Here is a 144179-nt window from a genome sequence, read left to right on the forward strand (position 1 = left end):
TTTGTGTTTATATTTGTGTTTTAATTTAGTTCATTTCTAAACACAAAAACACTTTCCAATCCCCCACTACATGTTTGACCTAAGACTCGAATCACATTTGGTCCTTGAGAAACGACTTAGGAGTCACTTCCTAGCACTATACTGCATTCTATTTGCACATCAAATTTGATGGGCCGCGACAGTCGTATCATGGAGGAAGTGGAGGAAGCGGACGAAGTGGATGAAGTGGACGAAGTGCTGAAGTGGAGGAAGTTGACAAGGTGGACGAAGTGGAGGAAGTGGACGAATTGGACGAAGTGGAAGAACTTGAGGAAGTGGAGGAAGTTGACGAAGTGGACGAAGTGGAGGAAGTGGACGTAGTGGACGAAATCGAGGAAGTGCAGGGAGTGGAGGGAGTGGAGGGAGTGGAAAAAGTGGAGGAAGTGGAGGAAGTGGACGAAGTGGGCGAAGTGGGCGAAGTGGGCGAAGTGGGCGAAGTGGACGAAGTGGGCGAAGTGGACGAAGTTGACGAAGTTGACGAAGTGGAGGAAGTGGAGGAAGTGGTGGAAGTGGAGGAAGTGGAGGAAGTGGAAGAAGTGGAGGAAGTGGAGGAAGTGGAGGAAGTGGAGGAAGTGGAGGAAGTGGAGGAAGTGGAGGAAGTGGAGGAAGTGGACGAAGTGGAGGAAGTGGAGGAAGTGGAGGAAGTGGAGGAAGTGGACGAAGTGGACGAAGTGGAGGAAGTGGAGGAAGTGGACGTAGTGGATGAAATCGAGGAAGTGGAGGAAGTGGAGGGAGTGGAAAAAGTGGGCGAAGTGGGCGAAGTGGGCAAAGTGGGCGAAGTGGAGGAAGTGGACGAAGTTGACGAAGTTGACGAAGTTGAGGAAGTGGAGGAAGTGGAGGAAGTGGAAGAAGTGGACAAAGTTGACGAAGTGGAGGAAGTGAAGGAAGTGAAGGAAGTGGAGGAAGTGGAGGAAGTGGAGGAAGTGGAGGAAGTGGAGGAAGTGGAGGAAGTGGAGGAAGTGGACGAAGTGGACGAAGTGGACGAAGTGGACGAAGTGGACGAAGTGGACGAAGTGTACGAAGTGTACGAAGTTGACAAAGTGGACGAAGTGGATGATGTGGACAAAGTGGTGAAGTGGACAAAGTTGACGAGGTGGACGAAGTGGACAAAGTGGAGGAAGTGCAGGAAGTAGAGGAAGTGGACGAAGTTGACGAAGTTGAGGAAGTGGACGAAGTGGACAGAGTGGAGGAAGTGGACGAAGTTGACGAAGTAGAGAAAGTGGAGGAAGTGGAAAAAGTGGAAAAAGTGGAGGAAGTGGAAAAAGGGAGGAAGTGGAAAAAGTGGACCAAGTGGACGAAGTGGAGAAAGTGGACGTGATGGAAGTAGCTCCTCTCTTCAAGATTGAGCAGCTCCATGAACCAGAAGTAGGCAGCGGAATGGTTTGATGAAGGAAAACGGAGGTGCACACCAGGTGTTCGATGGAAGGTTTGGTGTGTGTTTGAAGCTTCACAAGGTCAGAAAGCCTTCCAAGAGGGAAAGAAGCTGGAGGAAAACGTGCTAAAGAGGCACAAATGGTGAACTCGACAGAAGTGACTAGATTTCAGCAGCATTTCACTATTATACTCAAGTTGAATTTACAAATGATGAAGCTCTCTTTTATAGGAGAAGATGAGCTTGGAAGTGTGCAAGGAAAGCTGCATAAGCTACATATTAGAAATGTGCAGTAATCTAAATGTAATGTTGATGTGGCTGTCACGGCCCATACAAATTTGATGTGCAAATAAATGCAGTATAGTGCTAGGAAGTGACTCCTAGGTCGTCTCTTAAGGACAAAATATGGTTCGAGACTTAGGTCAAACACGTAGTGGGGGGGGTGGGGGGGGGGGTTTGAAAGTGTTTTTGTGATTAGAGATGGACTAAATTAAAACTGGAAATTAAATACAACCAAATATAATTGAAAACATTGAAATAAATGAACAAAGCATGAAGATCGAACGATTCTACAAATGACCGAACGGTTCTACATTGAGATGGTCTCTAAAACAAGTGAGGAAATTGGAAATGCAGGAAGATAAAGAAGTCGAAGAGAATAGACAATATAGTGAACGAAAACAACAAACCGAATATAATAGACAACATAATGAATGTAAAAAATAAACTGAACAATGCAATAGATAAATATCCAAACACAATTGAAGCTATTAAAATGCAATGTTGAGCTGACAAATTAAATACACGTTAGAATAAAGCTTGGAAATTGTAAAACAAAATCACCACCGGTTCAAGCATCAACACAATATAAAGAAGACTTTTTTTTAAAACAAAATAAATCACCATGCCGTGACCCATGTGTGCACCGCTCCAGCCTCAAATGTCCACGCCGTGCACAAGCCAAATGAAATGTTGTGACCGAGCGTTGCTCTCTTCCAAAATTTAAATGCACTGTGCTTCTAAAAAGAAATGAAAATGCTTCTCAAAATTCATCATCAGACCGTGACATATTTCTCTGCCCAAAATGAAATCAGCGCTCCTTCTTTTCTCCAAAACTATTTCACCGCATGTGCCACCACTCTTTTCAAGTAAAGAAAATTCCCTTTTCACCCAAGCTGGACGTTCATTCTCCAATGACCGTGTGTCATCCTTTCCAATTGAGAATAAAATTCTCTTTTCTTAGGTGGCGGCTCCAAACACCTCCATTCTGCGCATGTGCCATCTCTAGATGTAATACCCCCCTCCGTGGCGGCTGAAGCACACACCTCTTTCAATCACCCATGTGCATCTTAAAATGAAGAAAATGAATCCCTGCGTAACCTTCTCCTCCTCGATGCACACTTTTCCTAAAATATGAAATAAGCCTTTTTGATAAAATCACCGTGCACCTACGCAGCTCCAAGCTGGACATGCTGCGACCATTCTCCCATCATTAATCACCATCCTATTCTCTAAAAAATGAAAACATTCGTGCTGCTGGAAAAGCAAACCGAGACCTCCTGGAGTAGTAAAAAAAATGAGAGCTTTCCTTTATGAATAACGGTGCATAGAAAAAATGTTCTTCCTCCATTCTCTGTGACCAAGTGTTCAAATGATAAAATAAGAGCTGGAATAAATAAAACTTCAAATGCAAAGTGCTAACTCAAAGCTTCATTCAATGATAAACTCCAAAAATAAAACGTTCCAGCCTTTCACAAAATTTAAAGGAACAGAAAGCGTGTTTTTTTTCTCTGTGAAAAACGTTCCAAGCTCTTCCCTCTAAAAAAACGTTCAAAAGCAAAGCCTAAAACAAGTGGCGGCTGCCTGATAACGGGTTATTTTTATGTTTAAAATTGATACCAAAAGCAACCTTTAAAACTTAGAAACTAGTTTGAACTCATATTTTTGCTTTAGTTTTGTGAATAAGAGAGTTGAAGGTGAATTTAATGGTTTTGTGCAAGATTCCCTTGATTTTGTAGGCTAATTGAATGATTTGAAAGAAGAATTGAAGTATCGAATGATTGGAATGCTAAAAAGTCAACCAAAAACCAGAAAAGTCAACCAGTTAACCAGAAAAGTCAACCAGTCAATCAGAATGCTGAAAAGTCAACCAGAATGTAGAAAAAGTTGCGACTGAGTGGCGCTGAGCAGTAATTTGGCCCAAAACGGCAGTTTTCAGGTGCCGAAATCACCGCCGAGGGGCAAAACAGCAGCTGGGGGGCAAAATGGATCATGCGCTAGTACCGCTCAGCGGTAAAATACCGCTGAGCGCCATTCTAAATGGGCTTGGACCGATTTTCTGTTACTTTTATGGGCTTGGGCCTAATTTTCTGTATTTTTTAGAATAGTATATAAGCTTTAGGACGTCCTAGGGTTTGTATTTTTGGCTAGAGAAGACGCAAAACACACTTTTCACCCCTTGGGGTTACAATTGGAGATGGTGACGGCTCTCCTCTTCTCTTTCTAGGGTTTTTCTATCTTTCACTCTTTCATTGTATTTCATGTAGTTTCACCATGAATATGGTGAACTAAACCCTTCTTGTTGTTGGGGAATCAATGTAATCTTTTGAAGCTCTCATATATGGAATTTTGTGTTTAAACATCATTTTTCTGATACATGCTTTCTTTCATTAATAGTTAGGGTTTTTCCTCTTTGCTCAAAGCTTGCATTGTTTAACTCATTCGATGTCATGATTATTGGTTTTGTCGATATGAACACATACAGTAAAATCTAAATCCGGGGAAACTCTCCCATCAGTATATTACAAACCTAGACATAGGAATATGATGGTTGGTTGTCGTTAAGCTTTCGTTCGCTATAATGCATGATTAATTGCTAGGGAGACAAGACATTGTAAACTAGTGATTATGATTAGGCTTTCTTCGCCCAGACATCGGGTTTAAGGTAAATTAGAGAGTGGCATTAACATTGATGAAAAGAATGATGAATTCCTAAAATATATGAGAGTGGATAAGATGAAATTGATTGCCCCAACAATATACTCATCCACATATTTCAATTCACGTGTTTTGTTTCTTCTTTCCCATTGATCATCACATGCATACATGTTTACTTTTTGTCTTTTGCATTTGAAACTTATAACAATTTGTTCACAAGTCTTAAATAATCAAGAAATCAGATAACTAACTAGGCTGTGAGTCCTTTGGGAGAACGATACTTGGTCTTACCGAGTTTATTACTTGATACGATTCGGTCACACTTGTCGAGGGTTAAACAACTTTTTGGCGTCGTTTTTCGGTGTTCATAAATTTGTCATCAAGTTTTTGGCGCTGTTGTCGGGGACTCGTGGTTTAACTAGTTTATTTGTGTGATTATTCATTATCTTTGACTTGAATTTTGAATTTTGAAATTTTGAATTTTGAAATTTGAATTTCTGTTTTTATTTTTCTGTTTTTATTTTCTATTTTTATTTTTCGGTTATTATTTTATTTTATTTTATTTTATTTTTTGTTTTTATTTTCGGTTATTATTTTATTTTATTTTATTTTTCTGTTTTTATTTTTCTGTTTTCTGTTTTTATGAAAGATTGTGAGACTAGATGAAAAACAATGAAAGAATGAAAGATAAAACCCTAGAAGTGGAAGAATAGAGCTTGAGCATTCAAAATCCTCCTCCAAGGGGTTAAAGGAATGTGATTTCGCCTCTTTCTGTCCAAAAATACTAACCCTAATTCGACTAAAACCTTATATAGTTTCCTAAAAATTACAGAAAATAGGCCCAAGCCCAAATTAATGGCGCTCAGCGGCACTTTTGCCGCTCAGCGGTAAGTGCGGGTCTTCAGAATTGACGCTCAAATGCAATTTTGGCCCTCAGCGGTGACTGCAAGACTTCAGAACGCCGCTCAGCGGTAAAAGAGGCACTGAGCGGTGACTACGACTCTTCTTTTGTGCACTTTCATTTCCTTTCCCGAGTCCAGCTCCTTTTACTTCAACTTCTTTCATCTAATTCATCTTAATTCTTGTGAAAACAAAGAAAACCAAGCTTAAAACCCATCCAATAGTCTTATTTCCAAAACTTAAGCAAAAGCATGATTCCAAGCTAATTTCTAAGTCATAAAGGTTGTCTTTAAGGTCAAAATTAAGTATAAAAATAACATTTTTTAAACTGTTATCAGATACACTCAAGAGTAAAAGGAGTACACATTGTTATCAACAATGATACCTGGTTACAAGTTGCCAATCTCAAAAATGAAGGACACATGTCACATCTACCTGATTGCTTACAAAACAGATGGATTAGGAAGACGCAAATGTTCAAAGACTGCATGAGGTATCCAGGAAGATACAAGAACGAAAAAGGATTTCTACACAGGTGTCTAGACAAAGAAAGAAAATCATTGCTTTCATCATTAGTCATGTTTTGCTACCTGGAAGATCTAGTTATGAAAAATTGACTTCAGAGGATATATATCTGCTAAATGCTATAATGTTCAGAATACCAACAAACTGGATAGTTGTTTTCAAGTGGCATATCATTGATGTTGGTGTAAATGACTGGTATGAACTACCCTATGCAGTGTTCATTAGCAAAATATTGTCTCTTAGGGGCATTAATCTCACTGGTGAAATCAAGGTCACTTGAGACAAAGCTAATCAAATTGGTATGGCAATACTAACGTGTACTAGTTTGAAGAAAACTGTTCTAGGTTGGATTTTCAATGATATACAAGACTCAACCAAAAATCAAGATGAATATCCTGACTCTGACAGTGAACAAATATTACCATCTCCTATGTTTGAATTTGAAAAGTGTGTGGTAAATAGTTTTGAGAAGGTCTCCAAAAGAGCTAACCCGATGAAGAAATCTCTTATGAAAATGAATGAGAAGATTGATGAAATTATAGAGAATTATGTGGAAAGTTCTACATCGACAGAAGAATCAATAGATAAAGATGATGAGACCAGTGAAGAAAATTCTATAGACTTATTTGAAACAAAATATGGGTCTTGTGTTTACAGTCTAGTGTCATACATTTTGATTGTCTTGTGTTTAGGTTGTGTGTTTCTAGATACTTGCTTAATGTTTTTCGTGTTAATTTGTAGTTGGCTTCTTATGCCATATTGTGTTTTTGTTATATGATTGTAATTACAAATCAATATTAATGAAATCAGATATTTTGTTTGTCATAAATCAGTACTATAATCGTGACTTAATCTAATTATAATCAATTGTGTTATGTATGAAGTTGAATGTATTACTGATTATTGTTGCATTCATACATTTACACATGCATATTATACCTGTAACAATTCTTGTACTTCAAATGATTCTAAAATGCTTGATCTGGAAAGATCTTGAAAGTTTTTTTTGCAGGAACATTGCTTCTGGATAAACAATACTGGAGATTCAACTCTAATAAAAAGCAATGAAGTTGATTATGAATTTGGGATAATCAATTGTGGTTAACAGGGGTTAAAAAATTCCATGAGTTGGAATACTGTTATCTCTTTATTGATTACACATTGTTGATTGTTTTATATTTGCTATATCTCTATGTTATAATTGATATAAATGTTTGAGAGATTATACTGAGATTGTTGTATTGATATTGCATTGCTATGCTTACATGTTTTCTAACTGATACAAATCTGTCAAATGTCAATAAATGCTCTATTATATTCTATGAATACTGCATTGTGCATCTAGGTTTTGAATATAAAACATGCATAATGACAAGGGGAGCATTACATATTTTTTAGATATTTTACATGCCTATACTTAAGGGGGAGAGTACATTCTTTCTTATGTGATTATTTGTGATAGGGGGAGCATCTGTGTTTGCTTTATGATTTACTGATGCATCTTTGAAATAATTAATTATTTGAATATCAATACCTGCTTGCATACCTTTTTTGCTAATGCCCAAAGGGGGAGAATTATACTGATATATGGATTGATATTTGTTTGATAATCTGTATTTTTGTGTAAACATGGTTGTTTATTAATCATGGTTATGCATCATCAAAAAAGGGGAGATTGTTGAGATTGTTGATAGGGGGAGCACTGGTTTACCTAAACCTACAATCTTAGAGCTTCTGGTTTTTGATGATGACAACACATAATTAATAACACATGTGTTTATGTGTTACATGTTCATTACTTTCATGATTATTATTATATGAGAACATGTTTGTGTTGTATTGATCATTGCAATTCACTATGTTATATATGTGAGATTAAATTTGTGATTGCATGAAAATTGTTTTGGAAAAGAAAAACCACATGCACTTTAGTTGAACTTAAATTGTGTAGCAAAACAGCAGTTTTAAGTCGACTTCATTATGAAGTAAGTCGATTAAAACTCGTGGCTTTGCACAAACTTTTTCAAAGTGTGTTGTGAGAATTTTTGAAGAGAAAGTTTTTCAAAACTATGTTTTTAACTATTACAAAGTCGACTATGTGCGCAAGTCATTCGACTAAGTTTGTTATGTTTTGAAATTTTGTTAATGCTTGTCTCAAAGTGTCTAACGACTATATTTTTAAATATGTTTGACCAAGCATTAATTATGAATCAATTGCATTAATTGCGTAATCAATTAATTGTTATGACTGCTACTAACTGTTATAACTGTCATGATTGTATTTGACTTCATTAGTTGCAAAGTCAACTAAAGAGCGTCAGAATTGTGAAAAACTATATATTGATGGAAATTTGTATTCTGTAAGTTTTTTTTAGAATCTAATGAATTGTGTGATAATTTTCATATTAGTGCTATCTTACAGATTTGGGAAAAGCTCCAAGAACTCTTAAAGAAGATCGTGGTGTTCATCTTTGGAGATAGCTTGAAGAGCAAGGATTGTGTGCTTTTACTATCTGATCAAATCTACACTGAAGGTGTCTGTTTTGGTGATCATGAATTCAATCTTGTGAAGATTGGTGTTCTTGCCCTGTTGTGACTATAGGAAGAGGACGTGCTGCGTTCTGGACTTTGAGGGGTTTCTCAAAGGGTTAAAGACGACAGGAGAGGGGACATCTTGCTGCCGGTCTATGTGTGTTGTATGCCTATATTTTTATTAGAGGGTTAGAAAGGTGTTTTATATTTTTGATGTGAAGGTCTCTATAAAAGCCTTGTTGTAAAAACCTTGATCATTATAGTGCATTTGCTTCCTGGTGAGGAAGGACCCTAGATGTAGGCTTGGCCGAACCAGCATAAAAACCAATGTTTTATTTTTTTATCCTTACACTTTTACTTAATCGACTCTATACAGCGTTTATTCAACTTTACATCCGCTGCACTTAAAAATCTTTTTCTTTGTGTTTCAAGAAAGTTTTTAAAGTCATCTACTTTGCGAAAAAGATTTAAAGAAAACATTGTTTTTGTATTTCACCAATTCACCCCCTATTGGTGTTGAACATTAAGCCATTCTATTTTAACACCAACTATGAGGTCCATGGCGATGTCTTCCCAAATTTGATGAGAAATTGGTAGAGGATGCAAAAATCTCGCAAGTAAGGTTGTTGAAGTAATCTTTGTGCATATTCTTCCAAGAGAACTGAGCTAAAACTCTTCTCATTGTCCTCGCAATACCAGAGTAACCTTCAATTGGAGATGAGTGGTATTCACTGAGAATTTGGTCTCTGATTGCTTGCTCACTTGCAACCACAATTCGTTCTTTCCAATACAATACTCCACCTAGCCAAGAGTAATGAGGATGAACCAGTTTCCCTTGAGAACAATCAACAATAATGGGTTGTAGCTCGGGATCTTATTGCAAGGCAGCTTTGATCTTTGGGATGACATCATTATTAACCTGAGAGCAAGCCATGAAGAATGATCTTGAAAAGGCATCAACAACTAAATTTTCCTTCCCTGGTTTGTATTCAATAGTGAAGTCATATCCCAAATATTTGTGTAGGCAAGCTTGCTGCTTTAGCGTCTGCAAGGATTGGTCCATGAGGGATTTCAAACTCTTTTGATCCATGTGAATAATGAACTTGTGACCTAACAAATAATGTCTAAACTTTGCATGGATTTTGTGATAACATAAAATTCACATGTATAAGTTGATTGATTGGCTAATCTGGTGGAAAGTTTCTTTGAAAAGAAAGCAATAGGGTACCTATCCTGGCTCAGGACTGCACCAATTCTTGACCCGGATGTGTCAGTCTCAAGCACAAATGGCTTAGAAAAGTCTGGCAAGGAAAGCACTGTTGTGGTGGTAATGGTGTGTTTCAATGACAGAAAAGCATTAGATGCTTTATTTGACCATTTCAAGTTCTTTAATAAGTTGTTTAAAGGATTGACAATTATTACATATCCTCTAATAAACCATCTATAATAGCCATGAGACCTAAGAACCCTCTAAGTTGTTTGATAGTTTTTGGCACAGGTCACTGCAACATAGCTTGAACGTTGTTGGCTTCCATTTGCACTCCACTACTAGAAACAATATGTCCCAAATAGTTTATTTGTTCGAGCCTAAATGAACACTTTGACCTTTTTGCATACAACGCATGATCCTCAAGAATCTGCAAGACCTGCTGTAAATGATACAAGTGAGCGGACCATGATGGACTATAGACCAGGATATCATCAAAGAACACCAAAACGGACTTCCTCAATAGCCCTTGGAATATGTCATTCATTAGGTTCTGAAATGTTGCAAGAGCGTTGGTTAACCCGAATGGCATAACTAACCCTCATAATGGCTTTGATGAGTTCTAAAGGTTGTTTTGTATTTGTCTTCTTCATTCACCAGAATTTGATGATAACCAGTTCTCAAATCAAGCTTAGAAAAATACTTAGCTCCAAACAATTCATCCAAAAGCTCTTCTACAGTGGGGATTGGGAAGCTATCCTTCACTGTGATGGCATTCAAGGCCCTATAATCAATGTAAAATCTCCATGTCCCATCTTTTTTCTTGAGCAAAATTATTGGAGAAGAAAAAAGGCTTGAACTTGGAGCAATTATCCCATCATCAAGCATCTCTTTCACCATGATCTCTATTTGTTGTTTCTAACTGTGTGGGTATTTATAGGGTCTGACTTTCACTGCATCACTACCATGGAGCAAATGAATTTTATGATCCTGAGATCTTGGAGGAGGCAATCCAACAGATTTAACAAATATTCCTTTATAAGTATATAATAAGAGTGCTAGATCTGGATCCATATCCTGAAGACAGTTTTCCAACTGGTCTTGAACAGTAAAAGTGGAGCATAATTGTATAGTAAATATCTCAGCAATACTCTAAGTGTGGCTCAACCTCTTCAACTGATTTAATTGTGTTAAACCAATAGGTTTTTGGTTTTCACCAACTAATGTCACCAGCTTTTTATCTTTGTAATATTTAATAGTCAACGAGCTACAATCAGCAATATATGGCCCCAAGGTAGCTAGCCATGTTGCCCCAAAAAACCAAATCAGCACCAGAAACCGATAGTAAATAAAAAGGTAGGTTGAGGATCTGGCCCTGCACCTCTACTTGCAGCTCTAAAATCTTGCCCTTAGTTGACAAGGTGTTTTCATTACCAACTAATACTTGAAGACCTAAAGTAGGTTCCACCGATAAGTTAAGAAACTTGGCCAGTTTGGGTTGCAAGAAATTACACTATTGCCACTATCAAGCACTATCTGAACCTCCTTTCCTGCAATCGTTCCAATGAACCACATTGTACTTGTGCACTAGCTGATCCTTTTAATGCATTAAAGGACAAGTGGTGTGTCAATTTTGCTTCCAAGTTAACCACGTGCTCCTCAATTCCTTGTTCTTCCTTCTCATCCTCATCTAGCTGCATAATCAAGTATTGTGTCTATTTAGACAACGATGTGTGTCAGAGAATTTTTCATCGCAACTGAAGCATAAGCCTCTTTCTCTTCGAGATTGCATTTCACTAGGAGACATTTTCTTAATGCTACTGGTTCTAAATGGTGCAACATTGGGTTTGGTGTTTGGTGTGGCCAAAATAGACTGTTGTACAGGGTTAATGTAGGATTGACTAGAGGTGTTGGTATGAATCTGTCTATTGTAACTCACATTGAGATTTGTTTTTGATAGTATATTTCTCTTCAAATAAGCGAGCTAAGGAAATGGCCTTTAATATAGAACTAGGTGCTTGTGCAATAACCTCACACTTAATGTCAGATTTAAAACCACTTACAAAACAGTCCAATAGAGCTTTTGCGCTAATGCCATAAATAAGGTTAGTAAGGGTAGTAAATTCAACATAATAATCATTTACTAAGCTTGTTTGTGTGAGTTTAAACAGGGTTGATCTAGGTGAATCAAATGGAAAAGAACCAAATTCAAGTTCGAGTGACCTGACTAATGTGTTCCATGGAATAAGTGGATTGATTCTCTGCATCATTTGGTACGTACCACGACACTACATTATGCTCAAAGTGGACTACTGCAATGCATTGTTCATCAGGGGTATTATAATACTCGAAGATCTACTCCGCACAAAAAATCCATTGAAGGACCTCAGATTTGTCGAATCTAGGAAAATCAAGCTTTACATTCCTCACTTGCAAAGGATGCGTAAAATCTTTTGAGTTCAGCCCCCACTTTGAAGATTTGCTTTGAAATCCTCGAATTCATTTCTCAGCTTTGTCATCTCATGTGTGTGGTCACGATCACGTTTCTCAAGAATTTGTAGGATTTGAGAAAACTCAAGTGAAGATGTACTCGCAATCATGGTGGAGGTGATGAAAGCACCAAATGGAATAGTGAGAAAATTTAACAGGTAGCAAAAAAATGACAAAAGCACAATTGATAAAGTCTTGAATAAAAAAACCCAAGGTCTGCTTGAGATTGTACTTCCTATGAGTTCAAATGAGATCATAGGAAATCAATCCAATTATAAGAAGCTTAGAAAATACAGAAATGGAAAGATCGAACCAGTTTAGTAGCTTAGCAATGAAAAAGCAAAATTACACTAAGAGAGAAGAGTAATTTTCCAATCATTGCCTACCCCACCCTCTACTATATAACTAATTTCATTCTCAAAGATACCCCTTAAACGTGCATTTCGTTGCCTCACACGTTTTCCCTTTTCTTCAACGTCATCTCCATGAGGTGGTATGCTGGCTTCAACATCTTGACTCTTCTGTCCCTGCATTCAGTCCTTAATTTCCCTCGTATGACCCTCCTGATCATCTGCTCTTGTTAGAGTTGTGCTGTGTGCTTGGAGAAAGACGGACGAAGATATGCGGAGAAAGAAAACAGAGAAAACACAAAACTGGACTAAATGAAGCTATGTTGCTGTTGCGTGCCTTCGAAAATGCAAACACCCAAAATTAGGGTTTGGATAATTATTGCCAGAGGGTTAGCCTGCTGAGTCTTGTCCCAGGCCTCTGCGGGCTACAGGCAGGTCGGGCATAAATGGGTTAGCGGGTTTAAAATCTTAGTTCATCTCACCCTTTTCACTATAGATCCGCATTTCAACACGCCTAGTCTACCCTGCATTGTCATCCTAACACCAACGCTTAAACAAAAGAGATTGAACCAAACCTCCCTCTTCATCTGATTTGAGGCCACTAATAAAACAATTGAGTAGCACAACATCGGTTAGACCGTCTAGAGGTTTAGACAACGAAAGAAATTCATGAATAGTTTTGAATCGAATCAGTTTGTTGAAGTTTGAATAAAGCCACACAAGGAGAGTCGAATGGGGAAGGACCAAGATATGCTTCAATTGCGTGCACTAGAGCCTGCCAATTGGGAAGAAATTTAGTGCGTTGGGGCATTTGAAACCACAAGTCAATGCCACCATGGATAGCAGCGATGGCTAACTGTTGCGCGTATGGTGTTTAATAGAGAGCAAAGAATTGTTCGGCGCAAAATTACCAATTAAGAGGTGTAGATCCATCAAACTTAAGAAAATCCAATTTCGTAGAGCAAATGACAAGTGTTATGTTGTACCCTTGAACAGGATCAGGACGAACTACATCGATCGAACACATAATGGGTATCCATGGAAGCTTCCAAGCGATCCAATCGTGAGGAGTCGTGAGAAAGCACACGGGAATCCCATGTTTGAGCTAATTTATCAACACGCGCTAAAGTTGCTTGGTGAACCATAACTTGGTCGTGGAGCCGTTTTAACTATGCAGTAAGTTCCTTCCAATGGGTAATTTCAGGGAGGGAAATGAAACCACCAAATGATATAATTATGGCGGAAGTTAAGGAGATGTAACAAAAGGGAAGAAATTTCAAGAATACCAGACATCCCCTTAATACAGTTACAAATTATTATATTATATATAAAACACATCATAGTTACCAACATCGATAACTTCCAAGTTTTGCACCTCTTACGCTTACTGCCCTTGTTCAACTCTGTTATGTTTATCCCCACTTGGGTTACCACATAATCCATATCATAATTGTAAACATAGAAAAACTAATTTAATCCATAATAGTACACCTTCATTCAGTCGTTCCTCTGATAACGTCATAGTACAAAGAACTAGGTGATGAAGAAGGAGGTTCTATGTTACATAAGGGAAAAACTGACATGGGAACTTTGAATTCAATATCTTCCTTATTATTTCCTTCCTCGTACACACCGATTAGGCTCCAACTTGGACTTCCTATACCAGTGCTCCCTGCTGTGTTTCCATTTCCTCGCATAGGGAAGTCCAACTCAAAAACAATCTCAGCTTTATTCCACTCATGCTCTGTAAACACCCCCTCCACTTTGCCTTCTAGATCACACCAAAGTATTGTCTCCCACTCTTTATGCATGAAATTGCACAAAGCACTGAATTGCATAGTATCATTAATGGATACTCTGAACTTGAAATTCAATACCATGACCATTGTCATCACAGGCAATGATATTGAACAACATAGCGCTATCTTAGGAAATTTGTTTCGAAACGCGAAATGCATCGATGGTTCCCTGCGTAAGCAAAGCCAGTCCTCTTCCCTTCCAAGCTTTTGGAATAACAAACGGAAATCAGAATGCATAAGAGGATTGGGACTGCATACTTGGATGGCATTGTGGGGACTTATGTATAGATAACACACGTCAAGATACAGGTCAGAATCACCAATAAGCATGACCCTTGGAGACACCTTTGGGCTCAACTCTTCTTCAAAAATTTGATATCCTACACGCCCACAACTCACTACTTTAACTTTCGACATTATGCTTATACTACCTGGAAGCTGAAGAAGCCTTTTGCATCCCTCCAAGGACAATAGTTCAAGCCCAACAAAATTTCCAATTGAAAATGGCAATTTGTCTATGGCTGTACCGTCTAAATATATTGTCCTTATTTTCTCCATCTTTCCCAGTACTTCTGGGAAATACTCAAGGCTTACGCACCTCCAAAGATCCAAAGTTTCAAGAGATGTCAACATGATGCAGGGTGCAAGAGTTTTCAGCTTAATGCAATGTTTAGCACTCAAGAAGCGAAGCTTATCAAGAAACCCAATTGATTCATCAAGGTTAACCAAATTAGAGCATTTATCGAGACAAAGACTTGTTAAGAATGGTGTCTCTCTTAGGTTCTGTAGATCAGTTAAGAATTTTCAATTTTCAAAGTTTATTACAGAGAATGATTCCAACATCTGCAACATAAAAATCAAATGGGGCAAGTTATTATCTTTTAACGTACAAACTCATATTCAAAGCAAAATCTTTGATAGATAAGCTTGCCTTTTGTGGTTTGAACATCTGAAGGCAACTTTCAGGCATAAGGAGTATCTCAAAACGCTTGGGATTGAAATCAGAAGGTAAAGATGGTGAAGGATAGCAAGTCCAGTCTAGCACTCTCAAGCTATTTGGTAGATGCTCGGGGCCTATAGAAAAGCTTGAACCTTTAATGATCAAAATTCTCAAGTTCTTCATTTCCTTGAAGGCTTTTCCATTCCATTGCACTTGTATGTTGTTGTACCCTTCAAACTTGATGAATTCTATTTTATCGGACCCCTTCCATGCCAAAGAATAGTTTATCCATAAAAACATATTTACTTTAATTAGCTAAGCCATCCGTGGATAAATATATAAATATTAAATCTTGCTTGTATTCAACATAATTGGTAAATTAATAAAGGATGAAAATGGAAAACGTAGCAGAGATGTTTCTAATATCAACATACCCTATTTTCTTCCAAAACGTGAACAATGTCCTCGTTAAACCATAATCTACTACGCATGCCCGGCTCAAGTGTTGATTCCTGCCTTACAATTTCTCTACCTGTGTCTCGAATTAGGTCATGCATTCTCACAAAGCAAGAAGAATCAATCTTTATGAGAAATCTGTCAACCAACACTCTCAAACCATCTTCTACATGAAAACCATGAACTTTTAGCATTGGTCTGACATTTCCCAGTTCACAGGTACTGAAGAAACAAGCAATGTCTAGGAAAATTCCCTTCTCATTTTCTTCCAACCCATCATAGCTTACTTTAAGTATTCCGTGAATCTTCTCATGTGGAATACTTTCATACTTATCTAATGCAGAACTGCACTCATCTAAACTTTTTCCAAATAAGTGGGATCCTATAACTTCCAGAGCCAACGGAAGGCCACACGCATAAGAAACACGCTTGGAAATATTCATATAAGGTGGATCAACTTTATCATTTTTGAAGGCATGCCAGGTAAATAATTCTAAAGCGTTTTCAACATTTAATGGTTTAACCTCATATAAGTTTACCACCCCATGAGCATCTAGCAAATGCTTGTCTCTTGTGGTGATGATGATCATACTTCCAGAGCCAAACCAATCATATCCCCCTGCAAGTACCTTTAACTGCTCTAATTTGTCAACATCATCAAGAACTAGAAGGACCTTCTTCTGTTGAAGTCTCCTTTTTATTAACGCTATTCCTCTGTTGACATCCCCCACTTTAATATCTTCGTTGAGTGTTTCAGAAAGTAGAATTTCTTGGAGTTGGACAATCCCATGCTTATTAATTGCCTTTTCTCTAATGTCAGCTAGATAACATGAACCTTGATAGTGCCAAAAAATAGTTTTATATACAGCACAAGCAATCGTGGTTTTACCTATACCCCCATACCATATATTCCTATCATGTTGTAAAAATTCTTGTATAAAAGCGGCAATGGATAGGACACAGATTCATTGACTTTGACGAAGCAATAATTCATGATGACTTTTCTCTTATAACATACAATTAATTTCACTTTTTTAGTACAAGAAATTGCACTAGTTACAGTAAAAGAAATTTGTATTACTGTTTTGCATATATAATTGTCACACAATGTCTAAGGATTATTAAATGGAAATGCTTAATGTACATCCAGGATTTTCATTAATATCCTCAACTACTTATCAAGGAAAAAATAAGAAAGAAATGCAAATTTATGATCTATATAATGTGATAAAAGGAAAAAGATGATAACTTTTAAAAAAGTGCATCTGTATATACATATAGAAAAGGCATGCAACAAAAGCTTGGGGCTAGGAAATGTACTAAAAAAAGTTCCATTGTAAGAATTACATTAACCGGAATGCACCCAATAAATTAAATACGCGCAACATATACCATAAATGATTCCATTTTTATAAGCGTGAGACATTGATATCAACCAATCAAATCACAAAAAGATACCATGCAATTTGCATTTTTCAATTGAGTACAAATCAGCCATGCCAATAAAAAAGAGGTCACATGCACACTAACAGCATGAAATGCAAATGCAGGGACCCACACACATAACACAACAGTTACATACATTTTACTAAAGAAACTCTTGTAAAGAAAAAAATTATTTTGACACTGGTTATATTTATTTGATATTTTTTATAGTTATATTAAGAAAAGTTATGTTAAATAAGTGTAATTAGTAGGCTTAATTGCTTACTTAGTTTCTACGTTAAGTGATTTTTTTCAGTTTAATACCTGATTTTAAAAATACATAGATTGCATTCCAAAGTTGTAAAAATTGTATCAATCAAGTCCCTTCCGTTAAATTGGCATAAACGGAGTTAACTCCATGCCGACGTGACTGCACTTTTTTTCTCTCTCCTCTACTCTTCTTGCCATCTTTTTCTCTCTCTTTTCTATTCCTCAACATTAATTAAAAGTTGAATAGACATTTTTGTGAGTCTGCGAGTCGTGGTAACACTTCGACCCTATTGTGCTTTGGGAGAGATCCGCCACGGTGGTTTTGAGCTCCTCCACGGTTTCGTCGAAGAGGTCGAGGCAGTCGTTGAGAGCTCGTTGTTCGACTTTGTTGAGACTCAGGAGCTTTTTTCCGAGACCGCTGTAGTTGGATGAGGACAATGTGACCTCGTATATGGTGTGGTTCATGACAGAACATATCATTTGTGGTACGGTTTTCGAGGTGAGATATGGGAAAGAGGTAAAGGTTGAGACACAGAGGTCTGGGTAAAGTGTTCCCTCGCATGTGGAGTTTGCTACATGGAAATGGAGTTGGGTTTGTTCCAGGGCTCTTGTTGCTTCTACGGTGATGTTGAATTGGGTTGCTGAAGAAAGGAGTATAACATGAACTGCAGAGAGAATGTATGGTATGTGAGGTAGCATTTTTCTACTGATAAAGAAGAAGAAGAAAGAAAGAAAGTGATAGCAGTGTGAAGTGGGGTGGTAGAAATTTTGTGGATAAATAGGGTGGGTGGTTGCTGGCATTAATGAATTAGTGGGGGCTTCTCTTTAGATCTTGTTAAGACTTCGACAAGTGTACCGAATCATATCAAGTAATATAAAATGGTAAGACCAAGTATCATTTCCCTAGAGACTCACGACCTAAACAGTTATGTGATTTCTTGATTAAATAAGACTTGAAAACAAACTCTTTTGTGTTTAGAATGCAAATACTGAAAAGTAAATATGCATGCAATTTGATCAATTGGACAAAAGTGAAAACATGAACGAGTTTGATATTATGGAATGAATATGTTGTTGGGGTTAGATTTCACCTAGTTTACTCTCATGTATATATGAATTCTACTTCTTCATTAATGTTAATGTCACTATCTAAAATACTTAAAACTCGATTCCTCAGCGAAGAAAGCCTATCCTTAGCTATTAGTTCATACGATTTTTAGCATTCCTAATAATTAATTTTGAAGAACAGAAGCTTAAGACAATCAGAACTCATACCCCCATTCTTGAGCAATACTGCTTCTAGGAATAATTCTCTAGATCATGAATTGTAAGATACCTTCCGTACTCATGCAAATCATACATCATGCAAAAGAATGAGTTAAACGAAGCAAGCATTACGCAAAGAAGAATTACCCTAACAATTAATGAAAGAAGCATATATAATCAAGAATCAATTCAATACATGAGAGTTTACAAAGGTTACATCATCCCCAACAACAAATAGAGTTTAGTTCACCATTGACATGGTGAAACTATATGAACAATGGAAAAAGAATGAAAGATAAAACCCTAGAAATTGAAGATAGGAGCTTCCGCATCCAAATCCGCCTCCGAGCACTAGTAAAAAAAGGGGATTGGAAAGCGCTATATACGCTTCGGTTTAAGCAAACTCGAAGCGTATAAAAGCGCGGTGGCAGAACCGTAAATAAAGCTAACATATATGCCTCGGTTGCTCCAAACCCGATGCCTAAAGCATGATACTAACTCGGTCCTACACCAAACCGAAGCATAAACCTACCAGCTGATGTGACTTCCAACCTCTGATAGATGTTACTAACTCGGTTTCCATGAAACCGATGCCTAAAGGAACCTAAGAACTCGGTTCTAAGTAGAACCGATGCATATGTCTCTGCTTCAGACCTGCCACCCACCTGCCAGACACGACTTGCCATGCTACTAACTCGGTACTGATGAGAACCGAGGCGTAAAAGTCTGCTCCACTGCCAACCTCTGACGTACACGGTTTGTGCTTCAGTTTCGTTGAGGACCAATGTTGTTTCTTGGTTTCAGCTGGTGTTTATGCACCGGTGGGCTTCTTGACCGACCTAGTAAGGGTGTTATGCCTCGGTTAAGTGAAGAACCAAGGCAGTAACATGTTTAAATTTCTTCTGCGAACAGAACCACCTTCGTTCATCTTCTTCTCAGCGCAAGTTACAAAAACCTGCGAGCTACAGAAACCCTGGCTGCCATCTCCGTTTGCTTCCATCTCTGTTTGCTTCCATCGCGTTTGCTCCCATCGCCGGTGACCGCCGTTTATCGTCGTCGTCTACTCCTCTCCGTGTGGTCTCCACCGCCAAGTGCTTTAGTGTTTCCTCCGCTTTGCTTCCATCTCCGCCGCGTCTCAGTTTTGGGTGGCTGTTGCGTCTGCCTCTGCTTCCATCTCCGTCGCCAGTGCTTCCATTTCAATGTTGGAGTGAGTTTTGATTAATGTCGGGTTGTGTTTGTAGTTATATTGACCCAAATTTGCTCTTTATTCTTTAAAGTTTAAAAATTGCAATTTCAGAAACCCTAGGTTGGTTTGTTCGAATCAGTTCGAGGTTCAATCACCCTCTGCACCAGGTAATTATGAATTGGTTAGAATTGGGTTAGTTTTAATTGGATGTATACTATTAGGAGAGGACATGTTGTTAATCCCATCACTATTGTTCAAATGGAGTGCCCCTTTGGACTCGTGACATTGAGGAGGAGATAGTTCCTCTCTGTAGGTAAGTTCAACTTTTTCTCCATAAATAACAAAATCAGTTATGTTTTGAGGAATCATTAATTGAGAAAATTGATATGCAGAAACTTGAGCTTCTTGGTCTTTCTGAGGATTAGAAGCGGCTCGTAACTATGTGGACCTCATTTGTTAAGAAACATCGGTAAGTTGTTCTTGTTTTGATTCAAGTCGTTTACTTCTTCTTGGATTTGAACTTGTTGCTTTTGGATTTCTACTTTCTGCTATGAATTGGCATACGAAGCTCCCTGGTATAATATTAATATTCTTCATCTTTGATTATGTGTTCATTAAAACGCAAATACTTGAACGAAAGGAATGATTTTCCACATCAAAAAGACTTTACTTAAAAAGAAAATTTTAAGACGAATCTGATGATGTGTTTTTACTCTTTGAATCGATAGAATATCTTATCTTATTCCTTATCTTCAAATCAAAATTATATTCTAATATATTGTTTCCATTTGATCTGTATATTAATTTTCTACAATAGCTCCAACAACAATGTCTTGAATTTCTTGAAAAGTGTTCTCTTATCCCAATCAAAATCTCCAAATTGGGTTGCTCTTAATGCGTTTCAGAGACCTCGGAGAACAGTGGTACAACCTCCATCGCCAATCCATTGTTTGACCTCCTCCCCTATTGTAGAGAGGCCTTTCATGTCTACATCCTGCATATATTATGAATATGTGTCAAAACGATGACCTGTGATTGGAATGTAGGCTGTAATTGTATTTCAAATACTAGAAAGAGGTCATTCCTAACCCTGATAACTGGAACAAAGAGCCCATTATCAGGATAATAATAAAAGCATTCCCATAAAATCATCACAAATATAATAAAATATATAGTCAATCATTACCAAATATCAATCCAATAAAGCTATTTTATAATGTCCACATATTGTATACTTGCTGTTTAAGATCACACAGAGTCTTCATAGAGTGTTTGATGTAATCATGAATTTGATGTAGAAGAAATTATATTGACTTATTTTTATAAGAAATAAGACCAAATTGACAACATTCAAAATGGTGGAAAGAAATTATGAAAACTACCCTAATATTAACATCAACAAGCCATTAACCTATATATATATATATATATATATATATATATATATAAATTTATGAAAGAAGAATAAGAATATTATTTTATGAAAATGACACTCAGATTTTCTAAATATACAGATTTTTTTAATATACTTCTGATGTATATTTATTTTAAGTAAACTTTATAATTTAAAGACAAATATTTATTCTTTTATTTCCAAGTCATAATGTGTTTAATTATTATAATAACACAATTATATAATAACTAGAAATAACAAAATGATTTTTTTGACTTTTGCTCCTTTTGCAACAATAAACACTACCTCTCATACGAACTCTTGAATATCACTCTAAGAGAGTGTTTTTCATTTGGGGAAAGTGCTTCTGTCAATTCCAAATACATATCCTCTTTGGATATGAACTTCACACTTATTTAATGCAGTAGAAATTGATCACCCTTAGTCTGTTCTCTCGTTGATTTTTATAATTAAGTTTTTTTTTATATGTATTTCTTTGATTACAGGGTAGTTGATGGTCCCATAGCTGGATCCTCTGCATATGCTGTAGAGGAAGTTGGTGCATGTTGTGCAACTGGGGATGGTGACATCATGATGCGCTTCCTTCCATGGTAGCACAGAAAGTCTCTAGTTTCTCTATTTTACATACTGAGTTACTTTTTGTTAGATTCTCTTCAGAAGTTATGCATATTGGCATACGCACAGACAATTTGATGGTGTCTTATTTTCATTGCATATCTATTGCTTGTTAATTTTGGTACGCAACTTCTATTTGGGGGTGAGCACAACTGGTCCATCATGTAATGTTCTTGCTTAATAGCTAAATGATAATTTTTTTGCAACTAGCGTATTAAACTTATTTTTCTAGTGCATTGACCTGTAAAAAACATTACCTTGGTAATTTCAACTTTCAATCATGCTTACTATAGTATAGTTACACTTCAATTAAATATTCTTATGTGTTTTCAATTCTGAATATCTAGATGAATACTTCTATTCAATTTCAGCTATCAAGTTGTGGAAAGTATGAGGTTGGGAATGGATCCCAAATTGGCTACCAAAGATGCAATAGCACGATTAGCGAAAAAATTTCCAGATTTTCTGGGAGCAGTTGTTTGATAAGTTATGTCACATCTCTTACATCATTTATGTGTATTTCTCGTTAAAGTATTTCCTTCTCCATTTTATGAATCCTAAAATCCCCTTTGACTTCATGTTTTCTATTGTCTAATTTTATATTTGAATCCTAATAATAACTAATAGAGTATTTATATTTTAACTTAATGCATATTGTTTAGGCAATACCTTGTTCTTGCACTAGTAAATCGGATGGATTTAACACTATTCAAATTAATTGCAGCAATTGAGAGGGAAATGACAGTAGCTCTAACACTTGGGTCAATACCAATAGAGGCTTCAGGTTCAAATGGAAGCACATTCTTCTTTGGGGAAACACTGGCTTGCTTGCAGGTAATTTCTATACATTCTCAAATCTTGCTCGTGTAATTTGATTAATGTTTAACTGGTACATTAAATTCTTTGTCACAACATCATCTTCTTTTAAACAAAGTTGGTAGACTAATTATATGGTTAATAATTTGTGTTAATCAAGCTTGTGGTTAAACCTGCTTTGTAACAGAGCTGAGGCTGAAGAACTCGGGGTACTTATTTTTCTCCTTTCGTTATATATAATGGAATTTGTTATTCTACATCAGCGAGTGTGTGGTGGTGACTAAGAAATGGCGTCCTGTTCAAAATGGAAGAAAACCAAGGGAGGTTTTTGTCCCCACTGTCATTAATATCATGTTGTTATGCTACTTCTCTCCAAGTCTTAGCGATGGTTTTAAAACTAGACTAGCGGTTATATAATTTCATCATTTAAGTTAATGTTTTTTTTGTCGTTCTTTTAAGCAGCATGGCAGTTTTTCTCAATGGAACTATGGGTCTGAGTCAGGAACTTCATTTATCCCGGAGAGAACCCAGTCTAACTTTCTGGGGCACCCAAATCAGGCTTTCTTGTTACAGTATGCTAGTCTTGGATATTTTAACCCTAATCATTCTAAGCCACGTGTTTTGGAAGAACATCAGCACCCAGGCAGTTTTCAAGATTTGTCATCCAAGAACTTGCATGATTTCTTGTTCAGATTAATATGTTTTGTAGGAAGTTGAAGGTCTGATTGATTTTGTTGAAATCAGAAAATAATGTATTTTTATTCCTCAGTTTCAGTGTGATATGGAATAAAGTTAGGAAATGGAATTACATGTGTGATGAACTGGTGATTATGAATTTATCTATTATTTTTTTTCTTTTAATTTTCACTATTTTTAGAATGAAATATTGTGCATAAGAGGTATGATTATTTGTATGATTTTTTTATTAAATATATTATCGACTAACTATTATGTTATATTATAGGTATCTCATCAAGGGAGTGGGCCAAACAATGGATGTAATGAAGAAAAAAATTAGATATTGTTATTGAATACTTTTAAGAGTCATACTTTTAGTATTGAACATCTATATTGAACATATGTAATGAACCTCTTTCTTTTTAATTTTTATGTATGAACAATTAGTTGTATGAATGATATTAGGTTGAACAATGTAGTTTATTTTATACAATATTATTAAATTTTAGTTCATATTAATTTATTGTTTGTTTTGTCAATAAAATCATTTTTATTATAATCTAATTTTATTACAATAAAAAAAAAATGAAATATACAAATTCCCGGCGGTTTTAAAACCCCGGTAAACTAAACCATCAAAAATAGGGACGGTTTTGAGATAACTCCAGCTAGTTCCGGCGGTTTTTGAGTAGCCCCGCTATTCCCGGCAGTTTTCATAAAGCCCCAACTAATTCCGGCGGTTTCTACAAAACCCCTGGAAATTCCGGCGGTTTCTGGAAACCCCCACTAATACTGGCGGTTTTTTTCTGAACCGCCGGTACTTGCTTGGCGACGGACGTTTTCCCACCGATTTTTCCAACCGCGGGAAATATGATTTGCAGGGGTTAAAACCGCCGGTAATATTTAAAAAAAACCCCGGTAAAAATACAGATTTTTGTAGTGCTTGATCCTAAAAGTATCTCCATCTTCATTGCTTGTGTATAGGTCATTCATCCAAATCATTTGTGGTATTGATAAAGAAAATTTGGCATGAAAAAGGAGCACGTAGTTAACCAAATCAATTCATTGCTTCTGTAGAAAAGTTATGCTAATTATTTAAAGTGGATGAGTCTCGGTTCACTTTTATAAACATGTGGTATGAGATAAATGTGAGGGTTATTTTAATGTGTAGATTATTATTGCTTGAGTAGAACAGTTTATTATTGATAAACTTGATTTAATTAGAGATATATATTCTTAAAATTTTATGATATGCTTGAATATACTGTTTGTTGTTGTGAATTAGCCTTAGTTTCCCGTTTAAGATTCAGTACAAAAATTATTTACTATCTCCATATTTTTTTAACAAACGTACTTTTTACAAATGAAAATAGAGGAGATGGTAATAATAATTTACAAGTATTGAATCTTGAATTGTCCGGTTGGACAGTTTAAGAAGAGTAATAACTTTTTCATAGTTTATTATAACATATCAATTTTAATATACATGTCTTAAATTTCACGAAAATTTGTCGTTATGTTTTGTATTGATCTTCGGGTGCATATTTGATTGTGATTTATAATCACTTTCATTTCGTGTAACCTGAAGACCAATGCGAAATGTTGGCAAAATTTCGTGAAATTTAAGATATGTTGTTTAAAATTGATATGTTTAATAAACTAAAAAAAGTGAATCTTCTTGAATGGGATAGGGTCACACCTTGAATACAAACATGATCAAAGTGATCATTCAAGATTATTGAAATTGTGTAAACAATTTCAGTAAACATGCGTACGAATAGAGGGTGGATTAATTTACCACTGACACGACTGTCGCGGTCATACAAATTTGATGTGCATAAATTAATGCAGTATATTACTAGGAAGTGACTCCTAGGTCGTCTCTCAAGGACCAATTTGGGTTCAGTCTCAGATTTTACACGAAAAGGGGGGGTTTTGTGATATGGTTTTGTGCAGTAAAATTAAAGTGGACTGGAATTTAAACGAGACAGAATTTAAAAACACTGAAATAAACTTTAAAGACAATAAAAACTGAACGATAAAGGACGATAAAAATGGAACAGTAAATATGCAGAAACGGTAAAAACATTGTAATTAAAATTTTCCAAAAGCATTAGTAAAAATAAACGATAAAAACAACGTCTGAAAATAAGATGAACAGGAAAATACATTGACCGAATTTTAACGTTTAAGAAAATAGTAAACGGTAAAAATAGAAGCACTTGACTAAAAATAAAATTCATCAAACATTCAACACTTTGATTAAAATTCTTGAACGGTACAACTAAAAATGAAACGAGCAAATGTGACAGGTTCAGAAATGAAAACTACACACTGCTGAAATTAAAAACACAGGTAGCTTTGAAAAAGGAAGAGGCGAGAGCCTCCTCCCAGACGTGGATGCTATCCTAGACTACTCCTAAAACTCTAATCCTAAATCCTAAAATCTGATGATTCTCTCTTCTGCATGCTGCTCCTTTTGTAGTGCCAAATTCTCTGACCAACTCCTCCTGTAGCTTATTTCTTTGAATTCTTTACTCAATTAATGACTAAGTGGGAACTCCATTTTGTGGTGTGCGTTTGTTCACGTGAATTTCCTTCAAGCTTTCCATTCCCAACTCTTGTCTTCTTCTTCAATACAATTCCAGTGGGCTCCCTTCTCCTTTCACGTGTGTTGTGAGCTGCTGGAGTTGGAGAACCGAGAGCTCTTCCTTCATATGCGTGATGGTGCTGGAGCTGGAGTTACTGCAAGGTGCTGGACCGTGAAGGTTCTTGGAGTTGCTGAACGTTCTTGGACGTTGAAGGTTTTCTTACATTGCTGGACGGAGCTGGATGGTGGACTGGAGTTGGACGTGGGCAGCTGCTGCTCTTGCTCAATGAAATCTGCAGTATGCTTCCTCTCCTCAAGTATGTGACAGCAGTGGCTTCAATAATCAACTACAGCCTCCTTCTTCCTTCACACGTTGCAGCTGCTTCCAAAAACTGTGCTCACCAATTCATTCTCTCCAAATCAATCTAGCAGGCCGTGTGTTGGCTTCTTCTAAGCTACTGGATGTTGTGTGCAGCTGCTGCCATGCCTCTCATCCCCCAGCTGAACCGTAAAGGTCTTCCCAACTGAGACTCCTCCAAACCATGGCAGTGTCTCTCTTCTTGCCATGGCCGTGACACTTCTCTGCTCAAGCACCGTGCTTCCTTCTCCAGCCACCACCGTCACAACACTCTTTCATCATATGGCAGCTGTGTGCTTCTTCTAACGCTGGAGTGCTGCTGCTGCCATGGTTGCTGGACTTCATCACCGTGCACTTGTAGCTACATCCAACGTCCGTGTGCTTTCAACCAAGTGGTGGCTCCCACTTTTATTTACTTTGGTTGATGTTTTCCAAAATAAATTGTCTCATATGGCCACCCTGCAACTTCTTCCAAATAATTGAGAAAACCGTGACCTCCACTTCCTTAAACGGTCCCATGCTTCTTAAAATTCAAGAAAGTAGATTCCTCTTTGATAGCTGTCTGTGTTTTGCCGAGAATGCTTATCCATGTGGCATACATTGAAAACAATATTTCCATGTTTTCTAGCTTATTGAATATGCCGTGTGCTTCTAGAAGTGTGGCTCCTCCATTATCCTTCATCATTTGGCAATGAATGAATAGGCATCATGAATTGGCCGTGAGTTTTTATGTTGTTGTAGCAATGTCACTACAAAAATTAACACCACATTACAAAATATAAACTTAAAATAAAACTTTGCAAAATAGAATTTCCAATGGGTCCTAGGCTGTGTGGTGTATGTTGCCAACCAATTTTGCTTCTACAAATTTATGTCACATTTATATGGTAGTCCCAAAACATTTTCAAAATTTTCCTGCAATTTATAATGCAAATAATTAGCTCAGATAATTCAAATTAATTAAAATAAGAATTTCTGATCGAATTAAGCACAATTCAGAAAAATGGGAAAATACTGGATATTTAAGCTCAATTCCCTGATTAATTCTAGTACAATAAGGTAAGTGAAGTTGAGAAAATATTGACTCATCAAAATAGACCACACTTAGTCTTTTGCACTCCTGGGCAAAATTAAGACGCAAATCAGGGAATAGTTCAAAGGACTTTCAGGAAGGAGTGACACAAATGCAACATACAGAAAAATAAAGACTCACGAGAAAAATAAACAGGATTTACAAAGTTCTCAAGAAGTCTGGACAGAGAAAAGAAGTAGACAATATCCAACACATAGTCAAGAAAAGCACATACTTACAGAAATCATCCAAGCAATTCAATACATAGCAAAATGATTAATCAGCTTAAGAGGTGATTTAAAAAATAACAAAACCTCACAGATGCACTCACAGTGTTTCTCTCAAGTGTCTAGGGTAAATAATAATATCAGCTCGATGTACTCAAGAAAACAAACACAAGTAGACTTGGCAAGCTTCTAATTATCAATACTTAAATCATATGCATATTCAGATCAAAAGGTCTTTACTGGGTTGTAATGGGGCCAAGGACAGGGGAGGATAAATTTGGATAAGTAGCTATAGCTCAGAAGAAATAGAGGTGCACTAGGAAAAAGAAAAAGAAAAAAAAAATGTAAACACAGTGAAATCTCACCCAAACCTCTAATTCAATCCTCTTCTCGACTCCATTATTCACAAAATTATTTTTCAATTTTTTTTTTCTTTTTCTCATCATTCATTTTTTTTATCCTGTCTTTTTTATTTTTTTTATTTTTTTTTATCACACAACAGGATATAAATTTTCATTTCAAAACATGATGAGGAACCAACTAGCCAATTCATCAGAATTCCCAAGGAGACCACACTTATTCTCAAAATACTTCTATAGCTCCAGACTTTCCTAAGGTTAAGGTAATCATTTGTTTTTACTTAGGATCAGTGTATGAGCTTCAATCACAAGGAAATAAATACAGTATAGGCTCAAAGGGGTTTCAAAGGATAATAACAGGGTAGGCTTATTTGGCTAAAGAGGCTCAAGAATAAAATTGCCTTTATCACTTCCAAAAGTGCATATAAATCAAGTATATCAAAAAGAATCAAGCCAAGGCATATGTGCAAGCAATCAAGATACATATCACACAAGAAAGAAAATTAAGTGGCTCAAATCTCACACAGGGTATCCGTGTTATAATCAATTCAACCTCTTAAACACATAATCATCTTTCCAAGCAGAGAAAAGCAAGGATTTCAGACTGTAAGTATTAACCAAGATAAGTGAAGGATAAATCTACAACTTAAACAAACTCCAGAAATCAAGAGAAAAATGTAAAATTTATTGCACTCAAGAACACTGAAAACAACTTAAAACAGAAAAATTTCACACGCAAAACAAAAAATTCCACACACAAAATACATACTAATAGAAACTAACAGAAAAAACAGAAAAATCAGAATCTCTTCCCAGTAGACCACACTTAAATCACACAATGTCCTCAGTGTGTAACAATCATCAGATTAACAATTTCAGAGCAGTCAAATAATATAGACAAGTGCAATAAAAAGTTAGGAAATGGGAAGAAATTTTTCAATAACATCCATCAGTAGATGTTATCATTTACATCCATCAGCAGATGTCTAAATCACCTAGCACCCTTCAGAAGATGCTAATAATTTTTTTTTTTTTTTGAAAATGGAGATGACCGGCACTGTGACAACAGTTTCGGTGGAAATGACCGGAACTATTGCTACAGTGGAAAGAGATCTGGCTATAAATAGGCCATTATCGGCGTCCGAGCAGCATTTCTGACCTAGCCTCGCTCTCTCTCTACTCCTCTCTCATCTCTCTACTCCTCTCTTCCCTCTCTTCTCTCTCCGCTCTCATCACTCTCTCAACCTGAGCGTCTGGATCTCTGCAGGGAGCCTCTCCCCCGCGTCCGCTGAAGATCTGAGATCTGCGCAGAGCCCCTGCTCCTGCGTCTTCTGAAGAGTCTGAGTGAGATTCGCGAGGAGCTCCTCTGCCAACCTTCCGCTCCAGGTAAGTCCTCTGCACTTCTTTCTTCTTTCCTTTCTTTCATTAAGTTTCTTTCTGCCTTCCTTTTAAGCTTTTCTGTGCTTTCCTTTATTTCGCATCTCCTTTCCTGCTTTCCAGTCTTTCTTTTTCAATTTTTTTTATTTTCCATTTCCTGCTTTCCTTTATATTTCATCTCTGTTTTGCTCTCCCTTTCCCTTTTCCTGCTTTCCCTTTTTTTCTTTCTTTCTTTTCTGCCCTGCTCTATTATTATTTGTCCTCTCTCCCTGCCCCCTTTTCCTGCTTTATTTTATTTTTTATTTTTTTATATTCAGCTTTTCCAGTTTTCTGTTTATTATTATGCACACTAAAAACAACTAAAACTCAAACTAAAAACATAAAGAATGGACAAAACACTGGACCTAGATCCGTTAGGACCCTTTGCAAGGACCTGGACCTAAAACTGGACAAAAACATTGATGGACCTAAAACTGGAAAAAACCGATGACCTAAAACTGGAAAATGGACAAACCTGAGACAAGATACTGAACATCAAAGATTCACAGGACAAAATAAATCTAACGGGAAACAAGAACAAATAAAGAAAACACAGAACTAATCTAATTTTTTTATGCTTTTTATTTTTCTATTTTTTTTTATTTTTTTATGTTTTGTTTTTTTTTTTTATATATATATATATATTTATTTAGAAAATATGATGAGTGAGATGGAAATCGAGAGATACACGAGTCAGCGGTGGCGCCCAACAGATGATCAGGTCAAGATGATGACCAACATCTTCAACTACGGGGTTACCCACCCAAGCAGAGCCCAAGTTGTCGAGATCACGTCTCGACTAAGGACCTACGGAGATGCCAGCGAATACAACGTGCACTGCTGGTTCAACAATCACGGCAACCGGGTCAGACGCTGGCAAGCGGAGATAGACCCCACTGGCACTCAGTTTTCACAACTGTCGCTGTATATGTACGGTAAGAACTCTCATCAGATCTCAATTTTTATTGAAATTTTTTTTTTTTTTTATTATTATTATTAACAAGATTTTTTTTTTTGTTGAAAGAAAATGGCTGGGTGGTAATGAGGGCACCGAGGCTGCTGCATCTGTTTCCCATTCCTATCATAATCGATCCAGAAACAGAGATTCCTCCGCCTCCGCTCGTGACTTTACGTACCAGAGCTCCCTCAACGGAGCTCTCCCTTAGACCACCACAACCAGCTCGAGAATACTTCCATTTTTAATGCTTTATTTATTTATTTATTTATTTTTTTTTATGTTTTTATGGTCTGTAATATTAACGATCAGCATTGATCGAACCCCGAACACTTTATTATGCTTTTTATGTATTTTATTTTTATTATTATTATTATTATTTTTTTTTTGTTGGACTGTAATCCTTAACGATCATTACTGATTGATCACAACCTATGTTTTATTATGTTTTTTTTTTATAATTAAGAGAGTAAGACAATATATTTTCGGTGAATTTGGTTTAATTTCAATAAATGCACACATATTAAATCTGCTCAGACTACACCTCTCTGCCTTACATGTTAATTATGCTCTTGTGTAGATTTTTTTTTTTTTTTTTTAACAAAAACTAAATAAATAAATAAAAACAGAACACATAATAACGAAACAAAAGACCTAATACAGAATTAAAATATAAAAGCGGATAAAACACATATGTCAAAAACAGCAAACAAAGAACATATTTACAAAACATACATTAACAAAATAACAAACTTGAAACAGAACACAAATAATTTTTTTTTTATTTTTTATTTTTATTTTTTTTAAAATAACAAATCATAAACTAAGAAAATCAGAATTCTCCCCTAATTCGCAAACCAAGAAAATTAAGGGAAGAATGAACAGGAAAACTCCCCTGGTTAAGGAGGCAGTTGCCAAACTTGGATTATCAGGGAGATGTCTTTTGCCTCAGGATCCAACGATGAAATTTTGAGGAGGAACTCTTTCATCAATATTGCCCTATCATTCACAACAAGGTTTTTCTTCTTTCTTTTCACAGCAATTTGTTTCGACAGTATCTCTCCTTCTACTGGCATTTGTTGAGTGTGTGACACCGGAATAACTATCTCTGGCTCGCTCAAAGAAGTAGCAGTATACTCTTCTTCATTAATCATGCATTCCTTAATGTCAGCACCTGCATTCTTTTTGAACTCTGCATCCTTGTCATCAAACTCACAATTAATAGCATTTGTTATAAACATAGAGTCTGGGTGTAACGCATAATCAATTTCAGCACAAATGGAGCAAGAACCAGATTCACAATCACATTCAAAATTTTCAGAAAACTGTGTTAAATCAAAGTTTAGTCCTAACTCTATAAAGTCATCAGATTGCACAGTTTCTATTTCATAATCAATATTGACGCTACTTTCACCAATGGGTTCAGTGGCTGACACTGAATTAAAAATTTTAGAATGGTCAATCAAATTTGTATCAGTATCAGTCATAAACCCTATAGAATCAGTGTGCGTCAAATCACATGCATTTGAATGTGTAGGCAAATCTGGTAAAATTGGAATCTCAGGTTCAGAATAAACCTGTTTTTGCTCACTGAGAAGTTTCTTACCAAACTCCAAGTTATCAGCTGCATCCTCAGGGCTATCAGTGTCAGAATCCAGAACAAGCTGCTCAGGTTCTTCCTTTGCTACCTCAATTGGACTTTCACCAGCCAGCTTGCAGAGCAACTTCCTCGCTTCTGTTGGGGTTATATCCATCCAACATCCGCCAATAGCTGCATCCACAAGTATCCTTTCATTGTCCAGGAGCCCTTCATAAAAATAAGTCAAGAGCAAATGCTCTGGAATTTGGTGGTTTGGACAAGTTGTGCAGAGCCTGTTAAACCTCTCCCAATAATCTGCCAGGCTTTCTTCTTGAAACTGCTCAATGGCAGTGATCTTCATCCTAATGCTGGTCACCTTTGCTGCTGGAAAGAACTTGTCGAAGAATTTTTGTTGTGTTTCCTGCCAACTATTAAAAGGATACTGGTATATGAACCAGTCTCTTGCTTTATCTTGAAGGGACATGGGAAACATTTTTATCAACATTGTTTCCTTTGAAACACCAGCAGGCCTCATAGACAAACACACCAAGCTAAACTCCTTGAGGTGCCTGTATGGATCTTCATGTGCCAACCCAAGGAATTTGGGAAGACACTTGACTAAATCATACATCCAGTCTTGAGAATCTGTCATCTCCTCTAGTGTAGTGCAAAACCTATCTCAGACTTGGACTTCCTCTTCAAACAAAGATTGTATAGAAAGAAATATACAGAAACATAACATGGAGGGAAAAACTAATATATTTTTTTTTTTTATAGAAACAAGAGCTAAATACAACACACAACACATGTTTTTTTTTTATTAACAAAACAAAACTCATACGACATGCATGCACAACACAAAACATTACATCACAACACAAAATAAAACACAACACAATTAAACATGCTTCAGACACAAACAAGACAGAACAAAAAAAAATTATTTTTTTTTTAAATTTTTTTTTAATTAACACACATAATACAAAACACAACACAACAAAAATATAAAAGACAAAACATATATTACAACCACGTAATAAAACAAAAACAGTAAAAATCTAAAACAGGAACCTGGACTGAAGTGACAACGCCGCCAAAATTTGCTGAAGGTGTCGTTGTCGCCTACAAAAATATACAAGACAAAACACACAAAACAAACATATTAACAGAACAAAACTTTACACAACAAAAATCTAAAACCGAACCGTTATTGGTCCCCGGCAACGGCGCCAAAATTTGACACGACTGTCGCGGTCATACAAATTTGATGTGCATAAATTAATGCAGTATATTACTAGGAAGTGACTCCTAGGTCGTCTCTCAAGGACCAATTTGGGTTCAGTCTCAGATTTTACACGAAAAGGGGGGGTTTTGTGATATGGTTTTGTGCAGTAAAATTAAAGTGGACTGGAATTTAAACGAGACAGAATTTAAAAACACTGAAATAAACTTTAAAGACAATAAAAACTGAACGATAAAGGACGATAAAAATGGAACAGTAAATATGCAGAAACGGTAAAAACATTGTAATTAAAATTTTCCAAAAGCATTAGTAAAAATAAACGATAAAAACAACGTCTGAAAATAAGATGAACAGGAAAATACATTGACCGAATTTTAACGTTTAAGAAAATAGTAAACGGTAAAAATAGAAGCACTTGACTAAAAATAAAATTCATCAAACATTCAACACTTTGATTAAAATTCTTGAACGGTACAACTAAAAATGAAACGAGCAAATGTGACAGGTTCAGAAATGAAAACTACACACTGCTGAAATTAAAAACACAGGTAGCTTTGAAAAAGGAAGAGGCGAGAGCCTCCTCCCAGACGTGGATGCTATCCTAGACTACTCCTAAAACTCTAATCCTAAATCCTAAAATCTGATGATTCTCTCTTCTGCATGCTGCTCCTTTTGTAGTGCCAAATTCTCTGACCAACTCCTCCTGTAGCTTATTTCTTTGAATTCTTTACTCAATTAATGACTAAGTGGGAACTCCATTTTGTGGTGTGCGTTTGTTCACGTGAATTTCCTTCAAGCTTTCCATTCCCAACTCTTGTCTTCTTCTTCAATACAATTCCAGTGGGCTCCCTTCTCCTTTCACGTGTGTTGTGAGCTGCTGGAGTTGGAGAACCGAGAGCTCTTCCTTCATATGCGTGATGGTGCTGGAGCTGGAGTTACTGCAAGGTGCTGGACCGTGAAGGTTCTTGGAGTTGCTGAACGTTCTTGGACGTTGAAGGTTTTCTTACATTGCTGGACGGAGCTGGATGGTGGACTGGAGTTGGACGTGGGCAGCTGCTGCTCTTGCTCAATGAAATCTGCAGTATGCTTCCTCTCCTCAAGTATGTGACAGCAGTGGCTTCAATAATCAACTACAGCCTCCTTCTTCCTTCACACGTTGCAGCTGCTTCCAAAAACTGTGCTCACCAATTCATTCTCTCCAAATCAATCTAGCAGGCCGTGTGTTGGCTTCTTCTAAGCTACTGGATGTTGTGTGCAGCTGCTGCCATGCCTCTCATCCCCCAGCTGAACCGTAAAGGTCTTCCCAACTGAGACTCCTCCAAACCATGGCAGTGTCTCTCTTCTTGCCATGGCCGTGACACTTCTCTGCTCAAGCACCGTGCTTCCTTCTCCAGCCACCACCGTCACAACACTCTTTCATCATATGGCAACTGTGTGCTTCTTCTAACGCTGGAGTGCTGCTGCTGCCATGGTTGCTGGACTTCATCACCGTGCACTTGTAGCTACATCCAACGTCCGTGTGCTTTCAACCAAGTGGTGGCTCCCACTTTTATTTACTTTGGTTGATGTTTTCCAAAATAAATTGTCTCATATGGCCACCCTGCAACTTCTTCCAAATAATTGAGAAAACCGTGACCTCCACTTCCTTAAACGGTCCCATGCTTCTTAAAATTCAAGAAAGTAGATTCCTCTTTGATAGCTGTCTGTGTTTTGCCGAGAATGCTTATCCATGTGGCATACATTGAAAACAATATTTCCATGTTTTCTAGCTTATTGAATATGCCGTGTGCTTCTAGAAGTGTGGCTCCTCCATTATCCTTCATCATTTGGCAATGAATGAATAGGCATCATGAATTGGCCGTGAGTTTTTATGTTGTTGTAGCAATGTCACTACAAAAATTAACACCACATTACAAAATATAAACTTAAAATAAAACTTTGCAAAATAGAATTTCCAATGGGTCCTAGGCTGTGTGGTGTATGTTGCCAACCAATTTTGCTTCTACAAATTTATGTCACATTTATATGGTAGTCCCAAAACATTTTCAAAATTTTCCTGCAATTTATAATGCAAATAATTAGCTCAGATAATTCAAATTAATTAAAATAAGAATTTCTGATCGAATTAAGCACAATTCAGAAAAATGGGAAAATACTGGATATTTAAGCTCAATTCCCTGATTAATTCTAGTACAATAAGGTAAGTGAAGTTGAGAAAATATTGACTCATCAACCACGCATCAGCATTGAGTACGAGAGAGGGGTAGAAGAATTTATAGAGTTTGCGCAACGTAATGCGAGTACAAGTGGTGATGATGAAGTCAAGTTCAGATGTCCCTGTGTGAACTGTTTGAATGGGAGGAAGTTGAACGCAACTGATATTAGGGAACATCTTATCTGTGATGGTTTCATACGAAGTTATACAACATGGATATGGCACGGCGAATTAACAGACTTTCCAACTGTCTCTCCAACTGAAAATGTTTATGATTCCACAATGGATATGGAAGATTAAGCAGAAGAAGACAACTTAGAGGACATGATCCGCGATATTGGCGTATAAGCTTTTGCCCAAGCGCATGTGTATGAAACGATGTCCACTGATGCGGAGACTCCTTTGTATGTGGGTTCAACTAAGTTCACACGGTTGTCAGCGGTGTTAAGGCTCATGAATTTAAAGGAGTGACGTTTTTCTTCGGAGATGCAGCGGTGAACAATTACAACGACTCTAGTTTGTTTGGAAGGAAGAAGAAAATTGTTGAAAGTGGTTCTATGTTACGTTTCACGAAATTTCAACCTTGGACAGATATATTGCCTCAGTTATTTTAATAACCAAAACAATAATGAGTCTATGACATCAATTTTACTAACAATTGCTGCCTAAAGCATGCTGGAAAAAAATTCAGTGACAATTTTGAAATTTCGTTGAAACTTTTGCCTCAATTCTTTGTAAAACAAAACATAAATACTTTTTGACACTGGTTAAAAAAAACCATTGCCTAAAACCCTAAAAAAATTAAATATTTAAAATTTTCAATGACAATTTTTAGGAGAATGCCAGTTTCGCAGAGGGAATTGTACAATCTAGGACGGTTTTGTAAAACACTAAGGCTATAGGTGTAGTTCAAGAGGGTGTCAACTGAAAAGTCAGTTTTGCAGAAAGATGTACAAGGTCTATGATTTTGGTTCTTTAAATAATCCAGGACGTAGACCCTGTTCATAAGTTGAAAAGTTAGATTTGTAGAGGAATTTGCAGACGCTGTGACTTCAATTCTTTAAATAATCTAGAATATATCCCTTTAGACATGCTTTTCGAATCAATGTCCCTAAATTTTCAAAAATATTACCGTGTGGTTTTAGGTTTCGGTTTCTTAAAACTCAAGGATATTAAACATGTTAAAATTCTATTTATTTATAAACTTAGTGTAGGTCACCATTAATATAAAGCATAATTAAAGTAAATATTTTATAACTTATCTGGACTACTGCTTTGAGCTCTGAGGATGGAAGATTTTATGCAAGAGCGCATAACCAAATGGATACAAAAATTTAAAGTTTGTCTCATGCATGTACCATTGTCAAATCATGTAACAAAAAATACAATATATCTATATGAAAGATGAAAGATATTAAAATTGTTATTGAAATTTAAAGGATAAAAATATGCACTTACACTATCTAGAGTTGTAAAGACATTAATATTTTGGATGCCTAAAACAATTTTGTTTCTGCTGGAATGGGACAAGGAAAACGCCTCCTGTTTCCGCTCGGGAATGCTCCGCCTTCGCCGATCGGTCCTCCTTACTCTGGTCTTACCTCCTGGATCTTCCTCTCTCAATGCCAAAATGGGGGTGACCTATAGGAAACACTCTGACGCTCAAGTCAGAATTTATCTCCGCAAGTCTAGTCAAAATTAGAAATCAGAGAGTTTACCTTCTTAATCAATTGTTATTTATAGGGTTTCGAGGAATATCATCCATTAATTTACCTCTTAATGACGATCAATGCCAACCTTAACTGCACCACAATGACCGTTACATCATTAATTATGCATTCATTGACATTCAAAGGTTGTCTCCAGCAAACGGCTGGAGAGTTCACGAGTATTATTCTAGTGTCCGACCGGGAATGATTGGCTTCCATCGCCCCTACGTGTCCGGTCGGTCTAACCTCAGTAGTAACACTTCCATCGTCCTTGGCCGATCGGTCTAACCTACTCAGTAGTAACTCAAGCATGTCCGGTCGGTCTAACCTACTCGGTAGTAACACAAGTCCCCCAAGCCCTAGCAAAAATATTTTTGCGTAGGGTTTTGAAGTGGTTTCCGATCGGTTCGCATCTTCTCTTATTAAGACCTTCAACCGTGTTGTTGACTTTTGCAAGGGCGTGAAGTCGTAGAGTCATGACTGTAAAATTTAGGCGGGAAAAGTAAAAATGAACCATCAGATCGCCTAGACCGTCAAATCTTTCTTCATTTGACGCTCTAGATTTGCTTGGCGAATCGCTTTTTACCTTCTATAAATAGCCCCGAATTTGCCCTAATTTTTTACCCCTTTCTCCTCGCCTTCATTACTTTCTCGTGCCTATCTTCCTCATCTTAATCCTGTGTCTCAGGTAATCATGTCTTTTGATGTCGCCGGTGAAGAGGGCAGGGGGTATGCCGATGATAAGGTTGGTACTTCGTCTTCCTCCTCGGGTGCCGTTGCTGGTCAGGGTGCTGTAGCCGCCCATTCAGGAAACTCTTCCGATCTTCTGGCGGATAGTGATGCTCCCGAGGAAGTCGCCATTAACGTGGACTCCTCCGGTGCTTGGGACGGTAAGCCTAGAGATTGGACTGTTGTTCCTGGCTATGATTGGGTTCCCCATGAGGTTAGGCAAATCTCTTCCTATTTCTACCATCGAAGTCCATTTAGGGATTTGGCCAGTAGTGTTTGTTTGGTAAAGGCTTCTGAGGACGCTAGCCATTTTAAACTAGCCGTTTGCCAAATGACCGAGCGTGTATGCCACGGTCGGGGGAATTACCCCACAGACTTCTTCTATGGTTACGCCACCATGTTTAAAGATTTAAAGGTTCTCCTTCATTTTTCGGATTTTCAAATGAGCGTTCTAAGGGAGCTTAATGTTGCTCCTACCTAGCTGCATCCGAACGGTTGGACATTTATGCAAGCATTCTTTGTCGTCTGTACCGGCTTAGCCTTATACTCCACTCCTAGGGCTTTCCTTTACTTTTTTCACATACAGCCTCATCCGACCAAACCCTGGGTTTCCCTTAGAACGATCGGGAATAGACATCTGTTGTCTCTTTTCAACAGTTCGTACAAGGATTTTAAAGGGAATTTCTTTAAGGTCGTGCCTTTGGAAGCTGGGTACAAGAGTTTCTGTTTCCCGGACGAGCGGGCTAAGTTTCCCTTTTATTGGACCAACAACCCCAAGAAGGTTATTTCCTGGCCCAAGTCACGGATGACACCCGAGGATTTGGACTTAATAAATCAACTGAGTCAGGTGCCCTCCAAGTCTTCTTCTCGCGTGCTGATCGGTTTCCTGAACAACAAAAATCTTTCCTCTAATGTGTTCGGTAAGTTACTTTTGACTGCCTTTTGTAGAGCAACCATTTAGAACTTATCTAAATTTATTTTTGATGTGTAGATTACTTGTCCAAGATGGACCCAGCCAGAAGCAGCACCTTCGCTCGCTTGTTCGCTCAGAGGGGGGGAGATGTAAGGAAAACAGTAGGAGGGAGCTCATCTCGCGCCCCAACTACTGCTGCCATCCTTGTGATGTCTCTACCGGTCCAAAAGGCACCACCTCCCCCGCCCGCTGCTGAAGTCCAGTCGCTTAAATCCGTTCGTCGCCCTGCCGACAAGGTTCAATAGTCGGAGCCCATTCCACAGAAAAAGGAAAAACAGAAAGCCGTTTGGGAATCCTCTGCCTCATCCAAGCGTAGCAAGAGGGCTCTACTCGACGGTCCTCCCCTCTCTAGGCCGCTGAGTTCCAACTCGTGGGTGGCGAAGCGCATCCACTTTGATTTTTTTGCTGAGGAGAAAGCTCTAGTTAAAGGGATGACCGAGGAGGAGGCCTCCAATATGGCTATGGAGTTGGCCGCTCGATCTATGATGTGTTTGGCTTAAGCCGCTCAGAAGAGGACATCGGCTTCTATAGAGCTTCAGTCTCTTCAAGAGAAGTATGACGCCGCCGTGAAGTCCAACCAATAATTGACTCTCCGCCTGGCCGAGACAGAAAGGATAGCGGACGAGGACAAGAAAAAAGCCAACACTCTGCTGGCCGAGGCCCGCTCGGCTCAATGCTGTATGCAACGGTCTTATGATGATTTGAAGCTTGACCTCCAAAATGCAACTACCAAAAATAAAGAGTTGGTGACAGAGAGGGATGGCCTTCTGGCCGATCGGGATTCGCTTCGGGATCGAGTGTTGAAACTAGAGGCGGACAACAAATTTTTGGGCGATGAAGTAGTGAATGAGCATTTACTCGGCTTTGAGAAAGCACTCGCCCAGTGTAACATCCTTTTTCAAGTTCCGACCGAAGACCCTCGTCTCGATGTGAGCATGATGGTGGTGGATGGGAAATTAGTTTCGATCCATGTTCCTCCACCTTCACCTCTGGCCATCCCTAATGTTCAGACTCCCATTGAAGTGATCGAGGAGACCGACGGGCTTGATGTCCAACCTTAGGTCTTTTAGATATAGAATTTTGTTGCTTTTTTACATTTGTACTTTGTAACAAATAGATTTATTTTGAATGAATACGTGCCTGTCGAGCATTTATTTCGTACGCATATGCTTCATACTTAATTTCACGCTTGATTTGTCAAGTCTTCAATAATGGACCTTTATTGCCGCTCGGTTTAGGTCTTAGGAGCTCACTAGAAGCATGCCCTAAGACCAAGGTGAGAGTTCACGAAAGACATCTGCCTCATTCGCTCGGTTTAGGTCTTAGGAGTTCACTAGGAGCGTGCCCTAAGACCAAGGTGAGAGTTCACGAAAGAAATCTACCTCACCCGCTCGATTTAGGTCTTAGGAGTTCACTAGGAGTGTGCCCTAAGACCAAGGTGAGAGTTCACGAAAGAAGTCTGCCTCACCCGCTCGGTTTAGGTCTTAGGAGTTCACTAGGAGTGTGCCCTAAGACCAAGGTGAGAGTTCATGAAAGAAATCTGCCTCACCCTCTCGGTTTAGGTCTTAGGAGTTCACTAGGAGCGTGCCCTAAGTCCAAGGTGACAGTTCACAAAAGAAATCTGCCTCACCCGCTCGGTTTAGGTCTTAGGAGTTCACTAGGAGCGTGCCCTAAGACCAAGGTGAGAGTTCACGAAAGAAATCTGCGTCATCCGCTCGGTTTAGGTCTTAGGAGTTCACTAGAAGCGTGCCCTAAGACCAAGGTAAGAGTTCACGAAAGAAATTTGCCTCACTCGCTCGGTTTAGGTCTTAGGAGTTCACTAGGAGCGTGCCCTAAGACCAAGGTGAGAGTTCACGAAAGAAATCTGCCTCACCTGCTCGGTTTAGTTCTTAGGAGTTCACTAGGAGCGTGCCCTAAGACCACGGTGAGAGTTCACGAAAGAAATCTGCCTCACCCGCTCGGTTTAGGTCTTAGGAGTTCACTAGGAGGGTGCCCTAAGACCAAGGTGAGAGTTCACGAAAGAAATCTGTCTCACTTGCTCAGTTTAGGTCTTAGGAGTTCACTAGGAGCGTGCCCTAAGACCAAGGTGAGAGTTCACGAAAGAAATCTGCCTCACTTGCTCGGTTTAGCTCTTAGAAGTTCACTAGGAGCGTGCCCTAAGACCAAGGTGAGAGTTCACGAAAGAAATCTGCCTCACTTGCTCGGTTTAGCTCTTAGAAGTTCACTAGGAGCGTGTCCTAGGACCAAGGTGAGAGTTCACGAAAGAAATCTGCCTCACTTGCTTTGTTTAGGTCTTAGGAGTTCACTAGGAGCGTGCCCTAAGACCAAGGTGAGAGTTCACGAAAGAAATCTGCCTCACCGAGTTGAAAAATGTTCCCTACCGATCGGTTGCTCAAAGTTGGCCAAGTAGTCTGTGTACAGAGTCCTGTCATCTGCACCGAAGAAAAAATAACACTCGAATTTTGATTAGGGAGAAAAATATAGCTGATAAAATTATGCTATTTTGAGTTGAGGCTAGTCGACCGAGCAAGTTCGGTCTAGATGTAACTGCTTTAGAATTTCCTGACCTACAAAAATATATTAAAAATAAAAATATCCATTTGATCGTTGCTGTTAGGTAGTGATTGGTTTTAATGTCCATTTGGTCACCGCTGTATGCGAGCCATAACTTAAATTTGAATTTTCGGGATGTAACAAGAGAAATTTTTCAATTATATCTCTCTTGTTTTCCGATAATGTATCCTGTGACCTGCACCAAAAAAAACAATAGAAGATGTTGATGACGACCATATGAATTATCAGTGCTCGGGGAGTCGCTAGCTAAATAAGAGTTGAGATGTCCAGCTGAAAATTCCACAAGTAATAAAACTAGAGAAACTCTTAAAATCGATTGGCCATTTGAAGATATCATAAAAATTAAATCATGTTGATTTGAAAATCACTGATGTTGAAAATAGTGGCAATATCTCTGCATTCGGTGAAGTGAAGGACGCGTGCGACAAAGATCTCGGGCACTTCGTCATCGCGTCCAGCGGCTGTTGTGGAGCTCGTGATGAGACTTGTCGACGCTTTCCTTGAGTGCACGGACGCCACGACGGATGAAGCATGTACGAGTCGCCCGTGGAGGGCACACAATTACCGGATCAGTAGTTCCGTGGTGGTAGATCACAATGTTGTATCTTGGATGAAAGTGCATTGTAATGGCGATGGGGTCGCCGGTGGGTAAGATTAGATTGAAGGTTTTGATGAGCGTATTCTCTTAGCCGTGCAGGAAGACACGAACGAGCCATCGAAGGCGAGGATGTTGGTGACGGGGCGATAGTTTCATTGATGGTGAGCATCACCAATGACGTTGAAACCGGTCACGCGGTGGTCATCATCGAGGAGATAGAACCGCTCGGTTTTGGTAGCAGAAGGGGCGATATTCCCGAAGAGGAGCATGACAGGGCGATCTCTCGTGTGAGAGTCCATCATGCAACCAACGAGTTTTCCGTCAACGAGCTTGCTCAAGCAACCGATCAGTCAGACCTGCTCATGACCTCGGCGTCGGCACCGGCACAGTTGAAGACGCTGCCTAAGGTTTTGGTGATAGAGGCGGAGGTTGTTGCTGGGCAGCACGCACGATATACGACACGACACGGCCCGTGCTCCATGACTCGCCGGTGGTCAGGTGGCCGACGCACTTATTGACGGGAGCCTTCGTGATGTCAAGAAGAAAGATAGTGAGGGCTGCATCGCCCTTTAGGGTTTAAACGAAGGCCGGTGGCCTTGTTGCTGCTGCCGCCACTACTGAAGGTTGGACTTAGCCCATTGATCTTCCCTTGCAACATGGTCAGATTTGAGGCGATGACGGCTTGCGAAGTAGCGGAGGGGGAGACAGTGTGCGGCGGAGTAGCAAGGAGAATTAGTCCCGCATCACGTTTGACGACACCAGCACGATTGAAGACACAACCCAAAGCTTTCCGATTGTCGTTGTAACAACACAACGATGATGGCCATTAGGTTTTTTCGGTAGCCCTTGCTGGCGAAGGCGATGAGGTGGCGCTACGGGCGACTTCGAGCATGGCGTAACGGTTTTGGCTACCGTTGATTGAAAAGCGGAATTGGCTCCGACGATTACGAAAGAGTGCGCCACTGATAACAGTTGAAAAACTGTTATTTTCATGCTTAAAATTAATACTAAAAGCAACCTTTAACACTTAGAAACTAGCTTAGAATCATGTTTTTGTTCATATTTTCAGAAACTTACTCCGGTCTTACCTCCTGGATCTTCCTCTCTCAATGCCAAAAATGGGGGTGACTTGCAGGAAACACTCCGACACTCAAGTCAGAATTTATCTCCGCAAGTCTAGTTAAAATCAGAAATCAGAGAGTTTACCTTCTTAATCAATTGTTATTTATAGGGTTTCAAGGAATATCATCCATTAATTTACCTCTTAATGACGATTCATCATTAATTATGCATTCATTAATTATGCATTCATTGATTTACCTTCTTAATCCACAGTGACCGTTACATCATTAATTATGCATTCATTGACATTCAAAGGTTGTCTCCTGCAAATGGCTGGAGAGTTCACGAGTATTATTCTAGTGTCCGACCGGGAATGATTGGCTTCCATCGCCCCTGCGTGTCCGGTCGGTCTAACCTCAGTAGTAACACTTCCATCGTCCTTGACCGATTGGTCTAACCTACTCAGTAGTAACTCAAGCATGTCCGATCGGTCTAACCTACTCGGTAATAACAAATTTGTATAGCAAATCATTATAGTTTTTGTGTAGTGACATGTTATAATTCATGATCCCTAATAGGGAACATGTCACTATACATGGAAAGGAAGATGAAAAAGTTATGACATAAGCAGATCACAAATAAGATCATTCAGTGTGGTGAGGGGAAGCTCGTTTGTGTGAAGCTCATTTCTTTTTGCAAGGTTGTGTTTCTCTATACTCAGCACTTATATCTTACATTCTCTTACTTGTAGTTTGATATGGTGGATGAAACAGACTCGTTTATCTATGTATCATGGACAATACAAAATGGGCTTTTTACATTATAACTTTTTTTTAATGTAATCTGTTGCCATTATGCACTACTTTATTTCTTGTTCTTTTCTTCTTTTAAAATCTAGGTGAAAATCTCTTTCCGCTATTGTTATTTTATGTTTTATTTTCTCTTTTTACTATCATATAACCTTTTTTTTAATATATATATATATATATATATCAAATGAAAAAAAAAATCATATTATTTTTTGTTTTTTTAATTTAAATATATTTAATAACTTACCTATAATGTATTTCATATATAATGAATTCCTTAATTTAGTGTATATAAATTGTTTGTCTACAACGATAGTTTTGAATTACAGTACAAAATTTACTAAAGCTACCAAATAAAGAAATTAAATTATAATAGAAAAGAAAAGGATAACTAACTGCTAATAGCAAGAAACTTCCCTATTAGAAGAAAAAATAACTACTTACATTTTAGGAATAAAACACAATTAAACTATTTAATTTTTTACTACAATATAACTTCAATATAATATAAAAAAAATAATATATTTAATTAGTTTGCTTCTGTATAACAAACGAAATCATAACGTATGTACCGACAATCGTGTATGTGTGGCTAATAACATATAATAAGATTTTCTAGTTTGGGTGTGATTTTTTATTGTCACACTTAAATATACATCCACACATAACCCATAATTTCTATCTGTCGTAATCCTCTATTCATCCTTTCTTTTTTAATATCTCATAAATAAAATAAACACAGAAATAAACTTAAAATATATTTTAAAAATTATTTCTTTAAAAAAGTAATTATAATATGTGATGATAACTTTGGTTCTCTTTTAGATTTTCGTAAAAATACAAATAAACATGATACGGCGTCGGTTTATTTTAGTTGTTAATATAATTTAAAAATGTATTTATATTTTAAAAGAAAAATCAATACGGAAACCTGAAGTAGAGATTTTAAGACAAAGAAAAGATAATTAAAATAATTTCATATAAATATGTGATTAACTAAAATTGTTATAAACTTTTTATGTCTGGTTATACGATGAAACAATAACACAAAATAAAACGGAAATAAATAGTCTCTATCCAGAAACAATGAGATGGATGGGTTGTTGGCATATAATGATTTTAGAATCTCTAACAGATTCAGTTCTTCTTCTCCACGATTCTCTCCACGTGATCAGTTATCGTGGGTTACTTTCACCTAACACCGTCCAAAATACACACAACAAATCAAAACTTAATTAACTTATTTTTTTAATTTCGTAATTATTAATCGTATTACCTATATTCATCGTGTAAGATCATATTTTTCTTATACATTAGGTTGTTGAGTTTTTTGGTTGCAAGCTTTCTTTGGTTTCACACCATATTATTTTTCATATCACTTCGCCATTGTCATTATATAAAGACATAAAGATTATTGGTGTTCATATACAACTATATTCTTGGACAAGTTCTGATTTCTTCTTCTGCTTCTAGGGTCAGCTCTCAAATCTCAAGTTTTACTCTTTTTTATTTTCTTTTCTTCTTTATTTGGGCTTTTGATTTTTTGTTTTGGTCTTTCTGCATTTGGGTTTTGAGGATTTTGTTTCTTTATGCAATATTTTATGCTTAGGTTTCTCTTTGTTGGGCTTGATTTTCTACGGCAATCTTATCTGCTTCCAAGGTGAGTTCATGATTCATCATTTTGAGGTTTTACTTCTGATTATTCTGAATCGGTTTTCATTCTTTGAGTTTATTGGGTTTTTCCTTTGCTGCACGTCTCAGCTTTGATCACTGCAACGAATTTTCCGTGCCGAAGCTTGCTCTGTTTGGAAGCTCCGAATTTCTCTGTTTATCTGGTAAGATCCTGTAACCCGATTCCGCTGTGCATCCCAAATGGGTTTTGTGTTTTTCTTAGATCTGATTATTTTTTACAGTGGGAGGGTTCTTGATTCCCTTTTTCGTGTTCGTCATGTTTCTACCAGTCAACTTTCTCTGACTTCCCTGTTTCTTAAATGGATTTTAAAACCCTAATTTAATACGAAAAAGGTGAACTTTCAAGCCAGGTCATCACTTATGATGTTTTCTCCCTACTGGGTCAGCAAGGTTTTCTGCTTTCTCCATGTGTTTCTGCATGTCTTGCATGAAGTGAAAAACTTGGGTGAATTTCTAAATTCCCTTATCAACAATTTTTTTTTTCGTATAAATAATTATCTTTCAGGCAGGATAATCAATTGGATCATTGAGGGCTGCTTCTGTTTTTTTATTATATGGGATGGAGGAACTTTTCAAATCCCCAATTCTTGATCTTTTTTACCTAAAACGGTGGACTTTCACCCAGGATAATCAATTATGAAATGCTTTCTCCCAATTGGGTTATCGAGGTTTTCTGCTTCTCCATGTTTCTGTTTTATTGCATGGTATGGAGGAACTTTGGTAGAATCTTAACTCCCTAAATAAATATATTTTGCATCAAAAGTGGTTAATTTTCACTCAGGATCATCAGTTCTATGTTTTCTCCCAATTCGATTATCAAGGTATTCATTCTAGTCTCTCAATATTGCAATGGATGGAAGAACTTAACTCTCTGTTTCAATTTCCCCTGTTTTATCTCCACTAGCAGAGCTCTGTTTTTGACTGAACTTTGATCAAGGATGGCCATAAAGGCAATTGAATTGTTGAAAGGAGGTGAAAACCATGAAGAGATAATGGAGGTTCTTGCAGCAGTGGCTGCAGATTTGGGAGATGTAATAGATGATCTGAACTCTTTGCTGGTAAAACCTCTAAAAGGAGCAATGACCAATGAGGTTTTTGAGGTAAATTGGCCAACCAAAAGTGATGGTCATCAGAGAAAGGTTCTGGTTCGATTATATGGTGAAGGTATTGAGGTTTTCTTCAACAGGGTTGATGAAATCCAAACCTTCGAATCCATGTCAAAGCATGGACAGGGTCCACGCCTTCTTGGACGGTTCACCACTGGCAGAGTTGAAGAGTTCATTCATGCCAAAGTATGTTATTATCTTATTGTGTTTACCTCTGGTGATTTGATAGTTTTAGTGTAAATCTCTGTTTTAATTCCTAATATTATTAGCAATACTTATTTTAGAGACGTTTTTATATAATCTTTATTTTGGTGTTTGATTTTATAAGAGACTGTTTAAGTGTAAATAGTACATATACTTACAGTGTAAAAAGTGATATTCTAAATTTGTTGGTTTTTACAATAATTGTTTCAAAAGTTATATTAATGATTTCTTATTGGTTGAAAGTATAATTATTTTTATAATTTCTTATTAGGTGCTGTGTAGATAATTATCAGGTTATAACAAAAGAAAAGTGATTGCAATGACTGCATTTAAAAATTGATGGTTTCCATGACTTGGGGAATATATACTTAAATTAAAGTCACCTTTCCTTTTCCAATGTGCTTTATTGTTCCATTTAAAAAGCTTTTCTTTGGCCTTGGTTGTTAGCTTTTGTATTTTATTCTCTTTTCCTTTGGACGAATGGAGAGTGTTAGCATTTCCTATTAGTTCTTTAGAATAAAAAAGAAGCTTCTTCACGATGCTTGCTTTGTGTGTTATGTTTAAAGAGTGAAAGAATTTATATACAATGCAAAAGAAAAATTATTCAAGACTAAATGCTGTTGATTTTGAATTGTTCAATTACATGAGTTATAGTGGAAGAACTCAGTTATGGTGCCAGAATAGACGTTTTTCTAATGATTTCATGTGATTTTATCAAGATCTTTAATCAGCTGATATCATTCATTAAGGTAACAGGTAGTGATTCCATGCGTACTTCGATTTTCTAGTGTTACCAACATTACTAAGCCATTTGGGTAAGTGAAAATGGCACAGAAGTAAAATTTCTGGACCATTCACAAATAGTGGTTTGTAAAGGGTCCTACAGTAAATTTTTTGTGATTTTCTCTCATGACATAGATTATGTAAGTAACCTGATATAATTCAAATACCTGCAATACATTCCTCTTATTTTCCTGTGCATTAAAACCAATTTAGCAGACCATGGTGATTGTGTGTAACATGCTTTTTCTTTTCCTATTTTTGGATTTTTAGACACTCTCAGCTGCGGACCTCCGTGACCCTCAAATATCTGCTTTGGTAGCATCTAAGATGAGAGAGTTTCACAATCTTCACATGCCTGGTACAAAGAAAGCACAGCTTTGGCAGCGATTGAGGTAATTAAATAATAGATATCAGGCTACTTTTAAAAAAAAATTTATATTGTTATATACAATTATATATGCTCTCTATGTTCAATCAGGAAATGGCATAGTCATGCCAAAAGTTTGTGCTCTCCAAAAGATATTAAGAATTTTGGCCTGGAACATCTAGATACTGAAATAAATATGCTTGTGGAGTTGCTATCACAAGGATATCAAGAGATTGGTTTTTGTCACAATGATCTTCAATATGGTAACATAATGATGGATGAAGATACAAGGGCAATCACTTTAATTGTAAGCTTTATTGCTGCATTTTAGTTATTTATTCTATTTTATTGGCTTTGTTGGTGTTCTTTTTAAAAATTATGGCAATGTAAGATATTAGCTACTTTGCTAACTTTTAAAAACTTGTTTTCTAACTTCCATGAAAATGGTAACTGGTGATACCACTTTACTCCAAAATGTGCCAATCAAATAGGGATTATTTGGGTGTCAAATAAGAAATACTAGTACCTCTTGGTCAAAAAATAAATATAAGAATTGCAACTGAATATTGTTTTTTCATATTTCATCTGTCATATCGTTTTTATGATGATTTTTTCATTCCTATTTGTTTTTCAATGACACAGGACTACGAATATGCCAGTTACAACCCTGTTGCATACGATCTAGCAAATCATTTCTGTGAAATGGTGGCAAACTATCACAATGACCAACCTCATGTTCTTGACTACACTAAATATCCCGGTAAGTTAATACTTGATATATTTTACAGCCTCCATTATATTTTACAGCCTCCATTACATTTTACACTGCTTCATTTGCTTCCTAATAATACTTATTTTATTGAGATCACTCTTCTGACACGATAAATGGTATAACAGGTCTTGAAGAGCGTCAAAGGTTTGTTTATAATTATTTGAGTTCTGAAGGTTAGTCCACTAAATTTTTACTCCAACATACCACAAAAAATACATATTATTGGCAGAGATCTGGATTTAGGTAACTGCTATTGATCTATTCTCAGCTGAAAGAATTAACTTACTCTACAATTTGGTTGACCTCTGATATCACTCAATCTTATGTTTTTTTTTAGTTTCTATACTTTGATTGTAATTAAAATAAAGTATGAAGCTTGTTTTAAGTTGAATATCCAATTTTATATTACTTCAAAGAAATTATTTACTTTTGTTAAAATTTCTTCTAAAAGTCACAACTAAATTTATTTTTAATTGGTTGCCATTGTAAAATTCCTTAGACTAATGAAAATAATAAACTCTTGAAATACAACAGGGAATATCATGCTTGTCATAAGTATGAACTGTAACAACGTTTACATTATTGATAAGTCTGTCCTTGCAGATGTGGAGCATGCATTGCATGCATTTGTTTAACTTATTCGTAGGCACGATGCAAGTCTCCCTTATCTCTTCAACTTCAATGTGAATGTAATTTAAGAATTTTTACCAACTTTATTTGAAAACTTATACAGGTAAGGAACCAAGCAGCAGTGAAGTGGAACAGCTACTTAATCTTGCAGAAAAATACACTCTTGCCAACCATCTATTTTGGGGCTTATGGGGACTTATTTCGGTATGCTATGCTTTTCCTTCGAAACATGTTTTCATCCCTTATGTCAAATTTCAGTAAAATTTAGTCTCTAACTATGAACAAATCGATGTCACTTACAAATGTAGGGACTAATCACTTTTGATGAATGAGAATTAAATGTGCAACTTTATTGTTCTTACAAAGGTCATTAAAATGTATTAAAGTTGTACTAGAACCAAAATTTGAGACGCAAAAAATGTATTACCCTTTTTATTCTTCTTTCTGGTTACTCCAAAGATACTTTTGTTTGCTTAGTGTGTTGCTATGTGTGCTGTAGAGTTATGTCAACACAATTGACTTTGACTACAAGGAGTATGCAAGGCAGAGGTTTCAGCAGTACTGGTTGAAGAAGGCTACTTTATTGGACTCTCCAAGCGTCATTTCGGAACATGGAATGGTCAAAGGTTCACACCATTGACATGATTGCTTCTTTTGTACTTAGTGTAGTTCTCCTTGGTATGTATGGATTAATAATGTAGATAGGAATGCAGTGATGCATAAAATCTGTAAATAAATAATAAGTATAATGTGTGATGGGTTTTTCCTATATTAAAACAGTTGTTATAATCCCTCCGTTTGGAATAGGTTCAGGAATGAAAGGAAAATGTCTAGTTGTGTTGTCATTTGCTTGAGTATTATGCTGTGAGAAATGTATGGTAATTATATAAATATGAAGAGCAGCCTAATTTTTGCCACATGTTTTGGAATTGAATCTTGTGTTTGTTTATCTTACAAAAAAATTAATGATTATTATATTACAACTAAATACAAAAGGAAGAATCACTTAAAATAATGAAAAGCATATGATGTCATAGAAAGTGAGAAATTATATCAAATTAGTGATTACAACCAAATGACAGTTGGCTTGTTAAGTACAGATGGTATGTTCCTATTGTTGTCCTTTAACGAAGCATAGTTGCTGATAGCTGTGGTCACAGTGATGTTCAGTTTTGTTCTTATGTTGTGTCATGTGATATTTAGACACGTTTTAAATCAAACAACGTATTAATTACATAATTCATCACATCATTCATAATGTCCATCCACTACATAATGTAGAGTATTCCCCTGTTATCAATAAACTATTTTTACATATCAAATTAAGTCAGGATTATTTTTTGAACAATTTTTTGAACAATATGACATTGTGTGAAATTTATTATATATATAGTTGCTGTTTATAAGCGTCAAGAAGTGTAAGTGATAGGTTTCTGATTAAGAAACCTAATCAAGAACTCTCTAAAATGTCTACGTCTCACATAACAGAAAGATAACAAGAATGAAAACAAAACTGTCTACGTCTCACAGAACAGAAAGATAACAAGAATGGAAACAAAACTGTGCGTTATTCACAAAAGAATGGTATGTACACTTACAGATACAAGGGCTTAACCCCTTTCACAGGACAAAGCTTGTTAACACTTCAACTATCAAAAAGTCCCTTTCCTACTAAACACCTAACCCTTTATACAACCGTCATTCCCGCCCTTCCTAAGTATAATAAGCAGTTAGGTTATTTAACTATATAATTCTCTTCCTTCTCATGTCTTCTCATTCTTATCATTGCCTGAAGTTCAACCTTGTCCCCAAGGTTGAAATCTGGGTACTATTCTCGGATAACAACTTTCTCTTCTCATGTCGCCCCATCTTATCCTCCTTCCTGCCATTCTATCAATAGCTGTGGTACTTCCTCTTCTCCTTTTTGTGTTAATCTCCTTCCCAGCACCTTAACCGGCCAAAATGAGGGTCCATTAGCCTGCAAATCTGGAGGCAACTCCTTCTCCACTCTTTGTTCTCCTATTTCCTTCTTCAATTGTGATACATGAAAGACAGGATGTATGCGTGTTGTCTCGAGTCATAGAAGCTTATAGGCTACCTCTCCCACTTGCTGAATCACTTGAAACAGTCCAAAATAACTGGTTGCTAACTTTGGGTGAAGTCTAGTTGGCATGGAAGATTGCTGATGGGGTCTTATCTTCAAGTGTGCCCGCTCTTAATGGAACTTCATTTGTCTCAAAGCCTCATCTCGAGTTTGCAACTCTTGGCTCACTGAGTGACTCTCTCGGTATAAATCTTTGCGAGGATGGAGGTGGCTGCCTATAAACTGTCTCAAACAGGGTGCACCTGATTGCTCCCTGATAGCTGGTATTGTACCAATACTCAGCAGCCCAAGGTAAAACTGTCATCCATCCTTTCGGTTGTTCATATCAGAAGCACCGAAGATATCCCTCCAATACACGGTTTAAAACCTCTGTTTGTCCATCTGACTCCGGATGATATGTGGTGCTCATTTTCAACTGAGTCCCCTGCCCCTTAAATAATTCCTGCCAGAAAATGGTTAGGAAAAGGGGGTCCCGATCACTCACGATAGCTGGTATTGTACCAATACTCAGCAGCCCAAGGTAAAACTGTCATCCATCCTTTCGGTTGTTCAGATCAGAAGCACCGAAGATATCCCTCCAATACATGGTTTAAAACCTCTGTTTGTCCATCTGACTCCGGATGATATGTGGTGCTCATTTTCAACTGAGTCCCCTGCCCCTTAAATAATTCCTGCCAGAAAATGCTTAGGAAAAGGGGGTCCCGATCACTCACGATAGATTTTGGAATGCCATGCAGCCTAACAACCTCCTTGATGAATAGCTCTACTACCATTCTGGCCGAATAAGGATGCTTAAGTGGTAGAAAATGTTTGTATTTACTAAGGTGATCTACGACCACGAGTATAGCATCGTGTCCTTGTGATTTGGGAAGCCTTACTATAAAGTCCATGCTCAACTCTTCCCAAATGGAATTCGGAATTGGCAACGGTTGCAGTAGTCCTTGAGGAGAAGAAGATAAGTATTTGTGCTGCTGGCACACCAAGCACCCCGCGACATATTTGGTTACCCTCTTCTTCATGTCGATCCAAAACAAGGATTACGCCAATCTTCGATATGTTCTATATACGCTCGAGTGTCCCCCGTCTGCGTAACATGAAACTCTGCTAGCAACCTTGGAATCCATGTGGAGTTGGCTGATAGCACCAACCTCCCTTTATAGTGCAACCTTTCCTGTTCAAGGGTATACACTGGATGGGTATTCGGATCTCTTCTAAGGTCCTCAATCACCTTCCACAAGGTGTCATCCTCCTCCATCTCCTTTAAGATTTCTCCAAAGTCATGCCAGTATGGCATGGCCATCACTCCCAATTCTTTTTCTTCCTCATTATCCCCCTCATCCCTCCTAGATAGAGCATCCACGACTTTATTGGTAACCCCTGCTTTGTACACTATCTCAAAATCATACCCCAACAACTTTGCAATCCAATTTTGTTGGTTTTGAGTAGTGATACGCTACTCTAACAAGTAGCGAAGGCTCCTTTGATCGGTATGCACAACAAATCTCTGCCCCAACAAGTAAGGCCTCTAATGTTGTATGGCTAATACCAAAGCCATCAGTTCTTTCTCATAAATGGATTTGCTCAACGTCCTTGCTGATAATGCCTTACTAAAATAGGCAATCGGTCTTCTCCCCTAAGTCAATACCGCACCTACACTGTTACCAGAGGCATCACACTCTATGTGAAAAGGTTGTTGGAAGTCTGGCAGAGATAGCACGGGAGATGTCGTGATAGCCTTCTTCAGTTTCTACAAGGCTTCTTCTGCTTTTTCATTCCATACGAACTCTCCTTTCTTCAATAACTTTGTCAAGGGCTTGGTAATCTTCCCATAGTCCTTGACAAACCTCTTATAGTAACCAGTCAAACCCAAAAACCCCTCACTCCTTTTACCGTTTTCGGCCTGCTCCATTCAATCACAACTCTCACTTTCTCGGGATCCATTTCTACCCCCTTGTTTTATATAGCATGACCTAAGTACTTAATCTGAGTCTGCCCAAATTCACATTTCTTCCTGTTTGCCATCCAATTATTCTGCTCTAGAGATGACAACACCTTCGCAACATCTTCGAAAAATAGCAAGCCCCCCTCAACTCATCCAATAGCTCCTCAATCACTGGTATTTGGAATTTATTTGGCACCGTGGCACGATTCAACGCCCTATAGTCAATGCAAAACCTCCAACTGCCATCTTTTTTCTTCACCAAGATGTCAGGACTCGAGTAAGGGCTGTGGCTGGGTCGAGTTACCCCCGTTTTTAGCATCTCCGCGACTTGCTGCTTTATTTCCCCCTTCATCCCATGAGGGTACTTGTAGGGCCTGACATTGACAGGATCCATGCCCTCTTTAAGAGGTATGTGATGCACCATGCCGCGGTCAGGAGGTAACCCCACAGGGTCAGCAAACACTCCCCTGTACCGGCTCAACAACAACTCCATTTCTCAGCCTTATTCCTCTGTTAAGCCTGGATAGTCCTTACCTTCCCCCTTCGACTCCAACGATTCTAACTCCCAGATCAACAACCAAACCTTGACTTCGTTCATTTTTAGTAAAGCACTGGGTTCCACCATCTTCCTTTCTAGTGTTGGGTCCCCCTTGATCCTTACCTTCCTCCCCTTAACCCGAGTGGAACCAATGCGAAACCAGGAGGGGCGGACAACTAGAAACTCGGGACATACTACGAGAAGGGGTGTGAGTACTACGGGGAACAACACCATGGGAAGAGTAGTGCGAAACCTCCCTTATCACGAATATCTCAAGAGAAGGGAAGAGGGACGTTGTTTCCGGTGTGGGGGGCAATTTGACCCTGGTCACAGTTGTCCGGAACGCAGCTTGAGGGTGATGATTTTGGGCGAGGATGAGGAGGAAGAACCTGGAGAAATCGAAGTGAAGGTGGAAAACGAGAGGTTAGAATTATCCTTCTTCTCTGCAGGAGGATTGACCCAACCGAGAACCATGAAACTTCAAGGAAGTTTGGGTGATAGGGTGGTGCTGATCATGGTTGACAGTGGTGCTAGCCACTATTTTATATCCCAAGCGTTGGTTGAGGAGCTGCAACTGGAGGTAGATAAAGGCCAGATTCATTCGGTCTGTTTGGGGGACGGACAAAGGAAACAAACCCAAGGCTGTTGCAGAGGGGTAGTAATACATATGAGGGATGTTGAAGTTACGGAGCAGTATTATGTTTTCGATTTAAGAGGTGTAGTCCTGATTCTAGGGTTGGAATGGTTGGCTAAGTTGGGGGAAGTAGTGAATAATTGGGGTAATTTAACCATGAAGTTCCAACAAAGATGACAGGAAGTGATGATCCGAGGGGATCCAACTTTGGCTAGGGAGATAATAGCACCCGAAGAGTTGCTCAAAATCACTGAGGCAGAGGTTGGTGGCAGTATTATGGGGGTTAAGACAAATGGAAGTACCTATAGGAGAAGGGGAGAAGCAAGATTTGACGGAAGAACAAGGGAGTGAGTTGGAAAAATTGCTGGAAAAATTTCAGCAAGTGTTTCATGAGCCTCAAGATTTACCCTCAGAGAGGGAGAGTGAGCATAGGATAATTCTGAAAGAAGGAACAGGCCCCATTAATTTACGCACTTATAGATATCCACTCGTTTTGAAGGGAGAAATAGAAAAGCAGGTGGAGGAAATGCTAAAAACGGGGATTATTCGAGCTAGTACCAGCCCCTACTCTAGTCTAGACATTCTAGTCAAGAAGAAGGATGAAAGTTGGCGTTTCTGTATAGACTATTGGGCCCTTAATCGAGCCACAATACCCGATAAATTCCCCATTCTGGTAATAGAAGAGTTGCTTGATGAATTAGGAGGGGCGCAGTATTTCTCCAAGATAGATCTTTAGGCCGGCTACCACCAAATTAGGATGGGAAAGGAGGATATCCACAAGACCGCCTTTAGGACACACCAAGGGCACTACTAATTCTTGGTGATGCCCTTCGGGCTTACCAATGCCCCGACCACAATTCAAAGTGCCATGAATTCCTTCTTGAGACAGCATTTGAGACAATTTGTGTTGGTATTCTTTGACGACATTTTGGTCTATAGTAGGACTTGGAAAGAACATCTGGAGCATGTGGGGTGTGTGTTGAACACTTTGATGCAACATCAGTGGGTGGCGAATCGTAAGAAGTATGAGTTTGGGAAAAAACATATCAGATACTTAGGCCACTTGATATCCGAAAAAGGGGTGGAGATGGATAAAGAAAAAGTGGAAGCTGTTCTGGGATGGGAGGAACCCAAAACCATCAAAGGTCTGAGAGGATTTTTGGGATTGACTAGATACTATAGGTGATTCGTTCGAGATTATGGCAAGATTGTCCGCCCTCTAACGGACATGTTGAAGAAGGGCAGTTTTATTTGGACAGATGTGGCCAGGGAAGCCATGGGGAAATTGAAAACAGCCATGACTACTGCACCGGTTTTGGCATTGCCTGATTTTACTCAGGCCTTCCATGTTGAGTGTGATGCGTCTGGAGTGGGAGTGGGAACAGTGTTAACACAAAACAGGCGGCCAATCACTTTCTTCAATAAAGCTTTGTCTGAAGGATCATTGAGCAAGTCAATTTATGAGAAGGAGCTCATGACCCTTGTGATGGAAATACAACACTGGCGGCCTTACCTTCTAGGCCAGAAGTTCGTGGTCCATACTGACCAAAGAAGCTTGAGATACTTGTTAGAACAGAGAATAACAACCCAGAATCAACAGAATTGGATTGCTTGGGCTATGATTTTGATATAATCTATAAAGCGGGAGTTATGAATAAGGTAGCGGACGCATTGTCCCGGAGAGGAATAGAGGCAATGGAGGAGAAAGAATGGGGTCCAGGAGTGTAGAGGACGGGGAGACAAAGTTGAACATAATTGTCAGACCCTATTGGAGAGACTTCCAAGAGGTATTAGAGGAGGTGGAGGAAGATGGAGAGGTCCAGAAAATTGTGGAAGACATTACCAAAAATCCTTATATGCATCCTGCATTTACCTTGGAGAATGGGAGGTTACACTACAAGGGCAGGTTGGTGTTGTCGGCTAAGTCGAAGTGGATCCCGAAAATTCTAGCTGAAATGCATGCATAGACCACTGGGGGACATTCAGGGATATACCGCACATACCGAAGAGTGGCCCAATCTTTGTATTGGATAGGGATGAAAAAGGATGTGACAGAGTATGTGGCACATTGTTTAGTGTGTCAACAGCACAAGTATCAGGCGACTTCACCCTTACCCATTCCCCAAGCAATATGGGAAGAGATTAGTATGGATTTCATTGTTAGACTCCCAAAATCCAAGGGATATGATGCTGTTTTGGTAGTGGTAGACCGTCTCAGCAAGTATGGTCATTTCATCCCTCTGAAGCACCCTTATACAACTCGCATGGTGGCAGAGTTATTTGTGAGAGAAGTGGTTAAGTTGCACAGGGTACCCAAGTCAATAGTAAGTGATAGGGATCCCTTATTTCTGAGTTTGTTCTGGAAAGAGTAGTTTAAGCTGCAAGGAACAAACCTTAAGATGAGCACCGCTTACCACCGCGAGTCGGATGGACAGACGAAGGTGTTAAATCGGATCGTGGAAGGGTACTTACGCTGTCAATAGTAAGTGATAGGGATCCCTTATTTCTGTGTTTGTTCTGGAAAGAGTAGTTTAAGCTGCAAGGAACAAACCTTAAGATGAGCACCGCTTACCACCGCGAGTCGGATGGACAGACGGAGGTGTTAAATCGGATCGTGGAAGGGTACTTACGCTGTTTTTGTTCGGAGTAGCCCAAGGGCTGGACTACTATACTGCCTTGGGCAGAATACTGGTACAACACCAGTTACCAAGGAGCAGCAAAATGCACGCCTTTTGACACAGTTTATGGGCGAGCACCCCAAACTTTAATCAGATTCGTTCCGGGGGAGACTTTGGTGGAGACTTTGGTGGAAGCGGTGGCACAAGACTTGAAGACGAGGGATGAGGCACTCCAGAAACTAAAATTCCATTTGAACCGAGCCCAAGAAGCCATGGTAAAACAGACGAATCGTAGCAGGAAACCGGTGACAATTAAGGTGGACGACTGGGTCTATCTGAAGATTAGACCTCACAAATAGCCTTCCATGCCAACCAAGATACACCCGAAACTAGGTCTTAGATACTATGGACCATTTAAAGTGGTGCAACAGGTGGGAAGGTGGCCTTCAGATTATTGCTGCCAGATACTGCTCGAATACATCCCGTATTCCACGTATCACAGTTGAAGCTGGCAATTGGAGCGAAGAATGTAGAGAGGGAGCTGCCAGCTGATCTGCATATGGAGGGCCCAACTATTTGGCCAATACGTATTCTGAATAGAAGACAACAATAACTAGAAGAAGAGATAAGAGAGCAATTGCTAATTGAATGGAATGAAGGAGGGGTGGATGGAGCGACATGGGAAGACAAGATTACTATCCAAGAGCAATTCCCAGAATTTAACCTTGGGGAGAAGGTTCATCTTCAGGATGGGGGTAATGTTAGGGGTTGAATAGTTTATGAAAGAAGGAAGAAAAAGAAGGCCTAACGACTGCGATGAAGCGGTGAGAAAAAGGCGGGTAGAATGGGTATATAAGGAATAACACTTTATACTGTAAGAGTGGAGAGAAAAATCATATACTTTGTATAGACCGGTGGCAACACCTGGTGAGAGGGGTTAAGCCCTCGTCTTACACGTGTTCTCCTTATTCATTTCATAGAATAAAATACCCATTATTTGATTCTTTCTGTTAAGTGAGTGTGCGTATCAGTGACCGAGCGTTATGGTTAGGATCCTATTCTCGGATTCCTAACAAGTTTACACTTACTTTCTTTGTTCTGGCGGACTAGTTAGATAGTTACATTTAAATCATTTAAAGTGATTTCAAACAATAATAATACAAAAACATTTAGTCTAGCATTTTATATCAAAATTAAATTTTCATCACACTAATGTTAGCGTTCAAGAAGAAAAATACAATTCATCATCCCATTCGTTATGTTATTATCTGAAATAAAATAAAACTAATGACGTGAAACAACAAATGAAATTCATCCAAATTAAGTAGTTTTTGCATCTCAAAAGTCTGGTTTGGTTGAAGAAGAATTTAGTTTATTGCTGAAATCAATTTATATCAACCCACTAACTATAGAAATGTTATATTGTGCCACTAGATGTCTAATGTCAGGACAAAAAATACATGATTAGCCAAAAAGAGAAGCCATGGAATGAAGACTATCAACAACAGAATCGATTATAGCATGAGAATCACTGGTACCAGCAAATGTAAGGTGCTTTGGAGCTTCAGCTCTATCAAAATAAAATGCACCTGACACCAGTTTTTCCTTTGGTTGTAATGTCAACTGTGTCTGCACCTTCTTCACTTGTTCTAAGCTTCCCTGAAAACCTGTAAATAATTGAATCAATATATATAGTTAGTTATTCCAATGGTGCCAACAATAGTTTACTTTCTCTTCTTTGTTGACTCTTAAGGTATTTTAAGGATAAATTGTACTTAAAGCAAGTAGGTGCATACTATTTGGACTTAACAAATGCGATGTAGCTCAATTTAGATAGACTTCTCCATTAAAACTTATAGGGGAATTAAAAAAAGTAACTTTTCAACAGTTAAAAAATATTTTATGCATAAACTATTTATAGAAGTTTATTCATATAATTTCTCTAAATTTTTACTTTTAACATGTATATAAACTAATTTTAATTTATGGAAAAACCAAATTCATTTTATATTTCATATTTTTTTATGTTAAATGTCTTTTACTGTTAGGAACCAAGAATTGAAAAGAGAAAGAAAAGAAATGTTTCTTTATTGAATAGAATAAAAAGAACAAAAAATAGGAAAACACTCTTGACTTTCCCTTCAGAAATACAAAAGTTCACCTCTTTTTCTTTCTATTTATATCTAACTCACACCTCAAGCAACTAACTCGTGAATATTCTAACTATCTTAACTAATTTCTCTTCTTTGTATATCCTAACATTTACACATAAGCTCATCCAAACAAAGCCTTTATAATAAAGACCAAGGGGTAACAAGAATCGAATTCATGCCTAGTGCATGTTTGATTTTGCTTAATTTTGGAAAAAAACATTTCAGTGTTCTCAGAGGAAGTTTTCAATTAAAAATTGTTAATTCCCCCAAAGAAGCTAATTCAGGCAGGCTCCTAGAAAGCTTTGTACTGTATCAAAAGATCAACTCTCTATGTGAATAGTTTCTATCTCCAATGTTTTACAGTAACAGTCAATGTAAGCAGTAATAGTGCTTACGAATTTGAGAAGCTTGGCAAACTCTTTGCAACTCCAGGAGTCTCAGCCCAGCCTGGGTGCATTGAGTAAAATCCTATCCCTTTGTTCTCATATGTTCTGGCCCATTTTTCTGTTAGTGCAACCTGCCATATCAGATATATGCTAAGGTTAGTGTAATCTTACAAAAATGCAGACATGAAGAAAAACACAACTAATCTATTTTAATTGCCTCAAGATTCTATACAGGAAATAAGGATCTAAAAAATATGAAATGCACAGATATGAGCAAACAAGATGTTACAACTGTTTCACTTGATATCAGAGTACTTCTACTGACATTTTCTTGTTTATATGCATATATAGAGAGGGTTCTTATACATGAAAGAATTGATGATTATCTTCCTTTTTCTACTACAAACAAGTAATCCATATGGTATCACAAGTTACGAAAAATTGTTAAAAGCTCTTAAAAGCAAATGAAGAACAACCTTGGCTACTACAATGATGTGACACTTGTTATGTAGAGTGTACTAAATTGAAGGTGATCTAATATAAATTCATAAATCACAATAAATTCATCCAATTGGTTAAGCTCGAAGCTTATATATTTCAGAATAGAGTCCACTCTTGAAAAGAACTAGATAGATACAGTGCTTATAGCACCAAACTGAAAACACAAGACTCAATCTCCTACGTTGAATTACATAAGCAGATCTATGAGTTAGTCAATAATTCAAACGGGTTAAACTGCTTATGCATTGTCAGTTATCTGATGGATGTGAGTGAGTAATACGCTCGGCTCAAATGAAAGTACTTTCATTATTAGACACATTGAATTTGACAAATTATAAAAGAATACAAGTAGTTGAAAGAAAATTGTGAACACATGACAATTGATCTTTAGAAGCACTTCCTTCCAGTAACCATACAAATATTTTTCTGGAGGTCTACCACCTAATATTTGTCATGCCATACCATATATGGGTGCTTAAATTTACAAGGATCATAAACTGGGAGGTACAGACAACAAATAATCCTATAAAGCAAGAATGTTGAAAGAACAAAACGAAATCCAACACTTGTGGGGAGAAAATCAGACCAAAACAATTATACATGGTTAAGTGCAGATTGAACGAAGTTGATCTAAATTCTGTATCATTCAAAATTCACTAAAATGAAATGGGGTATTTCCATCAATAAGTACAATTTCAATCAACCTTTTCTGTTCCTTCCAATCAATTTGACATGTTTACTATTCCTTCAGATAAGCGACATAAAATAAATGTCCTTAAACTAGGAGTCTAGAAATGAGGTAAAGTATTGACTGCATGCCACTCAATTATATTTTCTGAGCCTTCTGCAATTCATTTTCTCTGAGTGCATCAGACTGACCCAAGCTATAACCAAATGAGTTTCATGTTTGTACATCTCTAAATGTGAAGTTTCAGCCTTCTTGGAATTGTTCAGTCCTCATTTCACTAGGCAACTCCCAAGAAGATTCAATCTATAATTTCTCATTGGGCATTCCATGTCTAGATAAGGTAGTACATAATAGCTGGAAGACACTACTATTCCTCGTCAACTAAAGGGTCTTACTCTATGCTGTCCTGTTGTAAAAAAATTCTCATGTCTCTCCAGTCCCCATGATACTGACAAAAGTGGATCAGAATGTTGAATTAAACTCAGATGAGAATTTCTCATGTTGAATTATTATTGATGAGAATTTTCCAACTCAGGTGGTACCAATGGGATATGTTAGATATATTATATCTTTTATCTTTTAGTTAGTTTGTTATTATTTCTTATTTGTATTTTGGGCTTAGCCCATATTTCTTCTATTATAAATAGAGAACCCTATGTGTGTATTTAACATAAGGGAGATTAATCTCATATATATAGTTTCTCATATATATAGTTTTTCACTATATTCAACATGGTATCTAGAGCCTAAGGTTCTTTTAAGAAAAAGTTTTTGGTGCCTCTGTCACTACATCTGTCGCTGCTGGCGGTGGCGCTATCTACTACCGCCGTCTACCGTTGCCACTATCAGAGTTTAAGGTTCGACGATCACATGGTTTTGATCGTCTCAGTTAAGCAATCACCATGTCATTAACGACACCTTCATTGGAGCTTCTACGCGCTCTTAGCACCATTTGAAGTTATGGATTTGCTCCCTTTTCCGTCGTGCATGGTGGCATGTCTAGTAGCAATTCAGAGCGTCGAGGTCGCTCGTTTTCCTCTTTCAAGCTCATCATCGCACGTTCTGTCTCCTCTCAGACAGTTATTTAGAGCATCGAGGTTGCTCTTTTCCTTTTTCAGGTGCCTTGATTGGAGAATTTTGGAATTTTTATGGTTTCTATCTCTTGTTCATCCATGGCTTCTTTTGCTGGTGTCTCTTCTGACCTCCTTTTTTTGTCACCATTGCGTTTGACCCGTCCATATATGCTTTTTTGTCCCATGGAAAAGATGTTTTTTGTTAGTTTATTTATAGCCATGGTGACTCTCCAACAATTACCTCTTTATCCACTAGTGGCATTCCCGAACGACGATTTGCAAGAAGAGATTTACATGGAGCAACCTCCCAGATTTGTTGCTCAGGGGGAGTCTTCTGGGTTGGTATTTCGTCTTCTATGTTATCTTGCAAATCATTAACAATTTGGTGTCTCTCGAGTGCAGAAACAGATATTTTCATTAAGTCTTTATGGATTATATTAGTAACAAGCTTGGTACATACAATTTGTATGCACCAGCTTGAGGAGGAGTGTTAGATATATTATATCTTTTATCTTTTAGTTAGTTTGTTATTATTTCTTATTTGCATTTTGGGCTTAACCCATATTTCTTCTATTATAAATAGAGAACCCTATGTGTGTATTTAACACAAGGGAGATTAATCTCATATATATAGTTTTTCACTATATTCAACAGGATACATGTTGAGCAATGAAGATATAGAGTAGTAGAGCCTTAACCTATCTTATCACAGAGACCTGAATACTCTGAGACAAACATTATTCCTAAAATGGCCAATCACTACTACTTTTGCTTAGAAAATGGATTTAAACCTAACTCAGTCTTATAAGACCAACTTATAAAATGAAATTGCGCTCACTTGTATACTATAATTTGACAATATATTTATTTGATGTGAGATCACCAACAATTTTTGCTTATTATTTATACACACTAGCATACAACCTTCTAAATGACACTTCAGTTTATTTGGCTCTGATCATTAACTGGCCAAGCCAACCCTTTATTCCCTACTGTTGTAATTTGAGATAATATCTTTAGAATCTTACTAATTAGAGGAAATAGATATATAATCTTTTATTTTATTTTATTTTCCTAGTTTTCCTATTTCCCTTTTTAGGAGAATTAGATTATTACAAATAGAGGGTATCAGAATGTACTTTTTATGATTGAGAATAATAAATTAGTCTTATTTTCAACTTGGTATCAGTCCATGGCCACAAGCGGCCCCATTAAAGTCTCTTTTTTAACATGTGTTTTTAATGCGTTTCAATTGCCCTAGTCAAGTTCTACCTTAGAATTCTAGCCTTTTTTTTCCAGTATTACCAAATACAAACTCATTCCCTTTCGGACCAGCAGCTGAAATTGGTGCTTTAGATCTGTTTATGCCCAATCAATTTTGGCTCCTTTTGGCATTCTTATTAACTTCCAGTTGAATCAAAGAGACCGAAAGTCTCTTCTTCGAAGAACCCAAGAAAGGTCACTGCCTTTGCTGCTTACTCCACTGTGCACCGCCGCTCTCCGCCGTCGGTCACTGTCTACCGCCGGCCTCCGTACGTCACCGGCTACCGTCCGCCGCCGGTCACCGTCGCAGTTTCGACCGGTGACCAGCGGATCTGGATCGTCTCTTTAAGCGCGACCTAACCTTGGTAATCGCCGTCTCTGTCTCGTCTGAACGCGCCGTCACGCGCCTCTTCTCTTTGATAGATCTCGGGCGCGTACTGTTTACGCGCCGCTGTCTCAGTGTCGGAATCACACCTCGCCGGACCTCCTCCTCTCTGTTCTGACCTTCCATAGCAGAATTTGCGTCTTCTTTGCTTCTCACTATTCGCTGCAAGCTTCATTCGTTTTTTGTTTCTCAAGCAACAGTGCTTTGTCTCCGCTGCTGATGCCGCTGATGCGCCAGCTCCTAGTACTACTCCCGCTTCTGTCATCTTCTTCTCCATTGAGAAGGGTTCTCTGCCTTCACGGGCTTTATGCCACCACCAATGGGTTTCTTCTTCCTCTTTCTTGTGCGGCACTGATTGGTGCTTCTTGCTAACGTCTCCGCCGCTTTTGCCGTCGAATGCACCGGCACCTGTGGCCAAGCCTGTCTCCATCATCTGATTACAATTTCGTGATTCTCTCTTGCAAGTGTGATGTCCCCGTTGGCCTGTGGCATGAAGGGGAGTCTATTTCTGTAGTTGTGATGTTCCAGTCAACAATTCATCAGCTTTGTTGGTGGGTGCTTTAAAGCCGTTGTTGCTGCAGTCAGTTGTTGTAACCTCTGCAGTTTGTCGCTAGTGCCTCAATAAGCTACTGCATTTTCTTTGGTCAAGATTAAGAGTGTCTCGTGAAGTGCATTAGCCGTCGTTTCCACTGTTTGACGTGAGGGGAAATATTTTTCAGTCCCTGCAGAGAACTTTATTCTTGGGCTAGAGTTTAGCCTGTACTTTTGTGATACAGTGTAAGTATCACCATTTGGGAGTAGTCCAATAGAGAACTTAGGACCTCCAAAGTGTCTTCGATATTTGGTGTTTTTTGGTTTCTACCATCACTAATGTGAAAGGCTTTCTTCACCGTCAATGCTTTGTTATAACAGCTCACTGAGAGTTGTTCTTTGAGACCGCCCATTGAATTGACTCTTTTGAAGATATGGGATTCAGATTTGTCCCTCGTACGGATTGGTTCTCACCAGTTCTTCCACCTACACGTTCTGTTGTTCAGTCGTGAGGAGGAGAATAGTTCCAGCCGCTATAGGGTAGTGTAGTCTTTGCAGGTCTGTTGTTGTTAGCCTCTGTAGGACAGTTGTTTCCTGAAGGCTTATTGTTGTTCAGGGCAGTTAAGTCCCTGAAGGTTTGTTGTTGTTTAGGGTAGTTAAGTACCTACTGGTTTGTGGTTATTAGCCTTTGAAGGCCTCTCATAAGTTACTCATGGAAATCATGTTCTTGAAATTTTGTTGTTGTTCGCCACTATTGATGGCAATCTAGTCCCTACAGTTTGTTGTTGTTCGCCATTGGAGGCCCTTCATCTGTTCTTGTAGTTTGTTGTTGTTTGCTTTTGCAAGTCATCATCCATTTTTGATGGAAATCTCTCTCGTCCATTGTTGTCCAAGTTGAAGTTTCATGGTGCTAGTTCGCCCTCGTCCATTGCTGTCCAAGTTGAATTTTCATGGTGCTAGTTCGCCCTCATCCATTGCTGTCCAAGTTGAAGTTTCATTGTGCTAGTTCGCTTTTGTCCATTGCTGTCCAATTTGGTTCATTGACGTTCTCTACAATTGAGTTTGACTATTCCAAGCTTGGTTCATACAATCTTGTATGATCCAGCTTGAGAAGGAGTGTTGTAATTTGAGATAATATCTTTAGAATCTTCCTAATTAGAGGAAATAGATATATAATCTTTTATTTTATTTTATTTTCCTAGTTTCCCTATTTCCCTTTTTACGAGAATTAAATTATTACAAATAGAGGGTATCAGAATGTATTTTTTATGATTGAGAATAATAAATCAGTCTTATTTTCAACTCCTACATAAACCCTTTGAATTAGAGGTTTACTATTATTAGATCAAAGTCGAACAAAACCTAATTTAAGTTTTGATTAGAGCAAACAAATATTAGTTTTCATCTAAGAATAGACAATATTGTTTTTCTTAAGACAGTCTTCTTCTTGGTCATAAATATCATATGTAATTACACCACCAATTTGAATTTTCCTTTTCATTCACAGGCTATGCAATTATCTGTATAGCAACATGTTGCATTTGATAAGTATCCGAGGGATCATATGTGTTCCTCTCTTCTTAAGTCCAGTAAATAAATACATCTGATATAAATACTCTCTTGTAATGCACAGTTAATGCATTGCCTCTCCTTAATCTTTTCACACAGAATGTCCTTGAAAAAGGTAATAATCTCCACAAGACTGAAGAGGATGTGGTTCCTAAAAAGAGAGTATTGAAAAAAGTGAAGATAAGGAGGAAGGGGAGGCGAAATTGAGAATCATGGCAAGACCATATTGGTAGGATTTTCAGGAGGTGCTGAAGGAGGTTGAAGAGGATGTGGTTCTTAAAAAGATAATAGAAGAAGTGAGAGCATATTCTAATTCTCATTCTGCCTTTACTTTGGAGAACGATAGACTTCACTACAAGGGAAGGTTGGTGTTATCTACCACCTCTGTATGGATTCCCAAGCTTATAGCTGAGTTCCATACCACCAACACTGGAGGGCATTCAGGAGTCTAAAGGACTTATCGTAAGGTGGCCCAATCATTGTATTGGGTAGGAATGAAGAAGGGTGTCACTGATTTTGTAGACAACTATTTGGTGTGCCAGCAACACAAGTATTTGGCATCATCTCCTTAAGGCTTATTACAACCTTTGCCAATATCGCAAGAAATCTGAGAGGAGGTTAGCATGGACTTCATAGTCAGGCTACCAAAATCACAGGGCCATGATGCGATTCTGGTAGTGGTAGGTCGTTTGAGCAAGTATGGCCATTTTGTCCCCCTAAAGCACCCTTAACTGCCAAAACCATAGCAAAAATCTTTGTTAAAGAGGTGATCAGGCTACATGGAGTGCCAGTATCAGTGGTAAGTGATTGGGATCCTTTAATTTTGAGCATATTCTAAAAAGAGTTATTCAGATTGCAGGGCACCCAACTGCAAATGAGCACTGCATACTACCCAGAATCTGAGGGGCAAACAGAGGTACTGAACAAAATATTAGAGGGTTATTTGAGATGTTTCTATTCAAAACAACCTAAAAGCTAGAATACAGTTCTTCCCTGGGCTAAGTATTGGTATAATACTAGCTATCAGGGTACGGCTAACTGTAGCCCATTTGAAACTGTTTATGGAAGGACACCTCCTGCACTCACTTGTTTTATTCCTGGGGAGACTGCAGTAGAAGTTGTGGCTCAAGAGCTCCAGACCTGAGATGAGGCACTCAAGCAACTCAGATTTCACTTAACAAGAGCACAGGACTTGATGGCTAAATTTGCTCACAGAAAGAGGAAACCAGCCGAGGTTAAGGTAGATGATTGGGTGTATTTAAAAATTAGGCCTCATAGGCAGTCTTCCATGCCCACTAGGTTGCACCCCAAATTATCAGCACGATATTTCGGGCCTTTTAAAGTGCTACAAAAAATTGGAAAAGTTGCTTTTAAATTGCAACTACGCGAAACATCAAGAATCCATCCTGTGTTCCATGTGTCCCAATTGAAAGTAGCGGTGGGCACCCAACAAGTCGAGAAGAATCTGCCAGAGTAGCTGCAAGCCGAGGGCCCCATGTTCTGGCCACTCAGGATTCTGGACAAACGACAGAAACAGCAGGAAGAGAAGCTGATCCCCCAGATACTGGTTGAATGGCAGGAAGGGGGAAAGGAGGGTGCCACGTGCGAGGATGTGCTCACTATCCAGGAACAGTTTCCAGACTTCAACCTTGGCAACAAGGTTGAACATCAGGCGGTGGGAAATGATAGAGTATGGAGAGTTTATGTAAGGAAAAGAAAAGGGAATAAAGAGGGGGAAAGGCGTTAGGCAGTTATAACTGTATTGTTAGTTCAGGCGGGAAATAAAGCTCCTATATAAAAGCTGATGTATCTGAGTGATACTTTACGTTTTGATTGGTATACTATATAGACAGGATCACGTTTATCCTGTGGAGAGAGAATTTGGCTCTCTTGGAGGTTGTTTTGGCTGTGCAGTTGCTATACTGAATAGAAAATATACAATTTATACTTCTTTTTCTGGTATTTACTTGTGTTAGTGCATTGTAGATAGGTTTCCAATCTAGGAACCTATCACCGTTATATAAACAACTTACAATGCACTTAAAACCAAAGGATCAAGTACTCTAGATTTCACCACATGGAAGACAAAGAAAAAGATGCCACTGAGACAACGACTACTTGAAGCTTATCAGTACAAAAGGAGAAAACACAGATGTTACGAAGAACACTATCACTATTAAAAATTTCATCTTCCTCGAAGCAAATATTTTCTTCTATATAAATAGCTCTTTACTCTCTTGCTTATCCAGAGAGTATTTAAACTTAGTATGCCTTGCGCTCATCTTTCCAGACCTAAAACCTAGTCAAGATTGGGCAAAACTTTCATCTTTCTATAAGAACACCATTGTGTTAGGTTCCTGGGTGGGAAAGCTAACTATCAACGCTCACAGTAATCAAAAGAACAAAGAAAGAATGGATTTCTGTATTGATATTGAGAACAAAGTACACTGGTAGCGCTAATGGAGGCCTAATCCCCCTCTTAGCCCTAACAGAGGCCTAATCCCCCTCTTCTGGCCAAAGTCCAGATTTACAAAAGAATATTCAAAAACTCTCCCCTAACAATGAATAGAACTCTATTTATATAAGATCTCCCATCCCGCCTTTCCTAACTGCTCTCTCATTTCCTATTGCTTCTATCCTCTTACCTTAGATCCTATCACATTGTTTGTAAGACAAGAGTGGATTGTTGTGAAAGAATACTCATGTGACTAGCTTAGAGAAGCTAAGTATAGAATACTCATGTTGTAGCTAAAAATACTCATGTTTAACCGTTGTTAGTGGAAATTGACTAGTTTGGTCAAGAACTAGATGTAGTCTCCCGTTTAGACTTATACAATCACTCTAATATTTTCTTCTCTTCATCTACTTCAGATTGATTAAACTAACCCTGTGATTGTGTTTTCTCTGTTTGTCAAAATAAGTTTAAACCAACATCGTCTGTTCTGCTTATTATCATCTGCACACAAATCAGACTCAGAGTCTGATTTCTCCTTCATATATATAAAACTACAGACGATTGCTGCCCTTTTCTCCAAAAAAAGTGCGAAAAATCTTTAGAAACATAATTCAGCCCCTTCTTATGTTTTCTGCGTTTTACAGCTATCACTAACTAAATGGGTGGAGCTACATAATAGACACATAATGTAATCATTTGACCATCCCTTCATAGGATGGCAGTTCCATAAAATATGAAGACCAATTACAAGATTTTTTTCTAAATTTCCTAGAAAAGCATGAAATTCCATTAGTTCTATTGAAACTTGATGATATCTCCATTCAAATCATAATGGATCTTAACACAAATGTAGATAGATAATATTTAAAAAGTTAGGATGTTAAAGGAAAACGCATTTCTTACAACTGGAGGATGTAAGAAAATCCATCGTCATTCGCCACCAATTACAATGTACACAAAGAAAAACAAAAAACAATTGATAGTTTAATGAAACAATCAGTTTAGTTTCAGCCGCTAGCCTCCCTCTAAAATCTGCAATTGCTTATACACTCTTTAGACCAGGTAAGACACTTCATCAAAATTTAATGTTATAAAGTAAAACAAGAAGAAAAAAAGGTACCCAATGTAGTCATTAGCTAAACTAACCTGAACACGCTTGTTCCGAGCATACTGTTCAACCCCGTTAAAGTTGCTCTCTGAATACTGGGTATAAACAACCAAATAAGTACGTCATAATCTTATAAATGATTGAGTAAGCTGACAACAACATAACAAAGTTACCTGTAGATCTTTAGTCAAAGGAGAAGTATACATTCCACCAGAAGAAACTGTAATGACACGCGCATCAGGTGAAGCTTTCTCCAGTAACGGAACCATTAATTCTGTCATGGTGTAAGTTCCCAATACATTTACAGCAAAGTTCAACTCAAATCTGGACTATGACACATTACATGAAAAGGCACCAGACCAAATCAGGTTATACAGGTAGAATAAACAATTTTTCTATTTCCATATGAAACAAAAATTACTCACCCTTCAGGTGTGGTGACTCGATTTTGCTCAAGTATGCCGGCATTGTTAACCTTGATGCAAGGAATTAAATACACATTAGATTTTACTCGAGCATAGGCTAACTTTAATATAATTACCATTTCAGTAAAGCTACACTACAACCATGTTGGGAAGTAATATATTTTGTTGAAATACAGCTAAGAATTTACCAACACATGAACTGGCACATTTCTTTTAGAAAACCTGGAAGTGAATGACTTGATCTCGTTGACAGAAGAAAGGTCACAAATCTGCAAGATAAATGAGTTAGTCATATAATATCATAATGGCGTAATTTCTAAATGATTTCTGTTTATAAACTAAATTGTGGAAAGTGCCATTATAAAGCTCATGTACAAAGAATGAAATTAGAAAATATAAATGTTTTTTTTATTTTGAAAATTAAAAAAAAAAGGATTAGTGAATTAAAATACAAGAAAAGAATAGTACCTCCAAATGAACATTTTGGTTGCCAGTTCTAGTTTGAATTTCAGAAAGAGCAGCCTCTCCTTTCTCCTTATTACGGCATATAAGATAGACAGTTGCCCCACTGGTGAAAATCATTGACAATATCACATAAATAAAAACTTAGAGATCATGAAATTCCAAAACCAAAATTAGGAGAAAGTTTTAAACCGCTTTGCAAGACCCTCAGCCGTTGCATAGCCAATTCCAGAGTTAGCACCGGTAACAATGCAATTTTTCCCAGGTATTTGTATTTCCATGTCCTCTGGTTTGAAGTTCTTAGAATGATCACTACGAAACATTTGATTCATAAATCAGCTACGACCAAAATGAGGCTAAATAAGAACAACACCAACAAAAGTTGATAGGTTTCTGGGTATGAAACCTATCTGTTTCCAAGCATTCACACACACAACTCGCACACAATTGTATGAAAAGAATGAATATCTCTATTCACATCAGCAAATGTCATGTACAATAACTGGGAGCATAATCCCCTCAACAGGACCAATGTTCTTGTCTAACCAACTGATATTCAAAAACTAACTCTCTATTTATACAAGTCACTTCCCGCCCATCCTAAATGCTAAAACAGTTAGGATATTAACTCTTCCTTCTCCTCTCATACAGTCTCCACGCCCTAACATTACCCACCGCCTGATGTTCAACCTTGTCCCTGTTGTAATTTGAGATAATATCTTTAGAATCTTCCTAATTAGAGGAAATAGATACATAATCTTTTATTTTATTTTATTTTTCCTAATTTTCCTAGTTTCCCTTTTTAGGAGAATTAGATTATTACAAATAGAGGATATGAGAATGTATTTTTTATGATTTCAGAATAATAAAATAAGTCTCATTTTCAACTTGGTATCAGAGTCATGGTTAGAGCCTATCCTAGCGAGTTCTATGTGGGCATTCTATTCTTCTATTCCACCCGCTATCGGGCCGTTATCGGACCATCCAATTTCTACTATCACGCACGAGATGTCTATACCTCGGCGTGAAGGGGGTGTGTTGGAAGTCCCACATCGACTAGAGATAAGGCCAATTCATAGTTTATAAGTGGGTGCAAACCTCACCCTACAAGTCGGTTTTGTAGGGTTGAGTTAGGCTTAAACTGTTGGACTTCTTAATTCAAGAAGTCAAGAAAACAAATAAACCACACCAACAGATTATACTTCTTTGAATATACTTCTCTTATTCAATGAAGCAAGAATACAATTGTATAGTAATCCCTCCTAAGGAAGCCCGATCTCCCTCCATTGGACTAATGTTCCAGTCAACAACAATTACTAATCTCATGCCCCCCGCCCTTTTCCACTAATTATTATTTATACTCCCCTTTCCCTCTAACAAACTTCTAACCGAAACTCCCTCCTAATTTCTAACGGGCATTTTCTCCTTCCCGCCTTTATTTGTCCTTATGTATACTTTTATTCCCCTATCAATACCCTCCCTCCATCTCAGCAACCTTGTCCTCAAGGTTGAAATTCGGAAACTGTTGCTTGATGTACAGTTCCTCTTCCCAAGTTGCTCCTTCTACTCCACCCTCTTGCCATTGGATCAGAACTTGGGATACCTCCTTTCCATGTTGATTTATGTCTCGCCTATGTAATACCTTTAAAGGTTTATATAATGGACCTTCCACCTGTAGTTCCTCTGGCAATTCCCCTTCCACCTTATTCTTCCCCGCAGCTTTCTTCAATTGTGATACATGAAAAACCGGGTGTATTCTGGTGGTCACTGGCAGCTGCAATTTAAAAGCCACTGGACCCACTTGTTTTTCAACCAAGAAAGGTCTGTAGTATCGAGCAGATAGCTTGGGATGCAACCTAGTTGGCATTGACACTTGCCTATGGGGTCTTATCTTAAGGAAGACCCAATCCCCTTCTTTTATACTGGACTCCTTCCTCTTTCTATTTGCATACTTCACCATCCGCTCTTGTGCTCTAGTCAGGTGATGTTGTAGCTGGTTGATAGCTTCATCCCGCGTCTGCAAGTCCTGTGCCACTGCTTCTACCAATGTTTCTCTTGGAATAAATCTGGTTAATGCTGGCGGGGGTCTGCCATAAACCGTTTCAAAAGGAGTGCATTTTGCCGCCCCCTGATAACTGGTATTATACCAGTATTCAGCCCATGGTAACACGGTGTTCCAAGCCTTAGGTTGTTCGGAACAGAAACATCGTAAATAGGTTTCTAGCATCCTATTCAGTACCTCAGTTTGGTCGTCCGTCTCTAGGTGGTATGCGGTGCTCATTCTTAATTTGGTGCCCTGAATTCTAAAAAGCTCCTTCCAAAATGTACTGATAAAAAGAGGATCTCTGTCGCTAAGAATTGACACTAGTATCCCATGCAGGCGCACCACTTCCCTCGCGAAGATTTCTGCAATTACCTTTGTTGTATTAGGATGCTTTATGGGAATAAAGTGCCCATATTTGCTCAACCTATCCACCACCACCATTATCGTGTCAAACCCTGAGATTTTGGCAATTTAACCACAAAATCCATGCTTACTTCTTCCCAAATTGCCCTGGGAATAGGCAATGGTTGCAGAAGTCCCTGGGGAGATGATGCCATATATTTGTGTTGTTGGCAGACCAAACAGGAAGCTACATAGTCTGTCACCCTCTTCTTCATACCCTTCCAATGAAAAGCTTGGGCAAGTCTTCTATACGTTCTATATACCCCCGAATGTCCCCCTATAGTAGAATCATGGAATTCTGCTAAAATCTTTGGTATCCATTTAGACTTTTCTGACAGCACGAGCCTTCCCTTAAAATGTAACCTCTCGTTCTCCATGGTGTAAGCAGGATGGGAATCGGGATCATTCTTTATCTCTTCCATTATCTTTTTCAGCCCTTCATCCTTCTCCACTTCCTCTATAATCTCTTGAAAATCAGGCCAATATGGCCTGGTTATCACTTGTAACGTCTTGTCCCCGTCTTCCCCTTCTCCTTTCCTAGACAATCCGTCAGCCACCCTGTTTGAAGCACCCGTCCTATAATATACATCAAACTCATATCCCATGAGTTTTGCTAACCAGTTTTGCTGGTTTTGAGTTGTTATGCGCTACTCCAACAAATACTTCATGCTTTTCTGATCTGTAAAAACATTGAAACGCTTCCCCAGTAGATACGGACGCCAGTGTTGAATGGCCAACACTAGGGCCATCAACTCTTTCTCGTAAACTGACTTGCCCAATGAACCTTCTGATAACGCCTTACTGTAATAAGCTATGGGCCTCTTATTTTGCGACAATATTGCTCCTATCCCCTTCCCCAAAGCATCACATTCAACTTGGAAAGGCTGTGAAAAATCTGGCAGAGCAAGAACAAGAGCAGTGGTCACTGCTCTTTTAAGAGCTTGCAAGGCTTCTTCTCCTGCAGTTGTCCACTCAAACTTCCCCTTCTTTAAAAGATCCGTGAGAGGTCGGGCAATTTTCCCATAATTCCTTACAAATCTCGTGTAATATCCAGTGAGCCCAGAAACCCCCTTAACTCTTTAATGCAACAGGGTGTTGGCCATTCGGTCACTGTAGACACTTTGTCTCCATCCATCTCGACCCCTTTTTCTGATATCATGTGTCCCAAATACCGAATGTGCCTCTTGCCAAAATCACACTTTTTCTTGTTGGCAAACATCTGATGTTGTTCTAGCACTTCCAACACTTGCCTAAGGTGTTTCTCGTGATCACCCCATGACTTACTGTTAGGAGAGGGTGAGTTTATGAGAAAAGGAACAAAACATTAAATGCCTAACGGCCTTAACTGCCTTAACAGTTAGGAGGAGCGGGGTTATAGGTTGTATAAATAGCAAATAAACAATTGTAGTTGTGTGAATTGTTTTGTTTGTAGTTCTAACAGGGTTATCATCCTGAGGGGGGAGGTTAGGCTCTCTAGAGGGAGGTTATGCTCCCAAACCCAGTCCTTGTAAAGAGATTCTTTTATGGTGAATAATAGCAAAACACATTCTTCCATTACTATTTCTATCTTTTGAGTGTGTTCTTGTTAGGTTCCAAACCCAGGAACCTAACACTTACCGTACACCAAGATGTCATCAAAGAATACCAGCACACTCTTTCTCAAGAACGGTCTCAACAATGAATTCATCATGTCTTGAAAGGTGGCCGGGGCATTTGTGAGGCCAAAGGGCATTACTAAGAACTCATAATGTCCTAAATGAGTTCTAAAGGCTGTTTTGGGTATATCGGCCTCCATCATCCTTATCTGGTGGTATCCAGATTTGAGATCCACCTTAGAAAAATAAACTGCACCGTATAATTTATCTAGAAGATCTTCAATCACAGGAATTGGATATTTATTGGGGATAGTTGCTCAGTTTAAAGCTATGTAATCTACACAAAAATGCCAGATCCCATCTCTTTTTTTACTGGACTGGAAAATGGGCTGTTATTGGGCCTATATGGTCTCATGTTCACTGGCTCAGTACCGTCTTTAATGGTTATCTGATGGTCCACTTTTCTGACAGGAGGAAGTCCTTGTGGCATCTCAAACACCCTCTCGAACTCCCCCAAGATCTTCTCCAGATTTGCTTCCTGCATGGGAGTTAAACCCTCTGCTCCTAAGTTTTCTGTTGCTGTTTCAGACTGATGCAGACCCCACACCACTGCTAGCGTTTCAATCCCTGTTTCCTTCTGCAACGCCTCGGGATTGATGACTTTCATCATCGATCTGCTATCACCTCTTATCACTACCTCTCCTTCTGCCATCCCATACTTCATGGTCATTTGCTTCCAGTCCACCCTAATTTCCCCCAACGTGGCCAGCCACTCTACTCCCAGCACGACGTCGACTCCCCCTATTTCAAAGAGGTAAAAATTCTCTTTAATCTCCACGCCTTCCAGTATCAATGAAACTCCCATGCAACGACCTCGCGTTTCCTTTCTCTGGCCGTCCCCCAGGCAAATGCAATACGGTGCCGTCTCCTCCTTCTCTAAACCCATCTCTTTGGCCAAACTTGTCAAAATGAAGTTATGGCTCGCTCCGTTGTCGATGAGCACGATTACTCTCCGATCTCGAATCCACCCCGACAACTTCATGGTTTTGGATTGAGCGATTCCCCCAGCGGAATACATCGATAGTTCCATGCATCGTTGTTCCGCCTCCTCTTCTGCCTCTGCCACTTCTTCGTTTTCGTCATCGGCCCCCATAATCATCACCTTGAAACTCCTCTCCGCACAATGATGTCCGGGGCTATAAGGACCCCCACAATGAAAATAGCGGCCCTTCTCTCGCCTCTAGAGATATTCCGGATATGGTAGAGTTCGCATTCTATGACTCGGGTCGCCTCCGCCTGTATTTCTTTCTACCTTCGAACTTGCGGTTCTGGTCGTCTCATCTTTCTTTGGACCGAGACCTCTGTCGCTGCTCCCCTGCCTCTCCGATGACCCACAATAGGTCTCCGTTCACGCTACAGTGCCCGCGCTGGCCGCATATTTCCCCCACGTGGATCCTCCTTTCATCGTTCCACCACCGCCAGACATCCTTGCCACTAATTCCGATTGCTCCACATCCCGTGCCCTTTCCATCACGGTTAACAAATCGCGCGGATCGTAAGGTCTAACGAGATCCCTCAGTTCTTCTTGTAATCCAGTGAAGAAATATCCGAGAAGTTGTTCCTCCGGCACGCCAGCCGCTTGAGCCACCAGGACTTCGAATTCCTGTACATATTCTTCCACCGTTCCTCTTTGTCGCACTGCCGCCAATTTTTCGAAGATTGTTCCCCGATGTCTACCTCCAAACCTCCTGACCATTGCCTCCATCAATGTCGCCCAGGTAGGATTCTTCTCCTTCTTCCTCCAAAAACAAAACCAATAATTCGCTCCTCCCTCCATACAGATGCACACCAGTTTCATCTTCTCCCTTTCTGTCACATTTTGTAATTCAAAAAATTTCTCCGCCCTAGCAATCCATCCCATTGGATCGATCCCTTCGAAAGTGGGTAATTCCACTCTCTTCATCCAACTCTTTTGAACATTGCGTTCTTCCTCCGATTCTTCCTCTGATTCATCCTCCTCCATATCCCGACTTCCATTAACCGAATGACTTCCTTTAGAACTTCTCCCCTGGTTCCCTCTTCTCCCGTGGTCGCGATTCGTGTTTTGTCTCCCCCAATCGTGATTCACGTTTCGAGCCATTCCCCTCATCTCTGCTCGAATTTCCTCCAATGTCGCTTCCATGGCATCGAATCTTCCCTCCAATGCACTCACCCTGCTCTGCATCTCTTCTCTCCTTCGATCTGGATCCGGCAGGTCGGATCAATATTGTTGGACTTCTTAATTCAAGAAGTCAAGAAAGCAAATAAACCACACCAACAGATTATACTTCTCTGAATATACTTCTCTTATTCAATGAAGCAAGAATACAATTGTATAGTAATCCCTCCTAAGGAAGCCCGATCTCCCTCCACTGGACTAATGTTCCAGTCAACAAAAATTACTAATCTCATGTCTCATGCCCCCCGCCCTTTTCCACTAATTATTATTTATACTCCCCTTTCCCTCTAACAAACTTCTAACCGAAACTCCCTCCTAATTTCTGACGGGCATTTTCTCGTTCCCGCCTTTATTTCGCCTTACGTATACTTTTATTCCCCTATCATAAACCCACTTTCTAATCTGGTCGCCAGAGCCCCCTGAGTCTATTCCTAGGGTCGATGACGACTCGTTTTGACTGTATTTGAGTAGATCTGAGTTTTAAGTTTTGCTCTTTTTTTCTCAGTGTGACCCACTCGCCGTCGCCGTCCCAGAAGAGTCGTCGGAGCCTCCTGAGTCTATTTTTAGGGTTGGTGACGACCCGTTTGGCCTATATTTGAGTAGATCTGAGTTTTAAGTTCTACTCCTTTTTTCTCGGTTGACTCATATGCCGTCATCGTCTTGGAGACTCCTGACTGCGTTCTACGGGATGTCTGAAGTAAAATTATTCCTTTGAAAGCAATGGATGAATCAATGAGTAAGCCCTTTAGTTCATGTACTCTATCCATAAAAGAAAAGATTTGCCTCAATACTGTTGATCATGTGTCTCAATGTATTCGGATCCTTGATTCGGGTACAACTGATCATATGACACCTTTCAGTGTGTCCTGCGACTCATATGGTAAAAGAAATAAAGAACAACTTATTACAGTTGCAAATCGTCAGGGTATACCTATATGCGGCTGTGGGAATATAATTTTGGACTCATCTATTGTATTAAAGGATGTTTTACATGTTCCTCAATTAGCTAATAGTCTTATCTCTGTGCAAAAACTCACAAAGGATTTAAATTGTTCAATAACATTTTTCTAACTCATTGTGTTTTTCAGGACCTTGCCACGGGAAGACAATCTTAACTGCTAAGGAGCAGAGTGGGTTGTATTTTTTAGTGTTTAATGACCAAAGCAACACAAAAATCATGAATCAACAAGCTACATCTGAGACGTGGGCAAAATCTCAAATATGGTTACATCATCAAAGGCTTGGGCATCCTTCATTTAGTCTTATTAAGTCCTTGTTTCCCCACTTGTTTACCAAAGAGTCTGTTGAGTCTTTTAAATGTGATATTTGTCAATTGTCAAAACATCATTGTGCATCTTATCCTATTAGTCACAAAAAGAGTATTTTTCTATTTGATTTAATTCACTCTGATGTTTGGGGTCCTGGCATAGATTTTATTTCTGGAGCCAAATGGTTAGTAACTGTGAGAAATAGAGAAGATTGGGAGAAAATATCCCTTGTGTTTAGACTACACATAGGGTAGTTTATTTATATTGTAAGATATGGGCCAATGCCCTTAATACAGAATAGACTAAGCCCAAATAACAGAAACACACATCTTAACATCTAACACTCCCCCTCAAGCTGGAGCATATAAATCATATGTTCCAAGCTTGTTACAAAGATAATCAATTCTAGGTTCTCGTAAGGACTTAGTGAATATGTCTGCCAACTGGTTGCTTGAGTTAACAAACTCAGTCTTGATATCTCCGGATATGATTTTTTCCCGAATGAAATGACAATCAACTTCAATGTGTTTGGTTCTCTCATGGAAGACAGGGTTAGAGCTAATATGGAGAGCAACTTGATTATCACATATAAGTATCATGTGAGTGACATCTCCAAATTTCAATTCACTAAGCAATTGTTTAAGCCACACAAGCTCGCAAGTAGCTGATGTCATAGCTCTATATTCTGCTTCTGCACTCGACCTTGCCACAACACTTTGCTTCTTACTTTTCCAAGATATCAAGTTGCTACCAATAAAGACACAATATCCAGAAGTAGACCACCTATCAGAAGGGGAACCAGCCAATCAGCATCTGAATAGCAAACGATTTTTGTATCGTTGTTAGGGCCATATAGCAAACCTTTTCCAGGTGATCTTTTAATATACTTCAGTATAAGAACAACTGCATCCCAATGGTCTTCACATGGGGAGTTTAGAAATTGACTCACCACACTAACTGCGAAGGAAATGTCAGGACGCGTAACAGTAAGATAGTTTAATTTACCAACTAGTCTTCTGTACCGTTCAGGATCTGAGAAAGGCTCCCCCTGATTTGGTAGGAGTTTGATGTTAGGGTCCATAGGTGTCTCAACAGATTTACAGTTCATTAACCTTGTTTCCTCCAAGATGTCTAACGCATACTTCCTCTGAGATATGACAATACCATCATTGGATTGTGCTACTTCAATACCCAAAAAATACCGGAGTTTGCCAAGATCTTTGGTTTGAAAATGATGACAAAGGTGTTGTTTCATCTGAGAGATGCCAAGATAGTCGCTTCCTGTGAGAACAATATCATCGACATACACTATTAAGTAGATACATCCAGCACTCGAGTGGCGATAGAACACTGAATGATCCGCTTCACTGCGAGACATACCAAATTGTTGAACAACACAACTGAATTTACCAAACCAGGCCCGAGGAGACTGTTTTAGGCCATATAAGGATTTGCGAAGACGACATACCAATCCAGATGACTCCCCCTGAGCAACAAAGCCAGGCAGTTGCTCCATATAAATTTCTTCCTGCAAATCACCATTGAGGAAAGCATTTTTGACATCAAGTTGGTAAAGAGGCCATTGTCGAAGAGCGGCTATGGCAATGAATAGGCGAACAGAGGTCATTTTTGCCACTGGAGAAAAAGTATCACCATAATCCAAACCAAAAATCTGTGTGTAGCCTTTGGCAACTAGTCGAGCTTTCAGACGATCAATGGTGCCATCAGGACCAACCTTGATAGCATACACCCACCTGCAACCAACAACAGACTTTCCAGATGGTAATTGGACAAGCTCCCAAGTTCCACTTTCCTGTAAAGCACTTAATTCATCCATCATAGCTTGACACCAACCAGGATGAGTTAAGGCATCACCCACAGATTTGGGAATTGACACAGAAGAAATGGATGAGAGACAAGTATAAAAAGATGGAGATAATCTGTGGTAATTAAGAACAGTATAATGGGGGGAAGGGTTACGGGTAGAGCATATACTTTTACGGAGGGCAATAGGCAAGTCAAACTCAGTTGCTGGAGCCGGAGGAGACACATGAGGCGGCACCGGAAGTGAGTCATGAGGGAGACAATTACGGCGACTATAAACCTGAAGGGGTGGAGGTGAAGGATCATCCTGTGGTGAATGAGAGTCTAAAGAAGGAGAAGACAAAATGGGTGGAGCATCACCAGGAGGATCACAGATAAGAGGAATATCAACAGTAACAGGGAGAGGTACAGAACCAGAAGATAGATGTGAAAAGTAAAAAGAAGACTCAACAAAAGTGACATCAACATAGATAAAATGACGATTGAGGGAAGGGCAAAAACACTTATAGCCCTTTTGTGACCGTGGAAATCCTAAGAAGACACATTTGTGGGACCTATGAGATAACTTATCAAGACCAGGACTAAAATCATGAACAAAACATGTAGACCCAAAAACTCGAAGAGGTAATGGATGCAGAGGGTCTTGAGGAAATAAGATAGAATGAGGGATTTTGTTATCTAGGACGGAAGATGGCATGCGGTTGATAAGATAACATGCTGTGAGAACTGCATCACCCCAAAAACGTGAGGGTACTTGACCATGAATCAGAAGTGTACGAGTTGTTTCAATAAGGTGTCTATTCTTGCGCTCAGCCACCCCATTTTGTTGAGGGGTATAAGCACATGAGGTTTGGTGAAGAATGCCATGAGAAGCCATAAACTGTTTAAACGGTTGAGAAAGGTATTCACGGCCATTATCACTATGTAAATTTCGAATAGACACCCCAAACTGTGTTTTTATTTCATTGAAAAAAGATTGGAAAATAGAAAACAACTCAGAACGATTCTTCATTAAAAACAACCAAGTACATCTGGAATAGTCATCAATAAAGGTAACAAAATACTGAAAACCTAAAATGGACTTAACACGACTAGGTCCCCAAATGTCAGAATGAACCAATGAAAAGGGGGACGACGCCCGTTGTGAGACACTACGAGGAAAGGAACTACGAGTATGCTTCCCTAACTGACAAGACTCACACGACAAACTTGATAATGTGGACAACCGCGGGACAAGTTGTTGTAGTTTGGCAAGACTAGGATGACCGAACTGAGCATGAAGAAGGGATGGTGACTCCATGACTACGCCAACATGTGGAGAAGGGCGGAGATGATAAAGGCCATGAGACTCACATCCTGTGCCAATCATGTGTTTCGAACTCCGGTCCTGCAACCAAACAGAATCTTTAGTAAAGGAAATAACACAATTAAGAGTACAGGTTAAACGACTAATGGACAATAAGTTGAAGGGAGACCCAGGGACATAAAGTACATGATCAATGAATATGGATGGAAAAATATTAACAGTATCAATACCATGAGATGAGACTCTAGACCCATCAGCCATTGTTACCGAGGGTAAACTATCCGGACATGACAAGGAAGAAAACAAGGACTTGTTACCAGTGATATGATCGGTGGCGCCTGAGTCAAGGACCCAAGGTCCAAGGGAGTGACTTAGACCAACAAAAGGTGTACCTGTACGTGCAACAGATGCAGATGTAGTGGAACCAGAGTGCTGATGATCCTCATACCATCTGAGAAATTCGTTAAAGATTGCAGGTTTGTCTACGATATTAGATGAAGTAGGATGGTCTGCAGACGGTGATCGGGGAGGTGGATCAGAATTTGCCATTGCTACAGGTCAAGGAGGAGGAGGACGTCCATGGAGAGCATAACATCTATCAATCTTGTGGCCTAACTTGCCACAATGGTCACATTTTGGACGTCCTTTACTTGGCTTGCGAGACCGACTTCGATCATCACGTTGAGCAGCCATAACAGAGGAATCATCAGTACGAGGGTATGTCTCAGTGACGGGTTTGCTCGGTATACGCAAAAGAGCAGAACAAGTAGAAGTAAAGTTGGGTATGACAGGAGAACCCAAAATCTGATCACGGACATGAGAAACATCATCAGAGAGTCCGTATAATGCCAACAACATGAAGAACTTTGATCGTTGTTCCAATTCTTCAGCAGGAGTGGAAGCAGGAGGTAATATATCATTAAAGTCATGAAGAAGGGCATGAATTTTACCCAAATATTTTGCCATGGGACCAGGATTGCGCGGACCAATAACAGTTAATAGGTCCTGACAAACACCATAAAGACGCTGAGTGTCATTTGTGTATAACAACTTCGCTTGTGCCCATACTTCTGAACATGTCTCATAGGATCGAAACATTTGTTTCAGTGAGGAGTGAATGGTGGACTTTATAACAATGCATAACTGAGCATCAATTTTCATCCAGCGGGAAGTGTCATCTATGAGAGATATAGTCACATTTTGAGTAAGATGATCTAAGTACCCCTGACTCTTCAACCAAAGTTTGATGTCGGACGCCCAGGTTGCATAATTTGTGCCATCTAACTTGTCAATGGACAAGTGTACATTCACATAATTAGTATATATTGAGGGATCAGAAGATGAGCCACCAATAGAGGTGTTTGTAGACGAAGAAGACACCATGGAGAGGCAGAAACCCTAAAAAATCAAAGTGCTCCGATTGACGCAACGACCACAGATCCAGAAAGAGGGCGAGGAGGCGATCACGGCGGTGCTGATCGGCGGCGGAAAGCTCCGGCGATGCGCCGGCACGCGCGGCGGCAGCGATGACTCGTGCGGCGGCGCGTGGGTGGTCCGTTCGCCGCGATCTTCGTACCACGGTGGTCGCCCGGCCGAGACGATTCCGATGGTGTGGTCGCCGGTCGATTCTGGAACTCCGGTGACGGCGGCGGTGGCGGCGACGGCGGCGACAGTGGTGGAGGCGACAGCAGCGGCGGCAACTTACAGCGGCAATGATGGGTGTCGGAGACCGTGGAGTTGACTGGAACTATTCCTGTGCTCTAGATACCGTGTGAGAAATAGAGAAGATTGGGAGAAAATATCCCTTGTGTTTAGACTACACATAGGGTAGTTTATTTATATTGTAAGATATGGGCCAATGCCCTTAATACAGAATAGACTAAGCCCAAATAACAGAAACACACATCTTAACATCTAACAGTTACCTTTATTGACGATTATACCCGTGTCACGTGGACATACCTTATGAAAAATAAATCCGAAGTTTTTCAAATTTTTGTTAATTTTTTACATCTTGTCCAAAATCAATTTGGTAAAAATATCAAAAGAATCAGGTTTGATAATGGTACTGAATATGTGAATCATGAATTTCTCAATTTTTTGTCTCATAATGGTATTTATTGTTCATGAACTAACCTGTGTTAACACCCCTCAACAAAATGGGGTTGCAGAAAGAAAGAATCGTCATCTTCTTGAAGTAACTAGAGCTCTTCTTTTTCAAATGTTTGTTTCAAAAAATTACTGGGGAGAAGCTGTGTTAACTGCCACATATCTCATTAACAGGTTACCCACTCGTATCTTAAATGGCATTAGTCCTATAGAGTTTCTATTATCTTTTCTTCCTTTTTGTTCCCTACTAACGAGTCTACATAGTCGAGTCTTTGGATGTGTTGTTTTTGTTCACTCTCATCATCCTAATCGTGGTAAATTAGATCCCAGAGCTCTTAAATGTATCTTTATTGGGTATCCTTCTAATAAAAAAGGGTACAAATGTTATCATCCTTAGAGTCATCGCGTCTTTATCACCATTGATGTCACCTTTCATGAAACACAATCCTTTTATGTCAGTCCACCACTTCAGGGGGAGAAAGCACTTGAAGTGGATGAACTCTCCTTCTTGTCATTACCACGTTTGTCTTTGCAGGATGCCCAAGACCTGAGCAATGAAGCTACCATAGTCCACAGTGAAGAAGAAGAGGAAGAAGACAAATTTTTTGGCAACAAATATGAAAGAAGAAAACAACCCACTTCAACTGTCAAGCAAGAAAAATTGTCTAATCCGGAGGTGAGGATCCCTGAAGATATCAATGAGGAGGAGGTAAGTATTATTGAGGATTTACCCATTGCATTGAGAAAGGGAAGAAGATCATGTGATAAATATCCTATTTCTCAGTATGTTTGCACTAACAATCTCTCTGATAAGCACAAAAGTTTTATTGCTGCCATTGATGCCACAGAAATTCCTACCTCAATCCAGGAGGCCATGAAAATTGAACATTGGAATCAAGCCTTGAAAGAAGAGATGAATGCATTAGAAAGAAATTCAACTTGGGAGATTGTTGATAAGTCAAGAGACAAGAAGGCAGTAGAGTGTAGATGGATATTCACAGTGAAACATAAGGCAGATGGGACAATAGAAAGATATAAAGCTAGATTGGTGGCAAAAGGATATACCCCAACATATGGGATTGACTATGAGGAGACATTTGCCCCAGTGGCAAAGATGAATACAGTTCGAGTTATTCTCTCTTTGGCTGCCCATTTTAGATGGGACTTACACCAGCTAGATGTGAAGAATGCCTTTCTTCATGGAAATCTAGATGAGGAAGTGTACATGGAGATTCCCCCAGGTTTTGAAGTGAAAAATGAAAGAAACAAGGTATGCCTCCTGAAGAAAGCATTGTATGGTCTTAAGCAATCCCCTAGAGCATGGTTTGGAAGATTTACAAAAGCAATGGTTTCCTTGGGATATAGACAAAGCCAAGGAGATCATACTCTATTCATAAAGCAATCTTCTACAGGTAAAATCACTCTATTACTTGTCTGTGTGGATGATATGATTATTGCAGGAGATGATGCAACAGAAAAGTTGGCATTAAAAGATAAATTGGCAGCTCAGTTTGAAATGAAAGACCTAGGAAAACTCAAATATTTTCTTGGAATAGAGGTTGCCTACTCCAAGAACGGAATTTTCATCTCCCAAAGGAAATATGTACTTGATCTCCTCAAAGAAACAGGAAAGCTAGGATGTAGAACCTCAACAGTTCCTATAGAACAGAATCACAGAATTGGAAGTGAAGAAAGTGCTCCTGTAGAGAAGGCCCAATATCAGAGATTGGTGGGGAAATTGATTTATCTATCACACACAAGACCAGACATTGCTTTTGTAGTTAGTGTAGTGAGTCAATTTATGCATGATCCAAAAGAGAGACACATGCAAGCAGTTAACAAAATTCTCCAATACTTGAAGTCAAGTCCAGGAAAGGGGCTATTATTCAAAAGAGAAGACACATTGACTATGAAGATATATACTAATGCTGACTATGTAGGTTCTATTACTGACAAAAAATCTACTTCTGGTATTGTGTATTTCTTGGAGATAGTCTGGTAACATGGAGAAGCAAAAAGCAAGATAGAGTATCCCGTTCTAGTGCAGAAGCTTAATTTCGAGCCCTTGCTCAAGGAATGTGTGAAGGACTGATAGACCTGAAAGGAATAGGCAGAGTTGGATAGTGTACGAGAGAAGAAAGAAGACTAACTAACTGGTTGTTATCTCTTAACTACTTACAACAGTTAAGAAGAGGCGGGAGAGGTAGTTATAAATAGAGGTTTAGTTAGTAGGGGAAGGACTTTTGGTGATTGGATTGTAAAACAGGTATTGACTTGTGGAGAGGGTTAAGCCTCTATTTTTCTTGTTGTACAAACATTCTTTTGTCAATAAAACCCAGTTTCATTCATACCTTGCGTTGTTTTGTGTCAAGAAGCAAGTTCTTGATTAGGTTCCTTATCCCGGAACCTATCAATTGGTCCGACTTGTCGGATCCTCAATCGAAAGGGTGTCGTGCGCACGTGATGGAGGGCAGAGTGTTGGCGGTAAAAGGCCAACTGGAGGCGGTAGAGATTACGCTGGCCGAGACGAAGGCGGATACGGTGAGGCAGAACTATGAGACAATGCACCAAGACGTCCAAGTGATTCTGAAATTGTTGCGAGATCGCAGACAAGACCCACACAGACCGCGCTGTGAGAGTAGTGAATCCTCCGTAAATGATAACGACGGCGGACCGGAAGGGGAAAGAGGAAGAGGGGGAGTAGGGCGTCAGGACGGCATGATGAATCGGCGAAAATGGTGGAGCTAACCGTGTTCGAAGGAGGCGAACCCTGGAACTGGATTAGCAGGGCGGAAAAATTTTTTGAGGTGCAAAAGGTAGATGATGAGGAGAAGTTGCAACTGGTTTTCATTAGCATGGAGGGATATTGGGAAATTGGTTTAGGTTTTGGAGGGAGAAAACCAAGAACTATTCTTGGGAAGGATTGAAGAGAGCCCTGGGAATTAGATTCGGAGGAGGGACGAAGGGAACCGTTTACAAGAGATTGTCGACCATCAAGAAGGTCGGAACGGTAGAGGATTATGTCAGGGAATTCGAGACGCTGGTGGGACAGACATCCAAGATTCCAGAGGAGCAGATTTTGGTTTACTTCATGGCGGGACTCCAGGAGGTGGGCGACCATGTCAGGCCACACGACCCACCAGACCTGATGACGGCTATGCGTGTGGCACGAGATGTGGAGAGATTATGCACCGTCTCGAGAACGGGAGGAGGATCGGCGTCCAAGAATCAAGTTTCGTGGGGACGATCGGTGGGGGCTGTTACGCGAGTAGAAACCCATCGAGATACGTCGAATAAAGGGGGGATCGCGAAAAGTGTAGGGTCCGTGAGGAGAGAAGCGACCCAAGGGGGCGGCAAAGTGAGGACGATCGGCGACGGGAGGGAGAGGAACACTCACAACCTGTCGTATTCGGAGTATGTGAAAAGGAGGAAGGAAGGGAGGTGTTTCCGATGCGACGGGCCTTTCATCCCCGGCCATCGGTGCCCAGAGCGGGGATTGCGGATGTTGATCATGGCCGAAGAGGAGGAGGAAGATGGAGAAGTGGAACTTGAGCTAAACCTCGTTGAAATGGAGTTGTCGACGCTGTCAGCGGGGGGCTATCTTCTCCCAAAACAATGAAATTACAGGGCCGGATAGGCCAGCGAGAGGTTCTGGTTCTTATCGACAGTGGCGCGAGCCACAATGGAGCATATATTGGGCTTGTATAGCCAAGTTTTTTCTGAACCCACTGGGCTGCCGCCTGAACGGGGGAGGGTACATCAAATATCGCTCAAGGAGGGGATAGATCCCGTCAACGTTAGGTCCTACCGGTATCCACACGCGATGAAGGGCGAGATAGAACAACAAGTCGCCAAGATGCTCTGGACGGGGGTGATTCGACCAAGCCACAGCCCCTACTCGAGCCTCGTCATTCTGGTCAAGAAGAAGGACGGCAATTGGAGGTTCAGCGTCGACTACCGGGCACTAAATCGAGCCACGGTGCCGGATAAATTTTCCATTCCCGTGATTGAAGAATTACTGGATGAGCTGAGAGGGGCGTGCTACTTCTCCAAAATAGACTTGAAGGCGGGGTATCACCAAATTCGCATGGGAGAAAAGGATATCGAGAAGACAGCGTTCAGAACGCACCAGGGACATTACGAGTTTATGGTGATGCCCTTCGGGCTCACCAACGCACCGGCAACGTTTCAGAGCGCGATGAACTGTCTCTTCCAACCCTTCTTGAGGAAGTTCGTCCTAGTTTTCTTCGACGACATCTTAGTTTATAGCCAGATTTGGAGGGAGCATCTCGAGCATGTCAGAATGGTTCTTTCAATGTTGGAACAAGATCGCTGGGTGGCCAACAAGGGAAAGTGCGAGTTCGGGCAGACTCTAATAAAGTACTTGGGGCATGTGATTCCACACAGAGGGGTGTAGATGGATGTTGATAAGGTGACAGGCGTTCTGGAATGGGAGAGGGCGAAAACGATAAAGGGGTTAAGAGGATTCTTGGGGTTGACAGGATACTACAGAAGGTTCGTAAAAGACTATGGCAAGATTGCTAAACCTTTGACGGCGTTGCTGAAGAAAGGAGGGTCGCTTGGAGTGAGAAAGCAGAGGAAGCGTGGCAAACTTTGAAGAGAGCGATGACCACGATCCCAGTATTGTCACTGCCAGATTTCCAGCAAACATTCCACATCGAATGTGACGCTTCTGGCCGAGGGGTGGGAGCGGTTTTGATGCAGGAAAGAAAACCCATAGCCTTCTTTAGTAAGGCCTTGTCCGAGAGAACGTTAAACAAATCTATTTACGAAAAAGAGTTGATGGCACTGGTAATGGCCATTCAGCATTGGAGGTCGTACCTCTTGGGGCAGCGATTTGTCGTCCACACCGATCAGAAGAGTCTCCGACACTTGCTCGAGCAGCACATCACGACCCAGAACCAACAAAACTGGATTGCCAAGCCGATGGGCAACGACTTCGAGATCGTTTATAAAGCTGGGGCTGCAAATAAGGCTGTCGATGCTTTGTCAAGGAAGAGTGAGGGGGAAGACGCAAAAGAGAGAGAACTGAGGGTGGTGGCCAGACCCTATTGGTAGGATTTTGAAGAAATAACACGAGAAGTGGAGGCTGATGCAATTTTACAGACTTCAATGCCAACTAGATTTCACCCAAAGTTGGCGGCGAGATATTTCGGGCCATTTCAGTTCGTCCAGAGGGTGGGGGAGGTAGCTTACAAGCTACAGCTGCCCGATACAACGCTAATCCACCCAGTTTTTCACGTGTCCCAACTGAAAAAGGCTATAGGCTACAGCATGACAGAACCAAACACATTGAAATTGACAGACATTTCATCAAAGATAATCTTGACAGAGGTTTTGTGATTACAACTCATGTTCCTACAAAACTTCAAATAGCAGATATTTTTACAAAAGGGCTTCCTCCGGGTAGATTTCAAGATCTTGTAGGCAAGTTGGGAATGATTGATATTCATTTACCAACTTGAGGGGGAGTGTTGTAATTTGAGATAATATCTTTAGAATCTTCCTAATTAGAGGAAATAAATACATAATCTTTTATTTTATTTTATTTTTCCTAGTTTTCCTAGTTTCTCTATTTCCCTTTTTAGGAGAACTAGATTATTACAAATAGAGGGTATGAGAATGTATTTTTTATGATTTGAGAATAATAAAATAAGTCTTATTTTCAACTGTCCCCAAGGTTGAAGTTTGGGTATTGGTCTTTAATAGTCAATACATCTTCCCACATTGCTCCATCTCTTCCCCCTTCCTGCCATTCAATCAGTACTTGCTGAACCACTTCTTCCCCCTGTTGTATCTGTCTTCTGTCCAGAATTCTGATGGGCCAAAAAGTTGGTCCATCTACCTACAAATCTGCTGGCAATTCCTTCTCTACACTTTTTCCGCCTACTGCCTTCTTCAATTGGGATACATGGAACACCGGATGTATCCGGGCTGTGTCTGGTAATTTGAGCTTAAAATCCACCTCCCCAACCTTCTGTTTGAAATGGCCCAAAATATCTGGCTGACAGCTTTGGATGCAGTCTGGATGGCATAGATGTCTGTCTATGTGGTCTGATCTTTAAATACACCCAATCCCCAATCTCAACATCCGCTGGCCTCCTTTTCGATTTGCCTGTTTCACCATCAATTCTTGAGCTCAGATTAAATGAAATCTGAGTTGTTTTAGTGCTTCATCCCTCATCTGCAACTCCTGGGCCACTGCTTCAACTGGAGTTTCCCCTGGTATGAACCAGTGTAGTGAGGGAGGAGCTCTACCATACACAGTCTCGAAGGGAGTACACCTCGCAGCCCCTTGGTAGCTAGTATTATACCAATACTCAGTCCACGACAACACTAAACTCTAGCTTTTTGGTTGTTCTGAGCAGAAACATCTCAAATAACCCTCCAATATCCTGTTTAAAACTCCAGTCTGCCCATCTAATTCAGGGTGATAAGCAATAGTCATCTTCAATTGTGTTCCCTGCATCTTGAATAACTCCTTCCAGAAAACACTAAAAAACAGTTGGGTGTCTGTCACTAACAATGGAGATTGGCACCCCATGCAAACAGACTACCTCCCTAACAAACACCTCAGCTATGGTGCGAGCTGAATAAGGGTGTTACAAAGGTAAGAAATGACCATATTTACTTAGGTGGTCCACCACCACTAGCACAACATCATATGCCTGGGACTTGGGTAGCTTGACTATAAAATCCATACTCATTTCCTCCCAAATACTGTGAGGTATGGGCAAAGGTTGTAGCAACCCTTGAGGGGATGATGCCAGGTATTTATGCTATTGGCATACCAGACAGCTTGCAACGAAATCAGTAACTAATTTCTTCATCCCTATCTAATAAAGCAACTAGCCTACCTTGCGGGAGGTTCGATAAACCCCAGAATGCCCCCCTGTATTTGTCATGTCAAATTCGTCTATGAGCTTGGGAACCCAAGCTGACTTGGTGGATATCACAAGCCTCCCTTTATAATGCAATCTGTCATGCTCTAGAGTGAATGCTGGATGCAAGTTGGGACCTTTTTGATGTCTTCCATCACTCTTACCAACGCCTCATCCTCCTCAACCTCCCTCAAAACCTCCTCAAAGTCCTGCCAATAGGGCCTTGCCACCATCATCAATTCCTTCTCCTCTTCTGCATTTTCCTCCTTCTTTCGAGACAGAGCATCTACTACTCTATTAGTGACCCCCAACTTGTACATAATTTCAAAATCATACCCCAAAAGTTTTGCTATCCAATTCTACTGGTTTTGTATAGTGATTCGCTGCTCCAATAGATATCTAAGGCTTCTTTGGTCAGTGTGAACCACAAACCTTCGTCCCAGAAGATACAGTCTTCAATGATGTATAGCCATGACTAAAGCCATAAGTTCCTTCTCATATATCGATTTATTCAATGATCCCTTCGATAAGGCCTTGCTGAAGAAACCAATGAGTCTCTTTCCTTGGGTGAGAACCGCTCCTACCACTCTATATGGAAAGGTTGACTAAAATCGGGTAATATCAACACCGATGCAGTAGTAATAGCTGCCTTCAGCTTGGTCATAGCAGCATTGGCCTGTTCTGTCCACGCGAACTGCCCCTTTTTCAACAACTCAGTCAAAGGCTTTGCAATCTTACCATAGTCTTTAATGAAACGCCTGTAGTACTCTGTTAAGCCCAGAAACCCCCTCAAAGCCTTTTAAGTTTTGGGTTTCTCCCATTCCAGCAGTGCTTTCACCTTTTCTTGATCCATTTCAACTCCTTTTTCTGAAATTAGAGGACCCAGATATCTGATTTGCTCTCTCCCAAACTCACATTTTTTCTGTTCGCCACCCATTTATTCTGCCCAAGTTTACTCAACACCAGCCCCATAAGCTTCAAATGTTTTCTCCAAGATTGGCTATAAACCAAGATGTCATCAAAGAACACTAACACAAATCTCCTCAAGTAAGGTTGCAACAAGCTTTTCATAGCACTTTGAAAGGTTACTGGAGTGTTGGTGAGGCCAAATGGCATTACCATGAACTCATAATGGCCTTGGTGAGTTTTAAAGGCCGTTTTATCTATATCCCCCTCTCCCATCCGAATCTGATGGTACCCTGCCTTCAAATCCACCTTAGAAAAATACCTAGCTCCCCTTAACTCATCCAATAACTCTTCTATTACAGGAATTGTAAATTTTTCAGGTATAGTAGCACGATTTAAAGCCCTATAGTCCACACAAAACCTCCAGCTGCCATCCTTCTTCTTGACTAAAATAACTGGGCTCGAATAAGGACTGGTACTCGGTCCAATAACCCCTGTTTTCTGCATTTTTGCCACCTGCTTCTCAATTTCACCTTTCATTACATGTGGAAACCTATAAGGACGTACATTAACAGGATCAACCCCCTCCTTGAGGGGTATTTGATGCACCATTCCTCTGTCTGGTGGCAATCCCATGGGCTCATGGAAAACCCCTGAATGCTGCTCTAGAACCTAGTTCATTTCCTGCTGTTGCTTCCCTGTCAACCCCTAGCATTCATCCTCGTCCTCTCTCCTTTCTATCCTCCCCAAGTTCCACACCAGCATCCATTCCTCCACCTCCTTCATTTTTAGTAGAGCTTCTGGTTCCACCAACCTTCTCTCTAATGTGGGATCCCCTTTAATAATCACCTTCTTCCCTTCTTGATTGAACACCATGGTTAACTCTCCCCAGTTCAGGGTTACCTCTCCCAATTTGGCTAGGCACTCTACGCCGAGTATTACATCCACTCCCCCTAATTTGAAAAGGTGAAACTTCTCAGCTATCTCGGTATCCCCTATACTAATCACGACTCTCTCATAGCAACCCCTGGTTTTCTTCCTCTGCCCATCCCCCAAACTCACCTAATAAGGTGCGGTGTCCTCAATAGGTAAACCCATCTCCTCTACTAGTCCCTTGCCTATGAAATTGTGGCTAGCACCACTGTTGATCAATAACAACACCTTCCTTCCTCCTATCTGACCCTACAGCTTCATCTGCTTTTGGTCTAATTCAGTCTCAGCTCCTTCCATTTCCTCCTCTTCATCCTCCGCTAAAATAACCATCCGCAGACTCCTTTCTGGGCAATGGTGGCCTGGGCTGAATGGCCCCCCACACCTGAAACACTAACCTTCCTCTCTTCGCTTCAGGAATTCTGAATATGCAGATTCCTTGTGTTTCTCCCCTTGTTATCACTTCCCATGTTTCCTTCCTTCCGCACAGACCCCACACTCTCCGCGACTCCTGCCTGAACTAGGTTATAACGACTGGGCTCAGATCGCGTTACCGCCCCTGTCGCTTGCCCCCAAGATGACTAGTTCTTGACCATACTCCCGCTTCCCGCCTTCGCACCACCGTGGGCCTCATCTACATCTCTTGCGATCCTCATGGCCACCATCAACTCCTACGGGTCATGGGGTCGGACTTGATTGTGGATGCTCTCTTGTAGTCTGCGAGAAAGTACCCTAATAACTGCTCTTCAGGTACTCCCTTCGTCTGTCCCACCAAGATTTCAAAATCTTGGATGTACTCCTCCGCGGTTCCAGACTGCTTAATGGCCGCCAATCTTTCAAAGATTGTACCCTTGTTCCTTCCTCCAAATCGTGCTACCATCACTCCCTTCAGAATTTCCCAAGAACTATTCTTGGCTTTCTCCTTCCAGAATCTGAACCAGTAGCCAGCGCTACCCTCCACACTAATGTAGGCTAGGCACACCTTTTCCTCCTCAGCCACCCCTTGCAACTCGAAGAATTTCTCAACCCTATTAATCTAGTTCAGTGTGGTTTCGTCCACCCAAGATTGTCATGATTTCTTGCACGTCTTGGCGTATCGTTGCAGAGTCTTGACGTAGAGCTGCCATTTCTGCCTTCATCCCATCCACTGCGATTTCCATTGCTTCCAGTTGCCCCTCTACTATGTTTAATCGGCCATCGATTCTCCCCTCAATCTCGCCTTTCTCTCCCCGAATTGGATCTGACAGGTCGGACCAATTGATAGGTTTCTGGGTATGAAACCTATCTGTTCCCAAGCATTCACACACACAACTCACACACAATTGTATGAAAAGAATGAATATTTGTATTCACATCAACAAATGTCATGCACAACTAGTAACTGGGAGCATAATCCCCCTTCACAGGACCAATGTTCCTGTCTAACCAATTGATATTCAAAAACTAACTCCCTAACAAAAAACTAGAACTCTATTTATACAAGTCACTTCCCACCCATCCTAACTGCTAAAATAGTTAGGATATTAACTCTACCTTCTTCTCTCATACACTCTCCACTCCCTAACAAAAGCTATCAGGTTTATGTTGTTCTTGTTCAAAATATATGCCTAAACATCTGTAATTTGAATTAGTTTTTAGGAGGCTTTTATGGTATGTTTCAATTATTCAAATAAAGAGAAAGATATTAGGTTGTTGTTTAAATTTAGGAAGCTAGGACTGTGAAATTGTTAGTATTGATTTTTGTTACACTTTTGCTATGTGTGTGTATGGATAGATATAGACAGAGAAAGATAGAGTTCACCCTTAAATGTATTTTTAAAATATAGAAACCAACAATTCTGCTTTCCTTTGGATTGGCTTCTGCTATTTAACAACATACACAATAACTAGTGGCCAATATTCATCTTCACTCTCAACTTTTGCACAATTTTTGTAAGTGGTTTTGCTATCCAATTTTCAAATATCCCAGAACCAGGTTCAGACTCAGCAACACACATATATTCAATCCATAAGTTCCCCAAACGATTCAAAAAATAAACAAAAGGATAAAATATACTCTAGGTCACTCAAGATTTAGCCAAAATTTGTTTGACTGTACAACTAAGAAAATGTGGATCTGGTCTTATATTTTTTAGATTAAGTGGATTCCATCCCTAAATAAATAAAACAAAAATCAAGTATGTGTATGTTGAGACGAACTTCACCACAAACCCTTCTACGGAAAAAAAAACAATAAGAAGGATCAAAATGAATCTGACTTCTTTCGAAACTAAAATTAGCTTATATAAAAGTTAAAAATAAACAATTAGGATAACATAAAACTGATCACTGATAAATAAATCAAACAATTAAAAGCCATCTGTTCTACTCAGAAAAAAAAAATGGCTTTATCTGTAATCTGTCTCCAGAGACATCGCTGTTGAGCCAAGCCACACATTCTCTAATTTCAAGAGTTAGTTTGCATAACATCATCATCATCATAATAATACTAAGTGAAAAAGAAATAAATAACAAAAGGGACTCACAGGAAACCAGCTTTGGTGAAATTTAGGTACCCAAAAACAGAAAAAGCCGTTTGTCTCCATATCTGTTTGAAACACAAAGGATGAACTTTAAAACGCCAAAAACAAGAAGAAGCAATTCAAAACTGAGTGAGAGAGAAACAATGAGTGGAAATTTTAGAAATTTTACCTTGAGAAAAACCATGGCGAGTGGTAGAATGGAGAGGTGGAGTTGCAGTTGGAAGTGCAACGCTCCACTCTTCATTAGCTGAGCTTGCTTTTGCTGACTTGTCTAACGACGCTTACGTTGTGTTCCGTAGAAATTGGAGACAACAAACAACGTGGCAGAATCCTCACCGCTACTTCAAGAATTTGTTTCTTTAAGATAGTCACTTCTCATGAAAGCCAACATATTTTCACTTCATGATTAATAATATTGGGAAAAAAATTAATAAATATTTTAAATTAATATAAATATATAAATTTAAGTAATGATTATAGTCATATTATATTACCGTAAACAATATGAATACCAATTATATAAAATCCATTTCAACATATTTGCTTAATAAAACGCAATAACTTTTGATAATAAATGTTTCATGTGATATACTTGATAAAAGTAAATAACAAATAAAATTTTTAAGTAAAATTAAAAGAAAAAATAGAATTTTCAAGTAAAAAGAATAGAGGGATAGAAAGTTGAAGATAAATATTATAAGATGATAGTCATTATGTTGAAACATTTTTATATGAATGATTATTCTTTTAAATGTATTTTTACTTTACAAAACGTCTTGTGTTCTGTAACATCCCAAAATACAGTAATAACTATAATTTAGAATTAATTACAATTAACAGTTAATCTATGCAGTCTTACATTAAAAAAAAAAACTCCCAAAGCCGAACGGCTTAAGTACAGAGATAAATACCATACAGCAGTAGTTCAAAGTTCAGAGACGAACGGTTTTACAAACATTAACCGAACGTCCAAACAGCTAAACAGAACTACTAAAGACTAAAACTTAACGAGCGTTCTAGGGCTCGGCTTTAACCTCTACTTCGACCAGATTGGCGTCTTCCAAATTTTCTTCTTCCAGTGTTTCTTCAAGCAACGCCTCTCCGTCTGCTCACATCCACACGGATGATCATTGCATAGACAAGATGGACGTACAGGTACGAACGACAACACAAGGAAAGAACACAGGGTAAGCTTATTGAATTTAACTCACAAGTCATTCATACAGATCAACATATCAACATTCATAATAATATCACAATTCAAACAATCATTCCAAACTCTCATAAGACAGACCGTCCGGACTGTATGATTCTATGTATCTACAGGCGTTCTTGCACCCAGGTGATGTAGTAACTGGAAACGTCCATCAGCTGCCACCCGAGGTTAGCCCTATCAGTCCAAAGTACTCAAAAGGACTAGGACCTCCTGCCGTTCCCACACATGACCTGCCCTCCTCTATGTGAGGACGAGCACTCACGGAACATCAGGATGAACTGCCATCAGTAGCTTTACCATAGTCATACTATACAATTCCAAATATTCAATACAAGAGTCGTTCCTCCACGGAACGCTCGTCCAAATTCCATAACCACAGTTCCACTTCATATACTGTTCATTTTCAATAACTTTCCAACTTAACATCATTTTCATACTCCATCTTAGTTTCATAAAAAGACGAGCGTTCAGTCCCCTTCATAATGAGGACGAACGTTAACATGGTACAGAGAAGTTCTCGTTTCTGAAAGAAAGGAAACGAACGTCTTTCCAAGGACGGACGTTATGACCACTTGAATCAGTTAAATGAACTGATTCTAGAACGATTCAAATGATACTTAGAATAATTTAAGTTCAATAACTATAGATCGAATCCAAATGGATAAATACACCGCAAGGCGTTTAGATACTAATATCGAGTACGATTTAATAAAAAGACTAACCGCCAGTCAATGACCGAACGCGGTAATATATATTTATTAAATAATTGGACGAACGCTATTTACATACATTTGATAATCAAGTGTAAGGACGAGCGTTCGGTATAAGACCGAGCGCCACTCATAACGAACGCTTTGGGTCGAGACCCATTGCGGATGCGAAATATTGATAAAAATAGAAATTCATAAGATAAAAATAGAGAAGTGAATTATTTAGAAAAGACTAAGTATAGAAATTTGTATTTTTCAAGCTTCTCAATTTCTCACATAACACTCAGGGCACCTACGTTTGGCCGAACGCTCAAACGTAAGACTAATATAAGAGGGCGTTCGTCCTAAATCAGTATTCTTTCCAAATGAAAGAATTCTGTTTTTTAAGGGAATTACTAAAATACCGAACAGTCAAGGACCGTTCGATAACGAACGTTCATTATCATAGCATTTCATATTCAAAATCTCACTTACAGTAAACTCATTTTTCAGTATAAACCTTCATGCATTTAACTACTCATATCATAGCACATTTCATAAATTCCATATATCATCTCATCATCCAGATCATACACCAAAGATCAATAATACAAATTTCATACTTCATAAATTCACATACGTCATATAGCACAACACATACACATGAATTAAACTTAATAAGCTTCCCTTACCTGGATCAGTAGTGAACGAACGTCCTAACGTGCAAATTCTGAATTCGCCCAACTATCACTTCTATCCTCAGATTAATCAACTCTTGCAAACTAAGAACCATATACATAATCAAAATTTGATTCAGACAAGGAGAATGCTGGTAACCAGGTTTGGTTTTGCATGAAACCTAATAATGAACTACTAAGGGACAAACTTACCAGGTTCAAAACTTGAACTTGTTCGGTTTGATGGAAAGCTTATGACGTCTGGATCACTTCTACGGTCTCTGAAATTGGATCGGAGAAGAAGAAAGTGAGTTACGGTAGAGAGAAGAGTGGAGGTTTCTAGAGAGAAGGTAGAGAATTTGGAAATCAAAAGTTTGGGGAAGAAGACGAAGCATGCAGAAGAGTGGGAAGAGTGTTTTTCAGAAAATCAATTTCTCTCCCCACATAGGACGAGCGTCCATTCACCTGCTGCCACTTGGATTCCACTAACGTTTTCGAATGTTCCAACGTGACACTTGGCAGTTGCATGCAGAGTGGGTGTGAGTGCGTTTTAATGGCACTGCACGTGTGGCGCGGTGCATTTAATGGTGATCAGAATGTGGGGTTTGGGTGCGTTTCTTAATACAAAGTCTGAACAGGGTTTGCGGACATTTAATAACATGATTTGACAAGTTGGGGTTGGTTAAGTTTTCGAGACCTTACATGTTCTATTTATAATATAAAAAATGATAGTTGAAATTTTGAAAATAGAAGTTTCATCAACCTTTATTACATATAAAAGTTAATAATTGTTTTGAATGATATCATAAGTCCTTGAAAAAGGTTTTCGTGCATGTAACTGCCCTTGAATCATCCATTCAATAATTATTTCATCTATCCTTTTGCGTTTTAAATTTATTGAGTTAATTTTCCTCAACGTAGTTGAATATTCTTAAGTATATTTCAAGGTCGGCTTTGTTGATCATATGTCTCTAGTTTTACTATTTTCATATGGCATTTTTCAAGCATTCTCCATTTTTAGATTTCGTACTTTATAAAAACATATTAATAATTCTTGATATCAACACTAGACAACTTGTCTTACACCCCTTTCAAGTTTGACTTAGCATTTTAAAATTTGAGTAAAGGAGAGGATGTTGAAAATAACCACCAGACAGTTGTGTTTCTACAATAGGCTTGTCATTTCCTAGACTTTATTCTTTTGGTTGTACTTCATCGTTCACCTTAACAATATTGAAGTTCTTCAAAGAATTTGTGGAAAAATATTGTCTCGATCCAATAGTTGTATTTGCATCAGCACAAATATCTATACCATTGTATTGCATAATTTGGGTAATCACTATACCATATGGACGAGGCATGTCATTGGCTTTGCATTTAAGCATATGCTACATGATATCATTAAGCCAATTAATTGATATGTTATTTTCCAACACCCATATCATAAAAATATTTTCTTCTTCACTTAGTAGATATCCATTGGCAAAGATCCTTAGATTTGAATAGAACACTTTTATCATATTTGGATAGAATGAACGGTCCCGTGAAATAAAGTCAGTCAGCTCTTGAAATACTAAGTGATGATAAAGATAAACACCGAATGTAGCGAAGGAATCAAAATTTATAATTTTTAGTTCCATAATTCTTCTTATACAAAATTCAATTGCATAATGTTCCATTCGACGATAATCACTAAAGAAATGTCGTTGATCTAAAACATCTTCAACGCATGGCTTCTTCGATGCAGGAGTGTCTTTGTAAGTGGATGAATATTTTCCCTTTCGACTTCTTAGTCATGATGATGACACCATTGAAGATTAACTTCAAAAAATAATGAAATAACAATAATGATATGAGAAGAAAAATAATAATAAGAAACACCAACTTGTTATATTTAAAATGCAAACATAAATAAATAACATAATACATCATAACAATATGGCTTAATAGTCTCTTTTATCCCCAGTTTTGCTCGATTTTGTCAATTTGGTCACTGGTTTTAAAAAAGTGTCAACTTGGTCCTGACTTAGTAAATTTTGTGCACAAGAAATCATAGCATTGCTCTATAAGACTATCCTCTTGTATATTCATGCTAGCTAACATTTTCCATGTTACTTTTTATGTACTAGAATTTTATGTTGCGACGCATCATGTCCATTTACTCACTAATAATATCATTATGTTTCTCAATGGTAATCTCTTGACATCAAGTTATGGATGATATTTTTTTTGAAGTGAGAGTTACTTCATCCTATGACATCCATGAAGTCGTCTAGCTTTGTAGTTAACTTCTCAAATTGTGAGTCATGACATCCACCATAAGGGCTTTGCATTTCGAACCACGTGATGTTGACATTCCCCCGGATGGGACGGATGGCACACATTAAGTTGGTCGTGGACTGTACCCATCCATACGTGGCAGTGAAGGTAGAGTCATTTCATTATACCCTTGAAACATAGGTTCTTCAGGTATGTACTCCATTTGATCGTTAATATTAACATCTAAATGTGCTTCCTTGTGTTGACGACATGTTTGACATATTGTTCGCACTCCACTACCTGTAGCTCGATCAGTCGCCCAAAGCTCTTCTATTAGATCATGTGTCTAATGTTAGTAATCGTCCGTTTAGCTATGATAGGCTTAGCCTAAAATGCAAGCCATACCCACATCATAAAAAGCCAATTGGTTAAAATGCACATATTAAAGGGCTTGCGGTTCATTACACCAAAGGCTTTCATGTTGAAGTCAACTAATTTCACTAGGAGACAACAAAGATATTGCTTGCTTAGTCTAGGCAGGCAAATCGAAAATGAGATGGGATTTTCATTCGATTAGCCAACAAGTTTCTATACTTGTTAACTTGCATTGGAAATCTAATCTACCTGTTACGGAGGCTCCTAATCTAATAAGGATAGTCTATTTCCTTATAGGAGAAAAACTCTCCACTCATTTTTCAAAGATAGGCATGTCAAAATGGAGTGACTTTTTTTATCGACATTTCGCTGCAAAAGTCCTCAATTATAAGTGAGACAATGAAGATAAGCTAGCAATATAAGTTATGCCCCAACCTTTTTACCCAACCAAACCTAGGACCAGCAATGCTTGTTAAAGAAAGAAGTAACGGTTGCCAATCCACTCATTGCTATTTAATGGCCCTTAAAGAATCACTATTTTCACATATAGAATAATTATGATATTCGAAGAATATTATTATAACGAGTAAATATTGAATAATCTAGCAAGCATGACGACTTATTATGGCAAGTGTAATCCATATGTCATAATATGCTGACCAATGACATTTTCGTAATAAAAGTAAAGGTTATTAAGACGTACTTTGGGAGATCTGTCATAATAGGTGGACATAGTGACAAAATTGAAATTATGTTCAAAACATATTATAACAAGTGTAAGAAGACATGTCATAATATGTCTTTTTTGTGATGGTTAATTCATCACCTATCATAATAGGTTAGACATAGTGATATTTTTGTAATAAACTTCTGATGGAAGACCATCAAGAAATCACATTGGACCTCTTACTAGAGCCATGACAAGGAAGATTCAAGAAGAAGAAGGATCACCTAACATTTTACTTCTATGGAAGGTTACTTATAAAAATCCTTCTTCTCTTAACTAAAGCACTTATACTTTGTTTTGTAGGAACTAATAAATCTTGGAGACCATGATTGAGCCATCCAAGAAGTTAAATCAATAAAGGCCAGCAAAGGAACCAAAAAGGGAGGTGCTTGCGGAATGGGAAATGCACCAGCATTTTTCACCCGAGAGAAGACCAATCCACGTGACTTGGCTGATTTGGAATGAAGCATGCACCTTGCTGACTGAGCTGGAATGAGGCATGGACCTTGCTGGATCAAAATGAACGTGCCTCCTATGCTAAATAATTTGAATTTAGGAGGGAATTAAATCAGAAATTAGGCTCCTCTTCACCTATAAATAAGAGGGTCTCTTCTTTGTATTTTCTCACTTTTGAGCTTAATGATATGCTGCAGAATTTGCTTTCCAGCTTTTGTGCTCTTAAGTCACCTTTGATTTACTACTTCTTCTCCTTTCCTCAAGCTTCCTTCCTCTGTAGGAAGGCCCTCTGAGCTGTGAGGCTTCACCCATACACCTTTCCTCAATTAACACACCTCAAACACTCCACCATTCCATCAATCCGCTGCACCACCATTCACTACTGGTTTCTTCCGATCTGGAGCCTCTGTCTGCACGTTTTCAGCTGGGATTATTTTTCCATCAAGTGGTATCATGAGCTTAGGTCGTCCACGCACCAAGAGCTAAGCTATTCCTCCATCTTTGCACTCCATTTCTACATTCTGTTGTGCTTTCTGTTTCAGTTTTTCCAGTTTCTGTTTTGAGTAATTTTTGTTTCTGTTTTGTGTTTTTCCAATCATTAATTTCGTGTTCCCTGTTGCAGTATTTGTGTTTCCAGTGTTCATACATGTTTGTTACTCATTTTAAACGATGAATCATTCTTGTTTATGTCTCTTCCAGCTTTATTTTTCAATTCCAGTTATGTTTTAGTCTTGTGCATTCCATATTTGCAGTTTTAATTCTGTTTCACTTTGGTTTTCTGTTCTGCTGGGTTTCATTTTGGTTTACTTGAGTTTAGAGTGCTGGAAAAGCTTTAAATCAACCAAATAAGGCAATGAGAACATGTTCTAGCCTTGGTGAGAGAAGCAAAAGCACTAGAAACTAATTCTGATTTCAAATCTGCTCAAGAAATTCAAATATGGTTTCATTTCAGTTTAGAATTCTGATGCAGAATTATGTTTCTGGTTTTAAATCTTTAAACCTGTTTTCAGTTAATTTCCTTTGATTCTGAAGCATTGTACAACTTTGGTTGATGTTGTTGGACATGGCTAAAAGTGTAGCAAACCATTACAAGCAAGGAAATGCAATTTGCATAGCTTGGTTGTGCATAAACACTAGCATGTCACTGTTTCAGCTTTATTCTAGCTTTTCACTGTGCTATCATTCTTTGCTTAGTCCAGTCTGAGTTTATTCATACTAAGCACTTTAATTCTAGCTTAGTTCAGTGTAATAACATTCTCTGGAGTCATTGTATGTGCTGTCCAGCCTTACGTCCACAAGTTTCTTAAATCTGGTGTAGTTTTGGTGGGAATTTGCTGCATAAATAGGCTATAGCAAGGGTAAATTGTTAAATCTTGCTATTTCTGTGCATTTACAACATTTGAGCAAGTTTAAATTGTCATTCCAAAGTTGTTTGCACTGTTCATTTGGTCATTTTCTAGCCTATATGCAGATTTGCCTTTTTAAACCTTAAAATTGCCTTTAAAATGGAAGTGCCCCAGTGAATTCACATTGCAATCTGTTTTCCACCTGTTTCAATGTTTAAACATATTTAAAATGATGATACAAAGTTGTTTGATGCATCAATTGAACTACTGAATCACTTCCAATCAATTTTGGGTTTAAAACCACCATTTCAGTCCACTTTTTCTGGTGCAGAAATAATTTTCCAGCAACTGTTTTGGTCATTCTTGTTCAAATTCATTTCTGGATTGTAGTAAGAGCTGGTTCATTGTTTTAAATTGAAAATAAATGATCAAAATAAGTCAAAACAAGTGTTAAAAAGCCTGTTGAATCGTGCAATCCAGTTTCAGGCAGTTAAAAACCCCAAAACACAAAATCTGGTTTTCATTGGGGCATTTTAACAAACACTTTGGTAAAATATCAAACAGTTTGGTCTGGATGAGTTTGTGATCTGTTATTTCTGTTTTTGTTGCTTTCTTAATCTATTCTAGTGCCATTATTAGGTTCCTTTTGAGTGCTTTCTGTTATTCCATCCTTGTCCCCATTTGATTTCCCCATTCTTGGCTTCCAAATTGTCAAACATTCAAAAATCTGGTTTGAAATTCTGGTGCAGTTTGCTAATTCTGTTTGGTGTGTTTTGAGTGGAATCTTGAGGTGCTGTGGTAACTATTATGAGGCATCCAGAAGCAGAAACCTTCACCTACTGAGGTAGCATATTAGGAAGTGAAAAGGGGGCTGAAGTGGGAACAAAAAGGGAGCTTTTGAGCAGCTATAACTCTGCTGTTCCAGCAGCTATAACTCTGCTGTTCCAGCAGCTAAAAATACACCAGAAAAGCTTGAAGTGCAACCTGTTTTGGAGTAGCAATCTGCAGCAGCAAGAGAGTGAAGCTTACATTAGTTTTAGGCCTTCTTTTATGTTTGTTTACACCACATATCACGGAACCTTTGCTGTTTAAAGTTGCTTTTCATTTCTTGGCTAAGTGACTTGGGAAAATGCTCTTGAAGCAATTCCAAGATCACATTTAAACATTGTAATAGTGCAATTTCGTTTTCTTAGTGTGGAAGTGTGTCAAGGGGCTCCAAGTGTCACTTGCACTTTCACTTAGGGCCGTCTAACATTTACATTTTGCATCTTTATTGCTTTCTTTAAATTGCTTGATTGATTTTTTGTTTTAAGTCTCCGTGGTATATAGGGTTGTATAGCATATAACTAAACCTTCTTTTGGTTTTTAGGAGCATTTCATTATCATTTGAAAATATTTTGACGAATTTCTACTTAGAAACTAAGGTAAAAGATAACTCTAAGGAAACTCTGGCTAAGGAAGAACTTGGTTTCTAAGCTTGTCCAATTGTGACTCACCTCTTCTTCCTGGGAGCTACTTGGAAACATTTTTTTACCTCTAGAATCTTTTTAGAAATTTTTCACCAAAAGCAAAGAAAGTTTGTGAAAATCTTTTCACTCCTTACTTGTGCAAGTCTTTGAAAACCTTGTGAAAATAATTTCTACCTACTTGTCAAGAATGAGTCAATCTAGTGTCCAAGGAAGTGTTAAACCTAAAAGTGAGAGCTTACAACTAAAAGAGGAATTTGAGCAAAAGTTCCAACAAAGGGACAAAGAAATTAGTGAGCTCAAGGATATGATTGGTCAACTTTTGCTCAATCAAGACAAGGGTAAAAAGAAAGAAGGGTCTACACATAGAAAAAGAGAATACCATGGAGATACATCCTCTCCACCTAGTGAACCTGAGCATTATAGTAGTCATCACAATGATGACCACTATCAAATACCTCTTAGGAGAAATCATAGAGTGAGAGAGCATTACCCAGGGGAACCTAAAATTGATCTTCCTCCTTTCCATGGAAAAGATTATGTGGAAGAATATTTGGAATGGGAGATGAAAGTTGAGCAATTGTTTGAGTGTCACCAAATAGATGATGAGAGGAGAGTAACTATGGCCTCTTTAAGCTTTCAAGGCTATGCCTTATATTGGTGGACAGCCTTGGTCAAAGATCTGAGATTGAGAAACCTACCTTCCATTAGGTATTGGAATGAGTTAAGGTCTGCCTTAAGAAGAAGGCATGTGCCAGCTTACTATGATAGGGAGTTAATGGACAAGCTCCATAAACTCCAACAAAGAAACATGAGTGTTGAAGAATATAGGCAAAAAATGGAGTTACTCATGTTGAGAGCTGAGATAAGAGAGGAACCAAGGATAACAATTGCTAGGTTCCAAAGTGGACTTAATTATGACATAAGAGATAAGGTAGAACTCTTACCTTACAATGATCTCAATGAATTAGTCCAACTTTGTGTGAGGGTGGAGCAACAACTCAAGAGGAAAAGCTCCACTAGAAAGGACTTCCCTACTAGTTCTAGCTATAAGAGAGAATAGAAGAGGGAGGGTAGTCTATCTAAATCAAGGTATGATGGGCCTAGGGAAAGAGAGAGAGAAAAAGAAAGGGTTAAAGAACCTTCAAGAGACCATAAAAGTAAGGAGACTAAGTGCTTTAGATGTGGGGAAAAAGGATACTATGCATCTGAGTGTCGAAATAGAAGGTCAACTTACATTCTTGAGCATGAGAGTGATAGTGAGGGTTCTTTACATAGTGAGTCTGAAACATCCACTTCTGAAGAAGAAGAAGCTTTACCTTGTGATGGTGACTTACTCATGGTAAGGAGACTCCTTGAAAATAAACATGTTGAGCTAGAACAGTCATAAAGAGAGAATCTATTCCACACGAGGTGTAAAGTTTTTGAAAAGACATGTTCAATGATTGTGGATAGTGGCTCTTGTTGCAACTGTTGTAGTTCAAGAATGGTAGAGAAGCTAGGCTTAACTACTACTCCTCATCCTAAACCTTATAAACTTCAATGGATCAAAGAGGATGAAGGAATAATAGTTAAAGAACAAGTGAGTGTACCCATTTCCATTGGAAAATATGAAGACCAAATTGTTTGTGATATAGTACCAATGGAAGCTGGGCACATATTACTTGGAAGGCCTTGGCAATTTGATAAACAAACTCTACATGATGGAGTCACCAACAAAATCACTATTCAACACAAGGGCAAGAAAATTATTTTGTGTCCTCTTACACCTTCACAAGTAAGAGAGGACCAAATATTTCTTAAGAAGAAGTTGGATGGAGAAAAGAAAAAGGAAAATAGGAAAGAGAAAAAGGAGAAGAATATGAGTTTGGTAAACAATGCCTCAACCAAAGAAGTTGTCCAACCTCAAACCTTAAAAGTTTCTAAAACTCTTTTGCTTGGACAACCTCATTTTCTTCTCTATTGCAAAGAGGCACTTGTTTCAGTAAATTATGAACTTGGTTCTCTACCAAAGGGGTTGCAAAAACTTTTAAAAGAATTTGATGATGTATTTCCTAAAGAGTTACCAAGTGGATTACCACCTTTGAGGGGGAATAGAACATCAAATAGATCTGGTGCCTAGGGCAAGCCTTCCTAATAGGCCAGCCTATAGGACCAACCCCATGGAAACAAAAGAGATAGAGAAACAAGTTAATGAATTATTGAACAAAGGGTGGATCCAAAAGAGCTTAAGTCCTTTTGTTGTGCCTGTGTTGTTGGTTCCTAAGAAGGATGGATCTTGGAGAATGTGTACAGATTGTAGGGCCATCAATAATATAATTGTTAAATATAGGCACCCCATTCCTAGATTAGATGACATGTTGGATGAATTACATGGAGCAAACATTTTCACTAAAATTGATCTCAAAAGCGGATACCATCAAATAAGAATTCAAGAGGGAGATGAATGGAAAACCGCTTTCAAGACCAAGTTTGGTTTGTATGAATGGTTAGTCATGCCCTTTGGTTTGACCAATGCTCCAAGTACATTCATGAGGTTGATGAATCATGTTCTTAGGGAATGCATAGGGAGGTTTGTAGTAGTCTACTTTGATGACATCTTAATCTATAGTCAAGGTCTTCAAGAGCACCTTAGCCATGTTAAACAAGTCTTGTTTCTTCTTAGAGAACATCATCTCTTTGCCAACTTTGATAAATCTACTTTTTGTCAAGAAAGTATAATTTTCCTTGGATTCAAAGTTGGAAAAGAAGGTGTACATGTTGATCCTGAGAAGATCAAGGCTATACAAGAATGGCCAACCCCTAAAACAGTAGGAGAGGTGAGAAGTTTCCATGGATTAGCCAGTTTTTATAGAAGATTTGTAAAAGACTTCTCCACCCTAGCTGCTCCTTTGAATGAACTAGTCAAGAAAGATGTTCCTTTTCTTTGGGGTGATAAACAAGCTTTATCTTTTGAGACCTTGAAAAATAAGTTAACTCATGCACCTATTCTAGCCTTGCCTAATTTTTCCAAAGCCTTTGAACTAGAATGTGATGCATCTGGGGTAGGGATAGGAGCTGTTTTAATTCAAGAAGGTCATCCCGTAGCCTACTTTAGTGAAAAACTTAGGGGACCTACTTTAAACTATCCTACCTATGATAAAGAGTTATATGCCCTCATTAGAGCTTTAAAAACTTGGGAGCATTATTTAGTAATTCGAGAATTCATCATACACACTGACCATGAATCTCTCAAGTATATTAAAGGGCAAGCAAAGCTAAACAAGAGACATGCCAAGTGGGTGGAATACTTGGAGCAATTTCCTTATGTCATCAAACACAAAAAGGGGAGTACTAATGTTGTTGCAGATGCTTTATCTAGAAGACATGCATTATTAGTAACTCTAGGCTCACAAATATTAGGATTTGATGATATAAGAGAACTATATGAAAATGATGAAACATTTGCATCCACTTATTCTTCATGTCTTAAGAAGCCTTTTGATGGATTTTGTCTTTCTGAGGGGTATCTTTTTAATAAAGGAAAACTTTGTATACCCCAAGGATCCATTAGAAAACTTCTTATCAGAGAGAGTCATGGAGGAGGACTCATGGGCCATCATGGAGTTGATAAAACTCTAAACATTTTGAAAAGTAAATTCTATTGGCCACACATGAGAGTAGATGTTCAAAGGCATTGTTCTAAATGCATAGCTTGTTTACAAGCTAAGTCAAAAATTATGCCTCATGGACTCTATACACCTCTTCCTATAGCTAATACCCCTTGGGAGGACATAAGCATGGATTTTGTTCTAGGATTGCCAAGAACTCAAAAGGGGTATGATTCTATATTTGTGGTAGTAGATCGTTTTAGTAAAATGGCACATTTTATACCCTGCCACAAAGTAGATGATGCTAGCTATATATCTAGACTCTTCTTCAAAGAAATAGTGAGATTGCATGGCTTACCCAAAACCATAGTGTCTGATAGAGATGTTAAGTTCCTAAGCCATTTTTGGAAAACTTTATGGGAAAAGCTAGGAACTAAACTTCTATTTTCTACCACATGTCACCCACAAACTGATGGGCAAACTGAAGTAGTAAATAGATCTCTATCTACTTTGTTAAGGGTAATATTAAGAGGTAATAATAAAAGTTGGGATGATCATCTACCTCATATTAAATTTGCTTATAACAGAGTAGTTCACAAGACTACTAATCTTTCTCCTTTTGAGGTTGTTTATGGTTTTAACCCTATTACACCTCTTGATTTACTACCCCTTCCAGAATCATCTTCTTTTCTTCATAAAGAAGGTGTATCTAAAGCGGAGTTTATCAAGAAATTACATGAGAAGGTTAAAACCCAAATCGAAAAACAAACCCAAAAATATGCAGAATATAACAACAAAGGGAGAAAGAAAATAGTTTTTAAAGAAGGAGACTTAGTTTGGCTTCATTTGAGAAAGGAAAGATTTCCCTCTCAACGAAAGTCCAAACTTAGTCCAAGAGGAGATGGTCCTTTCAAAGTGGTCAAAAAGATAAATGATAATGCATACATATTAGACCTTCCTGAAAGTTATGGTGTCAGTCATACTTTTAACATCTCCGATTTAATTCCTTTCACAGGAGATGATCAATAGGATGAAGCAGATCTGAGGACAGATCCTTTTCAAGAGGGAGGGTCTGATGGAAGACCATCAAGAAATCACATTGGACCTCTTACTAGAGCCATGGCAAGGAAGATTCAAGAAGAAGAAGGATCACCTAACATTTTACTTCTATGGAAGGTTACTTATAAAAATCCTTCTTCTCTTAACTAAAGCACTTATACTTTGTTTTGTAGGAACTAATAAATCTTGGAGACCATGATTGAGCCATCCAAGAAGTTAAATCAATAAAGGCCAGCAAAGGAACCAAAAAGGGAGGTGCTTGCGGAATGGGAAATGCACCAGCATTTTTCACCCGAGAGACGTGACTTGGCTGATTTGGAATGAAGCATGCACCTTGCTGGCTAAGCTGGAATGAGGCATGGACCTTGCTGGATCAAAATGAACGTGCCTCCTATGCTAAATAATTTGAATTTAGGAGGGAATTAAATCAGAAATTAGGCTCCTCTTCACCTATAAATAAGAGGGTCTCTTCTTTGTATTTTCTCACTTTTGAGCTTAATGATATGCTGCAGAATTTGCTTTCCAGCTTTTGTGCTCTTAAGTCACCTTTGATTTACTACTTCTTCTCCTTTCCTCAAGCTTCCTTCCTCTGTAGGAAGGCCCTGTGAGCTGTGAGGCTTCACCCATACACCTTTCCTCAATTAACACACCTCAAACACTCCACCATTCCATCAATCCGCTGCACCACCATTCACTACTGGTTTCTTCCGGTCTGGAGCCTTTGTCTGCACGTTTCCAGCTGGGATTTTTTTTCCATCAACTTCAAAACATATTATGACAGATAGTAAACCACCTATCATAGAAACTCTGAATCCTTAATTTCTTTCAGATATTTTCTTGTTTTCCTCTTTCTGATTCACGCATCCTCCTTGATGAGTCACCCTTTTTCATTATACACTTAGCTTTCCACACCATATTTTGTTATTGAAGTGTGTTTAATTCTCCATTTTTATCTCATTTTCACTATTTGGGCTTAATTTCATGCTAATTCTTATTTTCATTAATTTGAATTATTTGGGCTTTATTATTTCAATTATAAATTGTAGGACAATCACTGTTTAAAAAGTTGAGAAACGGTTTGGACGTATTGCACAGAACCGAACGGTTTGAGTAGGTCAGAACCAAATAGTCTACCGAAGCCTTGACCGAACGGTTTGCTGAAGCCTTTACCGAACGGTCTGCTGAATGATTGGCCGAACGGTCTGTGAAAGCCCATACCGAATGGTGAAAGCTGCACTGAATGGTCGAGCACCACACGGTCTGTAGAACGCCAATGCCGAACAGTGCGAGAATGTATGACCGAACGACCTGTGGAACCCGAGCTCAACTGTTGAACCGAGAGGTCATAGAAAGCGAACCTGCCGAACACTGATTGAACCGAACGGTCTACGAAAGCCTCTACGAAACGGCAAAGCCTTATTACATGAGTCTTAACCGAATTGTTTGACAAAGTGTGTACCAAACTGTCCGAGGAAGCCTTGACCGAATGGAAATCAATTGTTGTCTGATGACCGAACGGTTTGTTAAAGTCTACACCCAGTTCCTGACCTACATGAGTACTTGTTCAACCGAACGACAAAGAACTTTGGCTGAGCATGACTAAACTGAATGGACGAACACTCTAGGACTAGATGGTCTAAGCCTTGAATGACCGAACGGTCTAAGGCCTGAATGACCAAACGGTCAGACACAATGATCAGCAGCAGTGTTGGAAGCATATTTTGGGACTTTAAGAGGGTGCCCACGTCAGTAGTGTAATGTAATTTCATTTTAGAAGGTCATTGGGTCAAACTTTAGGACTTTGGGCCCAATTTTAGGTCATTTTGTAGGTCAAACCCAATAGAAGGGAATTTTGGTCTTTTTGGGGTCTATATACCACAAAATCACTTTCACTTTCAAGTCTCCCAACTGCCACTTACAATTTCAGTTCTTGGGAGCTTCTTGTTCCTCCTCCCCTTTTGGGGAGGTTTAGGTTTTGCTTTCATTTCCATTTTCATGTATTCAATCTTGTTTACAATGAAATTTAAGAATTGAAATCTTTGCTGCATCGACTTTTCATTTTCGTTTCCGTTCCTTCTTCTTTGTTGTTGTGTTTTTACTATTCATCATCATTTTCGCTACTATGCTGCGTTTCTGGTTTCGCATATTATTGTTCATTCTCGGTTTGCGTTTATTGATGCTTCTATTGTTGCACTTCGTTTCCAATCCCGTTTTCACATTTAGATTTTGAACCCATTTAGTTTACGCTTTTAATTTACGCTTTCAGCTTTTGAATCCATATGATTTCATTTTCTAATTTGCGTTTGAGTTTCGTTTCTACATTCTACGTGTTTACTGTTGCTGCATTCTCTATAGACCGTTCGGTCTCTGCTTGTACCGTTCAGCTTTGTCTGCATTCAATTGTTTTCAATCTCATTTCCACTGTCTTGCTTTAATACCATTCGGTTTTTCATTACTACCGTTCGTCCTCGCTTATGTTTACCATTCAGCCCATCTTTATGACCGTTCGACTTTTATTTGTGATGTTCAATTTTACTTTTACCGTTCGGCTTTAGTCTACTCATTTCCATTTCACTGTTTAATTACCGATTGGTCTCCTCTTCAGGACCGTTCGGTCTGTGACAAAACCGATCGGTCTCCAACACGGTTGTTTTTAGAGCCGATCGACCTTGTTAATAGAATCGTTCGTCCTTGTGAAGAATCATTCGGTCTTCATGTTTTCCACATCTCTTTCAGCTTTTTTAATTATGTTTGGTTGTATTTAATTTCCAGTTTTTATTTAGTTTAATTCTCCTTGCAAAAACACTTTCAACCCCCCCCCCCAATTGTTTGTTTGACCTAAGTCTCGAACCACACTTGGTTCTTGAGAGACGACCTAGCAGTCACTTCCTAGTCTATACTACATTCTTATTTGCACGTCAAATTTGTATGGAGTGTGACACCCATCAAATTTTGGTGCCGTTGCTGGGGACCAACGGTTCAGTCTTAGGTCTTTTATTGTATTAGTGTGTGTTATGTTTTTTCTTGTGTTGTGAGTGTGCTATTTTGTATTGTGTGTTGCATTTGGATAGCTTTAGTTGCATATTTTCATTGCATTCTTCCTTCCCCCCCTTCTTTCATCATGTCTACCTATTTTGGTTATACGAATAGTGCTTCTTCTGCCTGTGCCTATAATTATGATTCTCCTTCTACATGTTACTCTGATTATGGTTCTCATGTTGATTTCCACTTTGAGAACAATATGACTGATGGAGTTGTCGCGGCCCATGCAAATTTGATGTGCAATAAGAATGCAGCATATACTAGAAAGTGACTCCTAGGTCGTCTCTCAAGGACCAAATGTGGTTCAGTCAATAGGTCAAACACGTAGTGGGGGTTTTGAGAGTGTTTTTGAATGCAATTTAACTTGAACTTAAAGCACGAAATTAAACATAACTAAACAGAACTGAAAGCAGGAAGATAAATGTGGAAAACAGTAAAGACCAAATGGTCCATGACCGAACGGTTCTACAGCGAAGACCGGACTCTAAAGAAATGGAAATGCAGGCAGCAAAAGTTACAAACCGAACGGTAAAAGCTGAATGAACAATACAAGAAATAACCAATCGGTTCTACATGGAGACTGAGCAGTGTGAATGTAAAACTAGCTCATGGAAATGAAAATCAACACTTAAAACAAGCCGAACGGTGTTAAGGTTTACCGAACGATATTAAACAGTAAAATGGAAACGAGTTAAAACGTAGGAAAGTGATAAACAAATTTTTAATCCCCAAAAACGGAGTCAAAAATTTTTTAAGACCTCGGCAAGTGTACCGAATCGTATCAAGTAATAATAAATGGTAAGACCAAGTATCATTTCCCAAGAGACTCACGACACTAAACAATTATGTGATTACTCAACTAATTAAGACTCTAAAGAACAAATTTTGGGGTTTTTGGATGCAAATGCAATAAAATAAACATGAATGCAATTTGATCAATTGAGGCTAAACACAAGAATGAATGGATGAAGTTGATGATATTGTTGTTGGGTTTAAATTTCACCTAATTTACTCTCATGCATATATGAATTCATCTTCTTCATTAATGTTAATGCCACTTTCTAATTTACCTTAAACCCGATGTCTCGGTGAAGAAAGCCTACTCCTAATTACTAGTTCACAATGTCTTGTCTCCCTAGCAATTAATCACGCATTACATTCGCACAGAAGCTTAAAGGCAACCGATCCTCCTATTCCTATGTCTAGGTAATATTGCTTCTGGGAGAATTTCCCCAGTTCTAGATTTCCCCGTATGTGTCCATATCGACAAAATCAAAGATCATGCAATTGAATGAGTTAAACAAAGCTTGGAAAGAGTAAAGAAGAAAAACCCTAACAATTAATGAAGTAAAGCATATATAATCAAGAATCAATTCAATACATGACAGTTTAAGAGGTTACATCTTTCCCAACAACAAATAAGGTTTAGTTCTTGAACAAATTTTCAATCCCCGAAAACGGAGTCAAAAACTTGTTAACCCTCGGCAAGTGTAACCGAATCGTATCAAGTAATAATCCTGGTAAGACCAAGTATCGTTTCCCAAGAGACTCACGACCTAGACAGTAATGTGATTTATTGATTAATTAAGACTTGAGAAAAATTGTTGTAAGTTTCAAATGCAAAAGACTGAAAAGTAAATATGTATGCATATGATGATTAATGGGCAAGAATAAACAAAACATGTGAATTGAAATATATGGATGAATATGTTGTCGGGGTTTATCAATTTCATCCTTTCCACTCTCTTGTATTTAGGAATTCATCATTCTTTTCATTAATGTTAATGTCACTTTCTAAATTACTTTAAACCCGATGTCTCGGCGAAGAAAGCCTAATCATAATCACTAGTTTACAATGTCTTGTCTCCCTAGCAATTAATCATACATTATAGTGAACAGAAGCTTAAAGGCAACCAACTATCATACTCATATGTCTAGGTTTGTAATATACTATTGGGAGAGATTCCCCAGATCTAGATTTCCCCGTATGTGTCCATATCGACAAAATCAATAATCATGACATCGAATGAGTTAAACAATGCATGCTTTGAGCAAAGAGGAAAAACCCTAACTATTAATGAAAGAAAGCATGTATCATAAAAATGATCTTGAACAACAAATTCCATACAAGAGAGTTTCTAAGAATTTACATTGATTCCCCAACAACAAAATAAAAGTTTAGTTCTCCATCGTCATGGAAGAACTAGATGAACAATGGAATGAAAGAATGGAAGAGATAGAAAAACCCGAGAAAGAGAAGAGGAGAGCTGTCACCATCTCCAATTCTACCCCCAAGGGGTGAAAAGTGTGTTTGTGCTTCGTCCCAGCCAAAGATACAAACCCTAGGATGTCCTAAAGCTTATATACTATTCTAAAAAATACAAAAAATTAGGCCCAAGCCCATAAAAGTGTCGCTCAGTGGTTTTTACCGCTCAGTGGTTTTTACCGCTCAGCGGCAAGTGCAACACTTCACTTTTGCCCCTTAGCTGCTGTTTTTGCCCCTCAGCGGTGATTTTGGCACCTGAAAAGTGGCGCTCAGCGGTAATTACCGCTCAACGCAACTCGGCGCAATTTCTTTCTGCACTCTGGTTGACTTTTATGCATTCTGGTTGACTAGTTGACTTTTTTGGTTGACTGGTTGACTGATTGACTTTTCTGGTTTCTGGTTGACTTTACTACATTCCAACCATTCGGTTCTTTAACTCTTCTTTCAAATCATTCCAATAACCTACAAAATCAAAGGAATCTAGCATAAAACCATTAAATTCACCTTCAACTCTCTTATTCACAAAACTAAAGCAAAAACATGAATTAAAGCAAGTTTCTAGGTCAAAAAGGGTTGATTGATTATCAAAATTAAGTATAAAAATAACGGTTTTTCAACGGTTATCACTACCCCAAACTTAGAACTTTGTTTGTCCTCAAGCAAACAAGATGTAACTCAATCTTTCATCAATCCATACAATGGTTCACCACATTCAACAATCCTTCTTTCAAGACAAGTAAGTACTCAATTTAGCTCATCACAAAGAGTTCAATCAAGATGTGCACATGCTTTAGTGTTCCCGCAATCACATAGTATCCAACAAGTGCTCTTTTCATGAATGATCAATCAACTAAGCATAGATGTTCTTATGTGTTCATGGAATTTATCCTCACTAGATAAAGTGTTTCACTCAAACACACAAGTGTATAGGAGGTATTCACTCATTCACTTTACTATCACAATGTCACATGAATCAACTTTGCCTTTCATTTAACCACAATAAGAAACACTTACAAGCAAACATCATGACAAGGACTTTTCTATGGCTTATAATGTGGCTGGGCTAACAAGAAAATTGGTTTTTTTGGATCACAAAACCCTTGAGTTAAGAGAATCATCTAAACACAACCATTCTTACTTATTCCCAACTTTGTTTTGCATTGAGCTTTTCTTTTTCTTCTTTTCTTTCCTTTTTCTTTTTCTTTTCACATGCTTAACTTTTAGCTCAATGCTTTTCGTTTTCCCTTTCTAAACTTCCCAACAACCCCAAACTTAAACATTTATCAATACCACAAGATATTTTCAACTCAACTCAAGGTAAAGCTTTTCAAAAAGGGTTTTCAAATCATGTTCAAGGCTAAGGGTTCAAAGGATAGAACACATAATGCTCTCTTTTAGTGGGCTAAATTCATGCATTTGGCTAACAAAAGGGTTACCAACAAATGGCCTTGATCATATAATGCAAACAAGCAAGTGATTCAATCATAGAAAACCTGGGCAAAGTCATTCATGCTTTCAAAGTAATAATATTCAATCACAAAAATCTGGAGCTCAAAGCCTCACATATAAGCTCATTCACATTCCACATACACATCCTGCTTAGCATCATAATCATAATCACAACATCATGCATTTGTTCACATAGCTCGTGAACCACTGTATCGGCATATAATGTGCACAATCTCAACATCAATCAAGATCCAAACATCATCAAGCAATATTCATCATGCAATAAGTCATAAGCAAACCATTATAACAGATAAAGTTCAAATTGAGTACATTAAACCCTATTCTAAAAACAGAAGCAAATAAATTCAACAAAACAAAAGATAAGAAAAATCCTGCTTAGTGCTGATAGCATCCATCAATAGATGCTATCTCAGCTCCTCATCAACTTATGCTATCATCAGAGTCTTTCTCCTCTCCTTCTTCAGCATCTTCAAAATTATCATCCTCATCCTCTTCCTCCATAGTTGGAGCTTCAGCTGCTCCAACTCTACTGGCTTGTACTTGCTCCTCTCGCCATACTATCTTAGACAATGAGGAAGTGTTGCTCATGCTTACAGGAAAGGAACTTGCTGGAATAGGGTTGATCTGGTTCCTTCTCCTTCCTTTTGAATACTGTAGTCTTGAATCTCTTGCCCGATGAGGAGGCCATCCCTACATCAAACATCATTCATAAAACCACAAGAAACATCATTAAGCATTAGTGAAAAATTAGTGAAACCCCAAATTAGTGAAAAATGCTCTTGGAATTTGAAGAAATCAGCCCCTAATAGCAATGCTCTCAACAAACCCCAAACTTGGATGGAAACTTGATGCAAAAATGAATGGAAGAGAGGTTTTATAAGTGGGGATGAAGGGAAAGGTGTAGAGAACTCTTAGAAAAGTGTTTAAGAGTGTGTGGGAGGAAAGAAATCCGAAAATAGAACCAAAACCGTACCCTAGGGTATAAAAATACCCTAATGGGCTCGGGTCCCGCTAAGGGTAACCCTAAAAACCCATACTGCAGTGATACCGCTCAGCGGAAATTTCCGGTGAGCGGCACTTGCGTGACATGTGATGACAAATTTATGAACACCGAAAAATGGCGCCAAAAACTTGTTTAACCCTCGGCAAGTGTGACCAAATCGTATCAAGTAATAAACTCGGTAAGACCAAGTATCGTTTTCCCAAAGGACTCACGGCCTAGTTAGTTATATGATTTGTTGATTATTTAAGACTTATGAACAAATTCTTGTGGTTTCAAATGCAAAAGACAATAAATAAACATGTATGCATGAGTTTGATCAATGGAAAAGAGGAACACAAACACGAAACGAATTATATGGATGAGTATGTTGTTGAGGAAATCAATTTCATCCTATCCACTCTCATATATTTTAGGAATTCATCATTCTTTTCATCAATGTTAATGCCACTCTCTAAATTACCTTGCGAAGAAAGCCTATCCTTAATTACGAGTTCATACAATTCCTAGCATCCCTAATAATTAATTCTGAAGCACAGAAGCTTAAAGGAAACCAACCCTCATATCCCTATGTCTAGGCGATATTACTTTGGGAGAAATTCCCCGGATCTAGATTTTACCGTATGTGTCCATATCACTAAAATCAATAATCATGACATCGAATGAGTTAAACAATGCATGCTTTGAGCAAAGAGGAAAAACCCTAACAGTTAATGAAAGAAAGCATGTATCTTATAAAAGATCTTGAAGAACAAATTCAATACATGAGAGTCTCAAAAGGATTACATTGACTCCCCAACAACAATAAAAGTTTAGTTCTCCATCGTCATGGAAGAACTAGATGAACAATGGAATGAAAGAATGGAAGAGATAGAAAAACCCGAGAAAGAGAAGAGGAGAGCCGTCACCATCTCCAATTCTACCCCCAAGGGGTGAAAAATGTGTTTCTGCTTCGTCCCAGCCAAAGATACAATCCCTAGGACATGCAAGTCCTTAAATAGAACATAAAAATAACAGGAACCAGGTCCAAGCCCATAAAAATTAAAGAAAAGTGGCCCAAGGCCCATAAAAACGCCGCTCAGCGATATTTACCGCTCAGCGCCACTCGGTCGCAACTCTTTCTACACTTTGGTTGACTTTTCTACATTCTGGTTGACTGGTTGACTTTTCTGGTTTTTGGTTGAGTTTTCTGCATTTCAATCATTCGGTACTTCAACTCTTCTTTCAAACCATTCAATTAGCCTACAAAATGAAGGGAATCTAGCAAAAAACCATTACATTCACCTTCAACTCTCTTTTTCACAAAACTGAAACAAAAACATGAGTTTAAGCAAACTTCTAAGTCAAAAAGGGTGTTTTTAATATCAAAATTAAGTATAAAAATAATAGTTTGTCAACCGTTATAACTATCATAAAGATCTTGAAGAACAAATTCAATACATAAGAGCTTCAAAGGATTACATTGATTCCCCAACAAGAATAAAGGTTTAGTTCACCATATTCATGGTGAAACTAGATGAAATACAATGAAGGAGTGAAAGATAAAACCCTAGAAAGGTGAGAAAGGAGATGTAGCATCCAAAATCCTCCTCCAAGGGGTGAAAGAATGTGATTCTGCTTCGTTCCAGCCAAAGATACTAACCCTAGGAAGACTAAAACCTTATATAGACCTCTAAATATTACAGAAAATTAAGCCCAAGCCCATAAGACTGCCGCTCAGCAGTAAATACCGCTCAGCGGTAAGTGTGTGACTTCTATTCTTCCCCTCATTTGCAGTTTTGCCCCTCAGCGGTGCCTGCGGGTCTTCTAAGTGCCGCTCAGCGGTAAATGGCGCTGAGCGGTACTTGTGGCTTCTCCCTTTTATGCACTTTTTCTTCCTTTTCTGAATCAACCTCCTAGCTCCTTCACTTCTTTCACTCAATTCATCTTAAAACCTAAAAAAACAAGGAAATCAAATATAAAACCTGTCCAACTCTCTTATTTCCAAAACTTCAACAAAAACATGATTCCAAGCTAGTTTCTAAGTCATAAAGGTTGTATTTAAGGTCAAATTTAAGTATAAAAATAAAAGTTTTTCAATTGTTATCACAACCCCAAACTTAGAACTTTGCTTGTCCTCAAGCAAACAAGATGTAACTTAGCTTTCAACCAATCAATGCAATGATTCAACACATTTCAAAACCTTTCCTTTTAAGAGAAGTAATTGCTCAAATCAGCTTATCATAAAGAATATCAGTCATGATGAATACATGCCTTAATTCAATTAAGCTCATTGTGGTGCTTAGATAATCACAGAATATTCAACAGATGTTATGCTCATGAATGATCAATTAACCAAGCAAAGATGTAATCATGGAATCTTTCCTCATCAGATAAAGTGTTTCACTCAAACACACAAGTGTATAAGAGGTCACTCATTCACTCCACTATCACAATGTCAGATGAATTAACTTTGCCTTTCATTTAACCATAATTAAATATACTCACAAGCAATTATCATCACAAGGGATTTTCTATGGCTTGTAATATGGTTGGGCTAAGAAGAAAAAATGCTTTTTCTACAACACAAAATCCTTGAGTTAAGAGAGTCATTCATACTTTCCTCATTTAAACACAACCATTCTTACTCATTCCCAACTTTCCCTTGCATTGAGTTTTTCTTTTCTTTCCTTTTTCTCTTGCTTTTCACGTGCCTAGCTCTTAGCTCATTGCTTGTTATTTTCCCTTTCTAGACTTCCCAACAACCCCAAACTTGAACCTTTATCAACACCATAAAATATTCTCAACTCAACTCAAGGTAAAAATTTTCACAAAGGGTTTTCAAATCTTGTTCAAGGCTAAAGGTTCAAAGGATAGAACATATGGTGCTCTCTTTTAGTGGGCTAAAATCATTTTGGCTAAAAAGGGTTAACAACAAATGGCCTCGATCATATGACACATACAAGCAAGTGATTCAATCATAGAAAACCTGGGCAAAGTCATTCATGCTTTCAAAGTAATAGCACTCACTCACAAAAACTCTGGAGTTCAATCCTCACATAGGTTAACTCAAATTCCAACATTTAGATACACATCCTGCTTAGTATCATAATCATAATCATAAGTCATCGTGCATCTGTTTCAAAATATTTTAAGCAACCACCTGTGTATTAGCATCATGCATCATCTCAACATCAAGCAATATAATTAACATCATGAAGCAATACTCATCACAAACATCATAGCATCAACAAACCATTGCATACAGATAAAGTTTTAAGCCAAGTACATCAAACCTTATTCTAAAAACAAAAGCAAATAAATTCAATAATATAAAACAAAAGATAAGAAAAATCTTGCTCTAGTGTTGATACCATCCATCAGTAGATGCTATCTCAGCTCCTCATCAGCTCATGCTATCATCAGAGTCTTCCCCCTCTCCTTCTTCAGCATCTTTAAAATCATCATCCTCATCATCTTCCTCCATAGCTGGAGCTTCAACTGCTCCATCTCTACTGGCCTGTGCCTGCTCCTCTCGCCATGCTATCTTAGACAATAAGGAAGTGTTGATCATGCTTGCGGGAAAGGAACTTGCTGGAATAGGGTTGATCTGGTTCCTTCTCCTTCTTTTTGGATACTGTAGTCTTGAATCTCTTGCCCGATGAGGAGGCCATCCCTACATCAAACACAATTCACAAAACCACAAGACACATCATTAAGCGTTAGTAAACCACAAACAACACCCTAAAACCATTCCTATCATCGCTGAGGGCAATCAAAACCCCTCAGCGCAACATGTGCATCAAACCAGCAAGCCAAGGAGCATCAAAAACCACTCTGCCAGAATCGCACTCTTGGGTAATTTCCACTAAGCGGCGATTCTACAGATTTTTCAAAATCATGCAAAAATGCTCCTAATCTCCACCCATATGCATTCTTCCTAGTTCCAGACCCAAATCAAGAAGTTTAATCGGTTCAAACAGCAAATTATTCATCTAATCATGCATGAAAATCAAAATCCCTAAAGAATCATGCTTAGACAACCATGTTCATACCAATTCATGCTTTCAAAACCCTAGAATGGAAAATGCTTGTACTTACTTGGGTGGAGATGCTAGATGAGTGAAGAATGCTCTAAGAATATGAAGAAATCAGCCCCTAATAGCAATGCTCTCACCAAACCCCAAACTTGGATGGAAACTTGGTGCAAAAGTGTTTGAAAGAGAGGTTTTGTGAAGGGGGAAGAAGGGAAAAGTGAAGAGAATTCTTTGGAGAGTGCCTAAGAGTGTGTGGGAAGAGGGAGATCTGAAAATAGAAGCAAAGTCACGCCCTAGGGTATAAAAATAACCTAATGGGCCTAATCCCGTTGAGCCCAATTGAACCAAAATGGTCCACTCAAGTCTGTAGTAGTTGCGCTCAGCGGTAACTACCACGGAGCGGCACTTGCGGCATCAACTCTCCTTCTTCCTAGCTTAACCTAGGTGTCTTATACTCATGCCTCTCACTCACCCAATGTATTTAAGTTCTCACAACACTCAAACATTCAATCCCTATAATGCATCTAAAGCATAATCAAAACAAACAAACAAAGATAAAGTCCATCAACTGGGTTGCCTCCCAGGTAGCGCTTGTTTAACGTCACGAGTCTGACCCAAAATCCTCCAGCACCCTTCAGTAAGTGCAAATCTTTCTTACCAACACCCATCAGTAGGTGTAAACAAACCTACTATCCTTCAGTAGATACTCTTCCACCTAACATCCATCAGTAGATGTAAACCCTGTAACAAACTTATAACCAAAACAAAAATACCAACAGTTCAAAATTACATCTCCAAACCAAAAATTTAAAGTTTCTAAATCATTGGGTTGCCTTCCAGCAAACGTTCTTTTAACGTCACTAGCTTGACCCAATAAAGCTCAAGTTCCATCTTCTTCTTTTTTTCTTCTTTTTACTGAACTTCTTCAGGAATTTGATCAAACCAGGAACCTGTTTCAATGTCTCAATCATAGGAACTTTAATCTCCAACTTCTTGAAGATTTCCATAAAACACTCCAATTCCTTCTCCTTCCTATGATACTTCTTTGGATGAGGACGAAGTTTTTCATATGATTCTTTCTTTTTTCCTCTCGTCCTCTTTTTCTTTTCTCTCACCTTCTTTTTCCTTTCTCTTTTTCCACTCACTTTCTTCATCTTCACACATTTTCTTTTCTCTCACTTTCTTTTTTTCTTCACTTTTTCCACTCACTTTCTTAATCTTCACACAAATTTTCTTTGTCTCTTCTCTCTTAACCACTTCTCTTTCTTTTTCTGCATCTTTATCTTTCTCACTCAACTCTTATTTTTCTTTTCTCTCTATCTCTTTCTCATATAAAGTCTTGTCACTTCCAGTGATAACGATTTGACATTCCTCCATAGGATTAATTTCAGTATCAACCCTAGAATCTTCCAATCTCTCAATTAAATGACCAATTTGCATCTCCATCCTTTTACATGATGCTTCAATGCTTTTCTGAGTGGAGATGGACTCTTGCATAAATTGTTGAAAGACGTCATCCAACTTTGTCAATGATAGAGAGCTTTGTTGCTGCCATTGTTGATGTGGTTGGTTCTCAAATTGTTCGGCAGCTTGCCAAAATTGACTTTGATCCATGCTTGAGTGAGATTCCCTCCAATGCTTGAAATTGCTTTGGTAGAATTGAGTGCCCATATAGTTAAATTCTTTTCCGTATTGCATCCTGCAAGCATTAGGCACAAAATCCTAGAAAACATTTGTTAGCAAAAAAAATATAAAATATAAACTAAAAAGATAAAATGATAAAAGGATAAAAAGATAACAATCAAGTCAAAGTTAATCAATAATCACACAAATAGAATTGTTTAACCCTCGACAAGTGTAACCGAATTGTATCAAGTAATAAAACTCGTAAGACCAAGTATCGTTTTCCCAAAGGACTCACGGCCTAGACAGTTATGTTGATTATCTAAGACTTGTGATCAAATTCTTCTAGGTTTAAATGCAAAATACTAAAAATTAAGTATGAATGCATGTATTGATCAATGGGAAAGAAGAAACAAAACACGTGGTTTGAAATATATGAATGATTATGTTATTGGGGTTTATCAATTTCATCCTATCCACTCTCATGCATTCAAGAATTCATCTTTCTTCATTAATCTTAATGTCACTTTCTAAATTACCTTAAACCCGATGTCTCGGCGAAGAAAGCCTAATCATAATCACTAGTTTACAATGTCTTGTCTCCCTAGCAATTACTCATGCATTATAAAGCACAGAAGCTTAAAGGCAACCAACCATCATATTCCTATGTCTAGGTTTATACTACTATTGGGAGAATTTCTTCATGTCTAGATTTCCTCGTCCGTGTCCATATCGAAAATATCAATAATCATGCAATAGAATGAGTTAAACAAAGCATGCATTAAGTATAGAAGAAAAACCCTAACAATTAATGAAAGAAAGCATATATTATGAAGAATCTATTCAATACATGAGAGCTTCAAAGGATTACAATGGTTCCCCAACAACAATGAAGGTTTAGTTCACCATAATCATGGTGAAACAAGATGAAAACTAATGGAAGAATGAAAGATAAAACCCTAGAATTTGAAGAGTGGAGCTTAAGCATCCAAAATCCTCCTCCAAGGGGTGAAAAGAATGTATTTTGCTTCGTTCCAGCCAAAGATGACTGACCTAGGTTGACTAAAACCTTATATATATATATTCTAAAAATTACAGAAAAGTGGCCCAAGGCCCATAAGAATGTCGCTCAGTGGTATTTACCGCTCAACGGTAAGCGCGGTACTTCAGATTGGCGCTCAACTGCATTTGCCCCTCAGCGATTACTACGGGATCAAGAATGCCGCTCAGCGGTAATTTCCGCTGAGCGGTACTCGCGTCTTCTCTTTTTGTGCACTTTTCACTTTCTTTTCTGATTCCAACTTCTTCCTACTTCACTTCTTTCATCCAATTCATCTCAAAACCTGCAAAAACAAGGAAACCAAGCATAAAACCCATCCAACTCTCTTATTTCAAAACACATAAACAAAGCATGATTCCAAGCTAGTTTCTAAGTCATAAAGGTTGTCTTTATTGTCAATTTTAAGTAGAAAAATAAAAAATTTTCAACTGTTATCAAGTATCATCACAAGGATTTTTCTATGGCTTATAATGTGGCTGGGCTAACAAGAAAACTGGTTTTTCTGGATCACAAAAACCTTGAGTAAAGTGAATCATCTAAACACAACCATTCTTCCTTCTTCCCAACTTTCTTTTGCATTGAGCCTTTCTTTTTCTTTCTTTTCTTTTCCTTTTTCTTTTACTTTTCACATGCTTAGCTCATTGCTTTTCATATTCCTCTTTTCTTAAACCACCCAGCAACCCCAAACTTGAACATTTATCAATACCACAAGATATCTTCAACTCAACTCAAGGTAAAACTTTTCAAAAAGGGTTTTCTATCATGTTCAAAGCTAAGGGTTCAAATGATAGAACACATTGTGCTCTCTTTTATTGGGCTAAAATCATGCATTTGGCAAAGTCATTCAAAATCAATGTAAATCCTTAGAAACTCTCTTGTATGGAATTTTTTCTTCAAAATCATCTATATGATGCATGCTTTCTTTCATTAATAGTTAGAGTTTTTCCTATTTACTCAAAGCATGCATTGTTTAACTCATTCGATGTCATGATTATTGGTTTTGTCGATATGGGAACGTACGGGGAAATCTAGATCTGGGGAATCTCTCCCAACAGTATATTACAAACCTAGACATAGGAGTATGATGGTTGGTTGCCTTTAAGCTTCTGTTCACTATAATGCATGATTAATTACTAGGGAGACAAGATATTGTAAACTACTAATTATGATTAGGCTTTCTTCGCCGAGGAATCGGGTTTAAAGTAATTTAGAAAGTGGCATTAACATTAATGAAAAGAATGATGAGTTCCTGAATACAAGAGAGTGGAAAGGATGAAATTGATAAACACCAACAACATATTCATCCATATATTTCAATTCACGTGTGTTGTTTCTTCTTGCCCATTGGTCATCACATGCATACATATTTACTTTTCAGTCTTTTGCATTTGAAACTTACAATAATTTGTTCTCAAGTTTTAATTAATCAATAAATCACATAACTGTCTAGGCCGTGAGTCTCTTGAGAAACGATACTTGGTCTTACCAGGATTATTACTTGATACAATTCGGTTACACTTGCCGAGGATTAAACATTAATGCAAGATGTATAGCAATGATCGAAATGCTAAACAGATTTTAAAAAACATAAAAAGGACTCAAGAAAAGAAATGCAGTTCGATCAACTGCAGAATCAACTCTTTGAGAGTTTTCTTAAGGTGCAACCAAGCTCTTGTTTTAGCAAATCATAGCTTATATGGTCTGCACTTAGTACTTGCTCAAACAAATTTGAAAACACTTTTGCTTCAATGAAAACTAATTGGTTTTGGATTAAAATAGATTATGCAAGTAGATCAACTGAATCTGATGATTCTAATTATTCACCCGAGCTATTAATAGACAAATCATTGCTCATTTGGTGTGCCTAATATTGATCAACCAGTTAGGCCACAAATAAAAGCTCAACAACAGATTCAACACAAGAATCAAACACAAAAGAAGCAACTAAACATGACTTTAACAAAACAATTTATGATTTAACAATTAAAATGACTCAAAACAAGAAATGTACCGAATAAAATGAGGAAAAGACTCACTATAATGACTCAAAGCACAACAAACTCAAACACAAACAAAATCAGGAATCCTAATGACACAGATTAGCATAGATTGAGATCAAAGCAACATGAATCAACACAAGATTGAAACTGAGAACAGAGAACTTGAGTCCATGGCAAGAGATACTTAGCTTTTTCAAAACACAAGGATGAACTTGAGCTCTGATTACCGTATGATGGACGATGCTCCGAGGAGAAGACGAAACTTGAGCGATTTGGACTCCTCAAGGCATCCTTGACATTGATGTACAACGGAAAGAAGCAGAAGAAGCAAATGAGGCAGCGGACACAGGTGAAGAACTAAGAACCCTAGATTTGGAGGTTTGTTCGGTTGAAAACCTAGGCTTGACGCATAAGCGGATTTGAACTGTGGAGAAGTGATTTTAAACGATGAGAAAAGGATCTAATCGGTGGAGAAGAAGATCTAACCGGTGGAACTGAAGGAAATCTAAGAAATAACCTAGAGGCGGAAGAAACCCTAGGCTCGTGACGATGTTCGGTGAAGAGGCTCGGATGGATGTGGTTCGAAGAGGCTAAGGCTGGATCGATGACAAACGGAAGCGAGGAACCTGATTTGGTGATGTGAGTCACCATAGTGAAGGTTCAGCGATGATGAGGATGGGGTTTGTGGTTGAAGAACTCTCGAGAGAGAAAAAGGCAGTGTGGTGAATGATCCTTCGAGAAGCTGAATGAATGAAGTGTTTTGGTGAGGCAACGTCACGATGACGAGGTGGAAGGATGTTGACGCGTGATGACAAATTTATGAACACCGAAAAACAACGCCACAAACCTGTTTAACCCTCGGCAAGTGTGACCGAATCGTATCAAGTAATAAACTCGATAAGACCAAGTATCGTTCTCCCAAAGGACTCACGGCCTAGTTAGTTATATGATTTGTTGATTATTTAAGACTTGTGAACAATTGATTGTAGGTTTCAAATGCAAAAGACAATAACTAAACATGTATGCATGAATTTGATCAATGGAAAAGAGGAAATCAAACACTTTAATGTATTAGATGGATGACACTCTCATATACTTTAGGAATTCATCATTCTTTTCATCAATGTTAATGCCACTCTATAAATCACTTTGCAAGAAGGTCTATCCTTAATTACGAGTTCATACAATTCCTAGCATCCCTAATAATTAATTCTGAAGTGCAGAAGCTTAACGGCAACCAACCCTCATATTCCTATGTCTAGGCAATATGCTATTGGGAGAAATTCCCTGGATCAAGATTTCCCCGTACGTTCCCATATCGACAAAATCAATAATCATGGCATTGAATGAGTTAAACAATGCAAGCTTTAAGCAAGGAGGAAAAACCCTAACTAATGATGAAAGAAAGCATGTATCTTAAAATAAGATGTTAAAACACAAATTCCATATATGAGAGTTTCACAAGACTACATTGATTCCCCAACAACAATACAAGGTTTAGTTCACCATATTCATGGTGAAACTAGATGAACAATAATGAAAGAATGAAAGATAGAACCCTAGAAAGATGAGAAGGTAGCCTTAGCATCCAAGATCTTCCTCCAAGGGGTGGAAAGGTGTGTGTTTGCTTCATCTCCAGCCAAAGATACAAACCCAAGGAAGACCTAAAGCTTATATACTATTCGTAATATTACAGAAAAGTGGGCCTAAGCCCAAAATACCACCACTCAGCGGTAAACTGCCGCTCAGCGGTACCAACGCCAAGTCAATTTTCCCCTCAGCGGAGCCAACGGGTGTTCCTGAGTGCCGCTCAGCGGTAAACTTCCGCTGAGCGGTACTTGCGGCTTCTCCTTTTGCACTTTTTGAGTTCTTTTCTGATTCCATCTTTATCCTTCTTCACTTCTTTAACCAAATTCACCTTAAAACCTGCATAAAACACTGAAATCAAGCATAAACCTGTCCAGCTCTCTTATTTCCAAACATATGAACAAAAGCATGATTCCAAGCTAGTTTCTAAGTGTTAAATGTTGCTTTTAGTATCAATTTTAAGCATGAAAATAACAGTTTTTCAACTGTTATCACAACCCCAAACTTAGAACTTTGCTTGTCCTCAAGCAAACAAGATGTAACTCAATCTTCTACCAATCAATACAATGGTTTACTCCATTCAAAAATCCTCTTTTCAAGATAAGTTAAAACTTCAATTAAGCTCATGACAAAGACTTCAATCAAGACATACACATGCTTTAGTGTTCACAAAGTCACTTAATATCCAACAAATACTATTTTTCATGAATGATCAATCAACTAAGCATGGATGTTCATGTGCTCATGGAATATTTCCTCACTAAGTAAAGTGTTTCACTCAAATACAAGTGTATAAGAGGTAATCACTCATTCGCTCTACTATCACAATGTCACAAGAATTTACTTTGCCTTTCATTTAACCATAATCAAATACATTCACAAGCATACATCATCACAAGGACTTTTCAATGGCTTATAATGTGGCTGGGCTAACAAGAAAATTGGTTTTTCTAGATCACAAAACCCTTGAGTTAAGAGAATCATATAAACACAACCATTCTTACTTATTCCCAACTTTCCTTTGCATTGAGCTTTGTTTTTTCTTCTCTTTTCTTTCTCTTTTTCCTTTTCATTTCACATACTTAGTTCTTAGCTCTTAGCTCAATGCTTTCAATTTCCCTTTCATAACTTCCCAACAACCCCAAACTTGAACATTTATCAATACCGTCAGATATTTTCTACTTAACTCAAGGTAAAGCTTTTCACAAGGGGTTTTCAAATCATGTTCAAGGCTAAGGGTTCAAATGATAGAACACATAGTGCTCTCTTTTGTGGGCTAAAATCATGCATTTGGCTAATAAAAGGGTTACCAACAAATGGCCTTGATCATATGATGCAAACAAGCAATTAATTCAATCATAGAAAACCTGGGCAAAGTCATTCATGCTTTCAAAGTAATAACATTCAATCACAAAAACTCTGGAGATCAAAACCTCACATATAAGCTCATTCACGTTCCACATATACACATCCTGCTTAGTATCATAATCACAATCACAACATCTTGCATTTGTTCACAAAGCTTGTGAATCACCTGTATAAGCATATAATGTGCACATCTTAACATCTATCATCATCAAATCATCATTAAGCATTACTTATCAAACAACAATCATACGCAAACCATCATAACAAACAAAGTTTCCAATTGAGTACATCAAACCCTATTCTACAAACAAAAGTGAATGATAAAACAAATCTTGCTCTAGTGTTTTGAAAAACTCAGCCCCATCAATGATGCTCTCTCCCAACCCCAAACTTAGATGGAAAACTAGTGAGAAAGTGAGTGGAAGGGAGATTTTCTAAAGAGGAATGAAAGGAAAAATGTAGAGAACCTTTGGAAAAGTGTTTAGGAGTGTGTGTGCAGAGAAGAATCTGAAAATAGAGGCCAAAGCGTGACTTAGGGTATAAAAATACCCTAATGGGCTCGGGTTCCGCTAAGGGGAAATCCTAAGCCCAAACTGCGATACCACCGCTCAGCGGCACTTTCGTGATGTGCTTTTCTTCTTTCTAGCTTACCCTAGGTGCCTTCTACTCATGCCCCTCACTTGCTCCCTGCAATTAAGTTCTCAGAACACTCAAACATTCAATCCATATCATGCAACTAAAGCAGAATCAAAACAAACAATACAGATAAAATCAATCAACTGGGTTGCCTCCCAGGTAGCGCTTGTTTAATGTCACGAGCCTGACCCAAAATCCTCCAGCACCCTTCAGTAGATGCAAATCTTTCTTACCAACACCCATCAGTAGGTGTATACAAACATAGTATCCTTTAGTAGATACTCTTCCGCCTAACATCCATCAGTAGATGTAAACCCTGTAACAAACTTATAACAAAAACAAAAATACCCAAAAGTTCAAAATTACATCACCAAATCAAAAATTAAAAGTTCTTAAATCACTGGGTTGCCTCCGAGCAAGCGCTCTTTTAACGTCACTAGCTTGACCTAATAAAGCTCATGTTTTACCTTCTCTTTCTTCTTTCTACTGAACTTCTTCAGAAATTTGATCAAACCAGGAACCTGTTGTAGTGTCTCAATCAGAGGAACTTTAATCTCCAATTTCTTGAAGATTTCCATAAAGCACTTAAATTTCTTTTCCTTCCTATGATTCTTCTTTAGATGAGGATGAGATTTTTCATATGATTCCTTCTTCTTTCCTCTCATCTTCTTTGTCTTACTTTTCCTCTCCCTAAATTTTCTCTTTTTCTTTTCTCTTATTTTTTTCTTCCCTTCTCTTTTTCTTCTCAACTTCTTTATTTTCACAGAAATTTTCTTTCTCTCTTCTCTCTCAACCACTTCCTTTTCTTTTTCTTCATCTTTATCTTTCTCACTCAACTCTTCTTTTTCTTTTCTCTCTATCTTTTCCTCATCTCTCCCTATTTTTTTCTCAACAAAAATCTTGTCACTTTTAGTGACAATGGCTTGACCTTCCTCCTTAAGGTTAACTTCAGTATTAACCTTAACGTTCAGTCTCTGACTAATGTAACGAAGGTGCATCTCCATCCTTTTTCATGATTCTTCAATGCTTTTCTGAGTAGAGATGGAATTTTTCAAAAATCGTTGAAGGGTGTCATCCAAACTTTCTGATAGAGAGGATTGATGCTGCCATTGTTGTGGTGGCGGCCTATCAAATTCTTCGGCAGCTTGAGTGCTTTTGTGATGACAATTAGATATCTGTATGTACTGTTGAAGTGCGTCTTCCAACGTTGTCCTTCTTCCCGATAGAGAAGGTTGTTGCTGCCATTGTTGTGGTGGTTGATTCTTAAATTGTTCGATAGCTTGCCAAAATTGACTTTGATCCATGCTTGAGTGAGATTCCCACCAGTGCTTGAAATTACTTTAGTAGAATTGAGTGCCCATATAGTTAAATTCTTGTCCGAATTGCATCCTGTAAACATTAGGCACAAAACTCTAGAAAATATTTGTTAACACAAAAAGATAGAGAAGATAGATAAAAAAAAATCAAAGGATATAATTGAAAAGATAGGAAGATAGGAAATAAAAACAGAAAAATAAAAACAGAAAATAAAATAAAATAAAATAATAACCAAAAAATAAAAACAGAAAATAAAATAAAATAAAAATAAAAACAGAAAATAAAATAAAATAAAAACAGAAATTCAAATTTCAAAATTCAAGTCAAAGATAATCAATAATCACACAAATAAACTAGTTAAACCACGAGTCCCCGACAACGGCACCAAAAACTTGATGACAAATTTATGAACACCGAAAAACAGCGCCACAAACTTGTTTAACCCTCGGCAAGTGTGACTGAATCGTATCAAGTAATAAACTCGGTAAGACCAAGTATCGTTCTCCCAAAGGACTCACTACCTAGTTAGTTATATGATTTGTTGATTATTTAAGACTTGTGAACAATTGATTGTAGGTTTTAAATGCAAAAGACAATAATTAAACATGTATGCATGAAGCTTAACGAGTTCATACAATTCCTAGCATCCCTAATAATTAATTCTGAAGTGCAGAAGCTTAACGGCAACCAACCCTCATATTTCTATGTCTAGGCAATATGCTATTGGGAGAAATTCCCCGGATCTAGATTTTCCCGTACGTTCCCATATCGACAAAATCAATGATCATGGCAATGAATGAGTTAAACAAAGCAAGCATTAAGTAAAGAAGAAAAACCCTAACTAATGATGAAAGAAAGCATAAGTCTTAAAGTAAGATGTTAAAACAAATTCCATATATGAGAGTTTCACAAGACTACATTGATTCCCAACAACAATACAAGGTTTAGTTCACCATATTCATTGTGAAACTAGATGAACAATAATGAAAGAATAAAAGATAAAACCCTAGAAAGTTGAAAAGGTAGCCTGAGCATCCAAGATCTTCCTTCAAGGGGTGGAAAAAAGAGTGTTTGCTTCGTCCCAGCCAAAGATACAAACCCTAGGAACACCTAAAGCTTATATATTATTCGTAATAATACAGAAAATTAGGCCCAAGCCCAAAATAGTGCCGCTCAGCGGTAAACTACCGCTCAGCGGTAAGTGCGTGAGTTGTTTTCCTCCCCTCAGCGGCCTTTTTCACCCCTCAGCGGAGCCAACGTGGGTTTCTGAGTGCCGCTCAGCGGTAAACTACCGTTGAGTGGTAGTTGCGGCTTCTCCTTTTGCACTTTTTGATGTCTTTTCTGATTCCATCTCTATCCTTCTTCAGTTCTTTCACCAAATTCACCTTAAAACCTGCATAAAACACTGAAATCAAGCATAAACCTGTCCAGCTCTCTTATTTCTAAAAATATGACCAAAAGCATGATTTCAAGCTAGTTTCTAAGTGTTAAAGGTTGCTTTTAGTATCAATTTTAAGCATGAAAATAACAGTTTTTCAACTATTATCACTGGACCCTGGACGTGTGTCTTCTTTTAATGAGTGTGGGGTCCACACAAAAACCCTAGAGTCTATGGGGAGAGTCCACCCAAAAACCCTACTAAATTACAATTTAATTAATTCTAAGTTGTCTATGTGGAGAGTCTTGAATTTATTTGCATTCTTCATGCTGTCCCAAAATGTATCTCCAAATTTTTCCTGCAATCAATGATGAAAATAATTAGCTCAAATAATTCAAATTAATTAAAATAATAATTTCTGGTCAATTTAAGCACAGTTAGCAAAAACGGAAAAATACCGGACATTTAAGCACAATTCCCTGATTAATTCTAGCACAATAAACTAGGTGAAGTCAAGAAAATATTGACTCATCAAAATAGACCACACTTAGTCTTTTGCACTCCTGGGCAAAATCAAGACGCAAATCAAGGAATAGTTCAAAGGACATCAGGGAAGTGACATAAACTCAGCACACAAAAAACAAAGATTAACAAGGACAGAAACATAATTACACAGTTCTCAAGGAATCTGGACCAAGAAAGGAATTAGACAGTACCCAACACAGAATCAAAGAGAAGTAGATACTCATGAAATCATCCAAGCAATTCAAAACATGGCAAAATGATTAATCAGGTCAAGAGGTGAAACAAAAGTAACAAAACCTCACAGATGCACTATCACTATATCTCTCAAGTGTCTAGGATAAATAGTTTCAACTCAATGTACTCAAGAAAACAAGCAACAACAAACTTGGCAAGCCTCTAATGTCAACACTCAAAACATATGCATGTTCAAATCAAAAGGTCTTTTCGTGGTTGTAATGGGGCCAAGGACAAGGGATGATATAATATGGATGAGAAGCTATAAACCAAAAGAAATAGAGGAGCAATGGGGAACAAGTGTAAACATAATCAAATCACAGCCAAAACCTCTAATTCAATCCTCTTCTTGACTCCATTATTCACAAATTTTTTTTATTTTTCTTATTTTTCTCTATTTTTTTTTCTCATCTTGTCTCTTTTTCTTTTCTCTCTTTAGCACACAACTGTAAGAGACAAGATATAAATTACATTTCCAAAAACAAAACAAGAAGAGGAACCAACTAGCCAATTCATCAGAATCCCCACGGAGACCACACTTGTTCCCAAGACACTTCCAAAGCTCCAAAGATCCCTAAGGTTAAGGTAATCATGATTTTTCACTTAGGGCTAGTGTATTAGCTTGAAAACAAAGAAATGGGGAAAGTATAGGCTCAAAAGGGGTTATCAAAGGATTAGAACAAGGTAGGCTTATTTGGCTCGAGAGGCTCAAGAACAAAACTACCTTCATCACTTCCAAACATGCATATCAATCAAGAATTATCAACAAGAGTCAAGCCAAGGCATATGTGCAAGCAATCAAGAGACATATCACAAACAAGAAAGAACATAAAGTGGCTCAAATCTCAGACAGGGTATTTGTCACAATCAAATCAACTCTCAGACATCAAAATCATCTTCCAAGCAGAGAAAAGCATGGATTTCAAACCAATAAGTATCAATCAAGTGAAGGAAAGGATATGTCTACAACCTAAACAAAGTCCAGAAAGCAAGAGAAACAGGCAAAATTGTACACAAGACACAACAAAACAAAAAAAAAACTACCTAGAAAACAAGACCTAAACAAAGAAAAATTTCCCCTAATAGACCACACTTAAACTACACAATGTCCTCAGTGTGTCACAATCATCAGATTAACAATCAGAAAAGTCAAAAGATATAGACAAGTGCAATAAAAGTGAGGAGGGAAGGAGAAAAGAGAACTCCCTGAGTTAGAGGGAAAAAGAGGCGGGGTCGACCAAAGACGTCTCCTCCACCACTACGTCCAACAAAGAAGGATTGCTGAGGAAAGGCTTCAGTCTGTGCCCATTAACCTTGAAGCTTTAAGTTGCGGATGGACCTTGGATCTAAACGGCACCATAAGGATAAACATTAGTCACAACAAAAGGTCCAGTCCACTTTGATCTCAGCTTACCCCCCATGAGTCCGAGCCTAGAGTTATACAATAAAACTGTTTGACCAACCTCGAAGTCCTTTCTAACAATAGAACTATCATGGAACTTCTTTGTCCTTTCCTTGTAGAACTTTGAGTTCTCATAAGCCTCCAATCGGATCTCATCCAATTCATTAAGTTGCAACTTTCTTTCCTCTCCAGCTTGGTCCATGGAGAAGTTGCAAGACTTCACAGCCCAGTATGCCCGATGCTCAATCTCAACTAGTAGATGACATGCCTTTCCAAAGACAACCCGGTAGGGAGACATCCCTATCGCTGCTTTGTAGGCAGTCCTGTGGGCCTAAAGAGCATCGTCCAACCTATTGCTCCAATCTTTCCTATTGGGCTGGACAATCTTCTCTAAAATCTGCTTAATCTCCCTGTTTGAGATCTCTGCTTTCCCGTTTGTTTGGGGGTGGTAAGGTGTAGAGACTCTGTGTACCACCCCATACTTCTTTAGCAAGGGTTGCATTGATCTGTTGCAAAAATGGGTTCCTTGATCACTAACAATTGCTCGGGGCACTCCAAACCTGCAAAAGAGGTGAGATCTAACAAAATCTACAACAACCCGAGCATCGTTAGTTCTGGTGGCTCTAGCTTCCACCCATTTTGAAACATAATCCACAGCAAGGAGAATATAGGAGAAACCAAAAGACACAGGAAAGGGACCCATGAAATCTATACCCCAAACATCAAAAACCTCATAGAACAGCATAGGTCTTTGAGGCATCTGTTGTCTCCATGAAAGTGATCCTCCTGCTCTCTGACATGGCTCGCAGGTGCTGCAAATCCTCTCAGCATCTTTAAAGATGGAGGGCCAATAGAAACCACAATCTAACACCCTGCGAGCCGTTCTTTGAATTCCCAAATGACCACCAGGTGAGGAAGCGTGACAAAACTGTAAGACCGATTCAATCTCATGGTCCGGAATGCATCTTCTTGTAACCTGATCACTACACAACTTCCACAGATATGGGTCATCCCAAATGTAATACTTAGCATCGCTCTTAATTTTAGATATTTGAGCACGCGATGCTAAGGGAGGAAAAACAGAAGCAACCAAATAATTGACAATATTTGCAAACCAAGGGGTAGGGTACGAAAGTGAAACCATCAATAAGCTTTCATCAGGAAAGCTATCCTGGATAGGCAAAACATCGGCTTCATCCTCAGCCCTCTCAATCTTGCTGAGGTGGTCTGCAACCAAATTTTGTGCTCAATTCCGGTCTTGGATTTGCAGGTCAAATTCTTGGAGTAGGAGCATCCACCTTATCAATCTTGGCTTTGAATCAGCCTTTTTCAAAAGAAACTTCAGAGCTGCATGGTTAGTGAATACAATAACAGGTGAACCAAGCAAATATGATCTAAATTTATCAAGAGCAAACACAATGGCTAACAACTCTTTCTCAGTGGTGGTGTAGTTTGCCTGGGCAACATCTAAAGTCCTGGAAGCGTAGTAGATCACTCGCGGCAACTTGTCAATCTTTTGTGTCAAGACAGCCCCCAATGCATAATTGGATGCATCACACATAAGCTCAAAAAGGGCTGTCCAATCTGGTGCCTGAATGATCGGAGTGGCGGTCAAAGCTTCCTTCAGGCGATCAAAAGCATGTTTGCATCTGTCATCAAAGTCAAACTCAATGTCTTTCTGCAACAGTTTGGACAAGGGAAGCGCTTTCTTGCTGAAGTCCTTGATGAAGCGCCTATAGAAACCTGCATGCCCAAGAAAAGATCGAACCTCTCGCACGCAAGAGGGGTAAGGCAATTGCGAAATCATAGATATTTTTGCAGGATCTACCTCTATTCCCTTGCTAGAAATGATATGCCCTAGAACCAAACCTTGTTCTACCATAAAATGACATTTCTCAAAATTGAGAACAAGGTTTGTTTCTATGCATCTTTTCAAAACTTTCTCCAAACTATCTAAGCATGTATCAAATGAGGATCCATATACAGTAAAATCATCCATGAACACCTCTATGCAACTTTCAAGAAAATCGCTAAAAATGCTAAGCATGCACCGTTGGTGTTAGCAAATTGATGAAGATGAAGTTTTGATGATGTCCAACTCAACTCAAGAACAAACAAGACTCATGAAGAATGATCTTTGAAGACTTGTAATCTTTTGTAATAATTGTATGAACATAGGAAAATTAGTAGTTTTATGTATGCATTCAAAAGTGATGTAAAAATAAGCCATAAGCAAAATCCTGTGCAGTGCTAATCGATTAACAAGAGGTGCTAATCGATTAGCGTTAATCGATTAACAAGGGCTGTTAATCGATTGTTCCAGTACGCCATGAAGAAGCCCAGCAGTGCAGTGCTAATCGATTAACAGAAGGTGTTAATCGATTAGCGTTAATCGATTAACAAGGGCTGTTAATCGATTAACAAGGTGAACGTTTGAAAAACTAGCCGTTTTTAGAGCCGTTGAAGTATCCGTTGGGTTGTTAATCGATTAACCACTGTAGCTAATCGATTAACATAGTCAGAAAGTCTAAAAGCGAAAATGGAGGAGCCTTTGGATGAGTCTATAAATAGACTCTCATTTTCTCTCAACTCCAACTCTTCCCTTGTGCTCAAATACTCTGAAACTCTTGAGAATTGTGTACTCTTGCTCAGCTAAGGAAACTCTGTCTGTAGAGTTGGTGAAATACTGCTACGGTGATAGAGGAATAGCTGGTTCATCCTTGGTGCATCTAAGGAAGTGTTTGGAAGAGGAATTCATCCTTCGTGAAGTATTCGGAGGAAGTGTTTCATCCTTTGTGAAGATTCAAAGGAGGTGTTGTTTCATCTCTTGTGGCTTCAAGAGAGGTGTTTTCTAAACTTTTACAAATTGTATCTGTGTGATTGTAGTTTGTAATAGTTTTGTGATTAGTGAAGTGTTTATCTTGTTTTTGAGATAAGCGACTGGACGTAGGATTGGTAAGATCCGAACCAGGATAAAATCAACTATGCAAATTTCTCTCAACCTTACTCTATTTTATAGTCTTTATTATTTGCTAAGTAAGTTTAATTGAGTAGAAATTTTTAAGGCACACGATTTTAGTAAGAACCAATTCACCCCCCCTCTTGGTTTGTTATCCCACGCTAACCATTCCGCTGCAGCCGCTCTGACAATTGGTATCAGAGCTTGCTTTGATAGTCATTCAAATGGCGGGATCACATCAAACCTTTGCAGAGGGTGCTTCTATCAATAGACCACCACTATTCACAGGTGAAAATTACGCATTCTGGAAGGTAAGAATGCAAATTTTTATGGAATCTATTGATATAGATATTTGGGATGCTGTTGTATCTGGTCCTTTTGTTCCAATTAACAATATGCAGGAACCAAAGCCCCGTGACCAATGGACTGCTGAAGATAAGAGAAAATTTGGTAATGATGTAAAAGCTCGTAATATTATTTCATCTGCTTTAACTGTTGATGAGTTTTACAGGATTTCTATTTGTAAAACTGCACAAGAAATGTGGGAAGTACTTAGAGTAACCCACGAAGGTACAGATGATGTTAAGAGAGCAAGAAAGAATACATTAATCCAGGAATACGAAATGTTCAGGATGAAGCAAGGGGAAACAATAGTAGATGTTCAGAAACGCTTCACCAACATCGTAAATCATCTTATTGGATTAGGTAAGTCTTTCGATACTGATGAGCTTAACATTAAAATTTTGAAATCTTTAGACAGGTCTTGGCAACCAAAAGTGACTGCAATTTCTGAGTCACAAAATCTCAACACGATGACAATGGCTGCATTATTTGGAAAGTTGAGAGAGCATGAACTTGATCTTGGAAGACTTGATGAAGAAGAAGCAAAAGCCAAAAACAACAAGAAGAGTTTGGCATTAAAGTCGGAAGTTGAAAGAAACAAAGGTAAATCAGAAGATGAAGACTCAGACGAAGAAGAAAATTTAAGTCTCATGATCAAAAGGTTAAACAGGTTCATGAAGTCTAAAGGTAAAGGAAGATTTAGATACGAAAAGAAAGATAATCAAGCATCTTCCTCAAATTACCGATGTTACGGCTGTGGAGAAAAGGGGCATCTAAAAGCAGACTGCCCAAATCAAAAGAAGGGTGAAGAAAAGAAGGAGAAAAGATTCTTCAAGAAAAAGAAGGCCTACATTGCCTGGGAAGACGACAATGAGACCATTTCAGATTCAAGCGACTCAGATGAAGAAGCAAACATCTGTTTGATGGCAGATGATGATAACGTCAGCCAAGTAAGTAGTTCACACTATTCTGATAATGATAGTCATATGGATGAAGATGAACTGCATGATACTTATGCTGCTTTATTAGTAGAATCTGAAAAATTAGATATAGCTCATAAGAAATTGAAAAAGGACTTCAAAAAGTTAAAATTGAATTTTGAAAATATTCTTGAAGAAAATGAAAATTTGAAAATTACTTCTGAAAACTTCTCTAAAACAAATGATAATTTGAAAACTGAATTTACAAATTTATCTGAAGAAAACAGAAGTTTGAAAAATAAATTTTTATATCAAGCGGAAGAAATTAGAAATTTAAAAAATAAGGTTTTATATTATGAAAAAGAAAAATATGTTACTAAAAATGAATGTGAATCTTGCATAAAATTCAAATATTTTTCTGAAAATACAACCACTGGAGAATGTAGTAAAACTAATGAAAATAAGGTTGTTAAAAATAAGTATGTTCCTAAAACTAAACATAATCATAGAACCCGTAGAACTTGGGTACAAAAAGGAACTACTTATAGGAACACAAATGTTGCATCATGCTTTTATTGTATGAAAAAGGGTCATACATCTAATAAATGTAAAATTAAGCATTATGGTGTTCCAAGTGGAAGATATGCTTGGGTTGCAAAATGATTTTAATCTTTTTAAATCTAACCCAAAGGACCCATACAAAGTAGTTGGGTACCTAAATAGCTTGTTCTTTTTATGTTGTAGGAATTATCAAAACCAAGGAAGTATATGTGGTGTCTTGACAGTGGATGTTCAAAACACATGACCGGAGATAAAAAGAAATTTACAAGCTTCCGGAAAAAGGAACGAGGCTTTGTCACCTATGGTGATAACAACAAAGGAAAAATCCTTGGAATTGGAGATATTGGAAGTGAAGATACCTTGATGATCAAAGACGTGCTATATGTGGAAGGATTAAAGCATAACTTAATTAGCATTAGTCAATTATGCGATAAAGGATTCAAGGTAACCTTCGAACAAAATTCTTGCACTATTTATAAAAATGATTCTTCTGAAATTGCTTTGAAAGGAATTAGGCATAACAATATTTATTTGATTGATTTAGAAAATGCATCAAATAGGAATATTTCATGTTTAGTAGTAAAAGAAGAAAATCCATGGTTATGGCATAAAAGAGCTGCACATATTCATATGCAACAATTGAATAAACTCATTTCTAAAGACTTAGTAATTGGTCTACCAAAACTAAAATATGTGAAAAATAAATTGTGTGATGCATGTCAAAAGGGAAAACAAGTGAAATCATCTTTCCATTCGAAAAATGTTGTTTCTAGTTTAAAACCCTTAGAACTTTTGCACATGGATTTATTTGGTCCCTCTAGGATAAAAAGTTTTGGAGGAAATTATTATGCTTTAGTTATTGTGGATGATTATTCAAGATATACTTGGACTTTCTTTCTTACTCTTAAAAGTGAAGCTTTCAAAGAATTTAAAAAGTTTGCAAATTTAGTTCAAAATGAAAAGGACTTGAAAATAAAGGCTATTAGAAGTGACCATGGAGGTGAATTTCAAAATGAATCTTTTGAAACTTTTTGTGAAGAATATGGCATTTCTCATAATTTTTCTGCACCTAGAACTCCTCAACAAAATGGAGTTGTAGAAAGAAAGAATAGATCCTTAGAGGAACTTGCTAGAACTATGTTAAATGAATATAGTGTTCCTAAACAATTTTGGGCTGATGCTGTGAGTACTGCATGTTATGTATTAAATAGAATGCTTATTAGGCCTATTTTGAAATGTACTCCTTATGAACTTTTCAAAGGTAGAAAACCAAATGTTTCACATTTAAGAATTTTTGGATGCAAATGTTTTGTCTTAAATAATGGAAAACAAAATTTAGGAAAATTTGATTCCAAATCCGATGAAGCTATTTTTCTAGGATATTCTCTAACTAGCAAAGCTTATAGAGTTTTTAATCGGAAAACACTTGAAATAGAAGAATCTGTGCATGTTGTCTTTGATGAAATTGTGGACCTTGAGGTAAAACCTCTTGAGTCAGATGAATCAGATGCAGGTGAAAATGAAGACTTGCAAAAGACAACCAATGAAGAGAAAATGAATAATCCTCAAGATGATGAAGATCTAAACAAAATATGGCAACAACCTAGAGGATTATCATTGGACAACATCATTGGCGACATATCAAAAGGGGTAAACACTAGAAGAAATTTAGTTAATTTTTGTATGAATGTAGCTTTTATGTCGCAGATTGAACCTAAGAACATTAAGGAAGCTCTTCAAGATGAACAATGGTGTATAGCAATGCAAGAAGAACTCAACCAGTTTGAAAGAAATCAAGTTTGGGAATTGATTCCTAGAGAAGATACTCATCAAGTAATTGGAACAAAATGGGTATTTAGAAACAAACTGAATGAAGATGGAAACATCACCAAGAATAAAGCTAGGCTTGTGGCTCAAGGATATAGTCAAGAAGAAGGTATAGATTATGATGAGACATATGCTCCAGTTGCCAGGTTAGAGGCAATACGCCTACTTCTTGCTTATGCATCTATAATGAAATTTAAATTATTTCAAATGGATGTTAAAAGTGCATTTCTAAATGGTTTTATAAAAGAAGATGTGTATGTTGAACAACCACCCGGTTTTGAAGATTTTAAATTTCCAAATCACATCTATAAATTAAAGAAAGCACTTTATGGTTTAAAACAAGCACCTAGATCTTGGTATGAAAGACTTAGCAATTTTCTTTTAGAAAATGACTTTAATAGAGGAAAAGTTGATTCCACTTTGTTTATTAAGAGAGTCGGAAAACATATTTTGATTATTCAAGTATATGTTGATGATATTATTTTTGGATCAACTAATAAATCTCTTTGTGAGGAATTTTCTAAGACTATGCAGGGTGAATTTGAAATGTCTATGATGGGAGAATTAACATTCTTCCTTGGTCTTCAAATTAAGCAAACGAAAGAAGGTACGTTCATTTCTCAAACTAAGTATTGTAGAGAAATTCTTAAGAAGTTTGAAATGGACAAAGCAAAGGAAGCATCTACACCTATGGGAACCTCATGCTATCTTGACAAAGATGAGTCAGGTAAAGAGGTAAATCAAACCAAATATAGATGTATGATAGGTTCTTTGTTATATCTCACTGCTAGTAGACCAGATATTATGCAAAGTGTTTGTGTGTGTGCTAGGTATCAATCTAGTCCTAGAGAATCTCACCTTACTGCAGTTAAAAGAATATTGAAATATCTTAAGGGAACTGCATCCTTTGGTTTATGGTATCCATCTGGAACGGAACCTAGTCTTGTAGGATTTTCAGATGCTGATTATGGAGGTTGTAAGATAGATAGAAAAAGCACTAGTGGAACATGTCATCTTCTAGGTAGCTCCTTAGTTTCTTGGCATTCTAAGAAACAAGCCTGTGTAGCCTTATCTACCACTGAGGCTGAATATATTGCTGCGGGAAATTGCTGTGCACAAATCTTATGGATGAAACAGCAATTAGAAGATTATGACATTCACTTAGATCATATACCACTTAAGTGTGATAATACAAGTGCAATAAACCTTACAAAGAATCCCATAATGCACTCTAGAACCAAGCACATTGAGATTAGGCATCACTTTCTTAGAGATCATGTGCAAAAAGGAGATTGTGAAATAGAGTATATTGATACCCAACACCAATTAGCTGATATTTTCACCAAAGCATTGCCTAAAGATAGATTCTATGAGCTTAGAAGAGACCTAGGGATATTAAAAACATGTTAAAAATTGAAAAGCAGAACAATTTGCTGATTTTCGGAAATCAGCGTCTGTTAATCGATTAACACGTCCTGTTAATCGATTAACGTTAATCGATTAACACACCCTGTTAATCGATTAACAACGGTAACCTGCAGTAAATTCTGCAGAATCTAGCCGTTATAAACGGCTATAAACGGTAACTTTTTGAATTTGAACGTTGGGGGGTCATTTTTTAGCCTATTTAAACCCATACCATCCCTCATTTTTACCCACTCACTTTACCCATCCCTCTACAACTCAAAATCACTTCATTTCTTCTCTCAAAATTCAAATCTCTTGCTCTCATGGCTGAACCATCAAGAAGAAGAAGAAGAAGAAGCTATGGATCGGAAAGCACACCTATTGCACGTGGTCCGAACATTCAAGGGTGGATTTCCGATGATGGAAAGCATGAAGAATATCTACAAATGTGGAAAGAACGCAAGATTCTTCGTCAAAAATTTGTAGATCTCAATTGGTTTACCACACATCAATTTCAATTTTCTCAGCAATTGATTGAGCAAGGTGTCCAGCATCTCCTGCAACTACAAGGGGATTACTATCCAGATTTGGTAAGAGTATTCTACTACAATCTAAAATCCCAAAATGGTATTATTTACACTCGTGTAAAAGGGATAGATATCATTCTGGATAATGACATTTGGACCAATGTTGCTCATCTTCCCATCTTAGAAAATACCATGCATGTGCCAAATGACTTTGGTGATTTTAACAAAATTTTGGCATATCGTTCTTTCATGCGCAACCCTCAACAACCTCTACCAAATAGGCGATATCTTCTTGTAGGAAATCTTAGAATGGAGGAAAGGGTTCTTCATTATCTTATTGTATGGTTGTTGTGTCCAAGAGGCTCAAACCTAGCCCAATGCTTTGAAATTGATCTCATGATCATGTCTGCCATTACTCAAAATATCAAAATCAATTGGGTGGATCTTATCTCCGACACTATTGTCCGGGCAAAGAGGTATGATAGAAGTCATCTTCCATATCCCCTCCTTATTTCCTTAATATGTGTGTATAAAGGAGTTGATGTCACCGGAGAGAAACATCTATCCGTCTTAAGAAGTCATGAAATTGAGGAATCAGCTTTGCATCAAATGGGATTTATACGCCAAGGAAATATGTTTGTCCGTGCTGAAGATGATATTGCACCAGAAGATGATGCATCAGCTGAAGAAGATGAAGATATACCTATGCCTCATCCAACCAATGTTGCTGGACCATCCCATCCTCCCCAAGAATATAGTCTAGAGAGTATATCTAGACAAATTGCAGATATGGCTTCTATGCAGCAATCACGGATGGATGATATGATGGCTTATCATGCTCTTAGATATGATGCAATTGATAATCATCTTAAGGAGATTGATGAAAAACTGGCAAAACTCTATGTACCCGATAGCGATGATGAGCCCTAGGAAATTTATGTTTCTATGCTTTTATTAGTGTGTGCCCTTTATATTTCCTTGTATGCTTGCTTCTTAATATTCAATAAAATGTATGTTGTCTTTTCTTATTCTTTCTATGCATACATGCTTTTATTAAGGGGGAGTATAATTTCTAATCAAATTAGGGGGAGCACTTATTCATCACTTTTTAATAATGATCAAAAAGGGGGAGAAATATTTAAAGCCTTAAACTTATTTCTAAGTACCCTAACAATTATTTCTTCCTTAAGTTGTGTTTCAAATACAGATTATTACCAAAAGCTTTAAATCAAGAAAGTTTTGATCATCATCAAAAAGGGGGAGATTGTTAGCAAATTGATGAAGATGAAGTTTTGATGATGTCCAACTCAAGTCAAGAACAAACAAGACTCATGAAGAATGATCTTTGAAGACTTGTAATCTTTTGTAATAATTGTATGAACATAGGAAAATTAGTAGTTTTATGTATGCATTCAAAAGTGATGTAAAAATAAGCCATAAGCAAAATCCTGTGCAGTGCTAATCGATTAACAAGAGGTGCTAATCGATTAGCGTTAATCGATTAACAAGGGCTGTTAATCGATTGTTCCAGTACGCCATGAAGAAGCCCAGCAGTGCAGTGCTAATCGATTAACAGAAGGTGTTAATCGATTAGCGTTAATCGATTAACAAGGGCTGTTAATCGATTAACAAGGTGAACGTTTGAAAAACTAGCCGTTTTTAGAGCCGTTGAAGTATCCGTTGGGTTGTTAATCGATTAACCACTGTAGCTAATCGATTAACACAGTCAGAAAGTCTAAAAGCGAAAATGGAGGAGCCTTTGGATGAGTCTATAAATAGACTCTCATTTTCTCTCAACTCCAACTCTTCCCTTGTGCTCAAATACTCTGAAACTCTTGAGAATTGTGTACTCTTGCTCAGCTAAGGAAACTCTGTCTGTAGAGTTGGTGAAATACTGCTACGGTGATAGAGGAATAGCTGGTTCATCCTTGGTGCATCTAAGGAAGTGTTTGGAAGAGGAATTCATCCTTCGTGAAGTATTCGGAGGAAGTGTTTCATCCTTTGTGAAGATTCAAAGGAGGTGTTGTTTCATCTCTTGTGGCTTCAAGAGAGGTGTTTTCTAAACTTTTACAAATTGTATCTGTGTGATTGTAGTTTGTAATAGTTTTGTGATTAGTGAAGTGTTTATCTTGTTTTTGAGATAAGCGACTGGACGTAGGATTGGTAAGATCCGAACCAGGATAAAATCAACTGTGCAAATTTCTCTCAACCTTACTCTATTTTATAGTCTTTATTATTTGCTAAGTAAGTTTAATTGAGTAGAAATTTTTAAGGCACACGATTTTAGTAAGAACCAATTCACCCCCCCTCTTGGTTTGTTATCCCACGCTAACCATTCCGCTGCAGCCGCTCTGACAGTTGGAAGGTATCAGGGGCGTTGCATAGACCAAATGGCATCCTACTATAGGCAAAAGTGCCAAAGGGGCAGGTGAACGTGGTTTTCTCTTGGTCCTCAGGAGCAATATTGATTTGAAAATAGCCAGAAAACCCATCAAGAAAGCAATAATGAGATTTACCTGCTAGGCACTCCAGCATCTGATCAATGAATGGTAGGGGGAATTGATTTTTCCTAGTTGCTTGGTTGAGCCTCCTGTAGTCAATGCAGACTCTCCAGCTGTTATGCACTCTAGTAGGAATCAACTCATCCTTCTCATTCTTTATCACGGTGAGGCTAGTCTTCTTGGGCACAACATGGATCGGGCTCACCCATTGACTATCTGATATGGGGTAGATGATCCCAACTTGCAGAAGC

The 144179-nt window shown here is 38.3% G+C and overlaps 2 protein-coding genes, 1 long non-coding RNA gene and 1 pseudogene across 9 annotated transcripts; 2 read left to right on the forward strand and 2 right to left on the reverse strand.

The window, feature by feature from the left end:
• Window positions 1-13845: 13845 nt before the first annotated feature.
• LOC108344303 (disease resistance protein Roq1-like) lies at window positions 13846-16466 on the reverse strand (annotated as a pseudogene).
• Window positions 16467-19148: 2682 nt separating this feature from the next.
• On the forward strand, window positions 19149-23736 carry LOC108345166 (uncharacterized). Of its 6 annotated transcripts, none has more exons than XR_001833639.2 (8): window positions 19149-19715; window positions 19806-20007; window positions 20087-20163; window positions 21594-21698; window positions 22095-22209; window positions 22448-22557; window positions 22727-22748; window positions 23002-23344. It is a non-coding gene; the product is annotated as an uncharacterized LOC108345166 (long non-coding RNA). The 6 variants fall into 6 exon arrangements; XR_008245061.1 differs by having other exon boundaries at window positions 19159-19715; window positions 19806-19861; window positions 19959-20007; window positions 22095-22557; XR_008245060.1 differs by adding an exon at window positions 23504-23736 and having other exon boundaries at window positions 19173-19715; window positions 22095-22557; window positions 23002-23363.
• Window positions 23737-44942: 21206 nt separating this feature from the next.
• Window positions 44943-50084, forward strand: LOC108345915 (probable choline kinase 3). 2 transcript variants are annotated; one of them, XM_052866992.1, is made up of 10 exons: window positions 44943-45159; window positions 45295-45345; window positions 45447-45520; window positions 46282-46669; window positions 47741-47862; window positions 47949-48144; window positions 48480-48597; window positions 48735-48782; window positions 49343-49443; window positions 49739-50084. In XM_052866992.1, exons 4-10 carry the CDS (start codon window positions 46316-46318, stop codon window positions 49877-49879), a joined length of 1080 nt encoding a protein of 359 aa, XP_052722952.1. In that variant the 5' UTR covers window positions 44943-45159; window positions 45295-45345; window positions 45447-45520; window positions 46282-46315; the 3' UTR covers window positions 49880-50084. The 2 variants fall into 2 exon arrangements, with proteins under 2 accessions (XP_052722952.1, XP_017440258.1); XM_017584769.2 differs by having other exon boundaries at window positions 44961-45159; window positions 46285-46669.
• Window positions 50085-58385: 8301 nt separating this feature from the next.
• LOC108344930 (uncharacterized) lies at window positions 58386-94418 on the reverse strand. The gene is given in 11 exon segments (XM_017583469.2): window positions 58386-58699; window positions 58701-58742; window positions 59624-59745; window positions 69226-69282; window positions 69361-69511; window positions 69613-69662; window positions 69801-69881; window positions 70081-70180; window positions 70267-70386; window positions 94104-94165; window positions 94270-94418. Coding segments are annotated over 11 exon segments (1020 nt in total). The 5' UTR covers window positions 94345-94418; the 3' UTR covers window positions 58386-58539.
• Between the last annotated feature and the right edge of the window lie 49761 nt (window positions 94419-144179).

This window comes from Vigna angularis, chromosome 8 (genome assembly GCF_016808095.1).
Source record: "Vigna angularis cultivar LongXiaoDou No.4 chromosome 8, ASM1680809v1, whole genome shotgun sequence".
Lineage (NCBI taxonomy): Eukaryota > Viridiplantae > Streptophyta > Magnoliopsida > Fabales > Fabaceae > Vigna > Vigna angularis.

Coding starts and splice junctions, on each gene's coding strand:
- LOC108345915 (XM_052866992.1), top strand. CDS start 46,316: ATGGCCATAAAGGCAATTGAATTGTTGAAAGGAGGTGAAAACCATGAA. Junction 48,145..48,479: donor CAAGGGCAATCACTTTAATT/GTAAGCTTTATT, acceptor TCAATGACACAG/GACTACGAATATGCCAGTTA. Junction 49,444..49,738: donor GCTTATGGGGACTTATTTCG/GTATGCTATGCT, acceptor TGTGTGCTGTAG/AGTTATGTCAACACAATTGA.